Here is a 144,179-nt window from a genome sequence, read left to right as displayed (position 1 = left end):
TCCATTCAGACTCTATGAATACCATCCAATTGTCCATGTAATTTGATCTTTCATGCACATTGAGAATTGTTATCAATTCATTAGAGACATGATTGAGGACAAGCAAATAGAGCTTGTCAAGATCTCTACATATGAGAATCCTACTTATTTTCTCATTAAAAGTCTCCAAGTAGAATGTTATCAATTGGTCATGAAATCCGATCTTTCACTCACATTAAGGTCCATTTCATCAGAGAGGTGATTGAGGACAATAAAATGATGGAGATAGGATGAGATGACATATTTCCTCATCCAATTCTACTCATATATACATTTTGTATTTTCTTTCTCCTCACTCCTAGTACACTCACCTTTCAATGAAAGGTTGTTGGGGATTAAAAGCCACATGTGCCTAGCTGCCTATATTTATATTGTACTTAGTATCTGCCCACTTGTACACTATAGGCAGCGGCAACCCATTATTGTCATGTCTATTCTTTATTCTTTATTATGGAATAATAAAGGGAACGCATGTCAAACATTGTGAGTGTTGGGAGTTCCCACAAACTGATCTTGCTTTCTTGAGTTCAAAACCTCCATAGCCATAGCTTTCTTGCTTCCACTTGTACTTTTATCTTACTCTCATTCCTACTCGCCCTTTCACACTTACAAGGCATGCTTCACTATTTGTGAGCATGAGAAGATATGTGATAATTGCAATCGTAGAGGCGATGTTGCTTGTGAATGTTGTATGGTGGCTAGGAATTAGTCAAGGCTAAAGGGTTACATGAAAAGTAGTTCTACAAGAGACATCTATGAATAGGGCAATTTTACTCATTGCAACCATGGCTCGATTATAGCCATGCATATGCAAGTTGTTATCGTAATCATGGTCATCTTACTATCCAGCCACAATTTGACATAATGAAAAGCAAGATGGGAGACTTACTTGATAAGCCTAGTGCTAGGTGGAGATGTCAAATCTCTCTCTCTCTCTCTCTCTCTCTCTCTCTCTCTCTCTCTCTCTCTCTCTCTCTCTCTCTCTCTCTCTCTCTCTCTCTCTCTATGTGTGTGTGTGACTAGTGTCTATCCTAATGGTAAGCCACTTATTTTATTAACCTAATGGCTAGGGTTCGATTCATCCTTTCTCTATGCCTACTCAAAATGGCCATGCAAAATGTAGGAGTTGAACTAAATACCTTATCGTCACCATGCATTCAACTTAACCAACTAACTATATATGTTTCTTTGTGTGTGTGTGTGTGTGTGTGTGTGTGTGTGTGTGTGTGTGTGTGTGTGTGTGTGTGTGTGTGTGTGTGTGTGTGTGTGTGTGTGTGTGTGTGTGTGTGTGTGTGTGTGTGTGTGTGTGTGTGTGTGTGTGTGTGTGTGTGTGTGTGTGTGTGTGTGTGTGTGTGTGTGTGTGTGTGTGTGTGTGTGTGTGTGTGTGTGTGTGTGTGTGTGTGTGTGTGTGTGTGTGTGTGTGTGTGTGTGTGTGTGTGTGTGTGTGTGTGTGTGTGTGTGTGTGTGTGTGTGTGTGTGTGTGTGTGTGTGTGTGTGTGTGTGTGTGTGTGTGTGTGTGTGTGTGTGTGTGTGTGTAATTGAACCTCATCTAAGTGTCAAAGTGAATAGCAAGCCAGTCTCTTATAGAAGATTACAAAAATCATAATATTTATACATCTGTGATTAATTGATGGGGTAATTTGCAACCGCATATTATGGATGAATAGTGGCTAATATAATACATTGAATCTCAAAACATAATCCCTTCCAAAATTAAATCTAGCAATTTGACTTGCATGCTATTGGCTTGACTTTTGCATCCTAAAGGTGAACATTGTGATGCAAATGTAAAAATAACTTGCAAGGGTATGATCTCATCACAGTGCAAGTGAGGATCATGCAAATTGGCAATAATCTATTTGCATTGTGAATCAAATTTTCATTGTATCACTACAATTAGAGCTCTATTTCAATCATCTAGCCACCAAAATTATGAATATAAGTGCATCTATATCGCAAATGTGACACACCCAACCTAGTCCACTATTTACTCACATGAATCATACCTATATGCGAGACTTCGCATCCAATCACATTATGATTGTGGATTTCAAGAAAGCAAGATTTGTCGATGCTCTAACCCTTCTATTTTTTATTTCTTTTGTTGCAACACTCTAACAAGTTTTCTTTGAAGTGAAATGGTGCTCCAATATGAGAATTTTGAGAAATAAATAAAGAAAAACATAAATTAGCTCTAATATGCTCTGGCATTTCTCTTCTTCTACTATTATAAAACCTATCTTATAATGGCTATGGGATTTTGCTGTGCATCATTTCACCACAACCACAACCTAATCCATTCTCCACCACTATCATAGATGCTTGGCTCATGTTCTTTTCACGATATCGTTATCCTAATAATGGAACCAAATTTAGTGTGGAATAGGGTTGCTCCCTCATACTTCACCACTAGCTATGATATTCATGGATAGCATGACTAGGGAATCAATTGATGGGAGTGAGAAAGAGGTGGGACCTATGCCTACCCTCTCACAATAAACACACCTTGATGTAATTTATGGAACAGAAGAAGCTTACCTTTATTGAATCCCCACAAAGCTGTTAAATCCCCACAAAGTAGGCTTGCCTCTTAGACCTCAATGCAATGCAAAGCTCTATACCCATACTACATTGCTCCTCTTTTGCATCATGTTGCTTTGTGCATTGGAGAATGAGAGGAGAAGAGAAGATATAAAGAAGATGGGCACACTGACTACCTCGCCTTCTCCCACCCACTCTCAATTTCTCTCACGCACCACACACAACATGAGATGTAGAGCACAAGATAGCATGAAGCTACTGGTCATATTAGCAAATGCCAAGGAAGAAATGTCCAAAGTAAGGTTAGTGTAACTAGTGACTACTCACCACTGTAAGGATGGTTTCCACTCGACTATTATGCAATGAGTGTTAGCTAGTATACTTTGATGTTGCATGGTCATGCCATTGGTTAGTATGCAAGATCCACTTTATATTGGCTTGTTCTTTTAGTGTTGGATCCTTCCAATGCATCCCTTGATGGAGCCTACAGCACAAGTCATCCCTAGTGATTGACCTATTGGTTAGTAGGAAATATATGTATTGCTATTGGCTTTCTCTTCCTTGATTAGATCCTCCCATAATGTCCCTTGATGGAACCTCTACATTATCCCTTGACATTCACTCATGCCTATCACTCTCACCTAGACCACTCAATGTCTCTTCACTACCTCTTATCCTACTTCACTTCTATCCCAAGAATGAAAGTTTGTGCTACATGGAAGATATTAAGCAATGTGAGTCCTCATCAAAGCTTCAACTCCTACTATTGTATCTAGATGGTTGTGGAAGGATGCTTTGATAGCTCATCCTCCATGGCAAACACTTTAGGGCTTCTCTTAATCCTTTTTTTTTGCACTCTTAAACAAGAAAGAGAAGAGAACATTCACATACAAGAGGAGAAATAACTCAATCCTCAAGCTCAAGAATCCTCGCAAGCTTATTCCCTTACCCTCACTTGAGCTCAAGCAATGGTGCAAGTAAAAGAGAGAAATAGATATAGAGATTAATAGTCACATAATAGAGCTTCATAATCTCTTTTAGAACCTTATAAACAAGAGTGATTACAATTTTAACCTACTCACTTTGGTCAAAAGACCCATTTCATTTGAATATAATGCTCAACTCTTGGTTTAAGTTTTCATAGCATTTTATCACAAAACTTTATGGGAGGGAACTCATTACTTATATCTACAATGTGTCTCCACCATAATCTTCAAAATTTTGAAAATGTTACCAAAATGAATGAGGAAAATTTGAGCTTCTTGTTCCATGGTTGACAATTGCACTCAATTTCAATTTTATCTCCAAGTTCTTCTCTTCTTTGACTCTTTTTGGACACATCAACTTCACTCTATTGCCTTTGACTTTCTTTAACCCATGTTATAGATAGGTGACAATGGCATTCTTTGGCTAACTATGTTGGAGGAGGAGGATACAAATGACTATGGTCAACTTCAACATTGGTTCATATAGGATGAGCATCTTCCTCTTCCTATGGTCAACAACACATACATGCTTGAATTTGGTACCTAGCTTGGTCAAAGCATACTAGCTCTTGAAAAATGCCTTATGAAAGCATCTCTTATCGATAATCTAGCTAAGTAATTGCTAGAGCATAGTAGTAGAATGCCAACATAGCTAATGTAGACAAACCCCATTTTTCAATTATAAGCCATTAAGAATATCGTTAATAAGTAATGAGGCTTCAGTGTTTAAGTTATTGGTTTGTAACTTTTCTCTATATGGATGATTTGTTAAATAATGGTAGCATTTGAATGTACTTTAGACTCATATAAATACGAGTAACAAAAGAATCTAAATGTTATGAAAATATCTACAATATACTTTTTATTTTGGAAGTTTTTCACCATATTTACAAATAATTGTGGATGTTTGCACAATGCATAGAGTTTATATGTCTTGGAATTTTGCTTGAGATTACACATGGTTCTTGCCTACAAGAAGTTTTCCATTAAGAAAAGAAGCTTCAACTTGTTTCCTTTAACAAAATCATGACACTTATAGATATTTGGTTTGTTAATGTTGGTTAAGCAACATAGGAGGGTTATGCCCACTTCAAATTTGTCTTCTATTGATACCCTGAGGTGGCATAAAATTGGCCCTTGGAAATTTTACACTCGAGTACACCTTACAATTAGAGCCGATTCAAAAGAGTACAATCATGCATAAGTTGATAAACTTGCACATGTATTATGTCAACTCAAACCTTAAGAATCCACACACAAGTAGTGAAATGCACTCAAAACAGCCATTTTCATTGGCATAGAGAGAGATATCAAACCTTTGAGTAGAGAGTGTGAGCCTTCACCAATCATCACTTGGCACCTCCTTTGAACTTCAAGAAGTCCACAGAACGTCCTATTTTTTTAAGATATGATTTTTCTAAAGTCTCAACATAGGGGTTTACGTGGTCAAGTATGCTGGTCATGTAGGCTTGATCTATCCGACTTGCATAAGTAGAATTTACTTTCATGTGTCCTTACTCTAAATACATCAAATGAGAGCTTTGAACTATGAGTCTTATGCACAGGTGGTGAGCATAAATCAGAGTCCAACACATGAGGAGTGGTGCATCCAAAATGGTAGGTAGACAATTAATACTTGAATTGAAGAACTACTTATAGGTTTGCACTGTATTATTGCATAAATTGAGCTATAAAGGTGACAAAATCCCCAATGCAATGGTGATAGAGTCATCTTTGGGTTGTTTCCTAGTGAAATGTAAAGTCACAAAGTTGATGGTGCAACTCCTAGATATAGTTTTGATTTATTGTATTGGTGATACCTAGTACTTGATACGTCTAAAGTAACAACATCTAAAAGCTTTATATAGTTCACTCAATGTGTAACTTGCTTTGATTTACATCAATTTAAATCAATATGTGACATTGAATTTTAGCTACAAGAATGCTACATGCAAAATCCCACAATGTGATTATGGGGCAACATGTAGCTCTGAAATTTTGTGTTGGCCATAGCACTTCCTATAGAGTACTCATATTCTTACATACTTGCTCTCTTGATTTTAGATGAATATGAATACTTCTACATGTATACATAATCCACGTAATTGAAGTGATTAGGAACCTTCACCTTAGCATACCTTACCCTAAACTCTTACATCTACAACATTGACAATACACACATGTACACACTCGCATGCACGCATGCATCACACTCACATATGCATACACACATGCATCGCCATGCTTTTGATACTCCATGTGCATAGAAAACACTTGTAATGTTCAAATGATGTAGTAATAGATTGTATTATGAGTGTGCATGGTGTTAAGAGTTGTTAGACTATGGTTAGCATTCCAAAAGCTTTTAAAAAATATAACGCTATTGTGCAAGCGGTGATCGAGAGCAAGCCTTAATCACAACCTGTTAACAAGATGCTAAGGGGTGCCAATTAGGATAATTGACTTAGTTGATGAACAACACAAACACAAAAAAAATAAAATTTTGCAAACACCACACAAGCCACAGGCTCAACCAAACAACCAACAATGCCTCCTGTAGCCTCAAACGAGTCTAAAATTAAGCTCAAAGTAGAGCATCAGCAAGTTTCAAACATGAAAATATTGAGTTTGAAACAAGGAATTTCTTCATACCTCTTTAATATTTGATACATCAAGCGTCAACTCAACAACATCCAAAAACTTATTCAAGATTTGACAAACTTCTTCACAAGAAACCATACTCGTGTATGGAATCCTCCTCTCACTTCTCCACGATTTGCAAATAAGGGGGAAGGCCCTTAACTCTTCTCTTCCATAGCCTTATATAGTTTTTTCTCACTATAACACATGTTATGTGCTTTTTGAAAAGCTTGTGCTTTTCCATCGTTCTTGCTTTCATCTTAAAGTTTCTAATGTTTTTGGGGAAAAATAAAAGCCTTAAGAGCTTTAAATCAATTAAATAGCCTTAAAGACTATTAGCTATTAGATTTTTTAAAACTCCTCGTCGCCTACGATAATAAAATATCGCCATCAGTGCAGTGTTTCAAAAAATTGCCACCCTGTGTTTGGTTTTTTAAAGCATTGTCAATCGTTTTCTCCTAAAGCATCATGTACACGATTGAGGTGGATTTCAAACTTTGGTTCTAATCGGACTGTTTATTTTTTGCTAGATCCATAGCATCTTTAGTTCATCCGATTTCATTTAAACAAAATTGCATCATCAATTTTTTATCATTTGTTGTGAGAGTTATGTTATTATGCAAAGGTGCTCATTAAATTAAGCCAATTGTAAGAGCTTTTGCAAAGCAATTCATTGTCACTATTGTTTCTCTACCACCTTCATATTGATCCAACATGTAGAGAAGAGACCCAGCAAATTAGTTGGATAGGCCCATAGGACGTGACAACTATCTTTGAGTTGTAATCATGGATGGCTCTTCTATATCGTACATTGTTTGTATTCATGAATAACACTCCTAAAACACGCAAGCAGCCCCTTGACAAGCACCAACACTGCAGTTCCAGCAAACACATAGACCAGCCTCCTATTATTTTGAAAAAAGTCCGCCTCCAAGGCAAACTCATATACCAGATTGAGCTATTGTGATGTTCTCCACGTCTATCACAAGCTTTTCAACTACTATGCATGGGATCCATCCTTGGCACGAATCCTTCAAAGGCATCAGTTGTGGCAATAATTGTAAATCCACTTTCTCATGCTACATTGGATCCTCATAAGCCATACTATGCAAAAGGGAAAGGGCTCTCTGATTAGTCTATAGGCATTCTTGACTAGATTCTCTCCACCTCTGAGACTTGAGAGCCTTATAGACTAAACAAAAAAAACCACCCTCTTTCATTGTTGTTCAGCTTTCTCAAAGAACACGCTTCAGGTTTGCACAAGGTGTTGTTTCAAATCTGCCCTCTTCATCATTAGTCTCCCCCAGAATCATGGCTTCAAGATCCTTAAACTCGATCGATTGTTGCTCTTCATATAAAAATTCTTCCACATTGAACATCAATCATACTGCCACAATTGCCACTAGCGAAGGATGCTGCAACCTTCTCAATTTCCCAAAACAACATTTATTGAAAGATCACCATGGCAACATATCAAGTAGCACTCCATTAGACTCGTATATTGCCGTCAAATGTTTTATTCAGCCAAGTCCACCTTTGCACTAACTCTAAAGAAGCAATGATTCAATCTCAATCAAATTGCTCAAAGTCCTCCCACAAGGAAAATACCATGGTATAATTCATCACTCCATAACATGTAATTCTCCACATGTTGTATCTCCCATTATGATCATACCAAACCCCCCCTTGCATTATCATCATGTTCTTCTTCCTTTTCTCTTGCATTATAATCACCATTCACCTCTAAAGAGCTTTCCATAAATCTCACAAAGTCAACTTCAAATATGGTAATAGAAGTCACTAACACCAACCTTAATCAAGTAAACTCCTCCAAGGTCAATAACACTGGCTCATGTTAACTTCCCGTTTTAGGTCTTCAAAAACTAAGATTTTCCACATGTACATGTTTATGCAATGTGTCCTAGAGAACATGCTTTGAAATTATACATCGTGCTCAATCATTGATGATTTGAGAAAAGATGAAATTTTGGATCCATGTGATGCTAACAAACAAGCAACGCTCCACACAAAAATTATGAATGCACTGAAACAATTGTGCATAGCCTATCTACATGTGCTCATACATCATGCAAAATGCAAACACAATTCCTTAATTAGAATTAATCATTAACCTCCCCTCGCAACACTCAACAAGAAGAACTGTCGTACTCCACTCCTCCCACCCAAATCTCACAGTTGCTAAAAAAAATGATGGTCCTCAAGATGTTGACCAGATAAAAACCACCCATCTCACAAACTAACGGTGTCCTTCATGACCCTCAAATCACCCAGCCACCTTTCCCTCTCAACTAGAGGTTCTTAACTCAGTAATGAATAATTCAAACTCTTGTGCATGTAAGAAACAGTGCATGCTCATTGAAGGGTGCTTTCTCAAGTGTACGTGCATCTAAAATTTATTGCATATAGTTGTAGCAGGCCTCGTGGCCATGCGAGTGCTCAACAATGGTGCATATCGTGCTTCAACCTAACCCATGGCATGGAAGTATTTGAGAAATCAAGAGACGGCCTCCAAGTGTAGTGTATCAGACAAGTGCAATGTAAAGTGCTCGTGAATTTATAATCCTTGTGATGTGCAAGAGTCTCGACAAGAAAACTTATCTATTCCACGATATTCAATGACTATTGGCAAACTCCAACTCTAACCTGTCTAAAAAATGCCAAACTTGACCAAGGCTATCAAGTTTCCACACTCAAAAATCCAAACAAAATGACAATAACCAATCCTAAGTGAAACAAACACAAAAAAATCCAACTGCGAAACGACAAAGCAAACATTCAAGCTCACAAAAATCCAACCTACCTACAGTTTTTAAGGGGTTTTTAGTTTTTGAAAAAACACTTGACAACATAATAATGAAAAAATCCAAACCAAGCATTAAACACCAATAAACTATAAATTTTAATACTAGCTATCAACAAGTACCTCGCACTAAATGTTATAAATTGCAAATTTCGATAAGTTATTTATGTAACCATCTTGCCAATGGAGCCACAGCACAACTGATTTGAGTATGGGTCCAATGGCATGTGAGTTCAAACCCTAGGTTGCATTTCTCCAATGGCATAACATTACAAGGATATAGTGGCATAGAGACGAGCAGTTGTGACACATATTAGTGGCGTCCATATTTGCATCGCAAATGTGACTCAAATAGAGATGGTACTTAAAGAAAAAAAAAACAGGTGAAACCCAAGCGCGGCATTTTGCTGCAAAGAGTGAAAGAGTGAGCGAAAAAGATCATGCCTTTGGGAGGGAGAGGGAGATGAAGAGAGAAAGAAAGAAAAGGAGAGCTTCTTGCCACCGCCGCCGCCATTGTTCGTGAAGAAGAGGAGGAAGTGCATGAAGGAAGAAGAGGGGCCATCGTGAAGAGGAGACAAAGAATCCATCCTCAAGCCTTTGCAATGAGTACATTGCCCCCTCTTGGGTTGTTCTTATTCTTTCTTCTTTTCTTTTGTTTGTTTTTGTTGAGAATGAGGGGCATTGAGGATGAAAGAGAGGAAATGAGAGAGGGAGAAGAAGAAAGGAAAAGGAGGAGAGTACGAGAGAGAGAGAGAGAGAGAGAGAGAGAGAGAGAGAGAGAGAGAATAAATAGGAAAGATAACAAAGAATGCAAGAAAGAGAGAGAGGGAGGGAGGGAAAGAGGTGAATGAGTGAGAAAACACGAGAGGTGGAGAGAAACAAAAAGAGGGTTTGTCACGAAGAGAAGATGAACAATCCATCCTCCTATTGGTTTGTTCTTGTTCTTCCTTTTCTTTTTCTTTTTTTTAAATAATGAGATGCATTGATGGAGAAAGAGAGTAAATGAGAGAGGGAGAAGAAGAAAGGAAAGGAAAAAGAGAACAAGAGAAAGAGAGGTTTGTATAGTGTAGGGATATAGATATATAGATTTATCTATTAGCTAGTTACTTTAGTTAGATACTTTACTTTAAATTGTTTAGATTACTAATCAATGATAGAGAGAGAGAGAGAGAGAGAGAGAGAGAGAGAGGTCGTGATGTTCTAGCCATGATTTAACGAGGGGGTGGAGAGAAACAAAGAGAAGGGCAACAAAGAGAGAGAGAGAGAGAGAGAGAGAGACAGAGAGACAGAGAGACAGAGAGAGAGAAAGAAAGAGAAGGGGGAGAGAACATAAAATGAAGAGTGCAAAAAAAAGTGCAAAGAAAAGGGGAGAAAACCAAGACGAGTTGTCGTTAATTTTGTTGAGTTACAAGAGAAGAAATCCCTTCTCAAACAAATTAAGAAAGAAAAAGAGAATGAGAACAAAAACCAATTGTTTGTCGTAACATAGACAAAATGGAAAACAATTATTGTCGTGATGTTCAAGATCATGAGGCGTATCTTAATCAATGTGTCCTGTATCCTTGCTCTCAATGCAAGCTAGCAATCAGACAAAAGCATTACTTGTCTATAAAACACGCACGATGCTTCGGCGAGTTTCAATTGGAGATAATTGATCAGGCCTTATATTATTTTCACAAAATAATTAAGTATCATATACAAAAATATTAGACATGGTCGTAATATTTATATAGGGAGGTGACGTCTCATCCCAAGGAGGAATGCACCTATTGCGGCTAGTTAGAAGAGTTCATGGGTGTGCGATGGATGGAGTGCATGAGTTAATCTACCACTTGGAAGGCATGACCTTATCTATACCGTAAATACCAGAGGACATAGGTATCCTTTCTGACTTTTCTATAACCTTGGAGCCTGAGATGGAGGCAATGATCGATGCATTGATACCCATGGATGCTGAGACATTTGATCCGCTAAGAAAGGAAGCATCCATACCATTATATGATGGGTGCCAAGTATCTCGCTTGAAGACGCTTCTTGCACTTCTAAGTGTGCAAGCAAAATACAGGTCGAGCAATACGAGTGTGACCGAGTTGTTTAGGTACCTTCTACGTGTGCTTCATTGATTTCTTTTCATAACCATTATAAAAAACAATTGTGCTTTTTCAAGGTGTTTTATGATTTCTTTTCAAATTGCTAAAGTATCATATATTGCCAATTGGAAATACGATGCCTGAGTCTCGCAATGATGCGCGACATGTTTTACGAAAGCTTAGCATGGACTACAATAGCATACATGCATGTATCAATGATTGCGCGATGTTTCGAGGAGAGTACGAGACTATGGAGGCATGTCCAAAGTGTGGTGCTCACAGATATCGACAAGATTTGCAAGGGTAAACCATCCCTCATAAAGTTCTTAGACACTTTTCACTTATCCCCTATGTACGTCACATGTTTTGTATGTGGGACATGGCGACCTTGACAACGTGGCATGTGCAAAATAGATCCATTGATAGAATCCAACAAATATCAGCGGATTCACATGCATGGAGCCACATTAACTCTGCCTTTCGCAGCTTTGCACGAGAGCCAAGGAATCTTCAGCTCGGTCTTGCTATGGGTCTTTGCTCAACTTCTTACAATGTGTGGCATGTAGTCCTTGTTAACTACAACATCCTGCCATGGCTTTCTACGAAGAAAGGACACCTGATTCATTCTTGGACGTTACAAAAGTCAAGAATATGGGCATCTATCACTGTCCATTAGTCGATGAGCTTAAGATTTTGTGGAAGGAGGGGGTCGTCGTGGAAGATATGAGCAAGTGCAATGGTTGACGATCCGCTAATATACGAGCCATTCTCATGTGGACCATGCATGACTTTCTGGGATTCGAGGAGAGCTCAAGTAAGTAGGCTTCTGTTGTCGTTGGTTGTATCTATTATAGCTCGTTCAAGTTTGTGTTCAGAGATATGGAGGACCAGGATCTGTCTCGAACACCATCAGCCTATTCTGTTAGGTCTACATCAGCACGCTCTGATGCTTCTTTTTCCTGTAGACGAGGTCGACGCTCTAGACTTGGGCCGAATGGAGGGAGTGGTTTTGGGGGATGATGTGGAGAAGTGGATGTAGTGAGCTCACGGTTGGCTCAAGATACATGTGCTACTCCTCCTCGCTCTCGTGTAGGTTCGAGAGAGGGTGGCAAATGTGGTTGTTGTGGAGGCACCGATGCAATGTCTTCGTCTCGTTATTCTAGTGGAGTTGTGTCACCTGTAGGATTTGTCACACCTGTGGGGACGTCTACTCCAATGACTCCAGCTTTTGCTCAGTCATCCCGCAAGTTGTACCCCTATGGGTGCTACTCCAAGAGATACCACCCCCATGGGTACACTAAATATATCGAGGTCTCCTGGTTAGGCCCAAGAGCACGGTCGTAGATGGGAGAGGACACATCTTAAACATATCCCAAAGGGGTATGGATACCTTGTAGATGGCAGGATATGAGCCATGATCATAAACGATGAGGGGAGAAGGGTGATGGCTTGTATGAGAGAGTTATGCCAATAAGTTTTTCGGCACAACATCTTGGAGCATTGGAAGAACATATCCGAGGGGAGTACGGACTACATAGTAAAATCATTGCATGAGGAATTTTCGGAACCCACCGTGACATATAAGTTTTCCACAGGCTAGATGATAGAGTGCATAGGTGCGTATATGTCACACAAATGATCGGACGCACGCAAGGCACTTAAGAGTGGCGTCTCAAAGCTCAAATAGCTAGACGTAGATGACTGGCGCATACTTAGGGAGGAGGCTACAAATTCACTAGGATGTTGAAGACAACAACGCGAGGCAACGAGGGCACAACTGTAGAGAGGGGTGGTCCATTATCTTGGGAGTGGCGGCCACGGAACTTATCTAGAGGACTTTGTAAGTTTTTATTTTGTTCTTCTCACTTATTTTTTTGCAATATCGCTTATATTGACAATCGTATTTCTAATTGTTGTATTTTGTTTTCTTTGCAGCACTCCATTACAAACCGCAATCCCACCGACCTAGAGCTCGATATGCAAAGAGACACGATCTCACTGCATTGATCGATAGATTGTACGCACGCGGCGGCCCAATAAGTCACTCATTTGTCTTGTCTGTAGTTACTATTTTTATTAAAATGCATTATGTATGGCGGATTGATGTGTAGTGTTTTTTTTTTTGCAGAGTCCGGTCGATGCTCCTTTGCGTTGGAACGAGCTTTTGGATGGCAAGGATCTATAGCTCGTGCTTGGATTTGTGGAGTGCACATCCTCTTCCTTTTTGGTCCTGTGATTTATGTAAACATTTTCTATGCACTATGTTATGATCATCCTTTGTATCTTGCCATGATTCCATGAGCTTTCATTCAACGATCTTGTATTTATTTTATGTATCAGTCTTGTGGGTTAAAGTATATTTTGCATTCATTTTGACGACCGTTGTACACTTTACATGTAATCCATTTGTAGAATATAACCACAAAATTCTTTTTTTCTTTATAATTGTTGCTATTAGTGTTGCAAATTTACTGCACGCGTCGCTATTGTCGTCACAATGTGCATCGCAAACTATTGCTATATAACGACGTAAATAACGATGCCAATAGCGATGGTTCTATGGAGACGCTAATACCAACATGTTTAGCGACGATGGGGATGATTTTTTTTGTGAACATTTTCATCGCTTTGAATGTCATTATGAGGCATGTATCTTGTAGTGTAAAAAGTGTATTTGCATCTAAGCGTAACTGTCTTGATTATTTTGATTGGACTTTCCATTTACCCAAGACATGACACCTTGAAAGATAGATTTTAAACCCATAAGACTTTCTAACTCATAGATCCATCGCATTGATTGAGGAGGCCCTCATAATCTTGGCAAGTTCATGCTAGCGTTTTACTATTAAGGGGACAAATGTAGTAGCGAGACTACACATTGAGACGACTAATGCTGCACATTAGACCCTCACAAGTGTAGGTATTATCGTGGATGTCGCTAGCCTCTATGTATGTGTGTGTGTGCGTGCACACAATTTGTGAAGCAAAGAAATGCAATGAATAAAATAGAAAAACACAATCGTGAATAATAAAAATCACAACTAAAGTGTCATGTAGGCTAGAAAGATGTCATTAATGATGTTACTAAGCACTTCACACCTAGCTTCAATACAATTGTGCAAGTTGATGCGCATGGGTGGGTGGGTAGGCGGATGAGGGGGTGCAACTCGCAAGCACATAACGTGTTTTAAATGGGGCTACATGCGTGACATGTGGCAGCTTTGCCCAAAAGCTTCATGTAATAAGAGTAGTAGATGTATCCTAAAGTAAAAGCCAAATGATTAGTAACACCTTAACATCTCATAAATTTAATATTCTAGACAAATGTAGAACACTCCTATCTATAAAATATATCAAAGTTGAATCCTCAAAACCATTGTATAGTTGCTTTTTCATTACTAAGAATACCTAATAGTTGTTTATTAGGCGTACTTGTAGATAAAAATTAAAAATGGTATCATTGTCTAGCATACATATTAAAATTAGAGTGTTATGCTAGATATATAAATTAGCAACTTTTGATTGCACTACTTAGTTATTGTCTAATTGAGCAATTTCTTTAACCTGATATAACATTAGGTTATTGTTTAACCTTATCGACCCCTTATCCCTTGTGTGTGTATGCACATGCACATGCATGTGTGTGAGAGAGATTGATGCTACACTGAAGGGATTCATTCCTCTTTTTTGTCTTTTGAGGGGTTAAGATCGTACATGTATTAAATGTAGATAATCAGAATTTCACATGATATCAAATATTTGAAAGCCTTCTCATTTTAACTATTTAGTTGATACAAAAATTGACATGATCTAAATCTTTTCTATTAGCATGGGGTTGTTGCCTATAAAAGAGGCATATGCAAAAAACTGAGAAAAAACCCCTTAGATTTCAGTAATTGACCCTTTTACCTACATATGCATGTGCATTTCGGTTGAGGCTCTCTTTATTCGTGTCTCGAATTAATGTCCCCCTCATATGCACTCCCACCCACTCATCTCTCTCAAGTGTGCAAACTGTTGAGCCTGTTAAAGGAGATTTTGTATACTATGAACAAATTAAAATAGTAAGAGTCTTCTCTACATAGAAATGTCTCTTGCACCTCAAACTCACCATACTTCTCATACACATGGAGACACGTGTATGTGCCTATCCAATTTGTACTATAAAAATATGTGGTTCCTTGATACATGGTGATGATGTTTGCATTTCATCTATGTATATTCACTTATGCACGTTGTGTATTTTGATAATAGGAATGTGAACGTTCAAGTTATTGTGAGTGGTATGGGTGTTTCATCTCTCTCTTCCCTATACACGTATACTTGTGCCTCAATCTTCCTCTATACATTCCACTCCATATGATAATTCCCCTCTAAATTTAAGATTGGAGTTTACGAATATATAGCCTAAAATGTTTAGTCAACACAAAAGAAGGATGAGAAAGCAAGCACATATACCCTTGTCAAAATTCCAAGAGCTTCATCATTTATAAGTATATGTGTGTGAAGTGCAAAAATTACAAGAAATCAAACTAGCATTTGAAATCTCCCACATATGAGTGACCATCTATGCTACTTATGTATAATGTTACATTATTAGAGATGATTATAAACATAATTTGCATGTCAAATTTTTTGGTATATCACCATGGATGTGAACATAATATGTGCAAGCGAGCAAGCAAGCATGAGTTCGAGGATGTGTGCATGCACACATAGATGTGTCTTAACATAGCAAGGCTTAAAAGCAATTACTAAAACTAACTTCTTATTGTTGTAGAAAACAAACGTTTATAACTACATCATTGGTTATCAGAACGAGATTTTGAACAAGGCAAGAACGCACATAACAAGGGAAATACATTCATGCATGAGGGATACTACCTATTACTTGCAAAATCAAGTAAGTTAATTGTTAGTAAGAACTAAATAAACCAACTTATGATGTAGGCATCTATAACAATATCCAGTTTCTCTCCATGTCACCTACATGAAACAAGTTTACCTTGTTCATGTCCATAAGGCTATTGAAGGGTAGCATCTCCAAAACTTGAGATATGCAGAGCAACAACAATAAGATAGCTACCTTTGAGCACATGGTTTTAGATCATCAAGCAAGTCCATAAGCCTATTGTCGACTAAGATATGCAAAGCCACATCAATAAGGTAGCAACAAGGTTGAGCTTGTGGGCATAGAAGAGTATGAGAATTTATAAGCCCATTGCCAAGGAAGGTGTTCAACAACATTTGAGTTTATGGGTGAACAAGTATGAGAATTTAACAGCCCAATACTAAGAATGGCACTCCATTAGAAGGGATTCTCCTTTTTGGTTTATCCTTGAGGGTTTATCCTTAAGTAAATGAATATCAAGGGTTTAGTTATAAAACCATATGAAGAGGGCCTTACAAAACATTTTAACCAGAAGTGGGTATGCTTTAACTAGCATAACTAATAGCCTTCTCAATCAAGTTTCTGGAATGAATTATGGGCTTCTAATGGAGGGCTATATATCCATGAGTTAGGACTAGGACAACCCTTAACCATTATTGTTGAAAGCTAAAAATCGACATACTTCCATTAAGGGATAGGAACAGAGTATGCATTCTAGTAATTAATTTAACACATAGTCCATATAGCAATAACAAAATTTGCCATTATAGGCCAAGAATAACACCTTAAAATGTGCATGTTCATAATCTTTTTTAATAAATAATGGGTTATTATAAAAAATCATCCTTTAAATAAATAATAAATGTAGAATGTTATTTCAAGCTTTTACACACTAATGTGGATATGGTTCTAAAGTAACAAAATTATTAAATATATCACTCATAGTGCCCATTGTGATCAAGTTATTTCTCCATGATTTCGATCTATTACATGCTACAATCAAAATATCACAAGATCAAAAGGGAGAGGGGGCCAAACAATATTATGAAGCAAACTAATATTTATGTTATAGAGACAATTAATTTCAATGTTAGGTGCAAAAAAATTTTCAAAGTAAAGCACAAAAATCATTAGATCTATTAACTAACTAGACAACCCAATCAGGCTAATATGCCTAACCAAGCCTTGAACTAGAACGCTACAAAAGGAGGGGTTCAATTTAGTAGACTAAGGAATGTGAAGGTTGTCATGATTACTAATATATCTAGTATTCCTAACATAGGAGAAGTGACAAACTTCATACCTAAAACAAGCTACATCAATATGTGGCATGAATACACCAAAGCTCTACATGCACGCCCCAATGTGTTTAGGGAGTAATCAATAGGCGAGTGTCACATTTCATCTACACTCGCGCAGTGGTTGAATCAGTCTATTTGTTGCCACGTGGAGTGTACATGTGTGTAGGTAGCAAGTATAAGATAAATGTAGGTGTCTAGGCATATGGGGCCTTTAAACCCCAACACAAAGAGGGAAAGAGAAAGGGGGATATTCCTTCATAGTTTTTGAGCTACAAAAGAATAAAGTTCCTTAGTTTAATAAATTATTAAACTCACAGTGACCCTTTTTTTGGGTCGAGGATCATGGATTGAGTGCCATGGAAGATAAGTGACATCCTTTCCTAACTTAATAAATTAACTAGGCACAAGCTGTGCAGAGTGTGGCACGAAGCTGATTGCTTTGCATTAAGGTTAGGTGTGCTAGTACATAGGCAAGCAAACATGATTTGTGTGGCTAGGTGTGGGTAAGTTGTGAGGGGTGTCCTAGGCCCCTTTCCCTTCAACAATTATAAGTTTGCATTACTTGGCAATAAGTTATGAGCTATGGAGACAAGATAAGAAAATCCAAAAAACATTATTCAACTCGCCATATAATTGGAAGATTAAGCACGTGGCAAAGCATTTGTACCAACCAATTACAATCTACGCATAAGGTAGCACTTCTCCCTCATCACATCATACCAAATTTTGTTACATCATCTTTATCTTTTTCTTCTCCTTCTAGATTGCCCTTTCTTCCAAAGCAAAGGGATCGAGCTTCAAAACCATTGCTAATGAATACTATCATATTTCACCTCGAAAGGTGGGTTTCAAAGATGGGAGAATTAACACGACTGATCTACTACCACCATCACTATAGCCCCAAACCAGTTTTGCCAAGAATCTCTATCTCTATCTTAGCAGAAGGCCGACATCCATCCTTGCTTTGCTTACAGTCGGCACGCTCATTTAATTCGACTCGAAGCACCTTATTTTTTTTTTAATTTTTAAAGCCTCTTATTAAAGCTTATAGTATCATATTATCGTGTCTCTTGAGCTTCTAGTTGTGTAATATCATGCTTTGGGTTATCCACCTAGGCATGTGCAAGCAATGATGGCTTAATTTGCTAGAGGTAAGGACATTAGACACAATGATGGGGTGATGGGGGCCTACTTTATGGAGTGTGGTTACTTGGATGGTGTGATGGCATTGCTGTAGTGGTAGAATTTGTAATAGTAGCATGTAGTGAGCTAGCTTTGGAGCTAGTATTGAAAAACTAAGTAAAAACCCGCTGGCTCACTAAGTATGCCTTTGTTTTTGTCTTGATCCTTATAAGCTTTGTTGGGGGTAAAGGCGCCTCCGCCTAGCCGCCCGTGTATTACTACACTGATAGTCACCGCCATTGCACATTGTAGGTGGCGAGCGCCCGTCACCGTCACTTTATTCTTTATTCTTTTAGTGACAGTTTGAATAAAGGAGGGCCTGGTCACACATTGTGACTGTTGGAGTTCCCATTTCTTGTCTCTCTCTTTCTTGTTCTTGCTCTCCCGCCATAGCTCTTGCGTGCAAGCTTCGATCCTTCTCACCTTTCAAGTGGTATCAGAGCTCGGCTTCCCGACTCTTGAGCTTGGCTTGTGGCATTCTCAGCTTCCTATTGACTCCCCACTCGCATTGGGTCTCCTTCCCGGCAGCCATAGCTCATTCTCTTGAGCTCCCATCACTCCCCAGCTTCCCGAGCTTCGTCCCAGCCTATTGAGGCAGCATCCGGGCATTGACATTGAGGTATTGCTTTATTATTTCAGAGTTTTATTTCAGTCCATAGGTCTAGGTAAACAGGGCAACCACCATTGAAGCTTCCAGTCTTCATATCTCCTTGCCATTGGTTGTGGGCTGCTAGAGGCTTGTTCCCAGGCCTCTTTGGCTCATGTTTGAGCCCTCCAACCTCTCCATACCTGCCATGTGGAGCAGTAGCAACATCACGCAAATCTACGCCTAATTCTGGACAGCCACTATTCATCCACTTCAGCTCCAGCTCTAGCTTGGTATTAAGCACTTGTTCGGGCTCCATTTCGGGCTTCTTGCACATGTATTGATACTTGATCCTTTGAGATTAGGCATCGGTTGATGCTAATGCTACATTCACAGTTTCTGCCTATGCTTGTTTGGGTATGACTACATAACTGGTTTGATGCCTATTGCATCTCGATTGATCGGGGGATTGAAGCTACATGTCATGCTATGATTTTGCCTAATTGTGGGGCTGTAAATACACCATTTATAACATAAATGCATGTTGAATACTCTTGGACTGAAGCTATCTTTCATGTTTTGACATATGCTTATTGGTTCCGGGTATATGTCTTGGGTTATGCTATGATGTATTGATCATCGAGGGACGAGTTCGAGCTTGCCATTGGATCCGGATGCTTTTGGAAGCTTGAGCTTATTTCAGCCCACCCTTATTGACATCGGTCTATGCTTGACAGTGATCAGTGCTTTGACAGTTATATGCTCTTTGGGTACATGCTTACCCGACGCCTACGGCTTGATGCATTTGTCCTGGCACAGTGTACCATGTACTTGTTGAGATTTAGTGCTCTCTGAAGACTTGGCTTGGATTCTCATTTGCTATTCCAAAACTTTATATTGGATGTCAAACATCTTTATTGGGATGTATGTCTTGCTCATGGATGCTACCTACAGTTGCTTTCTAGTCGTCATGCTCATGGGATGCTATTGAAGCATTGTCTTGGTTACCTTTCTTTGGTACTTTGACTTGGTTTGACTGAGCTGTTGAGCTCGTTTATCCAACTTTTGTGCAAGTGGGAGCATCTTGTATGCTTGATCGACATTGAGCAGGAGGTTTATGCTATTTGAGCATTTTGCAGATACTTGAGACTTTGGGATCTCTTACACTTACATGTTGCATGGTTCATGCACTGATATCTTGGAGTTGCTTTTGACCTGAGCTTGGGCTTTACACTCTTGTGAGCATACACCTCTACTGGTGTCAGATCTTGCCATTGTTATGTATACTTTGCCCTACTATCCAGGGGGTATGCCTACTCACTGATGGATGCTTTGGTGACATGTTTGGATGTTTGCTCAGGGTCTTGATGACTGTTTGGTGGTGCTGATTTATGCCCGTTTATGGCTGGTCATGTCTTGGTTGTCATTTATTGACTTAGTGTAGTGATTTGATCAGCAATTGGCTCTCACAGTACCGTGCTGTCATTTATTATAACAAGCATATAACTCTCGACTGACATGGATTTTCATGTTGAAATATTGTGAAATGATGTACTTTCACTAGTGCTTGGTGGGCAGCAGCTTTAGTTACACTTTTCTCGCTATTTTTTCTCGATTTTGGTGATTTTCTATAGTAAACAACAAGCAGTTTTGAATTGTCTACAGTCTTCCAACCTGCATTATGGCAAGTTCGTCCACTAATCATGCTATTTTCAACATCACTAAGCTTGATGATTCGAATTACTCTTATTGCAGATCAAACCTTTGAGGTTGAGCGGGCATCCGACTGCAACTATGCCAGATGAGGAATGGCTTGAGCTCGATGAATTATGCAAGTCCACTATTGTATTATCTCTCACAAAATAGGTTCATTACAATGTATTTGAGGAAGAACAGAGTACATGGTAGTTGTGGGATAAATTCAAGAATCTCTGTGACAAGAAAAGTCCAGCGAGTCAGATGTATTGGCTAAAGCAGCTTATGGATTTGCGCATGAAGGAGAATGTGACTATGTCTGCTCACTTGAGCCAGTTTCATGCTATACTCAAGAACTTGACTTCGTAGGACATCACTTTTGCAGAGGATGTCAATCCTCTTTTCTTGCTTGGTACTCATGGGATGTATTCCGCACTCCATTATGTGCTTCTACTGCTACCTTGAAATTATCTGATGAAGAGAGTGCTCTTTTACAGAAAGAGGTTAACCTTAAGAATTTGGATGTCTCTCATGTGTCGCATGCTATGACACTTGGAGGTAGAAATGATGGATATGGAAAGCATGGCAGTGGCAGCGGCCGTGGACAGGATTCTCAGAAATCTCGATCCAAGTCTCGTGGGAAGTCACGTAGCAAATCCCGTGGCAGGAATGCAGATGCTACTTGTCACCACAGTGGGAAAAAGGACCATATTAGGCCACAATGCCATGAACTGCGCAATGAAAGGCGTAAAGATAAGGGGAAAGACAAAGTGCATGATAAGTTTTCTGATCGCAACATAGTGCCTGCAAAGTCCAGTGTTAAAATTGAAGAGATCAATGTTATGCAGCCTGAGGATGTTGATGATGATTATATCCTTGTAGCTTTTTCTAGTGCTTCGCAGATGACAAAGATATACTCTATGTATGCACAGCGTTGGCTCTTGAACTCAGGTGCGTCCTTTCATGTGACACCTTGTCGAGAGTGGTTTCATTCATATCGGGGTTCTGTGCACTTGGGTGATGAAAGCTCTCTTGATATTGTGGGCATTGGTGATGTTAGGCTGCAGTTTCCTTCTGGCAGCAGTTTTGTTATGCAGGATGTACGTCATGTACCTGCTTTGATACGCAATCTCATGTCAGTTGGACAGCTTGATGACGCAGGTTATCATGTATCTTTTGGAGACTCTGCATGGAAGATCACCCGTGGCAGACTTGTGATTGCGAGAGGTGCCAAGGCTGGCAGCCTCTATCCCTTGATTGTATCCTCTTCTTCCCTTGATCATGTTTTGTCTGTGGGTTCTATCCCACATGTATCTCTTTGGCATGCCCGTTTGGGCCATATATCTTTGAAGGGAATGAAAATGCTTTCTGGTTTGCAGTAATTACCGCCCCTTGATTATACATGTTTTGATTCATGTGAGAATTGTCTTTATGGCTGGCAGACTAGGTCTACGCATAAGAAGTATGGTAGGCCATGCATGAGTGAGCCCTTAGCATTGGTACATTCGGATGTCTGTGGGCCCATGCCTTGTCAGTCTATGGGTGGTACAAAGTATTTTGTTACTTTCATAGATGATTTTTCACGGAAAGTTTGGGCTTATCCCATTAAGCTGAAATCCGATGTCTTGGCTGTGTTTCAAAGGTGGCTTGCATTGGTTGAGAACTAGTCTGGGTATAGGCTAAAATGCCAAAGGACAGATAATGGGGGTGATTATGTCTCACGTGCTTTTGAGCAGTTATGTGATGAGCGGGGTATTAAGCAGCAGTTGACCGCCCCCTACACCCCCCCAGAATGGTTTGGCTGAGCGGATGAATAGAACCATCCAGGAGCGTGTACACAATATGCTTAGCCATACATGCCTACCATAGAGCTTTTGGGCTGAGGCAGTTAGTAGAGCTATGCATATCATAAGCAAATCACCTTCTAGTGGTTTGGATTTCCAGGTTGCAGAGGAGGTATGGACTGAAAACATCATTCTTATGCGCATCTCTGTGTCATTGGATGTGAGGCATTTTGCCATGTACCTAGAGACAAGAGAAGTAAGCTGGATCCTAAGAGTGTTAAATGCATTTTCCTTAGTTATGGGGATGTAGGTGAGATGTAGGAAAGTCATCCTCAGTCATGTGTAGTCTTCCATGAAGACAAGATGCATAGGCAGCTTGAGAGAGTTGTTGAGATCCGTCGGGTCATCTTTCGGGAGGAGCTAAGAGCTCCCGCACAACTAGTTGGACAGCCTACAGTTGCAGCAGATGCTCATGGTTAGGGTGTTGGACAGGCAGCTAGGCACGCAGCAGAGCCTGCCATGAGATGATCTACTAGAGACAGACGTCCACCTGATAGATTTTAGCCCTTGATGCATTATGTCTTGGTTACAGATGCAGGAGAGCCTTTCACTTATAATGAAGCTATGCGCAGGGGTGACAATCACTCCTGGGAGAGGGCTATGCAGTCTGAGATAGACTCCTTGCATAAGAATGAGACTTGGGATTTGGTTTCCTTGCCTAAGGGCAAGAAGGCTCTGCCATGCAAGTGGGTGTACAAGTTGAAAAGTACCCCTGGACACCCCAAGCCGGCATACAATGCTAGATTGGTAGCAAATGGTTTTAAGCAGGAGCATGGTGTAGACTTTGATGAGACCTTTTCTCTTGTGGTTAAGATGACCACCCTGCGCTTAGTCTTGGCCTTGGTTGCTCAGCTTGACTTGGATTTATACCAGATGGATGTCAAGACGGCTTTCTTACATGGGACTTGCATGATGAGATTTATATGGAGCAGCCTAAGGGCTTTGCAGAACTTGGCAGGAAGCACCTAGTGTGCCAAATTGAAGAAAAGTCTTTATGGCTTGAAACAGGCACCTAGGGAGTGGTATCATAAGTTTGATGCCTTTATGCAGTCACAGGGCTACAACAGGAGTGCTATGGATCCATGTCTTTACACGAAGAAAGCCCGTGATGGTTCTTTACTGATTTTGGTACTCTATGTGGATGATACGCTGATAGCAGGAAAAGCTCATGATGAGCTAGATGCTCTTAAGGCTTAGCTCAAGAAGAGCTTTGAGATAAAAGATCAGGGACATGCCTCTCACATACTTGGTATGCGCATTAGACGCGACAGGCATCAGGGACTTCTCTACTTGTCATAGAGGGAGTACATTCATAAAGTCCTTGAGCGCTTCCGCATGCAGGATGTAAAGCCTATTGGCTGTCCATTGCCTTCTTATGTGAAGGTATCACAGGCTGATTGCCCACAGACAGATGAGCACAGGGCCAAGATGGCCAAGATTCCCTATGCATCTGCAGTGGGCAGTTTTATATATGCCATGATAGCCACTCGTCCAGATATTGCCTTTGCAGTTGGTGTTGTGGCACGCTATATGGCTATACCTGGCAAGAAGCATTGGGATGTCGTGAAGGGTATCATGAGGTACCTGAAGGGCACTACAGATATGTGCATATGCTATGGCAGCCAGGATACAGGAGTTGTGGGATACACTGACTCTGATTATGCAGGACATGCAGATAGTAGGAAGTCCACTTCTGGCTATGTATTCACCTATGCTGGAGGTGCTGTTTCTTGGATGTCCAGGGTGCAGAAATGCACGGCCCTTTCTACTACAGAGACTGAGTATGTTGCAGCCAATGAGGTTTGCAAGGAGGCCATTTGGTTGGGTCATTTGGTTGCTGACCTTGGTATTTGTGCTATCCCTACACTGCATTCGGATTCTATGAGTGCTATTCAATTAGCCAAGAATCCGATCTTCCATGCGAAGACAAAACACATTGAGGTGAGGTATCACTTCATATGTGGGGTCGTTGAGGACAAGTTTGTTGATCTTGTCAAGATCTCGACTGACTAGAATCCTGCAGATCTGCACACGAAAAGCCTCTCTACAAAGCGGTTTGCCTTCCTCAGGAGGTTGATGGGCGTGGGATGAGATGACTTCTTTCCTCATCTTGTTGTACATGTGTACATGTTGTACTATCTTTTTTTCTTTTTATTTTCACTCCTCACTAGGGCAGATTCGCCTTTAAGTGGGAGGTTGTTGGGGGTAAAGGCGCCTCCGCCTAGCCGCCTGTGTATTACTACACTGACAGTCACCGCCATTGCACACTGCAGGTGGCGGGCGCCCGTCATCGTTACTTTATTCTTTATTTTTTTAGTGACAGTTTGAATAAAGGAAGGCCCGGTCACACATTGTGACTGTTGGAGTTTCCATTTCTTGTCTTTCTCTTTCTTGCTCTTGCTCTCCGGCCATAGCTCTTGTGTGCAAGCTTCGATCCTTCTCACCTTTCAAGCTTCTCTCGGTATATCCAAAACTCCAATAAGATTAGTCCTAGGCATCTCTAGTCCTCATAGTCTATGACTCTATTGTGAAGAGGCCCAAAGCCCTTGTAAAAGGGAAAATGGAATCTCCCTTATATCTCATAATATATAGTACATCTACAAGTACAATGCTCCTCAAACTCAACCTCATGGTGGCATAAACGTGTGCATCCTTAGATGTGTGTAATATCATGTCTCGATGTCGAGTTGGTGTGATGATGTCCATATCTATCCAATAGCATTGTGCATCCCATGGGAGAGTTAGACATCCATGTGCACAAGCGTAACAATGAATCCCTCTATTGATACACATAGGACATGACACTGACATTATGTTGTCTTCATACCGAGGGGCTATAGGGGTTGCAATTGTGCATGATTTGTATCAATCTTCACAATATCTACCCTGATAACTTGATTCCACTATGTATGCATGAGATCTAACTATAGGCAATCCAAACTGTGTCAAATTGGTGGGAGTGTATCCATCTCTAATCCATGTGTCATGAGCCATGATTGACTACATCTTTGCATACCAACAATGTGTGCTATTGCAATCTCTGCTTTAGTAATGTCATGAGGCACTGACGGTTTGCTTTATATCATGTGAGCAATCATCTTCATTGGTGGCCTCTCAATAATCTTCCATGTCTTTTTGCAAAGAACTAATCCCCATGTTGGGGATCCTATAGCAAGACTAGTGTAACCAATGTGTCCAAATAGTCTTAATTTAGTATGAGGTTCCTAGAATTGAGCATATGTACCTTTTCCCTCAAGTGCTCCAAGTGTTGTGTAACCTCTATCTGACCTAGCAATAGCTGCATCTCACAATGAAAATGCAAGTTCTATAAATGTGCCTCCAAGATATACATAAGATCTAGCATAATCAACCATATCCCCATCAAGAGTAAAATGATGTCTCATTCAGGTCATCCAAGCTTGTGTAGTATTAAACACCATCACCTTGGTCTTCTAAAGGTTCACTATCAATCCTCTATCCATGCAAAACGCTTGCAATATATCTATGTGTCTTTGCAAGTCCTTGAGGGATTTTGTGATCAATACCACATCATATGTATACGACAAGATGGTATCAATGTGCCAAGCAAGCTCGCAACTAGTCCTTTTAATCTATCCACGTAATATGAGAGCTCATCAACATAAACATCAAAGATAGTAGGTGAAAGTGGGCATCCTTGCTTCACCCCAATTGCAGTATCCATCATATCAGAAAGCCCTCTTGCAACATGCACCCTCCCTATCACTATCTCATACAAGGCATAAATCCCCGGACTCTATATATTCTAGAGTGCCAATATCATGTAGTTGTTGCATGAGCCTAGCTTGAGGCACATTATCGAATGCTTTGCGAAAATTCATACAACAACAATAAATCCTCTTCGCATGTGCCCTACCCTCTACAATAGTTTTGAGGTTCAATGTATAATCGATCAAGGTGAACCCTCTCCTAAAGCATGTGTGCCCTCGTGCTCTATACCCATGTCTATTTTCCCACACGCTAAGTTGATGCTCTAAAATGTAGCCGTAATCTTGGGAAAGTAGTCACCAATCATGATCATCTTGTAATTCTCTAGGACAATAAGGTCCCCACTCTTAAAGAGTAGTATAATGGTATGATCTGTCCAACTTGCCGAAAAGCCCTCGCACATGGCTCAATTGAAAATGTGCATTAACAAGGGAACGAAACTTCACATGCATGTATAAAATGTTTCCCAACAAGGTCATTATGATATTATGTATTTGCATATTGCAATCTACGAATCACATCTATCACCATTCCTATAGTAAAGTATGAATCGCAACATGGACCTTGTGGGGAGGACATAGGGGGACTAGTCTTCTACATCATAAAAGTTATTTGCGTACATGTACCATGCCTTTGGTGCTTGATTATCTCTCTTGAAACATCTCCCATGTTGCAATCTTTCCCCAAAAACAAGTGGTATATCTTTGCCACCAATTTAGCCAAATATGCTTGTTTTTTTCTTCGCACTAGGCATCAATAGATTAACCAAGCCTATATATAATATATTCAGTAGCTATCTCACTTTTTTTCTTTATTTGTGTCTCATGACACTCATCATCAAACCAATAGTTTTGTGGAGTAGTACTTTGTGGTAGGCTGGAGGAAGCCACAATATGAGGAACGACATGTGCCGCTAATGCATGCATAACTTCTCCCAATGTTCTTATGATTTCATCCAAATCACAATATGGGTCTGTAGAAAACAATCCATCATATATTGTAGTTCTATACACATGAGCCATCTGTTATATAGAAACTAGTATCTAGGATATCTAAAAAATGGAATGACAAGTGAGCTCTTAGTGCAACCTCCTATCATTGTAAAACTCAAACATGCATGTTCTACCACTAAACCAATAGGTTTGCTTGGAAGGGTAAAGTCAATGATATCTAGCTGTAAAGCGGGTGACTCCATCAAATAGTCTAATGTACTCAATCGTCCCTTGGGGTTCCGACATGTGAGAAAAGACCTTTGTGAGCACTACTTTTTACTCTTTCATCCCAAATAGCTTGTAAGTAAAAATGCACATGCTTGTCTCGAGACTTCTTTGTCTGCGCCCTCAGACTTCTTCTCTACATGTAGTCTTCTCCTCTTTCCTAGACTTCTCTATCCTAACTAAAAACTAACGTTAAAAAAAAACTAATAACTAACTAATGTTCAAAATTAATGTTTAGAAAAGAAAAAAAAGGGGGGCAATCAAACTGATGGTCATTGAAAAGAAGCCCGCCCCCTAATCATCGTTGTCATCCTCATCCTCATCCTCATCGTCATCATCATCATCATCATCATCATGACTATATATAACTCTCAAGTCCACCTTTACATACTCGAATACGTAGGTATTGTGCCTCAATATCTTTATGTACAACATGTACTTGATCACGGAGCTTCTCTCGAAATAGCATAACTACTCCTCTAGATCCTTGCCTCCCCCTATGGGGATGCGCATGATTGGGGACCAAAAACAAATTCCCAAAGATAACCTTGTACCTCTGGTGATGCCTACCACTACATTGGTGCATCTTAGTATACATGGCAATATCTACATTTTTGAAAGTGTCTCAAAATAACTAGCATTCAGGTTGTGAAGCTCTCTCACTTGTGCATGAGAGAGAGAGAGAGAGAGAGAGTGTGTGTGTGTGTGCGCATTTTAATGAAAAAGAAAGAGTTTTCTTTGTCTGAAAGGTCTCTTCTTTTCGAAGAGTGCACTCTCTTTATTTTTTAAGAGATGAAAAAACATTGGTATAAGTGCATAAAAAATTGTAAGCATTCGGGCTTAAAAAACGAAGTTGGATCGGTAGGATAGGTTATCTCCTTCTTTAGTTTTAGTAGGTTATACATGAGAATGTATGTACATGTACATATGTGTATGCGTGTATATGCAGATGTGCGTACTGATACAGGGAACGATTCCTCCCAATTGCTGCCGATGTCCCAATATTGAATAGAAAGTCACATGGCAAGAGTTCCTGATATAGGTAGGGAGCGGACATTTACGGAAAGGCCTTGAAAGTTGAGATTAGGAGGAGCTAGTGGCATGTCACCTGCAGGTGGCACAGGCGGGTCCAGTCGTCCGAGTCACGCGAGCATGCTTCCCCGAGCAAGGGAACAGGGGCGTTTCCCGCGTCCGTGAGATAGACAGAGAGGGAAGGGCTGCCATTTCTGCTCTTCTTCTTCTTCTTCTTCTTCTACTTCTGGCTTTCCCGGTATGGACGACGACTGGAGCTTCAGCGTGGAGGAGCTCGAGTCCTTAGAGGCCGACGCCAAGAGAAGCCTCGCAGAGAGAAGGGGCTCGTCCTCCCTGGCTTCCTCTGCTTCTTCCCCAGCCAAAGGGCGCACTCTTCCCGCCAGCATCTATTCGTCTCCCTCCAAAATCTCCTCCTCACCCTCCAAAAATTTTCGCAGGACGCTGCCCATCAGGCTCTTCAAAGACAAACCAGGTCGCATCGGCGTGGAGACCCAATACAATCCCGTGAGAAATATTCATCCGACAGAATATTGGCTTTCTTCTTCGTTCCGATTGAATGTGTTTTGAATGACGTATCTGATTATGCATGCATTAATTTTGTTATTCGGTTCTTTCTGCAGATGCTTGTCACTGCATTCAAAACTGTAGCAGGTCACGAATGGGATCAAACAAGAAGGTAAGGAGAATCCAACTTAATTTGATGAAGTGTACGATATCCGACTAAGTAGAATTTAATGAAGTGCATGATATTCAACTAAGTAGAGCTGTTCGAGTGAGAGATGTGCTTTTGTCCGATTGAACAGAGCAGTGAAAAACCTTAGGTTTCATAAATCTTAAAGCTTGTGGTTAAAGCTTTGGATAGTTGGGGATGTAGTACTTTCAAGGCATGTGACCAGCCACTTTTCTACCATAATCGATACCATGTCACCAACAAGAGAACAAAGTTGTCTCCTCTCAAATTGGAAGGGAAAGGCCCTATCCCCGTTAATTTGAAGAAGTAGAGGAGGGTGTACCCTAGCCGATCCTGGGTAGTAAGTATTAGGTATTAAAGCACCGGCCGATTAATCGCCTTGGTCAATATGTCTTCAAATTTATTTAAGGAAGCCACAAACTCTATGCATATGGTACCTAGCTCAACCTGCTCTTTGGTGAAATGAAAATATACTCCATGTTGCATTCAAGGTGTGATAATGGGCTTACTAGCTAGTGCAATCGCACTCTGGTTATCGTAGTAGAGAACAATTGGTGCAGTACATGGGAATTGTGGTGCCATTAGGAAGCTCCTTAAATAGATGGCCTTGTTGGTACCATCAAAGAGAGCCTATACTCAACTTCGGCCATGGAAACCGCCACTATCTCCTACTTATAGTTGGCCCAAGAGATCTGAGCCGTGCTCAAGATAAACATGTAGTTGCTATGGGAACATTGGGTGTTAGGATCTCCTGCGCCCAATCAGAATTAGTATACCTTGGAATCATAAACTAGAACCATAAGTCAGTCCATAAGAATAGATACACCTCAAATATCTCAAAACACGAAGACATCCAATCCAATGTGACATTCTAGGTGCTGTAAAATACTAATTAAGCAAACTAACTGAGTACGCTAAATTTGGTGAAATCAGTCTTCCTTCTCATATAGAATGGTAAAACTTGATTAAGCACTTAATTATAGCAATTAATTAAAGAGCATAAACTAAAATTTATACCTTGCCTTAACAATCTTGGATATCGGACATATTGTTGGCGACAAAATTGGCACCCCTTGTGGTATTTCTTTAACTTGAATTGCTATTGGACCGAGTACAATTTGAGATTCCATATGTTGATCCAAAAGCCCCTTGCTGTACAAACAATCAGAAAGCAAATTGGGCCAATCATCCCTTGCTTTTCACCTAGGACTTGCACAAATGGAACTCCAAAACTCTTAGAAATATCTATTGCATGCTTTGATAAACTAAAATGGCTATCACCTATATCGCTAAGGAGCACAACCATAATTGTCGCTTGTTGTGTTGATTGGTCTCCTCCTGCTTTTGATTGCCCTAGAAGATCCACCAATGGCTGAAAATTAGACTAGCAATTGCTCCTCTCTATCCCATAGGTTGAATACATTGAATGGCTCTCCACCAGTCCCAAAAGCATTTTCTCACTTGCATGGGTATTTTTGTCAAGTGGTAGCTTTCTAATTCCATTTTCCAATAATTTTCAGCCATTAAATTAATTTCTAAAATTAACTAATTCTGAAAATTAATTTAAGCTCTTTTGAGTGTGCCCAAAATTAAATGCGTCCATCCAAAATTGGCTAGGCCATTTGCAACTTGGTGTGGTCCCCAACCTAAATTGTCCCTTAGATTGGTATTAATTAATTAATTAATGTAAAGTTCCTATTGTCACCATTGTCACTTAATGGCTAATTAATTGACCTAGGGTTAAAAGTGACATCAATATTAATGGCTAGTTGGCATAACTTGTCACAACTTTTGCCTTTGACGTCCATTGACTCCTCGGAGTTCTTGGCGATCAATCATGAAATAATTGCCATGTGCATCATATATGCCTTACAACCTTGCACGTTTGATTATTAAATGAATCAAATGTTACTAGCAAGATTAAAACATTTTGCAAATTTTGTCTTTGTGACAGACCTCCCCCTTGAAATCCCTGCACCTCAATTGCACTACATTGTGCCAAAGCAAAAGTGTACTACATTGGAATTTTCATAAGATATTACAATCACAATATTGGCCATTATTGTCTAGCCATGCTATATGCCCCAAAAGCTTATTGAAAATTTCTAGCCAGCATAAATACCAAGTAAAATTAAAAAAAGCGTAAATCTGTCACTAGAAACCATTAGGCGCATCCATAACTCATGTTACTCAACTGTTCTGACTTCATAGTCATAGTAAAGCATGAACTTAGCATAAACCATTTCTGAAATTGTCAATGGTATTTACTAATATGCTATTGTCCATGGAACCAAATGTAAACCATTGAAAACTAAGCATAATCTGATCATAAACTGATATGAAAACTAGTCACAAATTGCTTCAAATGTGAATCTAAGTTGATTATAAAGTGAGTGTAAAAATTGATTAGAAATTGATGCAAAATTGATCCAATAGTGATCATAATCTAATCTCTAATTGATCAAAGTTGAGTTGAAACTACTTAGAAATTGATTCCAATCCGATCACAAATTGATGCAAAACTCATGTCAAATTGATTGTGAATTGATCATAAACTGATGCAAATGTATAGTTTCAATGCTCGGGTGAAACTCATACTCATTTGCATACATCTCACAGTGACTAGTACATACAGTAGTGACCTCATGGCAGACATATTGTTAGCAGAGTACCTTGGATGCATGATGAATATATTCGAGATTTGCTATATACTAGAGCTGTTCATAATTGGAGTGGAAGTGCTACCTCCCTCTTGAGCCTCAAGCACTGCTATGAACCTTGGCTCTACTGAACCTAATTGAGTTTGAACTGAAGTTAGCTCTAATTGAAAGGCATCTAGGTAAAGCTGTAACAATTGAGGATGGTCTTGTGAGAGTGTGCAACGGAAGAAGGAAACTTGAATATAGAGGAAGAGAGAGAGAGACAATATGCAAGAGAAGAAGAAAAGAAACCTGCATTGAACAAGGAACAAAATTTGAATATAGGAGGAGGACTAATCAGTCCCTGCACACAGCCCAGAGCATCATGGAGGGCTTCAGATCAGGCTGATGATGACGGCAGGATCGAAGATGGAGGAAGATGATGGAGTTGAAGTGTGCACTTGTTGGAGGAGGAAAGGTGGTAATATATATGACTGCTAAGTGGGAAATGATTATAAATAGCCAAATATCCCACAAAATGGCCAACTTGAAATCTAGGGCTAAAAATATGGCCCGCTAGCATTTAATGCGGGTAAAAATGCCAGAAATTCTTAGAAAAATCCCGAAAAGGGTGGATAATGTTTGGCAGGTGAGGTAGGTTGAAGAATGCAGAAATTGCTCGGGAAATGTACATAAAATCTCGATTGGAGGAGAAAATGCAATGAAATGCAATAAATTGAGTGCTCTCTAGAATGAGCTACCTTCTCCCTTAAAACAAGTGATAGACAGGTCGGAGCTCCTAAAGTCCTCATTTGACTCAGATTGAGGCTCACAGGCAAGAGATGACAAGGCAAGATAAACATGACTGCGAGCACCCCCCTCTTAGATCGTGGATTTGGCGGAAGGCTAAGGAAGAAACGAATCCTAGGGTGGCAAGAGGAATGCCAATGTTGATGAAGTCCGATGATGAAGACTTCCAATGAAGAAGCTCCTCATGATCTTGGAAGCCCCCTTTGAAACACTAGGGGCCAGAAAATCCACAGCCGCATCATCGAGATTGTCCCCTTGAAAGGGATGGGGGGGTATGAGAGAACCATCGGAGGAGAGGGTGGGGGTGTAAATTAAAATACCCTAACATAGAAACATAAACAGAAACCGTATGACAAAGCATAGACTGATAAAAAGAACACAGTTAGGGTTAGGGTTAGAGTAACTCAGAGACAATGAACACAATGAATAAATGAAATGATATGACTACTAATAATACGATGCTCATGCAGCAAACACACTATGCAGTGAATGAATATTGAACCTCGAACTCTTGTATCTCTAGGATCAAGGCAGGGGTAATGAGCTCGAGAGTGTGTCGACCGAACGGATCCCGAATTGTAGCAAGGCAGCCTTCGGATGTCGAATACCAATAAAGGCAGGAGTGAGAAGCTGGATCTGATGCAGACAGCAGTGAGGAGAGAGAAAGACTAAAAACGGAGCCTCTAGGAGAGAGAGAGACTAAAAACGCAGGCAAGACAGCCTGCAGGAGAGAGAGACCTAAAATAGAGCATGTAGGAGAGACTGAAAATGCAGGCAGGACAGCGTGTAGGAGAGAGAAACAGAGCCTGCAGGGGAGAGAAAGACAGAAAACGCAGGCAGGACAGCCTGCAGGAGAAAGACTAAAAACGGAGCTTGTAGGAGAGAGAAAGACTGAAAATGCAAGCAAGACAGCCTGCAGGAGAGAGAAAGACTGCAGAGACTGCAGACAAGAGAGAGAAAACTGTCAGGGCGGCAGCTAGAGCTTGCAAACGCAACAGTTTGTTGGTGTGGCAGGCTATACGATAGCAGTGCAGATGAACAATAGTCAGTCGCCAGGCAGAAACAACTGCAATCAGCGTGTGGAGGGCTGGAAACAGGTGCCAGACTGTAGGGAACAGTGACGGACAGCAAGGGCTGAGACGTCCTCTGTGACCGGGGTGTGGGCAGCAAGCTGGTAACACCTGAAACCTGCAAAAACGAGATTGTGAAAGAGTGGAGGGCTGGCTGTCAATTTATGGAAAATTAGGGTTCTAGATCCTCTCTGTTAGCGAGATCAGGTCCTGGTCGGGGCAGCCAATCGGGCAGCTAGTCGGACTGCCCAGTCGGACTGCCATGTGGCAGTCCAACCTGATTCAGGACAGTCGGCTGCATTTAATGCAGCCGACCTGCATGTATTGGGCGCCTGTTTTTTGGCTATTTATAGCCAATTTTTCCAGCAGTCTACTCCACTTCTGTACGTAGGTTCCAGGTTGGAGATACGTGCAGATTCCGTCTCTGTTCGCAGATTTCAGACAGGAGATCGTGCAGACTGCAGCGGACTTCGAGGTGAACAGCAGGTTGCATTGTCGAGGTAGAGACACACAGTCCAGCGCACTACGCCCGTGTATATATCTGCATATCTTTGTATACATCACACTTTATACAGCAGATCTTCATCTTCCACTGTCTCTCTCTATCCTCTCTCTGTGTTCTCTCTCTTTCAGTCTTGCGCTTCCGCACCGCTGCACTCTGACATGGTATCAAAGCAGTGTAGAAGGGCTGACTGAGTGAAGAACCAACCTGAAGAGGAGTTTCCATCGCGACACAAGTCTACGTTTCCAGCGTTTCAGGGCGAGCGGAAGGGCTGCGCCTTGGAACAAGGCTGAAGCGAGCGTGGGCGCGCGGGAAAGGAGTCCAGTTGGTGGATTTGCTGCTGTTGCTGTTGTTTGAAGAGGAGGAAGGCTGAGTTTTCAGTCTTCAAGTGCAGGTTTTGCTTTTTCATCGCCTTCGGCGGGTGAAGAAGGTTCGGGACGCGGGAGAAAGAGCCCTAGCAGGCTGCGTTTTCACAGTCAGAGGGGGTTGCTTTTGCGTTTGTAAAGACATTACAGGTGAAGATGTCTACAGAGATTGACTTGGAGTTCCAGACGATTATGGACCGGAAGGTGCCTGTCTTACCGGCTCTTCCCGCAGATCAAAAACTCGATGGTGACAATTACCGCATCTGGCGCGTGATGATGTTGGTCATCCTTGAGTCCTACGATTTGGCGGAGCTTGTACAGGAGATCGACCGGCCCTCGGTGAGAGATGAGTCCAAACTCTCTTCCGATGCTCGTGCGGAGTTGGCTAAGGCACAGTCTCACTGGGACAAACTGAATGCCAGGATTCGTTCCTTTCTTTTTCTGTCTTGTACTATAGTCGTGATAGCTTACATCGAGCACTTGACGGTGGCTCGGGAGATATGGCTGGAGCTTGATCAGATGTATAACCGGATGACCCTTATGAAGCGGGTTTCTTTGGAGATGCAGATGCGGACCTTGTCCGTAAACAAGTCTTCTTCGTTGCGGGAGTACATCAACAAGCTTAGACAACTTCAGATGCAGGTTCAGAATGCAGGGAAGCCGATTTCCTCCTAAGACATGGCGATCACACTTTTGTCCCAGTTGCCACCATGATTCGGTGCTTTCTACTGTGCCCTTATTGCTTCAGGGCGTGAGTTCACTCTTTGGTGGGAAGAGCTGGTTTCTATGGTCGTGGACCAAGAGGAACAATTGAAGGGACCGCATGCTTCCAAGTCGGAAGCCTTGACAGGTCAGGCCTCTCAGAAGAAGGGGAAGGACCAAAAGAAGAAGAAGGAGGACAACAAGTCAAAGAAGGATAAGGACAAAGAATCCACATGCCATATTTGTGGAAAGACTGGCCATTAGAAGAAGGATTGCCCTGACAAAGACAAGAAGGACACCAACAAGAAGGACACGAAGGATTCTGGAGCGGTGGCTGCACCCTCATCAGCTGTGTTTCTTCATCTAGCTGTCATTGAGGACTCTACACCGGATGCTTCTGATGTTGCGATGACAGCTCCCTAGGCTCGAGAGTGGATCGTTGACAGTGGTGCCTCCCGACACATGACTCCTTCATCAGTTGGTGTTGCCCAGTTGCGACCTTCGCGTGGGCAGATTCTCATTGGAGATAGCTCTTCGGTGTCTATTGCAGGACGGGGTGAGATGCAGCTTATTCCAGATGGACGTGGTGGTACCCATACCTCAGAGGTCTTGCATGTGCCAGATTTAGGGTATCATCTACTTTCGGTTCATAAGATTTGTTCCCTTGGACTTTTGGTGGAGTTTGACAGTGATTCGGTGCGAGTCCTTGATCGTGGGTCGACGAAGGTTCTCTCATCAGGATATGAGGAGAACGGCATCTACAAATTGACGTCTTCTACCGCCCTCCCTACTCTTCTTCTTACCTCTCAGACACAGTCAGAGCTATGGCATGCTCGGTTTGGTCACCTCAACTATGATTATCTTCGGAGGGTGTCACATGGACAGCTTGTTCGAGGGTTGCCGGACATAGTGGTGAGCCAGCAGCCATGCGTCTCCTGCATTCGTGGGAAACAACATAGGGATGCGATTCCCAACAAAGCTTCGCGGCGGTCTACTTTACCGATGGAGCTTGTATCTACGGATCTTTGTGGCGCTATGCGGAACGAGTCCTTGAGAGGAAGCTTGTACTTCATGTTGATCGTAGATGACTATATCAGGATGACATGGGCCTATTTCTTGGCGTTGAAGTCAGAGGCCTTCTCCCACTTCAAGGATTGGCTTCTCTTTGAGGAGAACCGATCGGGCCGGAGATTGAAGACCTTGCGATCCGACAAGGGTGGTGAATTTGTTTCTAATGTGTTTGCTCGTTTTTGTGCAGATAAAGGTATTCACCAGGAGTTTGCTAATACCAACACTCCTCAAGAAAATGGCATTCTTGAACGGAAGAACCGAAGTGTGATCGAGATGGCATGCACCATGATGGAGCACCGACAGACACCTCAGTTGCTGTGGGCCGAGGCTGTGGCTACTGCAGTTCACATCCTTAACCGATCCCCCACTTCGGCCGTTGATGGGATGACACCTTTTGAGGCTTACTTTGGGACTAAGCCCGATGTTTCTTATTTCAGGGTTTTTGGGTGTGATGCCTATGTTTACATTCCCAAGGCTCATCGTGATAAATTTGAAGCAGCTTCCCGAAGACAGGTGTTTGTTGGCTACAGCTCTCAGTCCCAAGGCTATCGTTTGTATAATCCCGTCAAGCGGGATGTGTACACCAGTTGAGATGTGCGGTTTGTGGAGGTTCCGGCCATAGCAGCGGGTGAGGAGCATCCCGTTCTTGGAGATCCAGGGGAGAGTTGGGCTCCCGAGACAGTTCCTTTGGAGCCCACGCCTTTTGATTCCGATTCTGTTTTTGATACAGAGTCTACGGCCTCCTCCTCATTGGGCCCGTGACACTCCGTGATTCAGGGATCGAGGGGGTCCCTGAGGAGTGGGGACCGTAGGATGGTCCGCAGCGGTCACGGAGGCACCAGGCACATTCTACGGAGCTTGTTTGCTCTAACTATTGTTTGATGACCCGTGTTATGTAGGATCGAGAGCCCACCTCCGTGAAGGAGGCTTTACAGTCCGCACCATGGAAGAAAGCTATGGAAGTCGAGTTGGAGGCTATTGAGAGGAATGGCACTTGGTCACTCGTGCCTCAGCCCCCGAATAAGAAGGTGATTGGCGTCAAATGGGTCTTCAAGACCAAGTACCTTAGTGATGGTTCTTTGGACAAGCACAAGGCTCGCCTTGTTGCTAAAGGTTTTGCACAACGCCCAGGGATTGATTGTCATGACACTTTTGCCCCCACTGCTCGTATGGCGACTATTCGAGCTGTTCTTGCCTTGGCTGGTCATAGGAGATGGCTTGTCTATTAGTTGGATGTGAAGTTGGCCTTCCTCAATGGTGATTTGAAGGAGGAGATCTATGTAGAGCAGCCTCCTGGCTTTGGATCTTCAGATGGGAAAGTCTACAGGTTGAAGAAGGCCTTGTATGGCCTCAAGCAGGCTCCGCGTACATGGAACGAGAAGATTGATTTGTTTCTACAGTCACAGTTGGGATATCGGCGTTCCAAGGCCGATCCGCAGCTTTATGTACACACTTCCGAGGCTGGTTGTGTGCTTTTTGTGTTGTATGTTGATGATTTGATTGTCACAGGTGATCATGCACAGAAGATCAAAGAGACGAAGGCAGCTTTACATCAGACGTTCGAGATGACGGACTTGGGTCTACTCCATTTCTTTTTGGGCCATGAGATTTATCAGTCTCAGAGGGGGATTTTCATCTCTCAACAGAGATATGTACAGGAGCTCTTGGTTTCTTTTGCGATGGAGGATTGTCAGACCATTTCTACTCCTATGGATCCGAACTGGAAGGCCACTTCCCATTCAGCTTCTCCCATGGCGGATGCTTCCCGCTATCGTTAGTTGATTGGATCATTGATTTGGCTCCTCAACACTCGTGTTGATCTTTGTTTTGCTGTTGGGCTCTTGGCGGGGTTCATGAGTGAACCTCAGACGGTGCATTGGCAGGCTGCCCAGCGGATACTTCGGTATTTGAGGGGGACATCTGATTTAGGGATTCATTATCCAGCAGGCACAGGTGGTACAGATCTTGTACTTGCAGGTTGGAGCGACTTGGATTGGGCTGGTGATGTGGACCACAGGCGGTCTACAACAGGTTATTGTTTTACCTTGGGTGTAGGTGTTATCTCATGGAGTAGCAAGAAGCAGCCCACGGTAGCCCTTTCGTCTACTGAGGCGGAGTATCGGGCCGCGTCTTCCACCACATGTGAGGCTGTGTGGCTTTGGAGATTGTTGGAGGAGCTTGGCTGCCCCTAGACTCGTCCTACTTTGCTGCAATGCGACAATGAGAGTTGCATTGCCTTGGCACGGAATCTTGTTTTCCATGCGCGGACGAAGCACATAGAAATCCAGTACCACTTCATCCGAGAGAAGCTTCTGGATGAGACCATCACTGTGGAGTACTGCAAGACGGAGGACAATCTTGCAGATTTGTTTACAAAGGCTCTTCCCCAGGCTCTACTTCGGAGACATGCCAGATCCCTCAGGCTTCTGCCCCGCCCAGGCTCTGAGAGGGGGTGTTAGCGAGATCAGGTCTTGGTTGGGCAGCATGTCAGGCAGCCAGTCGGACTGCCCAGTCGGACTGCCATGTGGCCGACCTGATTCAGGACAGTCGGCTGCTACGTGGCCGACTTGCATGTATTGGGCGCCTGTTTTTTGGGTATTTATAGCCGATTTTTCCAGCAGTCTACTCCACTTCTGTATGCAGGTTCCAGGTTGGAGATACGTGCAGATTCCGTCTCTGTTCGCAGATTTCAGACAAGACATCGTGCAGACTGTAGCGGACTTCGAGATGAACAGCAGGTTGCATCGTCGAGGTGGAGACACGCAGTCCAGCACACTGCGCCCGTGTATATATCTGCATATCTTTGTATATAGCACACTTTATATAGCAGATCTTCATCTTCCATTGTCTCTTTCTCTCTCCTCTCTCTACGTTCTCTCTCTTTCAGTCTTACGCTTCCGCACCGTTGCACTCTGACACTCTCCCACTTTACTTTCTCGATCCGCTCCCCGTTTTAGGGTTTTGGCTAAAATATGCCTAAAATAAGCATGTTTTGGGGTTGTTTAAGTGGCAAAGTGCATTTCTTAGCACAACATCCCCTCTAAGGCTCAAAATAGGGTGAGAAAAGTAGGCCAGGCTAAATTTTGATTTACCCCAAGGCGTCCCACCCCAAAGCAGCCAGAGCATCAGACAAAAGGTGCACGTCAGTTGCCCAGTGGCTTACCAAGACTATAGAGGCGATGTATATCTTACCAAGGGAGCCCAAGTGATCACCCCAGAGAGCTTAGGGCATCGGACCAAGGGTGCTCGTCGGCTGCCCAAGGGCCTACCAAGGCCTTCAAAGGCGGATGGAATCAACAATGGACTTGTTTGTTTTGTTTTGTTTTTGTTTTTTTTTTTTGAAAAGTATTTTGAAAATACATAAGTAGTATAGGGGCAGTGGCCGATTAAGTGACAGATAGGAAAAGATAAATAGAGTTTTAAACCCAAGTTATTCACAAAAGCCAATCCCTCGCAGTAACGAGGATAAGTGCCTAAGGATGATAAAAGTGAGTGTATGTGCCAATCATGTGTTGAATATGTGAGAGGCGAAAAAAAAGGTGGGCTTAGCAAGACAAGCAAAGCAAGCAAGCAAGCAAGGTTAGGGAAACTACCTTTAGGAGAATTGCCATGTGTTATGCTACGAATATGGTGGATCCTAGAGTCGACCACTCCAAAAGACGGAAAAGGGATAAATGTGCACAGATGCATGTTGACATGAACAGAATGCCAATGCATAGGGTAATGCAAAGGGAGATGCAAGATGTCATGCTCATGCAATATGCGATGCAACATGCGATGCAACAGTGCCACTGGGACAGTGCCCTTGCAGGGGAAGTGCTCACTTGTCCAAGTGCCCTTTTACAATCAGGTCATCCTGATAGTGCGGACGAAGTTACCAATGCCCATAATACAATACAAAAGAATAAGTGAATGTAATGTCTAAAAAACTGTAAGCATCATCACTATCACGATCAAGAGTAGGAGCCGCCCCCTCTCAAACTGGAAGGGAAATCAAGAGGGAAGCACCCTCTCCCCGTCAAGTTGAAGTAGGGGAGGGTGTACCCAAGCCGATCCTGGGTAGCAGGTATTGAACCGGCCGGTTGATCGCTTTGGTCAAGATATCTGCAAAATTATCTGATGAAGGCATAAACTCTAGGCGAATAGTGCCTAGCTCAACTTGCTCTCTGGAAAAGTGGAAGTGGACTCCCACATGCCATGTCCGTGGTGTGATGATCAGATTGCCCGCAAGGGCAATGGCACTCTGGTTGTCCAGTAGACAACTGTGGGAGAGTCACATGGAAAATGAAGCGCCGCTAGTAAACTCCTCAGATAGATGGCCTCGTTGGTGCCATCGAAAAGAGCCCGGTACTCGGCCTCGGCCATGGAAGCCGCCACCGTCTCTTGCTTAGGGCTGGACGAAGAAATGGGAGCGGTGCCCAAGGTAAAGAGGTAGCTGCCATGGGAACGCCGGGTGTCAGAATCTCCTGCCCTATCGGAATTAGTGTACCCCTGCAAACATAAACCAAAACCATATGTCAAGCCATAAGAAAAAGTACACCGCAAATAACGCAACACGAAGACATGCAATCCAATGTGACATCCTAGATGCCGTGAAATACTGACTGAGTATGCTAACTGAGTAAGCTAAATTTGGCCTAGTGTGAATTAACCAAAGAAGTTTTCCTACAACAGAACGATAGGTGTGTGCATCGAAGGGCTGTCCTAGGGTATCCCTCTCGTCAAAAACAACATCTTGCCTAACGATCACCTTGTTTGTCTGAGGATCGAACAAACGATAGGCTTTCGCTTTAGAGGAATATCCCACAAAAATAAGGAGATCAGCTTGGGGAGTACGCTTACCTATCTTGTCATCAGGTGTGTGTGTGTACGCACGACACCTGAAGACTCTGAAATGGAAAATAACAGGCCGAGAGCCAAAAAATGCCTCATACGGGGTCTTCTGAGAAAGAGCCGCAGTCGGGCACCGGTTGAGGATGTATACTGAAGTGTTAACATCCTCGACCCAAAGGCGCTCAGGAAGCTTTGTTGCGAACAGTATAGAGCGTGCCATTTCCATGACTGTGCGGTTCCTACACTCTATGACTCCATTTTGAGAGGGGGAGTTGGTAGAGGTGAGCTGGCGAGAAATGCCATGCTTCTGTGGAAACTCGGAAAACTCGTGGGAGATAATCTCACCACCGCTATCACTCCTCATGTACCCAACATGACGACCAGTCTGGTTATGAACCAGCAGCACCCAAGCAGAAAAATATGTGAAAGCATTTGACTTATACTTGAGGAAGTACACCCACATGTATCGAGAATGATCATCCACTATTAAAAAGAAGTACAGTGCGCTGTTCAAAGGAGTTGTGGATTTTGGTCCACAAAGATTAACGTGAATCAATCTAAGAGGCTTCTCGGCTCTATGTGTACACTGCTGAAAAAATGGGGTGCGGTGTTGCTTCCCGAGCTGACAGGCTTTACAGACATCTCGAGCTAGCTTCAAGCGTGGAAGGCCCTCAACCAGCTCACGGCGTGACAACTCATAAAGTGAGTCATAACCAAGATGCCCTAAGCGAAAATGCCAAAGACGCTCATTGTGCGTAGGCTCCCGAGATATGGCTAAGGCTTGGAAGCTATGGAATACGGAGCCTTCGGCAGTCGGCTCGGTCAGAAAGTGTGTCATGTGGTATAGGTCATCAGACAGTGCCTCACTGCGAGCAATCACTAAACCAGTCAGAGAGTCAAGGACCTCGACTGTGGTCGCTGTAAAGAAAACTGCTCGCCCCAACCGGCAAAGCTGCTGAATAGATAACAAGTTCACCCCAAGCTGAGGGACATGATATACATTGTCCAGCGAAGCCAGATCCGGACCCTTGTCAGTGGCAAAAACTGATGCAACCTTGAGCCTGAATCTTGATCGAGGAGTTGTTTCCTACACGGACCCACCCAGCTGCAAGGGCTCGGGTACGGAAAATGTCCTCTATAGGAGTCATGTGATGTGTAGCTCCACTGTCCACAATCCAAATTGGAGTTGAAGTGCTCGGCTATGACGAGTGGGCCTCTGCAGTAACCTCGTCGGGAGGCAACTCACAGATGTGGACGAGACTCGCATCTGATGTCTCCATGGAGACGATATGGGCCTCTGCAGACCAGTCAGACAAGCCCTCTGGAGTTGAAAACGTTGTCGACTGAGATGACTGTTCGGTGGCAGTGTGAGTCTGACCTTTAAACTGCCCCTTGCCATCACCCTGCCTCCGCTGCTGGGGGTTGCTCGACTGAGGGGCGAGGGTCTGAGACTTAGGTTTTGGTGCTGCGCCTCGTGCCTTTGACCGACATTCGTCGTCAAAATGGCCAGCCTTTTGACAATGTTGACAATACCTATTCTTTTTAGGTACATTCTGCTACCGAGGTTTGAGTTGTGACTGGGAGTTTCCTTGAGAATCCCCATATTGATTTAGCTTTTGAGTTTGATTTTGATTTTGATTTTGAGTGGAGGTTTGGTTTGGTTTGCCCTTCCCTTGTTGCCATTTTTGAGAATGAGTAAGAAGAGCCCCCTCTGAAGAGAAATTCATATGAAACTGATCGAATAACCGTACGTAACGCAACAACTGATACTCAAATTCATAGAATGTAGACATGGTAGGCTTTGAAACTATTCATTCTACAAAATTGAAGTATTTCTTGGGGAGTTTATTTAGGAACAATGTGACCTGATCGTCAGAGGACTTGGGAGTCCCCGTAGTGGAGAATTCAGCGAGGAGACGCTGATACTCAGTCAACTTGACTTTCAAGTCATCCCGGTCAGTGATTTTGAAAAGGTGAAGCTCGTGATAAAGATTAATACAACAGGTCCTATCTTGAGCCGCATAGCGGTTAGTCAAGTGTGCCCATCGCTTTGACTCTAAGTCAAAATGCTGAAGCTGAGAATGAAACTCTGGCGATAAGCCCTGCATCAGCTCGACAATAGCGGAGGCATTCCTAGCCTTCCATGAGCGGACGACCTCATATGGAACAAATGCAGGGTCGGGTTGGGGTTCCAACCCCTGTACTAGATCCCATAGGTTCTGTGAATCAAGGACATGTCTCATAAAATTCGACCAAGTAGTAAAATTTGACCCGTTAAAACGAGTCTTGTCGTTAAATGCATTCTTGGCAGAAGATGAGCTAGAACCATGAGGTGTCGGGCGGGTGGAGTAAGATGATGGTGGGAAAGATGGTGGAGGTGAGTGTGTCTAATAATAGTAAGAAGGAGGGGAAAGAGGTGGGTAGGCAGAAGTAGGGTGTGAGTGTCCAATGAGTGCCAATTGATGCGGAGGCATTGGAACATGAATGTTTCCATAAGGTGCCGGTGTAGGTGGAGGCACTGGGACACAATAGCCTTGTCCAAAGTAAGGCTAGGACACAACATTATGACCAGAAGGTCCACTAGGCAATGCCATGGAGGCAAACTGTGGAGGCAACTGATCCACACTCGGGAGAGACTGTGGGATACCCAGGCTGCAATGATTCCAAAAGTGTGTACGAGGTAGGTGGAACACCACCCGGTTGAGGGAAGGATGAGGTCCTAAAGGATGTGCCTATGTTTCCATAACCCCGTGGTGTGATGTGCGGTGCGATATGAGGTGTCTAAAATGAAAATGTAAATGGCGTAAATGGAAGTGGTGAAGCAGCGGAAGAATGTGATGGGTTTTGAAAGTGAGGTGTATGAGGTGCAGGTTTTAAAAAAAATAAATCATTTAAAGACTGAAAATAAAACTGTGAAGATGATGATACACAATGTAATGAAGTGAAAGGAATATCAAATTCATTTTGATTATGTGAAGTAGATGGAAAAGAAGGAAGGACAGAAGAAGAGTTACCTGGCTTTTTCTTATAATCCCCGCGACGTGTGTTAACATACAAGAATTGGTCCTCTAGAGGACCTTTTCTGTAGTCAACAGACTGAACTTTTTCTTCCACATGATCTCTACCAGTATATTGCAAAATAGAAGAGGTAAAAGAAGAAGGCACAAAAGACGAATCAAAAGTACCTTGCACTGGAGAGGACAGAAGAGTCTGAAAAAATGGAACATACTTTGGATCTTGCTCTCCAAGAGGGGGGCCCATCCCTGATGGAGGTCTCGACGGCCCTGCAACATCATGAGACTTACGTGCAACATCTGAAGAGTGAAATCCATGCATACCTTCATTTAGAAGCTTTTCTTGAAGGGTGATTCTTCGGTCGAGCTCCTTGATCTTCTTTTGTCGATAGGCTATGATCAGTTTATATTCGTCAGAGGTAAGCTTGCCTATCTTTTCTTCCATGTACTCGGATGTTTCTCCCACCATGTCAAAACTTTGTGGAGCAAGTTGATTGGCCCACTCTTGCTCGGTTCTCGGCATAGGCTGATCTGGAGACTGAATCGGTGTTGATGTGTTCGAAGTCACTTGAACCTACTATTGTTCTTGCTTCTTGCGAAGAGCTTTCAGATTAAAGGTCTAGGTTTCTTAGAGAGTACCAGGCTGTGATACCATGTAAAGAAAAATACCCTAACACAGAAACATAAACAGAAATCGTATGATAAAGCACAGACTGATAAAAAGAACATAGTTAGGGTTAGGGTTAGAGTAACTCAAAGACAATGAACACAGTGAATAAATGAAATGATATGACTACTAATAATACGATGCTCATGCAGCAAACACACTATGCAGTGAATGAATACCGAACCTCGAACTCTTGTATCTCTAGGATCAGGGCAGGGATAATGAGCTAGAGAGTGTGTCGTACTCCGAACGGATCCCGAATCGCAGCAAGGCAGCCTCCGGATGTCGAACACCAGCAAACGCAGCAGTGAAAAGCTGGATCTGATGCGGACAACAGCGAGGAGAGAGAAAGACTAAAAACGGAGTTTGTAAGAGAGAGAAAGACTAAAAACGCAGGCAAGACATTTTGCAGGAGAGAGAAAGACTAAAAACGGAGCCTGTAAGAGAGAAAGACTGAAAACGCAGGCAGGACAGCCTGCACGAGATAGAAACGGAGCTTGCAGGAGAGAGAAATATTGAAAACGCAGGCAGGACAGCTTGTAGGAGAGAGAAAGATTGCAACGACTGCAGACAGGAGAGAGAAAACTATTAGGGTGGCAGTTGGAACCTGTAAACGCAATAGTTTGTTGGCGTGGCAGGCTGTACGACAGCAGTGCAGGTGAAAAGCAGTCAGTCGCTAGGCAGAAACAGCAGCAATCAGCGTGTAGAGGGCCGGAATCAGGCCCAGACTGTAGGGAACAGTGATGGACAACAAGGGCTGAGATGTCCTCCGTGACTGGGGTGTGGGCAGCAAGCTGGTAACACTTGAAACTTGCAAAAACGAGATTGTGAAAGAGTGGAGGGCTGGCTTCCAATTTATAGAAAATTAGGGTTCTAGATCCTCTCCCACTTAACTTTCTTAATCTGCTCCCCGTTTTAGGGTTTTGGCTAAAATAAGCCTAAAATAAGCATGTTTTGGGGTTGTTTAAGTGGCTAAGTGCATTTCTTAGCACAACAGGGGGATTGGAAGAAACGTGTGGAAAAGATGGTGAGTGGGAACGAGTGTATCAATTGACAACTACCTCGGAGGACCTTGCATAAGAGAAGGGGAATGGAGCCTGTAAAGCCCACTCTCTGTTAGCTTGTTGCAATAATAGTACTTGTAGAATTTTGGAAAAATTCAATAAATTTTGGTAAGAATCGGCATCAAGTTGCTATAATTTGTATTGTTAAGGATACGCATTACGAGGCAAGTGTGGCATAGCAATACATTACCGTTATTTTTTGGTTGAGTGCTAATTTGGGTCAAATTGGGAACACTGTGGCATTTATGTGATAGTTTGGTATTTGTTGCATAATCCTAACGGGATTTTTGGTACTCTGAAGTACAATCTATACTTTAGCAAAGAAGTATTTGGTGATTTTTATTCATTACTGATAGCATGGCACATCTGGGGACTATTGATCAGAGCAATATCCTTGGTGTTCTTACTCAGGAAAACAAACTTGATGGATTAAACTACCTGTTGTGGAGTTTTATCTTTTGCAACGTTCTTGTAACGAAGGACTTGTGGGACTATGCTATAGGTGATTTGTAGTGACTAGGAGGTCTTGCACCTCAAACACCTCAGTGTAATGCTAGACGATAGGTTGTTGGTGCTGCTATCCCTCCTCCCCCTCCTACCGAGGATCGGAGGAGATGGGACTCAAAAGATGCAGTGATACTTTCTTTGATTGCCTTGTCAGTGAAAAGGTTCGTTCATTTCACACATACGGTCTTGTATGACCTCAAAATCAGCATGAGATGTACTTGAGCGTATGTTTGTAGTATGTGATGAGGCCAAAATATCTTATCTCCGTAGAGAGTTAGCCAATGTGAACATGGATGAGGGTGATAGCATGACAAATCACCTTACTCACATATAGGATTTGCGTGAGCAATTGCTCAATGTGGATGAAATCATTCAGGACGTTGAATTGGTAAACATCGCAGTGAACCCTCTTCTAGAGTTGTATTTTGGTTTCCACATCTCTTTGATGTTGTCTTTGAGGGGGGTTAGCAGCCCCTTACATTTGTGGAGTTGAAAGGCCTCTTGTTGCAAGAGAAATAGACTCAGAAGAATGTTACATTGCATTTAGGAGATGTGGCTATGTTTTCCAAGTTCAAAGGCAAAGGAAGAGTCCAGCAAAATGCAAAAAATCAGCAAAAGGGTGATGCTGAACAGCCATCAAATAAGGTTGTCTAAGACATAGAAAAGTCTAAAAAGAAGGGGAAATGTCATTATTGCAAGAAGCTCACTATATTGATGAATGTTGTAAGAGACTAGCCAAAGAGAAGAAAAAGAACTCCGGTTTGGCTATCCAAGAGACATCAGCCAGCAAATCTATTGATGGTGATACTTCAGGCAACTTTGTGGAGAAGGACTATACATTTTTGACTTGCAATTATGATTCTTCCAATGGTTGATTCAGTATTTAATGCTGCTGAAATGTAGCAAACATGGTATTTTGACAGTGCAGCTTCAAAGCACATCACTTCTAGGAAGTGTTTGTTTTCCTCTTTGCATTTAGCCCCTGTTGGGAAGTGTGTTACACGTGTGAACAGCAGCAGTTATGATGTTTGTGGCATTGCGACAATCACTATTACTGTTGTAGATGGTTCTGACTTCATGCTTTTAGATGTCTTGTTTGTGCTTGGCATTACAAAGAACTTGTGGTCTATCTTTGCTTTTAACAAGCATGGCTTTTAGGTCATCTTTGAGGATGACAAATGCATTGTCATAGACAGGGAGATGGATTATGCACTTAAGCTGTTTGGAACTGTGTATAAGGGTTTGTTTTTGTTGGATACATATGATGCACAGTCTCATGATGCTCTGGCAGTCACTACTCTACACCCGCTATGCAGAATGCGGAGCTATGGCATGTTCGTTATGGATATATAGGTTTTGGGAGTTTGATGATCCTTCAGAGGTGTCATATGGTAGATGCATTGCCTCCAATGGAGACTCCTCCTCATGCATACGAGGGATGTATTTTGGGCGAGATGCATAGAAGTGCCTTAAAAAAGGATGGTGCAATGCGTGTTGTCCGGAAATTGCAGCTTATTCACTTTGATGTTTGTGGTCCCATGAGGACACGTGCACTTGGAGGTCATCTTTACTTTGTTATATTTATTGATGATTACTCTCGATATACATGGATGTATGGACTAAAAGCAAAATCTGATGTGTTTATGCATTTTAAACATCTTGTTGCAAAGCTTGAGGCTGAAATTGGCTTGAAAGTGTAGACACTTGGCACGGATAGAGGGGGGGAGTACATGTCTCATGCTTTTGAAACATATTTGCTTGATCATGGTATTTTGTATCAAGCCGTTGTTAGAATGACTCCTCAGCAGAATGGTGTTGCTGAAAGGAAGAATGGCACACTTATGGAGATCACTTGTTGTATGTTAAAAAGCAAGAGGCTGCCTCATAAATTTTGGTTAGAAGGCCTTCAATGTGCAAATCATGTGTTGAATCGTGCATCCACTAAGAGACTAAAGACAATCACCCCGTTTGAAGCTTGGCATGGCAAGAAACCCAAGGCTGACTACTTTTGGGTGTTTGGTTGCATAGCCTATGCACATGTTCTGAAAGAGCTTCGTGGGAAGCTCGAAGACAAGGCTGTAAAATGCATATTTATTGGCTACAGTTCAAAAAGCAAGGGCTATCGCTTGTATGACCCATGCACAAATAAAGTTTTTGTCGGTAGGGATGTTATATTTGCTAAAAATGTTGCATTTTCACATGATCAATTTCAGATGCCAGCCACCCATGACATGGGTGATTTCTTTGAGGGTCTCTTGCCACTTTCTTTGGAGTCCGTGCTTGCTGTAAATGGCTGGACAGACATAATACAGCAAGCTGTTGCTGCACCATTGGCGCCTGTACAGCAAGGTATTGATGATGGTTTGCCACATGTAGTGGAAGATGCAGTACAACATGAAAGGGCTGTTGTAAATGTAGCAAAAACAGTCATGAGATGGCTGTTACAAACTCTCTAGGAGAGTAAAATGGATGCTCCTTTAGCTTAACGCACTAGAAGGGCTGCTAGACATGTAGCACATGATGCGGGGGAGCGCATTTGGCTGATTTTATAGAAGTAGATGACTGTGATGAGCATGTATTTATTGCATATCGGTCTCTAGCCCAGTGGGATCACGGTTTGTATTGGAGTGCTGCAAAGAATTTTTCGGTACAATGACGAGTGTACCACTTTAGGTTTTTAGATAGATATATGTATGAAAGTACAATGTGCTAAGGGTGTGTTCACACCCGTGCACATATAAAAGGCACGATGGCCCTTTATTTCCAACAACCTCCCACCTAAAGGCAATGTGCTTTAAGAGGGGAAAAGAATCAGCTAAGACTAAGTATGTACAAAGCTGAAATAAATATATCTATCCAACTCCCATCATCTGTCGGTAATGAGCAAACCGCTCTACTGGAAGACCTTCATGAGAAGGTTTGCAGGATTATCATTTGTGTGCACTTTGACAAGCTCAATGCTCTTGCTGTCAAGTACATCTCTAATGAAGTGATACTTCATCTGTATGTGCTTTGTCTTTGCATGAAAGACAGGATTCCGTGCTAGCATGATAGCACTCTGACTATCACAATGGAGAATAGGTAACTCTGTGATGCCAAGTTCTCCCACCAGACGTGAAAGCCATAAAGCCTCCTTGCATGCCTCAGTGGCAGCTATATACTCTGCCTCTGTAGTAGACAATGCAACACACTTTTGTAGCTTGGAGATCCAAGAGACTGCTCCTCCTATGAAAGTAAATACATACCCAGAAGTGGACTTCCCGTAGTCCGCATGACCAGCATAGTTTGCATTTGTAAAGCCAACAACAGATGCCTTCTGCTTTCCAAAGCAGATGCACAACTCCTTTGTGCCTTTGAGGTATCTCATAATACCTTTCACTGCATCCCAATGCTTCTTGCCAGGGGTTGCCATGTATCTGCTAACCACTCCCACTGCAAAGGCAATGTCAGGACGTGTAGCAACCATAGCATACATCAAACTTCCAACAGTTGGAGCATATGGTATCTTGGCCATTTCAGCCTTATCATCATCAGATGTAGGGCTGTCCTCTGCACTGAGTTTCACATATGGAGGCAATGGAACCCCAATTGTTTCCCCCCCTCCATATTGAAACACTGTAAAACTTTGGAGATATACTCCTGCTGAGATAGATAGAGTAAGCCTTTAGATCTATCTCTAAGTATCCGCATGCCAAGAATGTGATTTTCATCACCAAGATCCTTCATGTCAAAGCTGCCATGAAGACTTTGCTTCAATGAATCCAATGCATGAGTATCCCTGCGAGCAATCAGCATGTCATCAACATACAAAACCAAGATAATCAGGTTGCCATCTGTTGCCTTCTTGGTGTACAAGCAATGATCCACTTGACTTCTATGAAAGCCTTGGGATTGCATGAATGTATCAAACTTATAATACCATTCTCTTGGTGCTTGTTTCAGCCCATACAAACTCCTTTTGAGTTTACATACCATTTTTTCCTTCCCTTGTTTGCTGCATATATATGTCTTCATGCAGATCACCATGTAAAAACACAGTCTTTACATCCATCTGTATGAGCTCCATATTCTCAACTATAACTAAGCCCAAAATTGTTCTCAATGTAGTCATCTTGACTACAGCAGAGAATATCTCATCAAAGTCAATTCCATGCTCCTGTTTGTACCCCTTTGCAACCAATCTTGCTTTGTACTTTGGTGAGGATCCAGAAGTGACCTTCATTTTGTAAACCCATTTGCATGGAAGGGTTTTCTGCCCTTTAGGCAATTGCAGCAAGTCCCAAGTGCCATTTTTTTCAAGAAATTCCATCTCTGACAGCATGGCTTTATACCATTTCTTGCTGTCCTGTCTGTCCATTGGTTCCCTGAAGCAAGATGGTTCACCACAGTCCGTCAACATGACATACTCAGTCACATTAATTGCACCAGGAACAAATCTGTCAGGTTGTATAGTAGCCCTAGATGATCTCCTAACCCAATGGTCATTGTTTGCTGGCTGTTCCCGCAAATTTTCATTTTCAGCATGCTGTCTTGGCATTTCAGCCTGCAAATCAGCATTAACAGCTTGCTGTCCTGGTTGTTCCTGCACATGTAATGGCTCATTTTCATGGGCAATAGCTGGCTGATCATTTCCAGCATCATTTCTTGCATTTACAGGTTCATTTACAGCAAGTATTTGCTGCTGTTCAACAGCCACATTTTGCTATCCAAAAGGTATTTCTTCCCAGAATACAACCCTACGAACCTCCTTAGTCTTTTTGGGCTGTTTGTGCATGCGATCTTCCTGGAAGATAACATCATTGCTACGTACTATTTTCCTTTTCTCGGGATCACACAATTTATACCCCATTTCACCCTCGTCACCATATCCTAGGAAAATGCATTTACAGGACTTTGGCTCAAGTTTGCTGCGTTTTTCTTTACGAATGTGCACAAAAGCCTCGTAGCCAAACACTTTCAGACGAGCATATGAAGGTGGCTTGCTCGACCATGCTTCTTGGGGAACTCCCCTCCCCCCCACCCCCCCCAAAGACCTGTTTGGTGACCGATTAATCAAGTGAACGGCTGTCATAACAGCCTCTGTCCAAAAACCATGGGGTAATACAGCATGAGACAGCATCGTACGGACCTTATCCTGTATGGTCCGATTCATACACTCTGCAACTCCATTTTGGGGTGGATTATGAGGGGCAATGAGCTCCCTCTTTATCCCTTTGCTGTCACAAAATGCTTGAAAGGCTTTGGACACATATTCCCTACCATTGTCAGAGCGAAGACACTTAAGTGTCTTATCTGTCTGATTTTCAGCCAATGCCAAGAATTTTTTAAACTTGTCAAGCACTTCATCCTTGCTACGAATAGGGTAAACCCATACTTTCCGTGTAGCATCATTGACAAAGGTGACAAAATATTTCTTTTCTCCTAAAGATAATCGTGGCATTTGACATACATCCAAATGTACTAACTCTAGAGGAGAAGATTTTAAAGAAAGAGACTTTTTGTGAGAAGTCGGTGCATGTTTGCCATAAATACAATGATCACAGCGCTCAAAATCAGCATAATGAGGACAAGGCAAGTTAGCCAAACAAGAAAGCACTCTCATTCCTTTTTGATTCATGTGTCCCAACCGGCCATGCCACAAAGAAACACTTGGCTGCTCGGTCACGACAACAATATGGTCACGCACACTAGATACATGAAGTGGATACAACGTATCACTCTTGCAACCTCTGGCAATAACCCTGGATCCCTTACAGATCTTCCATTTTCCATCACCAAAGGTGGTATGAAAACCATCATCATCTAGCCGTCCTGTGCTGATCAAGCTCTTTTTGAGCTGAGGTACATGCCGTACATGCTGAAGTGTAAAGACGGAGCCATGCTGAAACTGTAACTGCACACTGTCAATACCTGCAATCTCACATGCATAGTTGTTCCCAAGATGGACAACACCATGTCGACCCCTTGTATAGGCGGAAAACCACTCACGATGAGGGGTGACATGAAAGGAAGCACCTGAATCAAGAATCCAGGTATGCATGTCATCATCTGTATCTGCAAGTAGAGCATGTGTATCAAAATGTGAAGAGACAAAGAGTATATCACTCCCGTTGTCACTGTCATAAGTGACTACATTCACCTCTTCAATTTTTACACTACTCTTCTTAGATTGACTGTCCTTATTCTCTTCCTTGCAATCATCTGTCTTCTTGCCTTTTCCTTTCTCTTTCTTCCATTTGTAGCAGTCACGTTTAAAGTGACCCTTCTTGCCACAATGATGGCATTCGACATCTTTTCCACGTGATTTATTGCGTCCCTTGCCATCATATTTGCCTTTTTGCTATGATCTGCCCCTAGTATGCAAAGCACTGTAAGACTTACTGGATGCATTGTTCTGCCGATTCATCTCTTCCATAAGTAGAGCACTCTCTACATTAGCATACAAAAGGATCACATTAAAATGACCAAATGTTGCACAAATTTTGCCCAAATCGCAAAAGCCCCAAATTGCACGGCGTCCAATGTGCCTCAATGTCAAGAAATTCGGTAAATTTCAGCCCAATTTTTGCATGTACATGAAAAGCCCCAAATGTCGGGAACAAATTGTCACAAATTCCTGCAATTTCTGAGACAAATATCACTGTTGCATCTTGCGCGCATGAAATCTGGACAAATCCCCAAATTTTCCATGTTCTGCATGCACTAATTTCAGTGAAATTGAAAGAATTTCACTAAAAATGTGAAAAGCCCCAAAATTCCCGGGCAAATGTGCACCGACTTTGCAATTTCTGAGTCAAATTGTCCAATTCTGTGTTGAGATCCCTAGATTTGAGAAAAGGCCCGAATTTTTGAGCCGATTTTGCACAGATCTGGAAACTGTGCTTCCACGCGTGAATGCGGTCAAAGGAAAAGGGGGTAAAATAAAAGATTTGGGGAAAGATTTTTATTTAAAAAAAAAGATGCGTGACGTGAGGTTCGTTGACCCATCGGCCTGTCGCATGGCCTGTCTACCGACGACCTGGCCACCACCGTCCGACACTGCATCAACTGCTGCCTGGTTCCTCCCACGTGTGCTTGTTGGGCCCGTCGCGAACAGCGCCGATCATCAGCCTGTACGCAACCACTGTACCTGCCCGCCTAGCAGTGCGTCAGCTGCCTAACCCGTCTGTCAACCTATCCCACGCCGTGCGACACCTGCAACTCTTGCAACTCCTCTTGTCGAGCCTGCCTGCGACACTTCTTGCTCGCCTGCAATACCTGCAACTTTCTCCTTGCCTAGCTCACGCTTGACGTCTCGAGAAGTGTGCAAAACTTGATGGCTCTGATACCAGTTTGAAGGAATCGATTAGGCATGGAGATCGAGGCAGTCAGTCATTACGCGTAGTGAGAGAGACAAAGAGAGTGCGAGTGAGGAGAGTAGAGAGTGAACATGTTTTTCGGTACAATGATGAGTGTACCACTTTAGGTTTTTAGATAGATATATGTATGAAAGTACAATGTGCTAAGGGTGTGTTCACACTCATGCACATATAAAAGGCACGATGGCCCTTTATTCCCAACATTTATGAGCTCACTGTTGGATGATGATAAGTTTACTTTCTCAGACAAAGCTCAGCAAGATGTACATTGGATGCATGCCATGCAGGATGAGTTAAACTCTATTGCCACTAACTCTACATGGGATCTTGTGGATTTACCACTTGGCAAGAAGGCCATTGGCACAAAATGGGTTTTTTAAACTCAAACTCAAGGCTGATGGTACAATTGACAGGTACGAAGCACGGTTGGTAGCAAAAGTCTATGTATAGAAGAAGGGCATAGATTGGGAAGAGACTTTTGCTCCTACATCCCGTATGAGTATGGTGAGATGTGTAATTGCTATGGCTGCAAATTATGGTTTGAAGGTATATCGGTTGGACATCAAGACAACATTCTTGAATGGGGAGTTGCATGAGGATGTTTGTGTGTCACAATCTCTAGGGTTTATTGTGAAGGGGAAAGAGCACATGGTATGCAAGCTAAACAAAGCTCTTTATGGTCTCAAACATGCTCCTCGTGCATGGTACTCTAAAGTTGATGCATATTTGACTAACAAAGGGTTCAAAAACAGTCAAATTGCTCCCACTCTATACATTAAGTATGGAGGAGGGGACTTGTTGATTATCATTCTTTTTGTAGATGACAGGCTACTCATTGGACCTTCAGAAGCAAAAATTTTGGATTTCAAGGCTGAATTAAAACATGCATTTGCTATGTTAGATATGGGCTGTCTACACTATTATTTGGGGATTTAGTTCACCCAAAACAGCATGGTATCATGATGTCACAGTCACAGTATGTGGATAAGTTGTTACATAGGTTTAATATGTAAGATTGCAAACCTATGTGTACTCCTATGGAGCCAAGCTTAAAGCTCTTTGTGCATGATGATGAAGAGATGTCTGATGTTGCAATTTATAGCCAGGGTGTTGGTTGTCTTATTTATCTTTGCAACACACACCTTGACATTCAATATGCATTATCTTAGATGAGCAGGCATATGCATAGCCCATGGACTATACATTGACAAGTTGTTAAGCGGATCTTTAGATACTTGTAAGGTACTCAGTCACATGCATTATTATTTTCCACCGGGGAGACTTTCAATTACAGGCTTACAGTGATTCAGATTGGGCTGGTGATGCAAACACTAAGCAGTCTACTAGTGGACACTGTTTCTTTCTAGGCTGTTTATGCATTTCATTGCTAAGCAAGAAACAACCTGCAATGGCTACCTTGTCTTGTGAGACTGAGTACAGGGCAGCCTTCATGGCAACAGTGGAATGTGTATGGTTGCGTAGATTGTTGGCTGATCTACGTTTACCATTGAAGGGTCTTACACCCATTCTTTTTGATAGTCAAAGTGCTATTGCAATGGCATGAAATCTTGTGTTTCATGCTCGCACGAAACATATTGAGGTGCATTACCATTACGTTAGAGAGAGATGCCATGCAAGAGAGATTAGCTTGATGTATGTTCCTACATAGGAAAATGTTGCAGTCATTTTTTCCAAGGCACCACCTTGTGAGAAGTTTGAGGCTTTTTGCAAGTCCTTAAAATTGCTACCCTTTGGTGATTGATCATTCCTTTACTTTACCACATTGGCATTGCCGGGGGGGTGCTGGAAATTGCCAATTCTACGGGCAATGCCCAATGTTTCAGTCTTTAGTTCCTTTTCAGTTCTTAGTGTGAACATAACTAAAGTTATAAGTTATGCCACCAGTCTTAGAGTTAGAGTTAGAGTCAGTTAACTCTAGTTGAGTTAGAGCTAGGTCTATCTTGTACCTTTCCTTCTCATTCCTTCAGTTCAGAAAGTATACTCTACTCTTTTGCTTTTGTGCTTTCTCATTGTCTCTCTTTTCCCTCCTCCATAGTTGGCTGTCATTTCTCGACACTTTGGTTACTTGATTGTAACAACCAACAAAGATGTGCTTCTTCGACTTTGTGTCGAGTTAATCATGTTGCTTGTCCACATGGATACAAGCATCGCACCCAAAGATGTGAAAATGGAAGATAGAAGACTTCTTGCTAAAGACATATGGAGCCATGTTCTTCAAAGTTGCCATCAAAGACCTATCGCGAGTATGAACCATTGTAGAGATTGCCTCCCCCCAAAGGGTGTTAGTTAGGAAGTCCTTGATGCTTTGATATTGAACAAGCCATCTCCAATATGGTTTGATTTGCTTGCTCCATGACACGTGTCTTGGATGGTGTGTCTGGATGGGAATACTCCTTGATCTGTGCTCCTTGCAAATCTTGCCAAACACTCTAGAGCAAAACTCTCCTCTATGGTTGGCTCGGACTCCTTGAACCTTGAAAGAAGTTTGCTTTTTAGCAGGCTTTAGATGAGGATACTTTTGGCCACACTTTTCTTTAGGGTTTGCACCTTTCCTATAGTGTGGCCACTTAGGCTTCCCCTCAAGACTTGTCATCCTTGTCCTCTTGCTCCTTTTTCTTGTTCTTCGCCTTCTTGTCCTTCTTGTTGCCCCCTCTCAAACCTGGACTTGCATTAAAAGCTTTGGTGGATTTGGCTCTGCCAGGTCCCATCTCCTTGTGTCAAGCATATTCTTCCAAAATTAGTAGAATAAGCTTCTCCCAAAGTATAGTATCCCAAACTTTGGAGGTAAGTAAGTTGGTATAGAAAACATTATACTTCAAAGATGGGAGATGAGTCAAGAGAGTCATTGCCATATCTTTGGATGATATCTTCTTGCAAAGGGATGCAAGCTCACCCCATAGTTCCTCCATTTTGTTGATATGATCCTTCATGGAAGGAGATTCATCAATAGAGAACCTTTGGAGCTCCTCCTCAAGGGTGATGTAGTTTGCAAAGGTCTTGTTTGATACAAAGAAGATAACTATGTCTAGATCTCCTTTGTGGATCAAATTCTTTGAACATGTGCAAGGACTAAATCTTGTTAGCTCATAAAGAGAGAGGAACGGTCTCGAGAGTTGAGTCGATCCCAAAGAGCTGCTTTATTCACAGTCGATCCAATATGATGATCCTCCACTACATGGGGAATAGGAATAGTAACAAAATCCCATAAATCAAAGGTATCAAGAATGCTCTCCACTTTGCAAGACCAAAGGGAGTGATTTTTACCATCCGAGTGATCCTTCTTGGCCAATTTGGGGAGAACAAGCACCTACATAGAGGGTGTTGTGAAGGCAAGGTCCTTTTGTAAGAGGCCATGTAGAAACAAAGAGAGAAGGTGGGGTTAAACGCGACTGCTCTGGTTTTTTGGACTTGTTAGAGTGCTGATCTTTGTTGGATTGGACTCTAATATTTGGTCTTCTTTTTGCAAATCCTCGTGATCTTGACGATCTTGACGGTCTTCACGATGAGAATGTTGGTCTTGAGAGTGTTGGTCCTCATTAGTGTCATCAAATGTATCGAACAAATAGAACAAGAAATCAATTTAGCCTTTGAAGTATTTGCACAAAACACACAAGGAATCTGCTGTGTATTGGTGTTGGGCAGCTTGAACAGAGGAGTGGTCAGCCAAATTGCTGCAAGATGGGATGTAGATGCTCGAGACATATTGGAGATAGTTGAACTATGTAAGAAATGTTGCATTTGATGAAGCTGGGGCCGAAACATGCTATTGCCAACAACAAACAACAGTTGTCCACACTTAGATATCTGATAGACACAAACTGCACAAAGCAACAAAAGTATGTGTGGTCTCCTCTTTGTAGAACCTTTGGATCCTCTTTTTTGGCGATGATACTATGTGAGTGTGTGCGTCGGAAGAAGAACGCAAACTTTGTGAGAGAAGGGAAGAGAGACTGAAATTAGTGCAGAGAATGGAAGGAAACATCTGTGCGGATCTAAGCATGGAATGTTGGATACAATCTTAACTGATCAATCCTTGCATGCAGCCCAAAGTGTCAGTGAGGGTGTGTGAAGAAATGCTCTAAACACATAAAACACAAAACCAATTGTATAACAAAGCACAAACTGGTAACACAAAACACAGATAGGGTTAGGGTAACTCAGAGACAATGAACATAGAATATTGAAGTGAATATCTACTGAAAATACAATGCTCATACAATAAACACTCTATGTAGTGAATGAATACTGAACGTCGAACTCGTCTCAAGGACCAAGGCAGAGATAAAGAGTTGAAGAGTGTGCCGTACCTCGAACAGATCTTGAAATGCAGCAAGGCAGCCTTCAAGAGTTGAACACCACTAAACGCAGCTATGGAAGTTGGATTTGATGTAGACGGGCAGCGAGGAGATAGAAAGACTAAAAACGCAAGTACTTGAGGAGAGAGAAAAATTGCAGCAAGTTGATGATGATGTGGTAGGCTAACGACAGCAAAAACGCAAGTATGATGACATGGTAGGTTGATGGCAGCAAAAATGCAGGTATGATGGTGTGGTAGTCTCTGTACAGCAGCCGTAGATCACAAATGCAGTAGTTGAGTAGTTCGCTAGCTGTAGGCGATGTGGCTGATCAGCAAACGTAGTAGAAATTGATGTAGACTGCATGATGGAGGTTGGAAACAGGTGCCAGACTGATGTAGACCGCAATCAGTAGTTTCGGATGAGACATCCTCCATGAACAGGGTGTAGGCAACGAAGCTAGAGGGCTTGAAACTTGCAAAAACGAGATTGGACTGAATGGAGGGCAACATGCCTATTTATAGAAAGTTTTGGGAGCTCGTACCATGCACTGTTTAAAAACTCTCTTAAACTGCGTAACATTTTAGGGTTTTGATTAATTAAGCATTTTTGGGGCTGTTTAAGTGGCTAATTCAGCATGTAATGTTTATGCTAGCTCAACTGGTTGTCTGATTTGGGCTGATGATGATTGAATGCATAGGTTGACGGAGAGAATATTGAACTTGCACAACCGAATGTGTTGCCTTTTTTCTTTTTGTTTTTTTGGAGTGGGTTGGGTTGCTATAAATAGAGGAAGTAGCCCCAAATTGGCAAATTGTAGATAAGCTGCTAGCTAGTGTGGACACACTCAAAAATTGACGAGAACTGAAATGTGCACTTATATCATATATGCAAGGGCTGGAAATAGTTGGAGCTCCTTTGTCTCCGCCAAACTCTGATGGAGCTCATAACTAGTAGATGACTATTAGCAGATGTGTGTCTTGTACTGTCATCTCTTGCCTATGAGCCTTAGTCCGAGTTAGACATTGGACGAGGACATTAGGAGCTCTGACATTGCCTTTGTTTGTCATTTTATGTGCTTTAGGACTTTAGATGGAGTGTACATTAGTGCATTTCTTTTTGGGCATTGTAGACTATCTTGGGTGCCCACTTTGTGGGCGTGGCCACTTGATTACTAGTTGTGGCCCTAGTTTGCCTATTTATAGGCAGTTTGCTCTCTCATTTATTCATCAAGATATAGTTGTTCCCCTTTGAAGTGGTTTTGACACATAGGTTCAAGTCATAAGTGTAGAATGGGAGCCATGAGATTGAAAAAACTCATCCATTCTATGAAACTAGAAATGTGGTGCTTGCTTCAATTTGTAAAGAGCTTTTCACAAGTGAAAGACCTATCATTATGGTCTGAAAGAGAACTCAGGAGGTTGCTCCACATAGATTCCCTCCTCCAAAGGCACTTTTGATATCCATTTAATAGATCAGCTAGTTGTGATGAGTGGCTAGTGCAATTGACAAATGGAACGATGTCAACTGTGCGTGTTAGAATTGGTCAATTATGGGCAATGCCCAATGTTTTAGTGTGGTGTGTGGAACTAAGTTCATAAGTTGTGTCACTACTTCTAGAGTTAGTTTGACTCTAGTCGAGTTGGGATAGGTCTAACTTACTTTAGACCTTTTGTGCTTTCATTCTATCATTCTAGTATTTGTATCTTTTGATTGTGGGAATGCTGCTCACTCTTGTTCATTGTCTTGTGTTCACTCACACTCCCTCTCTTCCTCAATTTCCAAGTGTTGGTATCAGAGCTAGTATGTAGGTTCCATCTCACCACCGCTCAGCCAATGCTCACTGCTCGGTGTCCACTTAACCAAGGAAGGAATAGGAGCTGTTGCTTTGGAGGGAGGAGCTGTTGTTTTGGAGGAGGATCTGCCGCTGTTTTTGTAAGAGAAGAATCTACTACTGTTTTAGCTTGTGTACAACCTTGTATGTAGTTGCGTATGGAGTCTCGCATGCAATGTTGCACACACAGCCTCTCTCAGCCCTGCCTGCCATTTTCTCAGCTCTGTTTGCTATTTTTTGCAGATCTGGAAAAAATACAAAAACCCTAAATTTTGAATTTGGGGGTTTTCAAAAAATTGTGCAATTTTCAGGCCATCTTGCTTGTTTCTACCATTTTCAGTGATATAGAAATACTTAGAAATCCTAAAAGTGCATAATCCCTGATTTTAGAATCTGGGATTTTAAAGAAATTTCTGCAATTTCTTGATCTCACTCATCTCATCCTGAATTTCAATGAAATTTTCAATTTCTCACACCCGGTGCCAAGAAATTTGGAGTTTTTGTTTGACCTGCCTAATTTTTGAAATTCTCTTGAAATCCATCAGTAAAATTGGGGTTTTGTTGAAATTGACTCCAACTGGTGGTGAAATCTTGGGTTTCATAATTGACATTGATCATTGTGACTGTAAGTAATTCTGAACTTTTGCAGTTTCTCAAAATTTATATAGAAAAATTTGGGGCATTTCGCTTTTGTGCCTTTACAGATATATTGCGGGTGGTGGTACAACATTAAATTGCTGTTTTGATCAGTTTGTGCACAGAAATCGAGGTTTTGACAGCCATTGTTTGCCCACACAGCAGTGATTCAGCACTCGATAGTTTTGGTACAACAAGGACTCTTGTTTGCATTTGGAACATGAAGCGGATTTTGCTCTCTATGTCTCTTTTGTGTTGGAAGTCTCATTTATAGCTTCCATTCAGTCTTGATTCAGCAATGGCAGGCAATAACACTAATGTTCCTAGCATACTCACTAGTGAGGACAAATTGGATGGTACAAATTACTCCCTTTGGAGTTTCATGATTCGGAATCTCTTTGTGGCCAAGAAGTCATGAAGTTTGGCTTGTAATGAGTGCTTCTAGCACACCTCCTCCCATGCAAGGGAGAGGTGGATGACAGCCTATTGTTGATCTCGTTGTTGTTACAACTAACTAAAAGAGATGGGATTCTAGAGATGCACAAGCTTTGTCTTTGATAGCTCTATCTGTGAAAAGAGCCATCATACTCACATTTGGTCTTGCAAAACCTCACATGTAGCTTGGGTTGTTTTGGAGTAGATGCTGTAGCCAGGAATGAGGCCCGCATTTCTTTCTTGAATAGAGAGTTCACCAATGCTCACACGATGAGGTGATTAAAGATGGGGAGATGGTGAACATCACTCGAACTCTCTTCTAGAGTCTTACCTTGGTTTTCACACTTTAGTGAATTTGTCACTGAGAGGGGGGCAGCTAAGCCCCTCACATTGGTGGGGTTGACCAGCCTCTTGCTTGAAGAGGAGCAGACTCAAGAGTCAAAAGAATATGGCCCTATGTTCAAGTGATTTACAGCCTCTTGCTTGAAGAGGAGCAGACTCAAAAGAATATGGCCCTATGTTCAAGTGATTTAGCCATGCTTTCTAGGTACAAAGGCAAAGGAAAAGGGAAACAAAATGCAAGTCAGCCCAAGGCTGATGTTGGGCAGTCTTCAAATCAGGGCACAACAATGATGTTGGTAAGTCTAAGAATAAGGGAAAAAGTAGAAATATGAGAGGGATGGAGTGGCTGCCATGGGGGGCTGTTAGGTTTGGATGTAGGAAAGACTACAATTGGAGACATGGGATGAGAGCAGACAAGGGAAGCTACACAAGGGGTTGGGGGCAGGGGTGGGAGTAGATGGTGGGCAAAAGATAGCTAGAGGGAGGTAGTATAGAGAGCTACAACACATAATGCTAGAGGTGCATGTGTGCAAGGAGGGGTGGTGGATTTAGGCTGGGCTAGCATGCAAGGTGCACAGGGAGTGCCATTCGAGGCACCATAGTCACATGGAATGACCATTTTTGGGTCCCATATCCCCATTCCCCTTTCCTAGTTCTGGTTTCATGCCTATTGGATGCGACTATATAGTTAGATGGAATGGCAATTGATGACCCTTTTCGTTCCCGTTTCCAATTCCCATTTCCCATTCTGTTTGACTATGCTAGGCACATTGGTTGGGGAGGCACATGGTCTGAGGAGGCATAGTTAGAGCTGTTTGACCATAGCTACGGGTCTATGTTTCATGCTTGGATGATGTGGTGGTTGTGCTTCTTTGGAGTTCAGAGACACCATTATGTTTGAGAGTGGATCTTGGATGGGGGGCTAGAGTCAGAGTACAGTCTCATGATGGATGATGTGGGAGTTTAGACAGACCTAGAATCCAACAGGGGATGCTTGCAGTCAATTCTGACTAGTGTTCTTATTTTTGGGCCCATCCATGTCTTAAGGCCTTGGACATATTTGGGTTTCAAATTACCGTTCAAGAAGGCCGACTTCACATCCAACTGAAAGACAAGCCATCTCCTATGACCACCCAAGGCAAGAACAACACAAATAGTTGCCATTCAAGCAGTAGGGGCAAAAGTATCATGGAAATCAACACCTAGGTATTGTGCAAAACCTTTAGCAATAAGGCGAGCCTTGTGCTTGTCCAAAGAGCCATCACTATGGTACTTGGTCTTGAAGACCCATTTGACACCAATCATCTTCTTATAAGAGGGGCGAGGCACAAGGTACCAAGTGCTGTTCCGCTCAATAGCCTCCAACTTGGCTTCCATCGCTTTCCGCTAATGATCAGACTGTAAAGCCTCCTTCATTGATGTAGGCTCTCTATCGTGCATAACACGGGACATCAAACAATAGTTAGAGCAAACAAGATCCATAGTATATGTGCATGGTGTCGTCGTGATCTCAGCAGTCCATCCTGTGGTTGCGACTCCTCAAGGACCCCTTCAATCCTTGAATCTCGGAGCGTGTCACGAGTCCAACGAGGAGGAGGCCGGATCTCGCCTCGGCGCTCTCCATCTGCTGATATTGTTGGAAGGTCCACCGTCAACGAAGGACCAATCGGTGAATTTGGTTGCTGGGTAGGAGGCTTCTCATCTGAAGAAGAGTCCTTAAGAGATAGGTAGTCCTTGGGGCCCAGTTATGTGCTTTACAGTGTTGAGCTTCGTGGCGCGAGGATCGAGACATGTAGTGATTGTCAACAGCAGAAAGACAGAGAGTGAGAGAGAGCAGAGTAGTGGGAAAGAGAGAGTGAGCACGACTTGTGGGTACAATCATCTCTTTAGGTTTTTAGATAGATATATATATGAAAGTGCAATTGCTAAGGGTGTGTTCACACTCGAGCATATTTAAAAGGCACGAGGGTCTTTATTCCCAACAACCTCCCACCTAAAAGCAATGTGCCTTAAGAGGAGAAAATAATCAGCTAAGTCTAGGTATGTACAAAGCTGAAATACATATATCTATCCAACTTCCATCATTTGTCGACAATGAGCAAACCGCTCTACTGGAAGACCCTTCGTGAGAAGGTCTGTAGGATTATCATCTGTATGCACTTTGACAAGCTCAATGCTCTTGCTGTCAAGTACATCTCTAATGAAGTGGTACTTCACCTGTATGTGCTTCGTCTTTGCATGAAAGACTGGATTCTATGCTAACATGATAGCACTTTGACTATTGCAATGGAGAACAGATAACTCTGTAATGCCAAGTCCTCCCACCAGACGTGAAAGCCATAAAGCCTCCTTGCATGCCTCAATGGCAACCACATACTGTACCTTTGCAGTAGTCAATGCAACACACTTTTGTAGCCTGGAGATCCAAGAGACTGCTCCTCCTGTGAAGGTAAACACATACCCAGAAGTGGGCTTTCCATGACCAGCATAGTCTGCATCCGTAAAGCCAACGACAGATGCCTTTTGCTTTTCAAAGCAGATGCACAACTCCTTTGTGCCTTTGAGATATCTCATAATACCTTTCATTGCTTCCCAATGCTTTCTACGAGGGTTTGCCATGTATCTGCTAAAACCACTCCCACTGCAAAGGCAATGTTAGGACGTGTAGCAACCATAGCATACATCAAACTGCCAACAGCTGAAGCATATGGTATCTTGGCAATTTCAGCCTTCTCATCATCAGATGTAGGGACCGACTTTCACATATGGAGGCAATGGAACCCCGATTATTTTCCTCCCCTCCATATTGAAACACTGCAAAACCTTGGAGATATACTTCTGTTGAGATAGATAGAGTAATCCTTTTGACCTATCTCTGAGTATTCGCATGCCAAGAATGTGATTTGCATCACCAAGTTCCTTCATGTCAAAGCTGCCATAAAGACTTTGCTTTAGTGAGTCCAAGGCATGAGTATCCCTGCCAACAATCAACATGCCATCAACATACATAACCAAGATAATCAGGCTGCCATCTGCTGCCTTCTTGGTATACAAGCAGTGTTCCACTTGACTTCTATGGAAACCTTGAGATTGCATAAATGTATCAAACTTATGATACCATTCTCTTGGTGCTTGCTTCAGTCCATACAAACTCCTTTTGAGTTTACATACCATCTAATCTTTTCCTTTTTCCACAAACCCTTCAGGCTGCTGCATATATATATCTTCATGAAGATCACTATGTAAGAATGCAGTCTTTTCATCCATCTGTATGAGCTCCATATCTTTAGCTGCAACCAAGTCCAAAATGGTTCTCAATGTAGTCATCTTGACTACGGGAGAGAAGATCTCATCAAAGTCAATTCCATGTTTCTGCTTGTACCCCTTCGCAACCAATCTTGCTTTGTACTTTGGTGAGGAACCAAAAGCGACCTTCATCTTGTAAACCCATTTGCTTGGAAGGGTTTTCTGCCCTTTGGGCAACTGCACCAAGTCCCAAATTTCATTTTTCTCAAGAGATTCCATTTTTGACAACAAGATGATTCACCGCAATCTGTCAACATGACATAATTAGCCATATTGTTTGCACCAGGAATGAATCTATCAGGTTTTCTAATAGCCGTAGACGATCTTCTAACCCAATGATCATTGTTTGCTGGCTGTTGAGTATTTTCAGCTTGCTGTCCTGGCATTTCAGCCTACAAATCAGCATTAACAGCTTGCTGTCTTGGTCGTTCCTGCACATGTAGTGACTCATTATTATGGGCAATAGCTGGCTGATCATTTCCAGTATTATTTTCTGCATTTACAGGTTCATTTACAGCAGGTATTTGCTACTATACAACGGGCACATTTTCTAGTCTAAAAGGTATTTCTTCTCGGAATACAACCCTACGGACCTTCTCAGTCTTTTCGGGCTGTTTATGCATGTGATCTTCCCGGAAGATAACATCATCGCTGTGTATTACTTTCCTTTTCTCGGGATCCCATAATCTATATCCCATTTCACCCTCGTCACCATATCCTAGGAAAATGCATTTACAGGACTTTGGCTCAAGTTTGCTGCATTATTATTTACGAATGTGCTCAAAAGTCTCGTAGCCAAACGCTTTCAGGTGAGCATACGAAGGTGGCTTGCCCGACCATGCTTCTTGGGAAAATCCCTTCCTCCCCCCCCCCCCCCCCCCCCCCCCCCAACCCAAGGACCTATTTGATGATTGATTAATCAAGTGTATGGTTGCTATATTAGCCTCTCCCCAAAAACCATGGGGTAATGCAACATGAGACAGCATTGTATAGAACTTATCCTGTATGGTTCGATTCATACGCTCTGCAAGTCCTTTTTGGGGTGGATTATGAGGGGCAGTGAGCTCCCTCTTGATCCCTTTGCTGTCACAAAATGCCTGAAAGGCCTTGGACACATGTTCCCCACCATTGTTAGAGCGAAGATACTTAAGTGTCTTATTAGTTTGATTTTCAACCAATGCTTAGAAATTTTTAAACTTGTCAAGTACTTCCTCCTTGCTACGAATAGGATAAACCCATACCTTTCATGTAGCATCATCGACAAAGGTGACAAAATATTTCTTTTCCCCTAAAGATAATCTTGGCATCTGACATGCATCGGAATGTACTAACTCTAGAGGAGAAGATTTTATCAGTATAACGAAGACTAGGCAAGTAATCCAAACGAGAGAGCACTTTTATTCTAGTTTGACTGATGTGTCCCAACCGGCCATGCCACAAAGAAACACTTGGCTGCGTGGTCACGACAGAACATGATCACTCACACTAGATACATGGAGAGGATACAAGGTATCACTTTTACAACCTTTGGCAATGACTCTAGATCCCTTACAGATCTTCCATTTCCCATTACCAAAGGTGGTATGAAATCCATCGTCATCTAGCTGCCCTATGCTAATCAAGCTATTCTTGAGCTAAGGTACATGTCGTATATGTTGAAGTGTGAGGATAGAACCATGTTGAAACTGCAACTGCACATTGCCAATACCTGCAATGTCACATGCATAGTCGTCCCCAAGATTGACAACACCATGTCGACCCCTTGTATAGGTGGAGAACCACTCACGATGAGGGGTCACATGAAAGGAAGCACCTGAATCGAGAATCCAAGTATGCATGTCATCATCTATATCTGCAAGTAAAACATGTGCACCAAAGTGTGAAGAGACAAAGAGTACGTCATTCCCACTGTCATTGTCATGAGTGATTATAGTCACCTCTTCAATTTTGACACTGTTCTTCTTAGGCAGACTCTCTTTCTTCTCTTCCTTGCTATTATCTGTCTTCTTGCCCTTTCCTTTCTCTTTCTTCCATTTGTAGGAGTCATGTTTAAACTGACCCTTCTTGCCACAATGATGGCATTCAACATCTTTGCCACGTGATTTACTGCGTCCCTTGCTACCAAATTTGCCTTTCTGCTTTGATTTGCCTCTAGTATGCAAAGCACTATTAGACTTACTGGATGCATTGTTTTGCCGATTCATTTCTTCCATGAGTAGAGCACTCTCTACATCAGCATACAAAAGAATCGCATTAGAATTGCTCATAGCAGTCCTGAATGTATCCCAACTCTTTGGCAGAGTGCAAAGCAAGAATGTAGCCTTAAATTCTTCATCAATCAAGAACTTCAAGGCAACAAGCTGGCTGAAAATGGAGTTAAACTCACTTAAGTGAGTAGACATTGCTGTACCCTCTTTTATATGCAAATCCACAAGCTTTTTCAGCCAGTAAACTTTGCTTGTGGCACTCTTCTGGGCATACAGTTCTTCTAGTCGAGTCCAGATAGCATGGGCAGAATCCAAACCTTTATTGTTAAACAACAAGGGATCAGAAATCGATAGCTCGATGGTTGAGCGTGCAAGCTCATTTAACTCATCCTAGTCTTCCTATTCCATATCTGCGGGCTTTGCCCCTTTGGTCGTATTTGTCCTTGCCTGCTTCTTCTGCAATTGGATATTATAACATTGTTTTTGCCAGACTACAAAGTTATGTGCTCCTTCAAGCTTCTTAATGTGCATGAGATGATTGTTGTCACTGCTGCCAGCCATGATTTTCAGCCTAAATGTGACAAAAAAAATTTCAACGAATGCAGGCCCAAACTGTCTCACACAAGTGACTAAGGTACAAACAAGTACCACGAGCAATAAATGACCACGTAGAAGCAGAAATTTCAGATTTGTACGTAAATTTTCAGAAGCACCAAACCATGTGCTACAACATTGCACAACTGATTACAGCTGTTCCAAGGGGAAATACATCACATTACATGAGAAATCCCAAATTTTGGCTGCAATTTTTGTTGTACATGCCTCCACGGGCACAAAATTTGACATGCACGGTCAAAAAAACCCAAAAATTTTTGTGCTCAAAGCATCAACCATACATTTGCACAGTCTCTGTCATGGAAAACCCCCAAATTTCAATTACCGATCTGTCCCAATTGCATTAATACATCTTCCCGAAAGCATAAAACGGGCAAAATTAGCAAAATTTCACAAAATTTTACAAAAGCTCCAAATTTCTTGATTCCTATTGTGCACCAATGTTAGCCAATTTGACTCAGCTGAACAAAATTTCACCAATACAGTAAAAGCCCCAAGTTTTATGGGTCCAATGTTGAGAAATTTCACTTAAGTGTGCAAAATTTCAATAAATTTGGCAAAATCCCCGATTCAAACGTGCACAATGTCTACAATTTCTGACGTAGATGCCTCAATTTTGCATGAATAGCACTCAATCTGCAAAAGCCCCAAGTTTTTGGGCCTTAATCTGCACAAATCTGCGCGTTGTGCTTGTGCGCGCGAACCCCCGTGAGGAAAGAGGGATTTAAAAAAAAAACTGATTTTCCCTTTTTGTTTTTTAAAAAAAGAAATATGACAGGTGGCAGAGGAGTCCGTTGACCTGCCATGCAGGTCACCGCTTGGTCGCCTGTGAAGTCGCCCGTTGGTCCTGCCGTCTTGTCAGTTGCAGCCTCGTTCGGTCGACTGTCCACGCCTGCGCTTGGTCGCTGTCCGCCAACTGGTCATCACGCAGTCCTGTCGCGTGCTGTTGCACACTTGCTCCCCCGCTCGACTAGTCGTCTGTCCACGCCTCCAATCAAGTCTGCATCACGTTGGTCGTCGCCAGCTTGTCTGACTTACCTGCTGTGCAGTCTGAACCAGTCGACTGCCTCTTCTGCGCTTGTCGATTGCCTCTCTTGCACACGAGCTTGCCTGCGACTCTCCTGCACCTGTCTACTACTTTGTCTCGAGAAGCATGCATTCCTTGTCGCTCTGATACCAGTTTGTTGAGCTTCGGGGTGCTAGGATCGAGACACGCAATGATTGTTAGCAACAGAAAGATAGTGTGTGAGAGAGAGCAGAGTAGTGGGAAAGAGAGAGTGAGCACGACTTGTGGGTACAATCGAGTGTGTACCTCTTTAGGTTTTTAGATAGATATATATATGAAAGTATAAGTGCTAAGGGTGTGTTCACACCCGAGCACATTTAAAAGGCACAAGGGCCTTTATTCCCAACATATAGGATCATACAATCGGTAGCCTTGAGATTGTGAGCTATAGTCCACAAACACTTGTCTTTTGGAAGCCGCTTCAAATTTGTCACGCTGCGTCTTCAGGATGTGAACATAAGCATCACACCCAAAAACCTTGAAATAAGAAACATCGGGCTTTGTCCCAAAGTATGTCTTATAAGGGGTCATACCAACAACAACGGAAGTAGAGGAACGATTAAGGATGTGAACTGCAGTAGCCATAGCCTCAGCCCATAGACACTGAGGTGTTTGACGATGTTCCATCATGGTACAGGCCATCTCGATTACATTGCAATTCTTCCACTCCAAGATGCCATTCTCCTGAGGGGTGTTTGTATTCGCAAACTCTTGGTGAATACTAGGATCTGCACAAAACCGAGCAAACTCATTAGAAACAAATTCTTTGCCCTTATCCGATCGTAAGATCTTTAGCTTCTGCCCCAATCGGTTCTCCTCAAAGAGCAACCAATCCTTGAAGTTGAAGAAAGCCTCTGACTTCAGCTTTAAGAAATAGGCCCATGTCATCCTGCTATTATCATCTACAATGGGGATGAAATACAAGCTCCCTCCAAGGGATTTCGTGCTCATTGGTCCACAAAGATCGGTACAAACAAGCTCCAAGGGTTCTGAAAACCGCCTCGAACCCTTGTTGGGAACAACATCACGAGTTTGCTTCCCATGGATGTAGGATACACAAGGCTGTTGATTCGCCACAATATTCGGCAAACCTCGAACAAAGTGATCCTTAGACACCTTCTGAAGGTAATCATAATATAATTGAGGTGGCCAAACCGAGCATGCCAAAGCTCGGACTGAGCTTGAGAGGTAAGAAGAAGAGAAGTCAAGGCATAAGAAGACCGCAACTTGTAGACTCCATTCTCCTCATAACCTGAAGAAAGAACTTGTCTCGATCCTCGATCAAGAATCTGAAAATAATCCACATCAAATTCGACCAAAAGGTTGAGGACACAAATCTTGTACATCGAGAGAAGATGATATCCCAAAGCCGGCACGTAAAGTACCTCAGATGCATGGGCACCACCATGCCCATCTGGAATAAGATGCATGTTGCCCCATCCTTGAATAGGAATAGACGAACTATCTCCAATGAGAACCTGACCATGAGAAGGCCGCAAATGAGTAACACCTGTGGAAGGAGTCATGTGCCTAGAGGCGCCACTGTTAACAATCCACTCCTGAGTAAATGGGGCCGTCAATGCAGCATTAGAAGCTAGCAGGGTCGAATCCTCAACCACCTCTAAATGGAGGAAAGCAATTGATGAGGGAGCAACCACCGCTCCGGAATCCTTTGAAGATTTCTCCTTCTTCTCCTTGTTGGGGCAATCCTTCTTCCAGTGACTTGTTTTGCTACAAATGTGACAAGTAGACTCCTTGTCTTTGTCCTTCTTAGATTTGTCCTCCTTCTTTTGGTCCTTCTCCTTCTTTTGAGAGGATTGACCAACCCAGCCACCGTCAAATGCTCTACATGAGAGATAACAGCTGTAGTACATGAGAGAGAGAAAAACGAGCGATTGCGAGCATTGAGTTTATCCCAATGTGCCTGCGCCTTTGCCAAATCCGCCTTCTCACTGGAAGAGAGTCTGGACGCGTCTCGTGAAGAAGGACGATTGATAGCCTCCGTAACAAGCTCTGCCAAATCATAGGACTCCAATATGACAAGCATCATGACCCGCCAGATGCGGTAATTCTCACTCCCGAGCTTTTGATTTGAAGGAAGAGCTGGTAGGACGGATAGCTTCTGGTCCATGATCACCTGAAACTTTGTCTCAGCCTTAGAAGACATCTTCACCTACAATGCCTGCACAAACACACAGAGCAGCCCCCTCTGATTGTGAAAATACAGCATGCTAGGGCTATGGTTCGCTCGTCCCACTCCATCCGCCGGAGGCGATGAAGAGGTAAAATCTGCACTTGAAGGCCCAAAACGTAGCCTTCTTCCTTCTCTGACAGCAAAAAAAAAAAAACAACTTCAACAAATCTTCTCTTTTCTTGCACGCCCATGCTCGCCTTAGCCTTGTTCTGATGTGCAGCCCATCTGCTCGCACTTGAACGCTGAAAACGCAGCAATGTGTTGTGCTGAAAACTCCTCTTTAGGTGGGTCCACCCTAGGTGTCACGAGGACGTGAAAATTTGATGCTTTGCTTATGTTCAATTGACATTTGATTAAAGGATTAATCAAATGTGCAATTAAAAGATGCACATGTGTTGCGCATGTGAGGTGGAAGCTACTTTTTCATAGTTGAAGGTCGAAGGACCCTGTGAAAAAGATGGGCGTCAATGGCAAAAGTTTTAACAAGTTACACTTAGATTCTAGGTGAATTTTGGTGTCAGTTCTGCCCCTAGGACCATTAATTGGCCATTAAGTGTCAGTGGTGACACTAGGGACTAGGCATTAATTAATGGATTAATGCTTGTCCAAGGGTCAATCAATGTATGGGACCACTTTGGGTTGCAAATGGCCTAGCCAATTAATTTTTGGATGGGCAAGGTTAATTTTCTGGGCAAGGATTAAGGGCTGAATTAATTTTCAGAAATAATTAATTCTGAAAATTAATTAAATGGCTGAAAATTGCTGAAAATGGATTAAGAAAGCTGCCACTTGGCAAAACTTTCCCATGCAAGTGGGGGAAAGGCTAAATAGGGCTGAAGGGAGAGGGAAATCTCGTTTTTTCATTTTGGAGTTGTGGGAAAAAGGTGTTGGATTGTGGCTGTCAGCTTTTGGGGCCATTTCCCAGCCATTGGAGACCATTTTGGTGATGGAGATTGCATATTCTTGACCTTGGGAAGTTGGCAATTGCTGCTGATGCACTTTCTCTTGAAGATCACAGTCTCTGATGCTCCTATTGTTGTTGGTGCATCCGTTTGGGGCTGGTATAGCAGGGCACAGCTGATTTTTGATCAGTTCTTCGCGACAAATCTCAGAATTTTCTCTCTCTACAGCATTCTCTCATCTCCTTCAGCCTTTGCTCAGTCATTCTCAGCAATTCTCAGCCATTTAGAGGAGATTTCAGCTATTTTTGGCGGGCTGATCTGTAATTTCTGCAGTAAACCCTAATTTACATCAGAAATTAGGGTTTAGCAGCCACCTTGGGATTCGTGCCAGAGATTGAAGGCTCAAGGGACTGAAATCAGCAGCTGATAATTGAAGATTATCAAGGGATTTCAGGAGCCAACTCATCCCAAATTGATTTGGGGCAGCATTTGGCTAGCCAAGGGTCAAATTGGAGAAGTCCTGGGTGAATCAAGGGGCAAATGACCCAAAAGGCTTGCTGGTCATTTATGACAGCAAGAGCAATTGGTTAGCAAGAGGAGATTGAAGATCTCAAGTTGTACTCTTTCCAATTGAATGAAAGCTAAAGAAATACCGCAAGGGGCGCCAGTTTTGGGGCCAACAAGGAGTCTACTGTCCAAGAATGTTATGGTAAAGTGTGTATTTCATTTTATGTACATTTATTTATTGCTGTAATTAACTCTTAAATCAGGTTATCACCACCCATTCCAAGAAGCAAGGCTGGTTTCACTAGGTCAGAGTCCTTCAATGCTCTGATACCATGTCAGAGTGAAGCAATGCGGAAGCAAATGACCGAGACACAAAGTGAATAGAGAGAGAACAGAGAGAGAGAAAGAGACAGTAAAATGCAGAAAATGTACAGTGAAGAATGCTGTATAAGGATGTAGAGTTATACATGGGTGCAGAGAGGATATCTGCGTATGTCTCCACCTCAAAGATCTTGGTCTCCGTCAGCCCCGAGAGCAATCTCTGCAGTCTGCAGCCTAAAATCTGTGAGACACAATTGACCAAGGCTGCTAAATACACAGCCTATTTATAGGCTGAAAATAATGCTTGAAAATAATCAGGTCAGCTGCAATTAATGTAGTCGACTGCTGTAGTCCGACTGTTGCCATGTGGTAGCTGGCCGGCTGCCAACCACGTGGTGCTTGCCTGCGTGGCCCTGCCTGCCGGTCCAGGTGATGACTCTAACATTTCTTTGTGAGAAAACCCTAAATTTTACCTACTGTCTATTCTAGCCTGCATTTAATGCAGTCACCTATTGCCAGGCACTCCAAAATGCTGTCACTTGATCGCAATGCTGTTGTCAGCCGTTGGAAGGTGACTCTCTACTATCCTTTGCTTGTTGAGGCCCCTAGATGGCCGTCTTCTGCTCTCTCTCTTTTTCCTCCCCCCCCCCCCCCCCCCAAAAAAAAAGCTGTAAACTAATTGAATGGTTGAGACCCATAGCCCCCAAAAACGTTTTCTCTTTTTGCATGGGCATTTTTGCCAAGTGGCAGTCTTTTAAACCCATTATTCAACATTATCCAGTTATTTAATTAATTTTGAGAATTAAATAATTCAAAAAATAATTTCAGCCTTTTTAACCTTGCCCAAAATTAAATGTGCCTGTCCATAATTAAATTTGTTAGGCTATTTGCAATCAGGAGTGTATCCCAACCTGTGTTGATCCTTAGACTAGGATTAATTAATTAAATAATGCTAGTCCCTAGTGTCACCATAGACACTCATTGGCCAAATAACTGTGTCTTGTGGTTTGAAACATAGCACCTCAAAAGATCTAAAACTATGGAATTTGCTTTCTTAGACTGATCATTTGTATGTGGATGGAAAGAATGATAAGAATTTCAGCGTGGTACCCGTATTTTCAAACAATCCCTTTTAATATAAACTTGTCATCCAAGGGTCTCGATTACTAACAATCGATTTTGGCATACCATGATACTTAAAGATGTGCTGCAAAAACAGTTGTGCCATATGATTAGCCTTTATTTTATTTCTCACTAGAATGAAATGGAATTGTTTGCTAAACTTGCAAATGATAGTCCATATTCCATCATTCCCTCCAGGTGTCTTAGGAAGCTCAAAAATAAAATCCATTGCAATGCTTTGCTAAGGCGGCCTATCTAGAATAGGTAAGGGCTACAACAAACCCAATATCTTTTGCCTATCATGCTTTACCTTCTGATATATGACACATGTCCTGACAAACTATTCTACATCATGTCTCAAAGCTGGCCACTATAAGAAATGCTTCATTGCTTTGACCGTGATATCAATAGCTTATGTCGTGCATACGAAAAAGCATGACTTTCAGAGATAACTCTGGGTCTTAATTGCTTTGTGACACACAATCGTCCATGCATCATCAGAAATCCATCTCTTTGCACAAAGTGCTCATGCCTCTAGCCATTGCAAAGCTGATCCATCTCTTAGCACAAAGTGCTCATGCCTCTAGCCATTGCAAACCTGATCATAAACATTAGCAAAGTCTGAATCAACAAGGTATTGCTCTTTCATAGCATCCAACTCAGTGTGATAAACTATGATGACGGCTGAAATTTGTGGCTTACGTGACAGTGCATCAGCCACAACATTCTTTTTACCATCAATATATACAATCTGAAAATGAAACATAGAGAGAAAATTTGCCCATCTCATATGCTTGTTTAGTTGTACATGTGTGCCCTAAGTATAAATACATTTTATTGTTGGTACACCCAAAATCGTATCGTACTTTCACTCTCACTCACTTGCTCACTCCAGCTGTTGCTCATTTCTCAACAACTGGTATCAGAGCATATGGTATAAGATGATAAGTCGTACAGATGCTTGTGACTAGCTGCAAGCGATGGAGGAACCAACGCGACAGTCCATGAGTGACCTGGTGATAGACCAACAGGGAGTCGGGGCGACCACGCTGCTAACTAGCGACCAGCGGGGAGTTGGGGCGACCACGTTGCTCACGACAACCAGTGTGACGATTGACGAGGCGGGTAGCAGGCGCACGAGGCGTGACAGGCGTCAATCGCGTTAGTCATGCGACGCGGCAAGTCAACGGACCCCCCGGTAAGTTTTTTTATAAAGAAGAAATCATAAATTTCTTTAATTCCTCAATTATCCTCTTATCTTGATGGGGGTTCATGCGTGGAAGCACAGGTTCTAGATCTATGCAAATTTGGCTCGGAAATTCGAGGCTTTTCACAAATTTGATCCCGTTCGTGCTTGGCAGTGACATTCGTGTTAGAAATTGCAGACATTGTGGGTTTTGACCTCAATTAAATTGGGGATTTTGCCAAATTTGTTGGAATTTCACTCATTTGAGTAAAATTTCCTGACATTGGACTTGGAAAAATTGAGGCTTTTCATGTTTTGCTGAAGATTTGCTCAGCTGGGTCAAATTGGCTGACATTTATGCACTGTTGGACATGGAATTTTGGCATTTTGTGCAGAATTTGGTAAATTTCTACAGTATTTGCCCGTATGGTGGCTGATTTATGTAAAAAACAGCAAAGATTTATTACTGTCTGGGCAAGAATAGTAGTGTATTTTGCTGGTTCAGCTTATGCTCCTGCAATTCAGTGCATTTACTCTTTGTGTTCGTAATAAAAATGGTTGCAACTTCTTCCAGTTTTGACATTAAGAGTTTGATGGAAATCAAACAGGTTGATGGTCAGGGCTTTGACCTTTGGAAATACCATATGCAGGGCATATTGTTCTTAAAGGATTGTGAGGATGCTTTGCAGGAAGATAAACCTGCACAAATGTTTGATGTAGATTGGGCCAAAGTTAACAAAAAGGATATGGCTCATATAAAGATGGGTGTCATTGATGACATTTTGACAGACATTAAGGGTTTAGATACTGGTTATGCAATATGGGAGAAGTTAAAAACTACTAATGAGATCACCACACCTGTTAATCCGGTGCATTTAATGCGCAAGTTGGGGAATATGCGAGTGGATGAGTCTAAGCCTACAGCTTAGCACTTGGGTGCATTTATTGGCATTTTAAATTATTGATCATGACACAGCTTGATTCTTGGGAGATTTCGGTGGTTTCTTTCAATAATAACCCCAATCTCTCATATGATGGTGTGAGGGGTTCAATCTTGAATGAAGAAATTAGACGTAAGTCAGTGGAGAAGGTATCAACTCAGCTTATAATGTTAGGCAGGGCTGAAAAGAAAAATGCAAATGCTAGACAGAGAAGCAGAAGTAATAGCAAAGGAAAGGAAAAGAGTGATTACTTGCTATCAGTGTGGTCGGAAGGGCCACAAGAAGTCTGATTGCAGGTACTATAAGAAGAAACAAGAGAGAAAGAAGAGTGCAGGAGACAAAAAGAAGAAAGAGGATAAGAAAAATGTATCTTAGACAGCCAAAGGCAAGGAAAAGGCCAATGTGGCCTCTAGTGTAGTCATAGAGGAGCTCTCGGATTTATAGGCTGATGTATTATGTGTAGTTGATTTTGACGCCCTTGTATGCCACATGCAGGATATGCAAATTACCAAGGCTGATGTGATTGAAGCACTTTTGTCAGTTGATGATGGTGTCACTCAAACCTGGATTGTAGTAGACTCTCGTGCTTCTTTCCATGTAACTCCTTGCTTGAAGTGTTTTGCATGGAGTTACATGGAGTGTTTTGCTATGTTCAATGCAGGTAGTTATGGAAAAGTATATCTTGGAAATAACCATGCTTGTAGCATTGATGGGATAGACACTGTACACTTGTCTTGGGATAATGGGCAAGAGCTTGTGTTGAAAGATGTCAGATATGTGTGTGGCATCAAGAAGAGTTTACTATCTGTTGGTCAGCTTGACTTGCATGGTTACACTACATTGTTTGGTGGTGGTTTGTGGAAATTGAAAAAGGGGTCCATGCTGATTGCAAAAGGAACCAAGAAGGGCACTTTGTATTGCTTGCACTAAAAAGCTTTGAATGGCAAGTTTCTTGTAGTTGGTGAAATTGGCTGCCAATTGGAGTTGTGGCATAAGAGATTAGGCCATATGAGCTAGAAAGGACTTGATGTCCTTACCTCTTTAAAGAGGGTTGATGGAAAAGGCTCTAAACTTGTTTTTTGTAATGACTTTCAGTTTGGAAAGGAAATGAAAAATTCCTTTTACTCTAGTGTCTCTCGTAAGTCCAATGTCTTGGACTTAGTGCATTCTGATGTATGTAGTATGCCCATGAAATCGTTGGGTGGTGTTGCATATTTTGTCTCTTTTATTGATGATTGTTCTAGGAAGATTTGGGTTTATCTGTTGAAAAAGAAAAGTGAAGTGTTTGCTGTTTTTAAAACTTTTCACGTATTTGTGACCACTCAGACAAGTAGAAAGCTGAAATGCTTAAGAATTGATAATGGGGGTGAGTTTACATCTACTGAGTTTAAGTCTTTTTGTGACTTGCATGGAATTAAGAGGAAGCTTACAGCTCCTTACAACCCTTCTTCAAATGGGGTGGCTGAAAGATACAATAGGAGTTTATGCGGTGCATGCTGTCCACTGCTAATCTCCCTCATGAATTTTGGGGAGAGGCACTTAAAACGGTGGTTCACATTTGTAACTGCTCTCCAAACAGGTCCTTAAATAATGGCATCCCTGAGGAGGTTTGGTCTGACAAATTGGCCTCATATGACTATTTGTAGATTTTTGGTTGTGATGCTTTTGTGCATGTTAGAGATGAGTTGAGGAACAAACTTGACCCAAAATCCACGAAAGGCATTTTTATGGGCTATGGTAATGAGGGTGAATTTGGCTAAAGAGTGTGGTATCTCAGTCCAAGAAAATTATTTGCAGCCGTAATGTTGTGTTTAATGAGGCTAAATTGCTGAAAGGTACTTTAGTCTCCAATGAAGACATGAAAAATGTCAAATTTCAGAATTTGCAGCCACCTATCACTTCAAATGATGAGCCTCATGATGCTGTACCATAGGCTGAAACTGATGATCAATTGGTTATTTTTGAGCTAGATGATGATTGACAGCAAATAGAAGTACAAGGAGGTCATGGACAGCAAGATAGACTTGCTGATCATGAAAATGTAGGTGCTGGTAATGAAAATGAAGGTGCTGTACAGCATGGACAGCATGCTGAAAATGGTTTACAACAGCCAATAAATGCTGAAAATAACATACCTCCAGATGTAGACCCAATTCTTGAGAATGTAGATAATTGGGTACGCAGGTCTACTCGCTTAAGAAGGCAGCCACATAGATATGACCCCTCTTTGCATTATGTAATGCTTACAGATGAGGATGAGCCTCTTACATAAAAGAGACAGAGTCATGTAAATTCAGCAGTAAGTGGGAGCTAGCTATGCAGGAAGAGATTAAACCTCTGTATGCTAATGATACTTGGGATCTTGTGTTGTTTCCCAAAGGAAGGAAGCCTCTTCCAAACAAATGGGTTTACAAAGTAAAGAGAGTTGATGGGAAACCCAAGTACAAGGCAAGACTGGTTGCCAAAGGGTATGCACAAAAGAAAAGGATTGACTTCCAAGAGGTCTTCTCACTTGTTGTGAAGATGACCACTCTATGTGTGCTTTTTGCTCTCACTGTTGTATTGGACTTAGAGCTGTACCAAATGGATGTGAAAACAACTTTTCTGCATGGTGACATTGATGAGGAAATCTACATGAAACAACTCGAGGGCTTTGTAGTTCCTGGAAAAGAGGAGTTGGTGTGTAAACTAAAACGCAGCTTGTATGGGTTGAAGCAAGCACCACGGCATGGTACAAAAATTTTGACACTTTTATGCTCTCTCATGGGTTTACATGTAGCCATGCAGATCATTGTTTGTACATGAAAAAGGATACAGATGGCAGCCCCATCATACTTGTGTTGTATGTGGATGATATGTTGTTAGCTGGGAAAAGAAAGACTAGCTTGGATGCTCTCAAAGATCAGGTGTAATTAGCTTTCTCCATGAAAGATTTGGAGAATGTAGAGCATATATTGGGCATGAGGATTCGTAGGGATAGAACACAAAAATTGCTGTTCTTATCTCAAGAAAAGTACATTGAAAATGTACTAGACAAATTTAACATGGCTGAAGCTAAGCCTTTTGGGTGTCCTTACCTCCATACCTTAAGCTTAGTAAAGCCAACAGCCCAAAAGATGACATGGAAGTCAATGCTATGAAGGGAGTTTCTTATGCATCAGCTTGTGGCTCTCTTATGTATGCTATGGTTGTTACTCGTCCAGACATTGCTCATGCAGTGGGAGTTGTCAATAGGTTTATGTCAAATCTTGGCAAACCACATTGGGAAGCTATCAAGTGTATTTTTCGATACCTAAAGGGTATATAAAGAAAGTGTGTATTTGCTATGGGTAGGGTGCACTTAGTTTGCAGGGTTATTGTGATGCAGATATGGTAGGTGACTTGGATACTCGCAGGTCCACTAGCGGGAGCGGGTATGCCTTTACATTCCAGGTTGTAGAACATCGTAACATTGAGTACTATTGAAGCTGAATATATATCAGCTACTGAAGCTTCTAAGGAAGCTTTATGGTTGAGCAAACTTGTAGAGGATCTTGGCATGTCTATGAGTACTCCAGTGTTGGGATGTGATAGCCAGAGTGCTGTGTATTTGGCTAAGAATGCCATGTATCATTCACACACAAAGCATATAGATGTGCGATATCACTTTATTAGACAGATTCTGGAAGATGGTCTAATCCTCACATTGATCAAGATCAAAACATAGGACAACCCTGTAGATGCTTTCACTAAAAGTCTAAGCAAGGCTCAATATGAGCATTGCATATGACTAGTGGGATTTGGTTAGAGGTTCACATCGTACCTTTAAGTGGGAGATTGTTGGGGTGTAAATGCCATTTTATTCACCTCCGTTATGTATTATTTAGTTGTACATGTGAATGCACCCTTATGTGCCCTAAGTATAAATACCTTTTATTCTTTGTATACCAACACATTGTTGGTACACCCAAAATCGTATCGTACTCTCACTCACTCACTCTCTCTCTCTCACTTTCACTCACCTACTCACTCCTCCAACTGCTACTCATTTCTCAACATTTTGACCTTGTCCAAAATTACGTGTACCCATCCATAATTAAATTGGCTAAGCCATTTGCAACCCAGAGTGGTCCCCTACCTTTGTTGACCCTTAAATTGGCATTAATTAATTAATTAATGCTAGTCCCTAGTGTCACCACCGATACTTATTGGCCAAATAACTGTCCTGGGCTCAAAACTGACATTGATTGACCCCCAAAGCCCAACTGGCATAACTTATCACAACTTTTGCCTTTGATACCCACTATATCCTCTTGCACATTTGATTAATAACTTAATGAAATGTTATCAACAAGATTAAAGCATCTCAAAATTTCATGTCCTTGTGACAAGAAACACAAATAAAACTATACGACAAAGCATAAACTCAACACAAAACATAGTTAGGGTTAGGGTAACTTAGAGACAATGAATACATTGTGTGAAAAAGTGAATGAATACTAAATATATGATGCTCAAGTAGCAAACAAATTGTGCATGGAATGAATATTGAACCTTGAACTCTTGTGTCATGAGGACCAAGGCAGAGGTAATGAGCTGGAGAGTGTGTCGTACTCCTGACGGATTTGAATTGCAACAAGGCAACCTTCAAGATGTCACACATCAGCAAACGCAACAAAGGATGATGCCGGATCAATGTTGAATAGCCAATTGCAAATGATGTGGCTAACTAGCAAACACAACATAAATCGAAGTAGACTACGCAATGGAGATTGGAAACAAGTGCCGGATAGATGGAGACAATGTTGGGCAACCTTGGCTAAGATGTCCTCCGTGAATGGATGTGGACAACAAAGCTTTATCACCTAAAACATGCAAATTTGAGATTGCGGCTGAATGGAGGGAAGCACGCTTATTTATAGAAAGTTTTTGGATCCTCAATAGTCTAAAATTTCTCTGCATCTTAACTCTCTCGAAATGCTCCATGTTTTAGGGTTTTTACAATAAATAAGCATTTTTAGGGCTATTCAAGAGACTAATCAGCATGTAGTGTATATTTTAGCTCTATACCCTCTCTTAGACCCAAAAGCTTCGCTAGAAAGAAAGGCTAATCCAAATTTTGTTTGTTTTTTGTTTTTATCAAAAGGGGTTCTGCCCCAAAGTAGTGAGGGTATCGGACAAAGGGTGTCAGCCGGCTATCCAATGGCCTACCAAGGTTACAGAGGTGATGATTATGTTACCATGGGGTCCAAGTGGTCACCCCAAAGAGGCCATGGCATTGGACAAAGGATGCATGTCGGTTGCTCAATGGCCCACCAACTCTTGTAAAGGCAGATGGAATTACAATGAACTTTTTTTTTTGGGAGTGTCTATTGAGAAAATATGGATTGTAGTCAATTAACTAGCTAACTAATGGGAGACTAACAATGAAAAATAGTTGGATCCAAGACCTTTACAAAACAAGCAAACTATCCCTAGCATTACTGGGTGTTGATGGCAAAGGAATGGGCTAAGGGTGGGTGAGGTAAATATGTTGGGTATGTGGAGAGGCAAAAAAGATGTGTAGATAGTAAGCTAGATGAGCTAGGTAAGCAAGGGAGATTGCCATGTGCACTTCCACGAATATGGTGGATTCGAAGTTGATCACTCCAAAGAACAAAAAAGGGATAATTGCGCACAGATGCATGTTTACAAGAAGAGAATGCTAATGCACTTGAGTTATGCAAGAGGGTGCATACTCATGCAAAATGCTAAGCAATGGTTCCATTGGACAATGCCCTCATAGGGAAATTGTTCACTTGTCCAATGCTCTTTTTCAAGGTTGTCGCGTTCGATGGCATTCGATTAGTACAGTTCGATGCTAGTATGGTACCAATCGGACTAATAAATCTTGGACCTATGTCCGATGAAAGAAAAAATACATATAATTTTAAAGGGAGAACTTGAAAGGATGAATGAGATGGTGGGAGAGGGGAGATTTTTATAGAAAGGGAGAGTGAATTTGTTAGTTTGTGAGAGAGAAAAGATAGAGAGAATGAAAAGAAAGAATAGAGATAAAGAAAAGAATAATAGAGAAGATTCAAGAAAGAAAAGAAGAAAAGAAAGGTAAGAAAGAAAAGGAAGAAAATAAAAAAATAGGTTACGACGCCTGAAAATGGTAAAAAAAGTGACTGTTTGTTCGCCACAAGGCCCAGGTGTATGGGACCGGTTGCCCACGTGACAGTCGAGAGTCTGAGGTCGGTGGACAGAGCGCAATTAGGCGACTCCAACCGGACGGGTCTGAACAGGACCGGACGTGGCGGATGGGAGTGGACGGGTCGGACGAGTTGACCCATCCGTCGGACATGGACAACCGGGGCCCTTTTACAATCACATCATCTTGATACATAGATGTAATACAAGAATACAAAATATTAAATGTGGGAAGTAAAGACTATAAAACCATCCTATCACCACTAAGAGAAGAAAGCGTCCGCCCTCCCTTCTCCGCCCCCCCAAACTGAAAGGAAAAGTTGGAGGGTTGCAGTGTCTCTCTGTCAAGATTAAGAAGCAAAGGAGGGTATACCCATGTTGATCTTGGGTAGAATATATTGCAAGACGGACCGATTGACTACTTTGGTTAGTATGTCGGCATAGTTGTCGGATGATGCCATAAAATCTAGGCGTATATTGCCTATCTCAACTTGCTCTTTGGTGAAGTGGAAGTGGCCTCTCACATGCTACATCCATGATGTGATGATTGGATTGGCTGCAAGGGCAATGACACTCTGGTTGTCGCAGTAGACAACACTAGAATAGTTGTATGGGAAATAAAGTGCCACCAATAGACTCCTCAGGTAGATGGCCTCAGTGGCACCATCAAATGACGCCCGATACTAGCAGTGGAAGTCACCACTGTCTCTTGTTTATGGCTTGACCAAGAAATGGGAGCGGTATCGAAGGTAAATAGGTAGTCGTCGTGGGAACGTGGAGTGTCGGGATGTCTTGCCCAATGTGAATTAGTGTAATCTTGCAAACATAAATCAAAACCATAAGTTAGGCCATAAAGATAGATAGATTGAATATATCTCAAAATACTCAAACAAGCAATCCAATGTGACATGTGATGTATAGTGAAATATTGACCGAGCAAACTGACTGAGAAAGCTAAATTTGGCCTAGTATGAGTCAACCAAAGAAGTTTCCCTACTACAGATCTATAAGTGTGCTCATTAAAGGGCTGAGATAGGGTATCTTTAGACAAGTGGTGTGGCTACAGGCCGTGTTTGATTGGAGCAATATTTTTCCACTAGTTGAAGAGTGTACTTTTGCTCTAACACAGAAATACAACCCTCAGAACGAACTACCTCAATCTCCAAGAAATAAGACAACAAACCAAGATCCATCATCTCAAAGGTGGCACAAAGCTTGGCCTTAATTTTTGCTATAGGAGTAAAATTGGAGTCAGTAATCAACAAATATTGTATATAAAGTAGGATATAGCTGACCCCCATCTAAAGTAATGCATGTATATATAAGTTCGAGTCATAAGGGGTAGAATGGTATCCATGAGTTTGAAGGAACTTATCTATACTCTGGAACCAAAATTTGGTGCTTGCTTTAGTCCATAAAGAGCTTTCTACAAGCGAAAGACCTTATCTTTTCGGTCAGTAGAAGAAAACCCAGGTGGTTGCTCCACATAAACTTCCTTCTCCAAATAACACTTCAGAAAGACACTTGACTTCCATTTGATAGATCAACCAATCGTGGTGAGTGGTTAGTGCAACTAACAAACGGAATGATGTCAACTACATAGTAGGAATAAAGGTCTCTTCATAGTCAATGCCTTACTTCTATGAAAACCCTTGCACTACAAGGCTAGCCTTGTATTTGTCTAAAGTTCCATAAGCTTTTAGCTTTGTTCGAAAAACCCAAATCCTCCCAATGACTTTCTTGTCACTCTGATGGTCCACTAGCGTCCAAGTCTCATTTTAGTCAATACTCTCAAGCTCCTTTTCCATGGCTTCTCGCCATTAGGGATGCTAAAGGGCCTCTTGCCAACTATTCGACTTAGAATGTGCAATGTGATTAGCTGTAAACAACGACACAAATGAAGCTAGAGACGCAAGTTGGGGGCAAATCTTCTAGGGCTCTTTGGAGTGGAATCCGGTGGAAAGATCCCCCAATCCTGCATGGTTGGTTGGTACTAGCGAGGTAATGGATCTTGTGGAAGGAGCCTGGGAGTGGAAGAATCTGTGAGTAGGTCAGGGGTGGGAAGAAGGCTAGGCTTAGTAGGCACTATCTTTGATTGTATAGGATGAGGAATCAGTTGAGAGTCTAGTGCAGAATATTGCACTATATCCCTCTTGTTAAAAACTACATCTCTCCTAATGATCACCTTGTTCATCCGTGAATAGAACAAAGGGTAGGCTTTCGCTTTGGAGTAACCTACAAAGAGCAAGAGATTAGCTCAAGGAGTGCGATTTCCTTTGTGATCATCTGGAGTGTGTGTGTAGGCAGGACACTTTAAGACTCTAAAGTGGAATACTATAAGTTGATCACCAAAGAATGCATTGTAGGGAGCTTGCTAAGGGACGGCTGCATTTGGACATCGGATGAGAATGTACATTGAGGTATTAAGTTTTAACAGCCTTGATCCATAGACGATCAAGGAGCTTTGTTGCTAGTAGCATAGAGTAGGCTATGTTCACGATTGTCTAGTTACTACACTCTACTACTCCATTCTGTGAGGGGAGTTGGTAGAGATGAGCTGGCAAGAGATGCCATGTTCTTGGAGAAACTTGGAGAACTCGTGGGGAAGTATGCAAAAGCATTTGACTTATGCTTGGAGAAGTACACCTATATGTATCTGGAGAAATCATCCACAATCAAAAAGAAAAAAAGTGTGCCATTCAAGGCTGTAGTGGGCATCAGTCCACAAAGATCAATGTGAATCAATCTCAAAGGAGCCTCAGCCCTATGAGTGGATCGCTGTGAAAATGGGGTACAATGCTGTTTTCTGAGTTGACATGCTTCAGAGAGATATTGAGATAGCTTCAAGCGTTGCCTTGTGAAGAAATACCCTAACACAGAAACATAAATGAAAGCGTATGACAAAGCATAAACTCCATAGAACACAGTTAGGGTTAGGGTAACTTAGAGACAATGAACACAATGAAGATCTCAATGAATGAATGAATATTAAATATATATAATGCTCATGTAGCAAACAAACTGTGTAGGGAATGAAAACTATACCCCCAACTCTCGTGTCTCGAGAACAGAGGCAAAGATAATGAGCTGGATAGTGTGTCGTACTCTTGACGGATCCCGAATCGTAGCAAGGGAGCCTTCTAGATGTTTGATAGCAGCAAATGCAGCAAGAGTGATACCGAATTAGTGTTGGATAGGCAAAGGAGAGAGAAAACTGCAAACGCACTAGGCTGATGACGATGTGGTAGACTGAGGGTAGCAAAAACGCAGGTATGATGATGCGGTAGGCTGATAGTAGTAACAATGTAGGTATGATGATGTGGCAGTCTGTACCTCAGCCGTAGATCACAAATGCAGCAGCAGAACAGGTCGCCAGCTGTAGATGATGTAGCAAATGTAGTAAATGTAGCCAAAAAAGTGTAGACTATGTGATGGGGGCTGGAAATAAGTATGGGATGGATGTAGACAATGTCGGGCAGCCTCTGTTGAGATGTCTTGTGCGAACACGGTGTGGGCAACGAAGCTTGATCACCTCAAACTTGCAAAAACGAGATTGGATTGAATGGAGGGCAGCCTACTTATTTATAGAAAGTTTTGGGACCTTGTACCACGTACTATTTTAAACTCTCTTGAATTGCGCACCATTTACGGGTTTTCATTAATGAAGCATTTTTGGGGCTGTTTAAGAGGTTAATTCAGCATGCAGGGTTATCTCCGTACGTAGTACAGACTGATCCGCACGGTACGGTACGGTACGTATCTGTACGATTTAGTACGAAAAAATGGGCACTTTTTGGCCACTCTACTTTAAGTCTACAACTTTCTTTTTTTTCTTTCTTTTTTTTTTTCTTCTTTTTTTCTTATTTCTTTCCCAAGCCTCTCTCTCTCTCTCTCTCTCTCTCTCAAGCTTCTCACACCCTCTTTTTCTCAAGCCTCTCCTCTCTCTCTCTCTCAACCTTCTCTCTCTCTCTCTCTCTCTCTCTAGCCTCTTCCTCTCTCTAGTTGTACCAGTATCATGTACGAAAGGTTTGATACTATACCATACTTTAGGTACCGTACCTTACATATTAGTACCATAAGGTACCAACTTAATGGATGTATCTTTCCCATTCGAACTACACTTTGAGACGAGCTAAATGCTCCTTATATTAATATGATTATCCCATGAGATCAGGTTATTTGAGATTCTTACAATTTCTCTCAACCTTCTCTCTCTCAAGCCCACACTTCTCTTATTTGTATGACCATGCATGTATGATGTATCCACTCCCATCTATGTAGTTATAAGTTGTAGGTAGCAGTAGTGCGTGTTGCGCATTCCGCATTGGGTTTTGGCATGTTACCCTAAAGTACTCATCTTATATACTCTAATAGCATTGCTATTTAGACTTGAAATATCTATTCTATTATCTTTTGTCTAAAATAAACAAGTTATTTTTTTGTCGTACTAATATTGTACTGTACCTTATAAAATCTTAAGGTACCATTTAGTACCGTATTTTATCGTACCGTACCTTTCGTACCTGACAACTATGCCAGCATGTAATACTTATTTTAGCTTAACACCCCCTCTTAGATTCAAAAACTGAGCTAGAAAGGAAGACCAATCCAAAGTTTCGTGTGCTTTGGTCTTTTTTTTTGTTTTTGTTTTTATCCCAAGGTATTCCATCTCAAAGCAGCTAGGGCATCAAACAACAGGTGCACGATGGTTGCCTAGTGTCCTACTGAGACTACAAAGGCGATGATTATCTTACCAACGGAGTCCAAGTGGTCACCTCAAAGAGGCCAGGCATCGGACAAAGGATGCACGTCGGCTAGCCAGTGGTCTACCAAGTCTTGCAAAGGGAGATGGAACCACAATGATTTTATTTTTTTTTTGGGTTTTTTTGCAGCAATTGCTTTTTAATTTTGGTCTTAAGTGTTTGTTTGAAAAATTGAGAGTTGTGGTTGATTAGGTATCTAACGGAAGACTAAGGAGAAGACCCAAAGGCTTTCACAAAATAAGATATCCTTACCACTATTGAGTGTGGATGATGAAGGAATAGACAAAGGTTGTTTCAAGCAAATATGATGGGCAAAAAAGTATGTGGAAAGCAAGCTACCGAAGCTAAGCAAGCAAGGGAGATTGCCTTGGAGGTTGCCATGTGCAATGCCATGAATATGGTGGATCTATAGTCGACCACTCCAAAAGACCTAAAAGGGATAAATGCACACAGATGGATGTTTAGAAAATAAAATGCCAATGAACTGGAGCTATACAAGAGGTAATGTAGGTGTGATCATGCTCATGCAAAATGCTATGCAATAGTGTCACTTGGATAGTGTCCTCAAAGGGGAATCATTCACTTGTCCAAGCACCCTTTTACAATCATGTCATCTTGATGATGCGGATGAAGATACAAAAATACAATATACATAATGTTTGACAAGAAATTGTAAACATCCTGTCACCACTAAGAGAAGAAAGCTCCATCCCCTCTCAAATTGAAAGGGAAAGCTTGAGAAAATCATCCTTTTCCTATCAAGTTGAAAAAGTAGGGAAGGATGTATCCAAGACGATAATGGATAACAAATAATTGAAGCATCGGCTGATTGACCGCCTTGGTTAATATGTTTGCAAAATTGTTTGATGAAGGCACAAACTCTAGATGGGTGGTATCTAGCTCAACCTGCTCTCCGATGAAGTGCAAACGGACTCCCACATGTTGTATTTGTGGTGTAATGATTGGATTGTCTCCAAGGGCAATGACACTCTTGTTGTCACAATAGACAACGATAGAAGAGCTACATGGAAATGGAAGTACCGCCAGTAAGCTCCTCAAGTTAGATAGTCTCTATGATACCATTAAAAAAAGAGTGCCATACATAACCTTACCTGCGGAAGCTACCACCGTCTTATGCTTATAGTTGGTCCAAAAGATGGGTGATGTGTGTAAGGTAAAGAGGTAGCCGCCATGGAAACGCGGGGCGTTAGGATCTCTTGCCCAATTAGAGTTAGTGTACATTGCAAACATAAACCAAAACCACAAGTTAGGCCATAAGAATGGATACACAACAAATATCTCAAAACACGAAGAGATGCAATCCATTGTGATATTCTAGGTGCAATGAAATATTGACTAAGCAAACTAATTGAGTAAGCTAAATATAGCCTAGTGTGAATCAACCAAAGAAGTTTTCCTACCACAGACTAACGCCAATCTGATGGTCAAAGATGGTGTAGGGACACTCAGGAATGGAAGTTGCCTAGCCAATTTAATTATTGGCCTGTCAGATTATTTTTCAGGGCACCAAAATAATTATTAGATTAATTTTCTATATTTAAGGACTGAAATTTAATATTTAATTATAGATAATGTTGGAAAAACCATTTGGGAAGGCTGTCACTTGTCAAAAATGCCCATGTAAGACTGAAAAACGTCTTTAGAGATTGGAGAGAGACATTTTTAGTGTATTCAGCTTGCAAGAGAGAGGGAGGAGATGCTACTGGTTTGATTTGCAGCCATTGGAGGACCTTCTGACGCAGCTAGGGGCAGGAGAAGGCCAATCAACAGCAACGGCATCTACAGGCTGTTAAGATAGGCCAAAAAGAGTAAATGACAGATTTTCTCTAGTTCTTTGCCTCTACAAGCTGTTGAGACAGGGCAGCAGCAGTAAATGACAGATTTTCTTCAGTTCTTTATGAAGAAAGTCTGCATTTTCTCTCTTCTCAGCATTCTCTTTCATCTCCTAGCCTTTCTACAACCTTGCTCCGAAAATTACAGCATTGAGATTACTAAAGGTTGAGAAATTTCAGATTTCTGTGTTGTAAACCCTAATCTGTAGTAGAAATTAGGGTTCAGAAGCAGCCTCTGGAAGCGTTCCAGAAATTGGAAGCTCCAAGCCTTGGATTTGACAGGGCTGAAGTTTTTTTTAGTCTATTGAAGTGGAGGGACTAGCAAATCATTGAATTGGGGGCATTTTCCATCTCCATCAAAGTGGGTGAATGCCAATTGATTGCCTGAATCAAGGGGCAAATCAGATTGAAGACTTGTTGGCCATTTTGGACAGCAAGGGGAGTTGGAATACCGAAAGGGATTGGGAGAATCCCATTGTACATCAACTTCTTCTTCAATTAAGTTAAAAAAAATACCGAAAGGGACGCTAGTTTTGGGGCTGACAAGGTGTCCAATGTCTAAGATTATATGGTAAAGTATGCATTTCAATTTTGTGAATTTGTTAATTGTTGTAAATAGTGCTTAATTAGGTTATTTACCATCCTATCCGAGGAGGAAGGCTGGTTACAACATCCTATATGACAACTAGTCTGGTTATGCACCAGCAACACCCAAGTGGAAAAATATGTGAAGGTATCGGATCTATGCTTAAGAAAGTGCATCCACATGTGCATGGCATGATCATTCACAATAAAAAAAAATTACAATGTACTGTTCAAAGCGATGGTGGATGTCACCCTATAAAGATTAACAATCAATATAAGAGGTGTCTTAGCTCTATGTGAAGAGTGTTGAGGAAATGTGGTATGGTGTTGTTTTTGGAGTTGACAAGCTTTACAAATATCCCGCGATCGCTTTAGGCGTGGAAGACCATCAACCATCTGTCGATGTGACAATTCATAAACGTGGAAGACCATCAACCATCTGTCGATGTGACAATTCATAAAGAGAGTCGTATTTGAGATGTCCTAGGCGAAAATGCCAAAGATGCTCAGTGCTTGAAGGCTCTTGTGTAGTGGCTAAAGCCTAAAAGCGGTGGAACTTAGAGCCCTCGGCTGGCTTAGAAAGAAACTATCATGTGGTATAGGCCACTAGGCTGTGCCTCATTGCTAGCAATCACTAAACTAGTCTTAGAGTCCAGGACCTCAATTGTGAACATTGTGAAGAAGATTGCTCGACCCAACTGGCAAAGCTATTGAATGGATAAGGAGTTCACCCCACGTGGGGAACATAGTATACATCATCCAATGTAGCGGGATTCGGGCCTTGGTTAGTGTCAAATTTGACGCGACTGTGAGCCTAAATCTTGAGCGAGGAGTTGTTTCCAACTTGGACTCGCCTGGCTACAGGGGCTCGTGAAATGAAAATGTGCTTGATGGATTGTGGGTAGCTCCACTACCCACAATCCAACAAATGCAACAAAGGATGATGCTAGGGATTAGTGTTGGATAGGCAGAGGAGAGAGAAAACCAGCAAATACAGCTTCTGCTGATGATGTGGCAAGTTGATGACAGAAAAAAATGCAAGTATGATGACATGGCAGCCCGTACAGCGGCAGATTATAGACGTAGCAGTTTAGCTGGCTGCTAGGTGTAAACAATGTGGCTGATAAGTAAACGTAGTAGAAATTGTTGTAGACTGTGTGATGGCAGCTGGAAATAGGTGCCGGATGGATGGAGACAATGTCAGGCAGCCTCGGCTGAGATATGCTCCACGAACGGGGTGTGGGTAACGAAGCTAGATCACCTGAAACTTGCAAAAATGAGATTGGGGCTGAATGGAGAGCGGCATGCCTATTTATTGAAAGTTTCGGGTCCTCAATAGTCTAGAATCTCTCCCCTTTTTAACTCTCTTGAACTGCTACCCATTTTAGGGTTTTCACATTAAATAAGCGTTTTTGGGGCGATCATCATCTTCTCTTCTCCCTACTCATAGTTTGTTTCCCTCAATGATGTAGTTCAACCACATGTGCAGGGGCTGTCATTGTATGTAGCCTTCTCTTTCAGATCAGTATCGTTCCTTCGTCTTCGCTGGAATCATTCTCCTCTATCTGTTTCTCTCTCTCTCTCTCTCTCTCTCTCTCTCTCTGCATTGCCTTTTTCCACATTGCACACTCACAGTTTGAGACACATTGTTTCGTTGCTGATCTGATTTTTGGTGAACTGATCTCTGTTAAATCCTTTATTCTCTTTAAATTTAATAGATTGGCAAGGCTGGGCAGGCATTCCTAAGACCAGGCCCTTTGAGGGGTGTTGGGTATCAGCTTCCATTTGTGCATTCTTTTTTTTGTCAAGTTAATATATGACCTATATTAAACTCACAAATTTATCAAGAAATCTTCACTTTTTCTTACTGAAAACAGCACGATGTTTTAGGATGATATCAGCGTTAACATATATCTGGTGGACCGGTGATGCCTTTCTGTTTAAAAATTAAGTTGATTCTCTCAAAGCTGTTCAAAATTTGTAGAATCTGGACGTATCCTGAAGACAAGTTGGAGGATGTTTGGTCAGCTGTTTCATCTCTTCCCACTGTTGCAACAGTTGTGAGTATCTTCTTCTGTTTTGGTGTATCAGTGAGTGTTTCCAGGTTCTTTGTGCTGGGAGATCAATCTTGTTAGGGTCTTACTTTCTATACATGACAAGCATTTTGCTCTTATACTAGGTAGAAGCTGTTCCACCCCTTGTATTACCGAACATACTTCAAACAGGTTAGTGTATATTGTTGTAGTTTTGCTTTCTTAGAAACGTATCATGACAACATAGTACTAAGCTAGTGATTTGACAGGGTCTCAAAAAAGTTTTGAAGTTCAGCACACATCAGATTTTTCCGTACCTCATAGTTCTCCTAGACAAAGCTTCCTACACAACAAAAGCCCTAAAGGAAAACACCCTTTGGCAATAACAGTTCAATTGTATTTCATGAACTCAGATGTAATAGCTGCTCGGAATCCTTATCATGAGGTACTCCACATTATGTTTTGTTTGAGGGAAAGTTTCTATTACATTGAGAATGTTCTTTTAGAAAAAACATCACTGTGTTCGATGATTCTAACTACTTTATTTACTGTCATTGTAAATGATTACTACCGAATCTAAATGGGAATCAACAGGAGGTGTGGTATAGTTGTAAAGCTTCGAATGCTTGATAAGCATAAAAAATTCAATATTTAGTGCGCAATCGTGTTCATTATAGTGGAATAGTATTAGCATGATAATAAGTGCAAGTTATAGAGAGAGAAATCCTAAACAGTGATGGTAATGCTTGTTGTCTGCATTGCGTGATCCTGAAAGTGTAGAACACAATGGCAACACCCCTATGAAGGACTCATACAATGTCTCACTTGATGCTCTAAGCTCTCTTACGCTGTTTTGGGAACAAAGAGGATGCAAGGTGAAAGAAATACATATGCCACCTTGCAACATCATGGAGCCTTGAAAAAGGCACAAGGAACAATAATCTGCCACATGTGAAACACAGCCCTGAGAAGAAGCAAGGACTCCAAACATGGCAGCAACTATCACAAGAAGAGGAAGGGAGCTATCAGCTGAAAGAAAAACCACTTTGGCCTGCCTCAAAGTGGGAGATAGGTTGAGCAGCATGCATGACTAAAGAAACAGTAATCGACCACATGTGAAACACAGCCTTGAGAAGTAGCAAGGTCTCAGAATATGGCAGGAGCTACTGCAGGAAGAGCAAGGCAGCCACCAGCTGAAAGGAAAACAGCCTCTGAAAACGCAGAGTTGTAGATAGCTTGAGCGGCATGCATGGTGAGGAATGAAGCAGCTCCGGCCTTTGAAAACTCTTGACTGAAATTGCTGACAATCTACTTGTGACTTCAAACAGTACTAAAATGCAGCCTTGGAACAGCTGCAGGAAAGTGCAGATGTAACAGCTAACTGTTGGCAAACAGCATTATTAGGCCACAGAGCAAAATCACTTTGTGCCAGTCTGTGCAGCAGTAAAATGCACCAGTAAAACCAGCATATAGCAAGGGCACAAAGTCTTAGTGATAAGCTCAAAGAGGGCAGCCATCGATAAAAAATACAAGCTCTGATACCATGAAGTAAATATAGGAAGTAATGAACATGTAGGATTAGAAGAGGAAGTAGAGGCATAAGTGCTTGTTTGCCCAACAGGTGGTTGAGCTAATAATGCATTACAAACTGATTAGGTCTTTAAAACAGTCCTAAAACATATAAATTACCATAAGTTTCATTAAATGGTGCACGGACCTAGAGAGTTTCTATGTCCCATAAGCAAAATCCTAATTTGTGAGGATTCTTCTACATGTGTAAGTAGACAAGCTTTGCACCATTCAACCCATCCTTGTCTTGCAGGTTTTGGCCATTAGGTCTCTTCCACTAGCTATCCAGTCCCTAGCAACTGCTGCTATATGATCTAACACAGTTGCCCAGCCTCCCACTACTACCGATGATAAGCTGCCATCATCCAAGCAGTTACATTGGTGCGTTTACTAGTTCCAACCCTAGAGACTGCTGCGTTCTGGTTTCCAGCCTGTTGCCCTGGGACTACTTGCATGGGAGGTACTTATGATCTCCAGGTACATATTCTTGATAAGATGGAAATAGTCATTTTGGAGGGACCTTTTCTACAAGTTCTCGAAGAATGATAAATGTTGCGCTAGTTCTTGATGTGTTCCTCTGTTTGTAATGTGGATTTCTTTTTTCTTATTGTGCCCCTACTCTAAGGATATTAGCACTTATTCCCATTCTTAGGGCTTAGCAAACAATCCTTTGGTTTGAATGTTGGAGCTTCATAATAATTAATGTTGAGTTTATGTCACAGCTGTGAGAAAATAAGTAGGCTAATCAGTGCAAACTCCTCAATTAACAAAAGAGTGCTGAGATAGATGAAAAGCACAATGATTATAGGGATGAATGAATAAATGCAAAATGTATAAAGTGCAATGTAGCACAGTAGGGGCCAATTGAAAAAGGAGCTGATGAGAAGTGAAGGCTCAACATAGAAGTCAATCCAAGCATAGAGGTCTTAGGTACTCAGGTGCGGGTTGTGTGGTCTTGAAGGCAGAGTCAGATGATGCCACAAACAGCAAGGTGGAGTGTATCGTCCCTTCTAAGATACCGAAAGAGAGCACCAGTCAGCATTCAAAGGGAGGGATACCAAACTGCACAGATGGATAATGAAAAAATCTGGGTTTTGGTTGTAGCAGGCCATCCAGGGCAGAAAACTTTGCCATTGGTGGCATAGAGCCTATGTTTTACTGTAGGGTAAAAGCATGAATAGTCTAGAACAGTCCGGAAGCAGCATATTTGGCAGCACAACGGCTGTATGTAGACTGTAGATGGCTGTGTGGCAGGCTAGAGCAAACTTGGATGGACAGCCGATGCTACAGGTCGGAGGTCGAAGGGTTAACCAGAATAAGTATGTGTACGGGGAAGTGATTCGAAGAATCCCTGCCGACCGAATCAAGGTGTTGGGACGTCATGAGAAGAATGGATATCAAAGGAAAAGATACCCTAATCTTCCAATGAACTATCGATTCTTGAAAATCAATGACCCCAATCCATACTACTACTCAGTTCCTGTAGTTGAGTGCAACAACATCTTATTCTCCTCAAATTAGTGTATCAGCTTGTTCCATCACCACTGACAAGATGAAGAGAGCTGCAGCAGCTGTGCTCAGGCAGCAATATAGCAGCACCAGGGGAAGCGTGATGAAGGCAGGTGGTACTCAACACTGAACAGTAGAAGCCTGCATTTTAAGCAGCAAAGCAGTGTGATGAAGAGAGGCAATAGTTGTTCGGGCTGGAATAGGTAGGAGGGCTGCAAAAGCTTCATTTTGGGCAGCAGTAATAGTTTGGGGATGACATGGCAACAGCAGGTGGCATCACTGAAGTTGCAGCCTTTGTGGCTGAGGAGATCCATGCATATAGTAGAGTGCAGATGATGTGGGGGACTGGAGAAGAAGAGATGCAACACTCAAGAGAAATAATAGGGATTTATATAAGATTAGAAGTGACAGTACCCTGAGCTCTTTCATATAGAGTTGGGTGGGTGTATGACTGCTTGATGATGACTTTTTAAATTTAATTTAATTTGGCCTTTTGGGGCTTGTAAACCCATTTTTCAACACTATCCAGCCATTTAATTAAATTTTAAAAATAAATAATCGTGAAAATTATTTTCAGCCTTTTTGACCTTGCCCAAAATTAAATGTGCCCATTCATGATTAAATTGGCTAGGCCATTTGCAATCAGAAGTGGTTCCCAATCTTTGTTGACTCTTAGTCTAGCATTAATTAATTATTTAATGCCAATCCTTAGTGTCACCATAGACACTCATTGGCTAAATAATTGTTCGAGGGTCAAAATCACCAATTGACCCCCAAAGCCTAGCTAGCATAACTTATCACAACTTTTGCCTTTGACACCCATTGCATCCTCGGGGTCCTTCACTTATTACCATGAAATAATTGCTATGTGCATCACGTGATTAAACAACCTTGCAGATTTGATTAATAACTTGATCAAATGTTATTAGCAAGATTAAAGCATCTCAAAATTTCACCTCCTCATGACAATACAGACGATAGACTGCTGGATATGTGTGTTCACTATGCAACTCATTGGTTATTATCCTAGATCTTGTGAACTGTAAATGAGCATAGCATTCAGCATGCATGTAGTGGTCAGAATTGGAGAGATTCATCACATTTACTAGAGTAGAAAGGCCTAGGAGCAGAAAGTCCTATGTCCTTATGTTGGGCTCTTTTCAAGGCAGCTGTATTTGGGCTGTTGTTGTTCAAACGGGGGTTATTCTGATTGATAGCTCTCTTTTGGTACTGAGAGACTTTGGTAGGGCGAATTTATTTTGTTTCGACTTTATCTTTGTAGCCACTTTTGAAACATGCATAATGTTAATGCAGAATATAAAAGAGGCATGTCAAGCGGTGTCTGGAAGAATTTGGAACACAGAGGAAAGGTTAGGTCCAATATTTTCCATTATAATATGCATTTATATTGAAAGCTCTATTAGATGGCAATCTGAGGATTTAATGTATGTATAGGTTTGAAAAAGATGATTACTGAAAGTAGACATGTTTTTTGGCAGAGTATGGACTTTTCCCAAGACGAGCCTTGAAGAGCTAGTTCAAGCACTCAGAAGAATTCGGAACCCCCCTATTGTGGTGAGCTTTTAATGTTAAAGTTTTACATACAGAATGATCAGAGAGTTTCCTGCTTGGCTTATAGTTTGAAATAGGAAGTTAAGACAATAAACATTAAAAAACATTAGTTGATATCTAGCCAGTCTTTGCGAAGTGCAGTGTTTGTGGACATCATATACTTTCTGTAGCTTTCATAATATATGCATATACACGACTCTAACATTTTCCTTTATTGGGTTGATGATGGTTGGTGAGCAAAATTTGTTTTTGATCTTATCAGTGATGAGTGATGAGTTGATTGATCCACTGAATTTGCACAGATTGAGAGCATTCCGCCATTGGCCGTCCCTGAATGTGGGAACCTCATGGAAAATGGTAAACCTTATGTAGTCTTTGTGATGTTGGTAACTGGTTACTTTTTTGTGCATCTTTGATTTAACTCTTAATCAGCAATGGGCTAAAATGAGCTCTTTATCCAATATCAATGATATCTACTATAAGTTTTGTGTTATGTTACTTGGTGTTTAGACAGTCTTGGATGCTCACTACCAGAGAGAGGATCTTCCCATGCTCCTCGGGTAGCTCTATGGCCATCATCTGGAAAGCAAACAGACAATCAAGATGCCAAAATGGCTCATCAAGGTCCCCAGAAATCAGCCATGACCTTTTCAGTCAAATTGATTTTTCATGGTAGTGGTAACGTTGCTGCAAAATGTGATTATGAAACTGTGAGTGCCCATTTATTATTCTCAGGTTTTGTTAGTATCAGAATTCAGTACGTTTTACACAGGTTGTTGGTATCAAAATTCAGATAAGTCTTGGGTAATGTTGTACTTGTTTTATGCATGCAGCGACTTGTTCCTGTCCTGAAATCAATACCCAAAGCTGAATGGCGTGCCCGAGAAAGGTCAGTCTTAACATCCTGAAATATCCTTTTCATGATGAAGCAAGTGCATTACATAGTTTCTTTGCTAATAGAAGTCTCAGTTTCAAGGGGAAAACAAGCAATTGCAAGACGCTTAATGTGATCAGCTGCTTTTTCCATTTACATTGAAGCTTTGGCAGATTATGGGTTTTCCCATTCTCCTCTTTACAAGAAGCAGAGAGGAAACTCTCAAATATTGAGGACCTCACCGTCAATGTAAGTTTTTATACTTTTTGGCTTAGCTGTTGCAGATTTTCAAAGAGAACAGTTAGAATGCCAAATTTGGCAATTCATGAATATAGGTGGTGCTGCTGACATATTAGTAACTGATGTAATTTGGACTGCATTAGGAATCATAGCATTGCACAACTTAATCTAGGACAGCAGTGCGTTAATTAACTGCCAATGTTGGAAGCTTATTAAAGCCTGTGGAATCACAAGAGTCTTATGCTATTTGGTTATACTGAACACAGGTGGAACACTTGGAGCCACTTGTGCAGCGAGCTTTGGAAGCAGCTGCAACTTTGCCTGATCTTCGAGGTTGAGTAGTGCATTTGAATAATTACATCAATGCATGTTTCATTGAATAAAAAACTTGATACTATCTATTGTGGTATAACCAGACAAGTATGATTCTATGCCACTCGAGCTGGAAAGAAGGTTGTTGCCATTCCAACGAGATGGAGTAAGGTGCTTGATTCCAGGATTTTGTGTGTTCACTATTGGTTGGTTGACGAAACATAGATTCTTGCTTGCTTCTTTGCTTGTGTTCAAAACTGTTTGCATAGCACTCTCAAATGATTCTACAAGACTCGAACTCATGATGGAAGTGGACTTTAATGCAGGCAGTGTGTGGGAAGTGTTTAGAGTTAGTTTCAAGGGCCTACAGTATAATAAGCATCAATTGGGAGATGTGGATGCTGAAGCTCCAGATGTGGATTCAATGGCCTTGAGTTGGTGTAAGGACGAGCAGGTGGTTTTGTAGAAGCTGGCTCTCAGTACTTAGATACAAACTGAGTTTCGAGCAGGTTGTATTTCAATGGCTTATCGCTCGGTCAGTATGCTTTGCAGGAAGTTAGTCAACAGATCTCAATTAGGACACCCGGTTGAGCAGAACTTAGCTGTAGAAGAGTCTCAAGTATCTTCAGGGGACACCTGGTTTTTACAAGGACAGATTCTCAGTTTTCAATGACCTAGACCTCGAGGAGGTCTCTTGCATGTTTGGGTCTGAACTTCAGTTCAACAAGAGGTCTGGGATCCTAGCCTTAACCAGTAGTGGCTGATTCCACGTCAGGCTTCATGCCAGAGTGCTCAACTCAGCTGTAGCAGATCAGCAATGGAGAGTAGAGGTACCCCTCTTTTCCAGCTCCACTGGAGCTTCTAACTTCTCAACTGGTGCTTGTCACTAGCTACCCTCCAGACCCAAGTGGAACATTAAGAATGTTATGTCTTCTTTAGGAAGATGATGGACATAGGATGAGACAACGTCTATCCCTCATCCTATTGTAGTTATATGTACACGTTGTATTTTGTCACTTTTTTCTTCACGCAAGCATATTTACATTTTAAGTGGGAGGTTTTTGGGACTTAAATCCACCTATGCTTTGCCAACTTACTGTCTACACACCAGTACACTATAGGTGGTGGCCACCTGTCACTATCATTTTATTCTTTATTCTTTACATGACAATAGAGTAAGGGAAGGCAGGTATTGAGCATAATGTAGGAGACTGGTGTCATCCGTATTGCCTATGTATGTACAAGATTGCAGCAACCGATTGCAATAAATAATTACCTACTGGAAACAAGACTACTTAGTAGGATCACAGCTGCAATGAAAAAATTTCTTGGTGAAGAAAGATTGATGGTTGACATAGCTGGATGCACACTAAACTTGTCATGATCACTAAGAAGGTGATTTTGTGATGGAATAATTATAGGCACCACTGCCCGACAGTAGCACTTGCCCATGTGTTCCTAGCATGCCATGTGGCAAAACACCAATGTGCTCAGCCTGAACAGTGTGAGCATGGCATAAAGCTAGTGCTTGCATATGAAGTTTGTGTTACAGGCTGAGTTTCCAAATACACCATGTGAACAACTGCAAAAGAAATGAGAGGTGTTGCACTTGCCAGCTGTGCCTCTTTATGACCACTGGTGCTTGCATATGAAGTTTGTGTTACAGGCTGGGATCCATCATGTAAACAATTGCAAAAAAACGAAGATGCCTTTTTTTCCTTTAGAATTCTGTAGTGAAGACACTCTCTGATTTAGAAGGGAACCAAAAGATCCTACTGGAGTACATATATTTAAATGGCCACAAAAATCCCAAAAATCAGATCTATGTGATCAGAGTTGGATGCTTTGAACTTCAGTTCTCTAATCATGAGCAGGCATTACAGCTGACAGGTGGCCAACCCAGGCTTCTTGTTCAGAGAAAAGAAAGTTTTATTTTTAAAAGGCAAAGTATGAAAACAGGCCTGTAAGGGACTTCCAAAACAAAACGTATACAACAAAGCGGAAGTCCATTACAAGGCTTGAGTGAACAACCAGTCAGGTGGTCTATAGTGCCAAACCATGTGTGGCTGACAATGAAATGGACTGGACCAGATTTGTGGAAGCAAGGGCAGGTTTGGCTTGGGCATGCAGAAATCTAACATGATAGACTGAAATTTCCTGTTATAATTAGTGGACAGGGACAATATAAATAGGCCCAAAATTAAAGTGGGCAGCTGACAAGACCTTTAATGGACATACCCACAAACTAAAAGAAGCTAAGCCCTTCAAAAAAAGTTCCTTTGCTTGGAGTCAAAATCTATTCTGTTCTTGTCTCATATATATATATATATATATATATATATATATATATATATATAGAGAGAGAGAGAGAGAGAGAGAGAGAGAGAGAGAGAACCACCTGATGGCTTAGTGTCATCATGTATCTTGTAATCAAGTAATCTTGTATTTTTTCGTAATTAATACAATTACCTTTTACGAAAAAAAAGAGAGAGAGAGAGAGAGCGTGTTGGGCACATAGTGACTATTCTTTCGCCTTTTACTAAAGAGAGAGTGATGCACGGGGAGAGAGGGAGGGACGGTGATTGGCCATTGAGAGAAAGTTGTGTTAATGTCTATAAGAGGGCAAATGATAGCAGTCCCCTTTTATCTTAGCGGCAGCTTGTCCTCCTGAATAACCTCAATGATGGCTTGTCATATGTGCTGATACATAAATGAACCTATGGTTCTCCTTCCCCTTGTGCCAGCATCCCTCACTTGTAGGAAGTACATACCAAGTAGGCAAGAGATGAGGATGTTGATAATCCCTTTTTTTTAAAAATTACAGTCCCTCCATCCATTGAATAGGATAGAGCACCTGTATTTCACCCAACCGGCACACACGGGCTTAAGTGACTTATTAATCCTCTATCTCTTCTCATTAAGTTGTTTCTTTGTACACATGTTATGGTATATGACACTGTACCATCCCTTGCATGGATTGATGGTGGTAATGGCTTGTGGAAAGAGAGATTGTACTCAATTATGGTGCATGCAATCTCTATTTTGCCTTGCCTTTGTCTCTCTTTGAGAAAAGAGAGAGGACCTAATACTTGGCTTGTTGCTTAGGCAATGTGGCTTGCCTCTTCAGCATAGGTGTCCTAGTTAAATGGCTTTTCATTGACGGGTTAGAGGAGGCTCCTCCAATGGAGGAAATGGAGACGATTGGAGAGGGATCTTTCGCCGCATCTAACCCCTCATGATCAAGAGACCATCTCCTCGTGAAACTAGTCTTTCTCTTCGGATAGGGTGGTAAAACTTGATCAAGCACTTAATTACAGCAATTAATAACCGAGCATAAATTGAAATGCATAATTTACCTTAATAACCTTGGACATTGGATACCGTGTTGGTCCCAAAACTGGTGCCCCTTTTGGTATTTCTTTAACTTTGATTGCTAATGGAATGAGTAGAAGTAGAGATTCCACAATCTCCTTTGCTGTTCCAAAAGCCCCTTGCTGTAATAACAATCAGCAAGCAATTCGGGCTATTTGCCTCTTAACTTTTCACCCAAGACTTGCGCAATTGGAACCACAAATTGGCCAAATGTTGCTCCAATTTACAATGAATGGATTGGCATTTGAATTTCCTGACAATTACATAAATTTCAGGTTTTAAATTCGGTGTATAATGCCTTCTCCTATTGGCACATGTCTCAAGGTGGTTGACAAACCCTAATTTATGGAAAAATTTAGGGTTTATAGTAGAAAGCCTCCTACTATTCACCAAATATGGCTGAGATTTGCTCCAAATGACTGAGAAATTTTGGAAGTCTTTTGAGAAATTACTAGAAAAGGTGAGAGAAAGCCAAGATGAGAGAGAAACCTGATTTTTTTCACGAGAAAACCCTAAAATTTACTTACTACTTCCTTCAGCTTGCATTTAATGCAGTCAGCTACTACCAAGCACCTCCAAAATGTTGTCACTTGATTAACAATGCTGTTGCCAGCCCTGGAAAGTGTCTCCTGTTAAAATGCATGAATCTAGAGCATGGTAGCTATGGAGGTTGGAAGATGAAGACTAAGTTCATAGTGACATGGATAATGATTAGACCAAATGTAACACAAGTGAATTAGGTTCCAAGATAGCTTAGCCTGGACTCATAAACACAATCTTGTGTAAGAGACTGAAAATGACAATGAGACTAAGTGAAAGTACATAACATCATGATATTGCATTCATCATTGTGTGAAAGTGATAGTCAAGTACAATGCTTTATAGAAGTTGGATTGTTCCACTCTTATCACTGTGCATGTGGGATTCAGGACATCTCTTTTTGGAGCATACATCATTTGTCTATTTCTCAACACCCCTCCTCAAATGATGAGTTCCTACACTTGTTGGCTTTTGCCCCCCCTACATGGTGAGATGGCTTGGGGGACTAACTCATAGGCAGCTTAGTCAAATTAAATCTTGAAACTTTACATCTTTGGTAAGGGTTTTGTTTTACAAAGCAAATCCACTAAGGGAAAGATACAAACAATTCTTTAGAACAATCTGTTAGAGTTATTGATGGTAGTGGGAGCGAAATGGTTTTGGTGGTGATCATTTTGCATCTGATGTGCTCTTTTCTTGTGGAAACATTCACTGGCTGTATGGCCATTCTGGCCACAGTAATGACATATAATCCGATCCTTGTTGTTGTTCATGTTGAGTCCTCGACCACGACCTTTTGCTCCATAAGTGCCCTTGGTGTATAAGAGACTGTTGTTGGTGGTGTTTTCCTTTGCATCCTTGCTTTTAAGTTTGCTTTCTCCATCAAGTAGTGAGTGCTCAATATCTTTAAGTGAGAGACTTGGAACATTACTCAGGTTGGACACAAGATTCTCATATGGGTCCTTATTTACACTTGCAAGCAGTACGGCTATTGCTTCGTCTTCATCAATATTCTTCTTAAGAGTTGCAAGGTGGGTTTTTAGGTTCTTGAACTCGTTAATGTCTACGGTCTTTGAGCTGACCTGAGGTTAAAAGGAATTGAGAGAGTAAAGAAGTGAGTTATGCCATGCTCAGCTGAGCTTTGATACCATGTTAAAATGCAAGGATCTAGAGCATGGCAGCTATGGAGGTTTGAAGATGAAGTCTAAGTTCATAGTGACATGGATAATGACTAGACCAAATGTTATACAAGTGAATTAGGTTCCAAGATAGATTAGCTTGGACTCATAAACACAATCTTGTGTAAGAGATTGAAAATGACAATGAGACTAGGCGAAAGTACACATCATCATGATATTGCATTCATCATTGTGTGAAAGTGATAGTCAAGTACAATGCTTTACAGAAGTTGGGTTGTTCCACTCTCCTCACTGTGCATATGGGATTCGGGACATCTCTTCTTGGAGCATACATCATTTGTTTATTTCTCAACATCTCCCTGTCGTCCCCTCCTTGTTGAGATCTCCTGAACCGTCTTTTACAGCAAATTGCTGTTCTCTGATCAGAAAATGGACCAACAGCTTCCTCTCTCTCTCTCCCCCAAGTTGTAAATTAATTGAAAGACTGAGACCTAGCCCCCAAAAACGTTTTCTCAAATTGCATGGGCGTTTTGGCCAAGTGGCAGTCTTCTCAACCCAATTTTCAGTATTATCCAACCATTTAATTAATTTTCAGAATTAAATAATCTTAAAAATTAATTTCAACCCTTCTGACCCTATCCAAAATTAAATGTGCCCATCCATGATTAAATTGGCATGGCCATTTGCAACCTAGGGAGTTCCTAACCATTGTTGACCCTTAGATTGGCATTAATTAAATAATTAATGCTAGTCTCTAGTGTCACCACTGACATTTTACTCTCCACCAAATATGGTTGAGATCCGCTCCAAATGGCTGAGAAACTTTGAGATCTTTTGAGAAATTACTGGAGAAGGTGATAGAAAGTTAAGATGAGAGGGAAATTTGATTTTCTTCGCTAGAAAACCCTAAAATCTACATGCTGCTTGCTCTAGCTTGCACTTAATGCAGTCATCTACTGCCAGGCAACTCCAAAATGCTGTCACCTAATCAGCAATGCTATTGCCAGCCCTTGGAAAGTGTCTTCCTGCTGAGATATCCTAATGGTTGTATTCTATAGCAGCAAATTGTTGTTCTTTGATAAAAAAATGGACTAACAACTCTCTCTCTCTCCCCCAAGCTATAAATTAATTGAATGGTTGAGACCCAGCCTCTAAAAGTGGCAGCCTTCAACTGACATAACTTATCAATAATTTTTCCTTTGATACCCATTGCATCCTCGGGGTCATTGGCTTGTTACCATGCCATGTTCATCACGTGTGCTAAACAACCTTGCACATTTGATTAATAACTTAATCAAATGTATCAACAAGGTTAAAGCATCTTAAAATTTCATGTCTCCAAGACAGACCTCCCCCTTGAAATCCGCAGGATGGATCATGGGATAGGCTAGAAAATAGGTGAGGGTGGGGACCAAACAGAGATGAATACATAGGGTCACCACTACAGATGAATGATGAAAGTTTTAGTGTGCAGCTGGTTTAGAAACTCTGCATGATGAAAGCTCTGCAAGTGTCCTCTTAATAAGTTGGTGTTTTTTACATTTCTAATGGCTTCTAGTTTTACCTGCTGTTGGTATGGATAGGTTGTGACTAAGTGAATCTATGAAGTTCCTTGTCTTTATTCGCTAAAAATTTGGATTTTCCTTGGTGCTAGGTTATTTTAGTATGTGACAATACTCATTTTCATTCTGCGTTTTCAAATTTAAATACTATGTTCAGGTTTGCACTACAACATGGAGGAAGGTGTCTGATTGCAGATGAGATGGGTTTGGGAAAAACTTTGCAGGCAAATTTTCTTCTTCTACCTTAGATATGCCACTCATGACAATAAACTTAACAGTGCTATGTCTTAGGTGGTCATAAGAAACTCATTTTCATAAGTGTTTTGTTGTGGTAGACAAGTGATTATTGAAGGTTGTACTTTCTTCAGTTTCTGCTCCTGTTCCAGAGTTTCCTTATTCATATGATAATGTATCATTCAGAAGGATGTATGCTTCATTTTTCTTGAAGTTGGAAAGTCCAGCAGTCTATGAAACTTGGAAAAACCTCCTTCAACCTCAACTGCTACAGAGTCGGGGTTTCAGAAAACTTCAGAAAACTTCAGATGTTAACTTTATTCATTTTATAGAGCCTTGTAAGTATGTGTGATCATGTCAAATGGGCTGCCTGAGGTCTAAAGTCATGGTTTAGCTGTTGCTCACTACTGGATTCGGTTCTGTTGCTATCAGTCGTGTTTATGCATTCATGTCTTTTTGCTTGATCTCTATGCTCACCTTGTGTTCTTCTTCCAGATGTGTCATTCTGACATACCCCACCAAAATGGCTTTCCTAGTTTGCGCCTAGTGGTGTCGGCACAAAAGCATATGTCAAGCATCCAAAAACATTCCTCACAAGGGCGTTTGATCCTCAGAAGATGCGACCATTTCAAAGATGTAGTTGATTATCTGCCCAAGACGAAGATGTGTTGTACATATGACTGATTCCAACCTAAACTTTTGAGCTAATAACTTCCTTCACCATATGTTATGTCTCTATACAGGACCAACTTTTGCATTCAGCCATGTTATCTGACGTGTTCTTCTTCACAACTCTCTCTCTTGGAAGTCAATTTAAGTTTTTTGCATGTTTGATATAGTGCTTGGCAATGGCAAAAAATTTGAATGGTCATAATCTTTGGCCTTGGTACATGCATAAGGGGTAAAGTCATGTCAAATGGTTCAAGGAATTCATTCAATGCGCTGTTGATAACCTCAGATAGACACAATGTGCAGCTGCAATTTTTGACCAGCTTGCATTGATGCATCCTTGGGAAATGGTTGGAGCTGATGCTTATTTACACATATGGCAACTCCCCCCTTAGGTGCGTTCTGCAAAAGGACATACACCCCCTTGCATGAGGCACCATTTATATCACAAATGCCCAGTTTGATTGTGTAGACATGAGCTATATTTGCAGGCTCTTCCTTAGCACCGCATGGTGCTTTCAGCAATTGATATACCATATCTAATTGTTGCATGTTTCTATCAGTTTGTGTTGTGGCATCTGAATAACGTTACCAAGCTTCTTGTAATAGTCACATCTTTTACACGACTGACCTTTGCCCTCATGCTTGGGAGTTGGTGATGATCCAAACTTGTTTTGGCCCTTGTATGGGATACTTGATCACCTTAGCTCATCCCATTGCGGTCAAGTTGTATGTTGCATTTGACTTACAGAAAGAAAATAAGTTGGGACTACCTTTCATAACCAATGAATTGTAGTAGCAATGCTGTAAAATGAGTCTTGCAGTCCAATAGGCCCGGTAGATCCTTAAAGCCTTCCATATGAGTGATTTATGCATCCATTGATTCCCATTCATGTACACATCCACTGAATCCCATTCATGTGATCAGATTGCAACTGCTCATGCAAGTAGAGTACATCCATGTGTGTTCAGGTGTAGTATATGACTAGATGTGTGGTATGATGTGCCTCTTGCACAGCAAAGCAGTCTATGCATGCGCAAGACCATCTTGCCATCCCATCATGTTTTGCTTGTGCATAGGTGGAGCAGAGAGGGCTTGAATTCGCCAACTGTGAAACATGAACAAAAGATGTGCTGCTAGTACCATTCAACATGTCATCAGCAAACGGTACCCAAACAAGTTGTGTCTATTCTAATGCTTAGTTTTGTGCACACTGCATACAAAATACAGGCCCCAAAACTGCAGAAATGTGCCCAAATTTGGGCTGCTTTGCTGCTATTTAGAGAAGGACCTACACTCAAGTGCAAGTCAACACCCATGAGGCTATTCCAGTTTTATTGTCACGAGCTAGAGGTAGTGCTCATGCCTTCATGATCGAGTGTTTCTTGTTCAAACTGAGTCTCTGTTACTTCATACACACGTTTCTTTTCTGTTTTGAACCCACCATTTCTTGTGTATTAGGTGGGTGTTGAGGCTTTTGTTCACGTGACATATTTGCATTCTTGTTCTCACCAGTATTGAGATTATGCCTTTGATGTGGACGCGGCCCTCCCATATAGAGCCTAATGTAAGTTGTTGCATTGTAGAACTCTTTGAAAGATTAACTTTGGAGCTATTTGCTATCTTCATTCATATGTGTAGGTACTTGTCTTTTTGGTTGCTTAACTTGATTTTGTGCTCTTCTTGTACGACGTGTAGAACCTTATAGAGGTGGAGTGATAGATTACCCTAGAGGGAACTTGTGGGGACTTTATGAAGATGAAGTGCATTGCTCAGCAAATGTATTCTAGCTTGTGCTCCAATCTTGACTCTCCATCATAATTAGGACCTTGGTTGGGAGCCCTTCGTATCCCTTGGTATCCCTTGATATCTTAGGGACACTTTCATAGAGGATCCGTTGCCTTGTTTCTTAATATTTTGGACCTTGGTATAACACATTTGGACTTATTGCTTCTTTCTAGCAACTTCAGTAAGAATGCCTCATGCACTGCCTTTTGGGGTTGCTCATTGATCTTAATGCACCTTTACTGAGAATGCTTCATGCACTGCCTTTAGGGGTTGCTCATTTATCTCAATGCCTACTATCCATACAGTTATGCTCACTGCCTCATTTCATTCCACCTTTGTGCTCTCTCCTTCGTGCATGCTTCCACTGGCATTCTGAGAGGACTTTTCTCTCCTCAGCATATGAGTGTTTTCATGTGACAGTCATTATGTTGAACTCTTCATGTCAGAAGGTTGTAACGTTGCATATGGCCTCCCAAGTTCAACTTTGCTATGCAGAATTTTTCTGTCAACAGATAGTCATGGTTGCGTAAGCATCTCATGGTTTTTTGGACTTTATTTCTCATCAAAAGCTTTTGCAAGGGCTGCTTACATTGAGAAGTTTCGTGATGACTCTACAAGAGATATATTTGAAATTCTTAAACCTTTTCCAGGCTATTGCAATTGCAACATGCTTGAAGGAAGAGTGGCCTGTATTGATCATCACCCCTTCAGCACTACGACTGCATTGGGCTGCAGTAAGCTCTTCTTTTATTCTTTTGGGTTTCAAAAGTTACTTGGAAATTTGAACTATGAGGCTTAAGTATGTTCGCATGGAAAAAGTTCTGCCATGTTTGGGTGAAGAGATGTTCTAATGTTCAAGAGATGTTTTTAACAATATTTTGACATGCTTGAGACACCTTGGCTATTTTAAGTGTCATTCTTACTGGCGTAATGATATACCAGATGATCAGTCAATGGCTAGGTGTTCCAACCGATGAGATTGTGGTATGACTCTGCATTTTATCAAGCTGAAATTCCATCTTCCTACTTTAAAGCACTGTAAACACATGAGCTCAATAAGTTAAGAATTACATTCAAAAAGATGTGTAATGTGGATAGGGCAGTGCAGGTGGTAATGTCACAATGTTTTGGATCCAACAGAGAGGGATTTAGAATAGTCCAGTCTACCGGCAAGCGGCCCGTGAGACTTGATGGTCTTTTTAACATATTATCCTATGAGCTCGTTTCAAAGCTCCAAGATGAAATCATACAGAATGATTTTCAGGTAAAGTCATATATGCCTAATGGCTCTCTAAATTACTCACTTGGTCCTGCTTCTCACGTAAACCTGGTGTATAGATAATTATTGCAGATGAGGCTCACTATATGAAAAATGCACAAGCGAAGAGGACAGCAGCTTGTGTCCCATTGTTACAGGTGCTCAATAATTTCCTCCTAGCTTTTTTAAAGTCTAGGATTCTATTTTCCTGTAGACTTAGGTGGCATCTGGTTAACAGAGGTCGAAATATTCCATTCTTCTAACGGGCACCCCTGCTTTGTCAAGACCTATTGAGTTATTTAAACAGGTACTTTCTCCTTAGCCTTTTTAAAAGTGTCCACAGCATGAGGCTCAAAGTGTATGCTGAGTTATTTGGTTGCAGTTCAAGTTACTCTAAGGTCTGAAGGGACCAAATTTTGATCTCACAATTAAAAGACGCATACTGCAGCTAGAAGCCCTGCAACCTGGAGTATACAAAAACGTGCATGAGTATGGGAAGCGTTATTGTATGGGTGTATGACACTCTCCCTTTAATATTTGGCATCTGTCATGATACATGCTTCTATATGCAAGCCTTTCTGTTTAATTAAATCATGGAAACATTGCCAGGGTCATTTTGGTGTATATCAAGGAGCCAGTAACTGTGAAGAGCTGCATGCTTTAGTCAAATCCACAGTCATGATAAGGAGGTTAAAAAAGGAAGTGTTATCTGAACTTCCGCTGAAAAGGCGGCAACAGGTTAGTAGGATCTGCAAAACTTGACAGTTACTCTCTCTTTGATAACTGTGTTAGTGGCACAACTACGTATAGGAATATTCCTTCAAAATATCTGCATGTGCTTATCATGCAGATCTTGCATGTCCTTGTGTTGTACAGATATACCTCTCCTTGGATGAGAAAGGCATGAGACAAATGCGAGCCTTATTCCGTGAGGTAACAAAATTTTTAAGAAATGCTTGTAAAACTTACTTTCCTAGCATATGTCATTTGAACTTGAATGTGGGTGGTGGGCTAGAGTTCCAGCTCAAAGATTTGGGGAATTCTTCTGGGTATTTGAAGCATCTTCACAAAGGCTGTCCTAGGATTCCCTTTTCTTTAATTGGGTCAGATTTTGTGCTTTGTGGACCATTTGGGTGCATATCACACTTTTTCCAGAGATCATTTCAGACACATGCGTACTTCTGACTTTCAGTGCAGCAATCCTTATATGATAGTTGCTATGCTGTTTTTGATTTGTTTGAATAGGCTCTGTTATGAAGTCTATTTCTCCTTGTACACTTCGTTGTATTGATGATGTAATGAACAATAGTTTCACAAAAAAGTCTGTGCATGCGCGTGCGTGCGTGTATGTATGTGTAAAAATGTACTAGAAAATAAAGGTGTCCTTTCATTTGTCCAAACTTGAGTTGCCCAAGTGGTTAGGACATTTATGTTTCCAATAAAAGTCAAGGGTTCAAACCCCATCGGGTGCTTGTTGGTACATATTGGGAAATGATGTTCCCATAAGATTCAAGAATAAACAGCATTGCTGTAGTGACTTCGGGCACCAACTACAGTGTGCAAATCAATGAAGCCCACCAAATGTTACACATTAAGCATGCTAGTAACTAGGGATCACAGCCCCTAGTTAGCAGTGAAAAATGTAAATGGCCACCCACTGGATGATCTAAAAGGCTAAATTAAAAAGTTTTCCATCGTGGGAGAACTGTGTACTATACATTTAGGTTGTGGAAGAGACGAGTGCAACCCATAGATGTTGACTTGATGACAATAGATAACCCTTGCGGCATGCAACCTAGCAACTAGACTCACACATGCATGCACACACATACACACTACAGAAAGATAAGAAAGAAATAAAAAAATATTAACATCTATAGAAGGCCAATGTGGCCTATGGGACAAAACAAAAATACATCCATGTTTGATGTCATCTCATCAGTCAAGGAAAAATGGTATCTTATTCCGAGACTGAGTATCTAAAGAGTTGCAAAAAAGAGCTTTAAATAATAATAAAACAGTGTGAAGTACATCAGAAACTGTATGCTTGAGGGTATCTAGAGACTACAGGTATTTCTCTCAATCTCAAGATCGGCACATGATGTTAGCTATGATGTGGTACATGGTTAATCTACTCATGTGCCCGGGGGCAAGTCTTGAAATGTCCCCCTAGGATCCAACCTACATATGAGACATGACACCCATGGCAAAGAACATAAAGGAAATGGACACAAAAACTTACCTTTCAATCATCGATCCAAACAAGTTCATCCCTTAGCTTGGGAGCTAGCAGCATCTTGGTTCATGGATCACATTGTAAGAGTTAGTGTCCCATACCACCAGCCCACACCATTTGAGTGTGTGGATGTATCAGCCTATTGGCCAAGGGTCAAGAGTGGTGATTACATAATGATGTGCACAATAGACGCTTGAGTTTTATAAATATCAATTGGCTTCCCTAATTGGATTTTTCAGGAGATGAGGACCAAAGACTTAGGGAGGAGCTTTGAGGTCAGTTTTGTAGTTACTATTATCAAAGCATGGAGATTTGTTTCATCTGGCCTTCATCCGCCACCACAAACTACAGCAGAAGAGAAGAGGACATAGTCACATGGAAGGGCCATTTTTGGGTCTCTTGTCCCCGTTCCTAGTTCCCGTTTTAAGTCTATTGCATGTGACTATATAGTCACATGGAATGGCAATTCATGGCCCTCTCTGTTCCCGTTCCCTGTTCCCATTTCTTGTTCCATGTGACTATGGAAGAGGAGGCAGCCCCTTCTCTTCAATCACCATTTGAGATTAGAGTCAAGCCACACTCTTGGAGAAAGGGCTTGCATATCTGGGGGGAGCTTCTTACCTGACAGAGTTCATAGGAGGAGGATGCTTGTGAGAGAGGATTAGAGTAGTGGGCCATGGTAGAGTTTGAGAGCAAGTGGCACATTCACCTGGACCTAGCCACTTGTCTTGTGGATAGATGGAGATATTAGGCTTACCAGAAGAGGCCTCTATAGAAATTACAGTGCGATCAAGGAGAGTGGGTGTGGAGGGGTCTGTTTCTTGATTGACCATGTGACATGCCCTTCTTTGGCTACGTTACTAGGCTGGGAAGGAGGGTACAAATGAGTGGGATTAGAGCATATCTAGCAGCCACCTCCAATTGATGCAGATAAGGCATTTCAGCCCATTTCTTCTTAGAAATTTGGAGGAGGCTAGATGAGAGCTTGAGGCCTAGGAAGGTATTCCACTTCTTATGGCTATTAGCTCATAGGAGCTTATAGTTGGTACTTGGCTTGGATATGACAAGGACTCCGTGGCATGCATAAGATGTGGTGAGCTAGAGGAGACACAAAGACATTGTCTATGAGATTGTCCCAGAGCTTAGGAGATATGGAGGAGAGTCCTCATGGTGACATTCCATAGCTTCAAAATAGGTCATTACAACACAATGGGTTGATATATTCTCTTCTCCTCTAACATCTTAGGCCTTGTCTAGTTTCTCGATAACTTTTTCACAAAGAAAGTGATGTTTTTATAGTTCTATCAATTGCAATCTCTTTGTTTGTGAGAGCAACAATGTGGGATTGCATGGAAACTATGCGTGATAGTTGTCAAGGCAAATGCTTTGCAAAATTGGGTTCAAATGTTGTCTATCTTTTTTAGGGTCTAGTAGGCTAGAGGTGTTCATATGCACTTTTAAATACTCTATAGTTGGTTAGAGGTCAGCATTGCAGGTAACAATATTATTGTGCACCCCTAGATGAGTTCTAATGTGAGAGATTGCTGAAACACAACCATTTGTAACTAGTTTGAGCATACATTAATAATCTAACGAAATACCAAAACAGGAACCAAGAATTGGGGCCAACAAGTGTCACATGTGGTGTAGGAGACCTCTACCCCTAGTTGTGTGTGAATTTTTCTTGCTGAATTTATTGTTATGTTGAATTAAGTGCAGGGTTGTCATATCTGATGGTGTCCGATTAGTACGGCCTAATAATAGTACGGTACTAATTGGATACCTACGTTCGATGAATTTTGAAAAAAACATATAATTTAAAGTCTACTTAATGTTTGGACTTAAAACATAGATTGAGAGACTTTACTTAAAAGTAAGTCAAAAGAGAGTTGAAATAAGAGTATAGAATGAAACCACCAACTTTATTATGAGCCAAGTTGACAATCTCGTACAAAAAGGCTTACAAAAATGGATCATGTAACAAAGATGATCAATCTCATGGGCTCTAAGTACTCATATCACTCTCGGCATCGGAGATAGAGGCGTTCTTGCCGCCACTCTTTTTGCAGTGTAGCTTGAGAGATCGACTTGGAGGTGTTAGTGGATGTTAGTTCATGTGTGAGTTTAAGTATGTGTCAGTAGGCTGGGCATTTATCTTTTCTATTGATGTGGCCACCAGATTACTTGGTATTGATTTTATGGCCAGTGGGCATTTTTTGTGTGGCTAACTTTATTTTATTAGCCTTTATTTGTTGGTGGACCTGTTTATATTGGGGGCCCTATTTATAGGCCAAACACTATCTGTTGTTGTATTCTTTTTACTACACTGTGGTTAGTGTTGATCCTTTCTCTGTATGCTTTTCTTACTGCTTGAAATCTTGACACTATTGTGAGTCTGTATTCTTAGCACAAATCTATCCCTCCAAATCCCTCACCTTTGTTAATCTGCATTGTTCTACCATATCATGGTTTCTTTGGACTCTTCTATTGATGCTCAATTTTCTGCCATTTTTTACTCATCTACTAGTGTTCTATTGGAGACTTGTTGTGTTCAGATTCAATTTTTAGTGAGGATGCTCTCTCTTGGTGCTTCAGATGTTCCAACTTCAAAGAGGAGTGATATATAGAAGAGGTATTTTTAGTGCTATTTTGTGGCAAGAAGGGACATCTTTGGAAGGATTGCAGGACATTAGCAACTTTGCAGAGGGGAATGAGTGGACATTGACGAAGGGTGATGATTCTATTGAGGAGTCTTCAGCATCTACAGGTTGAGCTTTAGGCTTTAGCCATGTGGCCCTGGCACTGGTTGCAAGGGCTTCCCTTCCAGCTTGCTAGTACAATTGATACATGTCATCCTTCACAACTCTTCGGCGCTAGAGAGGGAGTGTGAGACGGTAGTGAGGTGGGGCAGTCAAGGCTCATCTATACTTTTATATAGGTGCACAAGATCTAGAGAGGGGTTTCCTTCACGCATTGGCAGGTAGAAATTCTAGCTGGGATTGATATCTAGGTTCATGATAAGTTGTTTGACAGAGAGTAGGATTGGTATAACGAGGGCATAAATTTTTGATGCTTTGCTTAGCATTTGATTAAGTGTTAATCAAATGTGCAAGTGTGAGGTGCACATGTGATGTGTAAGTTATTTATTTTACAATGATGGACCAACGGCCTTGAGTTGTTAGTGGATGTCAAAGGCAAAAGTTGTATTAGTGAGGTACTAGGTGGTGCGTGGTGACAGATTTTGGCCTAGAATATTTTGTTAGCCATTAATGTTAGTGGTGACATAAGAAACTAGGCATTAATTAATTAATTGATGCCAATTTAGGGGTTATTAAATGCTCGGGAATACTTGGATGACAAATTGGCCTCGCCAATTTAATTGTTGACTAGTAAAATAAATTTTTTGAGTAAGAGTTAATTATTAATTTGATTTTCAAAATTAATATTCTGAAAATTAATTTAATTAGACAGAAAAATACTGGAAAATACATTTACAAGGCTGCCACTTGGCAAAACTTGCCCAAATATAAGCGGAAGGCTATTAGAGGCTGTTGGAGCCTCATTCGAGCACTATGGACGTTGGGAGAGGAAGAGAGAGAGCTACTATTGCAAGTTTTTGAAGTGAGCGATGCGCAGTGGCGATGCAATGTCGTGCAATGAAAATGTCAAGTAGAGAGCAAAACGTGAGCAAGAGTAGAGAGTGAGAGTCAGAGAGAGAGATGCATGATGTTCTTGGCTACAATCTTTTTGTGTGTACCACTTTAGGTTTTAGATAGATGTATATGAAAGTACAAATGTGCTAAGAATGTGTTCACACCCGTGCACATATAAAAGGCATGATGGCCATAGTAACAGGGAACGGCCGTCCCGAGGCCCTGGGAACGCGGGAACACTGTCCCAAACGGATGGGCTGTATGGGGACGCCAAAATGGGACGGGGACGTCCCTTATCCCGTCCCCAATAGCCGTCCCCCCGTCCCGGCCGTCCCCTTGTCACGTCCCTTGTTAGGGGACATTTTTTTTTTTAGTTTTTTAGTTTTTTGGTTTTTTTTTTTCTGGGAGTGGGTGTCTTTTAGAGGGTGGTTTTTTTGTATGTTCTTTGATAGTATACATTCACCCACATACACAGTAATATGGGACCGGTTTTGAGGGTAGGGATGGGAATAGGGAAGGGCCCACAGGGACAAGAATAATAAATTGCAATTTGCCATGCCCTGTTACCATGAGAGGGGGCTCTAACATGGGGATGGGTCTGGGATGGGAAGCTACAAAATGGGCATCCCCTATTACTATGCCCACATATCCATCCACCACATCACATGCATACATTTTCAAATGCTATTTATGTATGCCGTTTCCTTCCGCGTCCCACCCTCCGTTCCTGTTCCTTGCTTTTAGCCATCCCCCGTCCCCGACCCCGTCTCCGTTCCCGTTCCCCGTTCCATGTTACTATGATGATAGCCCTTTATTGCCAACAACCTCCCACCTAATGGCAATGTGCCTTAAGAGAAGAAAAGAATCAACTAAGTCTAGGCATGTACAAAGCTGAAATACATATACCTATCCAACTTCCATCATCTGTCGGCAATGAGCAAACTCCTCTGTTGAAAGACCTTTCGTGAGATTTGCAGGATTATCATTTGTATGCACTTTGACAAGCTCAATGCTCTTGCTGTAAAGTATATCTCTAATGAACTGATACTTCACCTGGATGTGCTTCGTCTTTGCATGAAAGACCGGATTCCGTGCTAGCATGATAGCACTCTGACTATCACAATGGAGAACATGTAACTCTGTAATGCCAAGCTCTCCCACCAGATGTGAAAGCCATAAAGCTTCCTTGCATGCCTCAGTGGCAGCCACATGCTTTGCCTTTGTAGTAGAAAATGCAACATACTTTTGTAGCGTGGAAATCCAAGAGGCTGCTCCTGTGAACATAAACACATAACCAGAAGTGGACTTTCTGCAGTCCACATGACTAGCATAGTCTGTATCCGTAAAGCCAATGACAGATGCCTTTTGCTTTCCAAAGCAGATGCACAACTCCTTTGTGCCTTTGAGGTATCTCATAATACCTTTCACTGCTTCCCAATGCTTTTTACCAAGGTTTGCCATGTATTGCCATGTATCTGCTAACCACTCCCACTGCAAAGGCAATGTCAGGATGCAACCATAGCATACATCAAACTGCCAATAGTTAAAGTATATGGTATCGTGGCCATTTCAGCCTTCTCATCATCAGATATAGGGATGTCCTCTACACCGAGTTTCACATATGGAGGTTGTTGGACTAGAAGGATACAACTGAGAGAGTTTGAGATCTTGCAGGAGCGTTTGAGTGTGACGGCTGGAGAGAGTGTGAGTAGAGTGAAAGTCTGAGACGATAAGAGTGTACCAACAAAATGTGTTGGTACACAAAGAATAAAATGTATTTATACTCAGGGCACGTACAGTGTGCGCTCACATGTACAGTGTGCGTGCACTATATACACGGAGGTCACCGGGCCTTTATATCCCAACAACCTCCCATTTAAAGGTTCGATATGAACCTCTAGCTAACCAACTCCCACTAGTCGAATGCAATGCTTGTGCTGAGCTCTGCTTAGACTTTTAGTGAAAACATTTGCAAGGTTATCTTGTGTTTTAATCTTGGTCAATGTGATTTGACCATCTTCTAGAATCTGTCTGATGAAGTGATATTGCACATCAATATGCTTTGTGCGTGAATGATACATGGCATTCTTAGCCAAATACACATCACTCTGGCTATCACATCCCAAAACTGTAGTACCCATAGACATGCCGAGATCATCTGCAACTCTGCTCAGCCATATATCTTCCTTAGAAGCTTCAGTAGTTGATATGTATTCAGCTTCAGTGGTACTCAGTGCAACAATGTTTTGCAACCTGGAACACCAAGAAACAGCCCCACCAGCAACTGTAAAGACATACCCGCTGGTGGACCTACGAGTGTCGAAGTCACCTACCATGTCTGCATCACAATAACCCTGCAAACTAAGTGCACCCTGCCCATAGCAAATACTTTTTCTTTGTGTACCCTTAAGGTATCGAAGAATACACTTGAGAGCCTCCCAATGTGCTTTACCAGGCTTTGACATAAACTTGCTAACAACTCCCACTGCATGAGCAATGTCTGGACGAGTAGCAACCATAGCATACATAAGAAAGCAACAAGCTGATGCATAAGGAACTCCCTTCATAGCATTTGCTTCCACGTCATCTTTCGGGCTGTTGGCTTTGCTAAATTTGAGATAAGGAGGTAAGGGTACCCCAAAAGGCTTAGCTTTAGCCATGTTAAATCTATCCAGTACCTTTCCAATGTACTTTTCTTGAGATAAAAACATCAATTTCTGCATTCTATCTCTACGAATCCTCATGCCCAAAATATGCTCTGCATTCCCCATATCTTTCATGGAGAAAGATGATTTCAGCTGATTTTTGAGAGCATCCAAGCTAGTCTTTCTTTTCCCAGCTAGTAACATATCATCCACATACAAAACAAGTATTATGGGGCTGCCATCTGTATCCTTTTTCATGTACAAGCAATGATCTGCATGGCTGCGTGTAAACTCATGAGATAGCATAAAAGTATCAAACTTTTTGTACCACTGCCGTGGTGCTTGCTTCAGCCCATATAGGCTGCGTTTTAGCTTACACACCATCTGCTCTTTTCCAGGAACTACAAAGCCCTCCGGCTGTTTCATGTAGATTTCCTCATTAATGTCACCATGCAAGAAAGCTGTTTTTACATCCATTTGATATAGCTCTAAATCAAAAATAGTAGTAAGAGAAAAAAGCACACGTAAAGTGGTCATCTTCACAACAGGTGAGAAGACCTCTGGGAAGTCAATCCCTTCCTTTTGTGCATAACCTTTGGCAACTAGCCTTGCCTTGTACTTGGGTTTCCCATCAACTGTCTTGACTTTGTACACCCATTTGTTTGGAAGTGGCTTCCTTCCCTTTGGTAATGACACAAGATTCCAAGTATCATTTGCATATAGAGATTTAATCTCTTCCTGCATAGCTAGCTCCCACTTACTGCTTAACTCACATGACTTGGCCTCTTTGTATGTAAGAGGCTCACCCTCATCTGTAAGCATCACATAATGCAAGGAGGGGTCAAACCTATGTGGTTGCCTTCTTACGCGTGTAGACTTGCGTACCCAATGATCAACATTTTCAGGAATTGGGTCTATATCAGGAGGATATTATTTTCAGCAGTCATTTGTTGCTGTAAACCATTTTCAGCATGCTGTTCATGCTGTACAGCACCTTCATTTTCAATTCCAGCACCTGCATTTTCATAATCAGCAAGCCTATCTTGTGTCCATGACCTCCTTGTGCTTCTATTTGCTGTCCATCATCATCTGGCTCAAAAGTAACCAGCTGATCATCAGTTTCAGCCTGTGGTAGAGCACCTTGAGGCTCATTTTCTGAAGTTATGGGTGGCTGCAAACTCTGAAATTTCACCTTTTTCAGATCTTCATTAGAGGCTAAAGAGCCTTTCAGCAATTTTGCCTCATTAAACACAACATTACGGCTGCGAATAATTTTCTTGGACTGAGGTAACCACACTCTGTAGCCAAATTCACCCTCATCACTCTAGCCCATGAAAATGCCTTTGGTGGATTTTGGGTCAAGTTTGTTCCTCAGCTCATCCCTAACATGTACAAAAGCATCGCAGCCAAATATACGTAAATGGTCATATGAGGCTGATTTGCCTGACCAAACCTCCTCAGGGATGCCATTATTTAAGGACTTATTTGGAGAGCGGTTGCAAATGTGAACCGCGGTTTTGAGTGCCTCTCCCCAAAATGCATGAGGGAGATTGGCAGTGGATAGCATGCACCGCACTCTTTCACATAAAGTCTTGTTATGTCTTTCAGCCACCCCATTTGAAGAAGGACTGTAAGGGGCTGTAAGCTCCCTCTTAATACCATGTAAGTCACAAAATGACTTGAATTCAGTCGATATGAACTCACCCCTATTATCAGTTCTCAAGCATTTCAGCTTTCTATCTATTTGACTGGTCACAAATGCATGAAAAGTTTTAAAAATAGCAAACACTTCACTTTTCTTTTTCAGCAAGTACACCCAAATCTTCTTGGAACAATCATCAATAAAGGAGACAAAATATGCAGCACCACCCAATGATTTCACGGGCATACTACATACATTAGAATGCACTAAGTCCAAGACATTGGACTTACGAGAGACACCAGAGTAAAAGGAAATTTTTATTTGCTTTCCAAACTGACACTCATTACAAAAATCAAGTTTAGAGCCTTTTCCATCAACCCTCTTCAGAGAGGTAAGAACATCAAGTCCTTTTTGGCTCATATGGCCTAATCTCTTATGCCATAACTCCAAGTGGCTGCAAATTTCAGCAACTGCAAGAAACTTGCCATTCAAGGCTTTACAATGCAAACAATACAATATGTCCTTCTTGGTTCATTTGCAATCAGCACGGAACTCTTTTTTACTTTCCACAAACCACCACCAAACAGTGTGGTGTAGCCATGCAAGTCAAGCTGACCAGCAGATAGTAAACTGTTTTTAATGCCAGACACATATCTGACATCTTTCAACACAAGCTCTTGACCATTGTCTAAAGACAAGTGTACGGTGCCAATCCCATCAATGCTGCAAGCATGGTTATTTCCAAGGTACACCTTTCCATAACTGCCTACATTAAACATAGCAAAACACTCCAAGCAAGGAGTTACATGGAAAGAGGCACCAGAGTCTACAATCCAAGTCTGAGTGACACCATCATCAACTGACAAGAGTTCATCAATCACATCAGCCTTGGTAATTTGCATATCCTGCATGTGATATACAAGGGCATCATAATCAACTGCACATAATACATCAGCGTCTGTATCTGAAAGCTCCTCTATGAGCACACTAGAGGCCACATTGGCCTTTTCTTTGCCTTTGGATGTCTCCAATGCATCTGTCTTTTCTTCCTTCTTCTTTTTATCTCCTGCATTCTTCTTTCTCTCTTGTTCCTTCTTGTAGTACCTGCAATCAGGTTTCTTGTGGCCCTTCCGACCACAATGATAGCAAGTAATGTCACTCTTATCCTTTCCTTTGCTCTTGCTCTTGTTTCTCTGCCCTGCATATGCATTTTTCTTTTCAGCCCTGCCCCTTACATTATAAGCTGAGTTTTTGCCTTCTCTACTAGACATACGTCTAATTTTTTCATTCAAGATAGAACCCCTCACCCCATCATATGAGAGATTGGGGTTATTGCTGAGTGAAACCACCAAGGTTTCCCACGAGTCCGGCAGTGTCATGATCAAAAAGATCGCCCTCAACTTATCATCAAAGTCCAAGTTTGCATCTTTGAGCTGATTTAGAATCTCTATAAATGCACTCAAGTGCTCAGCTGCAGGCTTTGACTCATCCAGTCGCATATTCATCAACTTGCGCATTAAATGCACATGATTAACAGGTGTGGTGATCTCATAAGTAGTCTTTAGCATCTCCCATATTGCATAACGTGTGTCTAAACCCTTAATGTCTGTTAGAATGTCATCAGTGACACCCATCTTTATGTAAGCCATAGCCTTTTTATTCACTCTGGCCCAATCTGCATCAGACATTAGTGCGGGTTTATCTTCCTGCAAAGCATCCTCACAATCCTTCAGGAACAAAATGCCTTGCATACGGTCTTTCCAAAGGTCAAAGCCATGACCATCAAACTGTTTGATCTCCATCAAACTCTTGATGTCTGAATTTGAAGAAGTTGTAGTTATTTTATCACGAACACAAGAGTAAATGCACTAATCTTCAGAAGCACAAGCTGAACCAAGAAAATACCCTACTGTTTTTCCTCAAGCAGAAATAAATCTCTGTTGTTTATACATTAACCAGCCACTGCATGGGCAAAAGATGCAGAACTTTACCAAAATTCTGCGTAAATCCCCAAAATTTCAAGTCCAAAATTGCATGGATGTCAGTCAATCTGACCCAGCTAAGTAAAGCTTTGCCAATATATGAAAAGCCCCAAATTTCTGGGATCCAATGTTAGGAAATTTTACCCAAAAAAGCAAAATTTCGACAAAATTGGCAAAATTCCCAATTTAATTGAGATCACCGCTCGCGATGTCTGCAATTTCTGACTCAAAAGTCAGTCACAGGCATGAATGATGCCAAATCTGGGAAAAGCCCCAAATTCTATGGTCAGATTTGCACAGATTTTGAAATTATGTCTCTAGTGTGTGAACTCCCGCCAAGGAGGAGGGATTCAAGAAAAGGATTTTTTAAAAAAAAGTTTGGGATTTACGAAATGATAGGGGGGGGTGCGTTGACCCTGCCCTGTTACGTTTGACGCTTGCTCGCTGGCGCCGCCTGCCTATCGCCTGTTACGTGACCTCTGCACCCACCTCTCCGCCCCGTCACGTCTGACGTCGCACTGCACAGCGTCGTCCGCCAAGGCTGGTTCCGTCCGCCAGTCAGTCGTTGCACTGCACAGCTGTCGCCTGCACTTTGTCACGCTGGTCTGCTGGTTCCCTGCTACAGTCACCTGCTGACTGCTGCCACAAGCCCAGTATAGCCATCGCCTCAATCTTGGAAGCGTGCAGAGTCTTGGCTTTGATACCAGTTGGACTGGAAGGACACAGCTGAGGGAGTTTGAGATCGAGCAGGAGTGTATGAGTGTGACGGCTAAAGAGAGTGTGAGCAGAGTGAAAGTCCGAGACGATAAGAGTGTACCAACAAAATGTGTTGGTACTCAAAGAATAAAATGTATTTATACTTGGGGCACGTACAGGGTGCGTTCACATGTACAATGTGCGTGTACTATATACATGGAGGTCATCGGGCCCTTATATTCCAACAGAGGCAATGGAACCCCAATTGTTTTTCTCCCCTCCATATTGAAACGTTGCAAAACCTTGGAGATATGCTCCTATTGAGATAGATAGAGTAATCCTTTTGACCTATCTTTGAGTATTCGTATGCCAAGAATGTGATTTGCATCACCAAGATCTTTCATGTCAAAGCTGCCATGAAGATTTTGTTTCACCAAGTGGTGATATTTTTTGGAGTTGCTTTCCTTATTTACTTATATAAATATTTCATTTTTCTTTTCTTTAGTTGTTGTTGCTTTTTACCCCCAAAGTTCTCTTGGATTAAGCCAAGATCTTTGCATGGCTAGAAGAGGCAGCCATTGGGACAAATTGGACTAATGGTTTGTCTGAGCCTTAGGATCGGTTCCATATTGAATGGCCACTAAAGAATAGAATGCCAGTGGTTTGGGATTGTGTGCTTAGCCACTGGAGATGGTACAGGATAATGAGCCTAGCCAAGACAGAAGATGCACATGTGAGAATGCTCAGGGAATAAAAGTTACCGTAATTGAGCCACATCTCACTTTTTGATGTGGTTGCAATGATAAAAGTTGCTCAGAACAGCTTGAGAAATGTAGGGGTAACCATCCCTAAAATTTAGGGAGTTTCTATTTCTGGATCCCGGAATCTGTTCCCGTCATTATCGTCGTTTTTGCATGAGGATTAATTCTCCAGTCTGTGCTAAGGTCAAATTTTGCACCGATCATGGAGAATTTTAGACCGGAAGGTTTAAAGGGGAAAATTGTTACATGTATGCCATGCGGCACAAATTTAGAAAAGAGAGAGAGAGAGCATTAAAAAAAAACGTAATAGGCATGAGGGGCGAATCTGAGAATGAGGTTTTGAGGAGCTGAGGGCAGATTGCTCATGTACGGAGGTAGAGCTTGCTCCCTCTGGTCAACTCTCTCTCTATTCTCAAAGGAAGTGCTTTGCATGACGATGGGTTGATTCCATTGAAGGTATAGTTTTGTGTTTTCTTTGCACTTCTGCTGAGGCAAGAGCCTCATTGTTTAGGTTTTAGGAGTAGCTATTGGCTTCTCCAATGCAAGAACTAAAGAAAGTGATGACCATGCCACATAGGAGCAAGGTTTTTTAGCTCTAATTTAGTGCTATTTGTGGGACTGTTTTATTGCTGGAATGTTGCTAGGCTATAAGGGATGTTGTTTTGGATATGCTGGACAGTAAAAAAATAGTAAATATAGAGTTCTGCAGACTGCAATTCTGCACATGAATCATTGAGTTATGGTTAGAGAAAATGCTTTCCTAAAAGGGATGTTGTTCTGGATATGCTAGACAATAAAAAATACTAAATACAGAGTTTTGCAGACTGCAATTCTGCACATGAATTATTGAGTTATGGTCATAGAAAATGCTTTCCTAAAAGGGATATTGTTCTGGTCATGCTGTACTGTCCTTATGCAGCTGGGATTTACTAAGAAAAGATGAAAACCAACTATTCACAGGTTATGTATTTTGGAACATTTCATTTTTGTAACTTTTCATCTTTTAATTGATAAAGAAATACTGAGAGGGGCATCGGTCATCGGGGCCAATTTGGTGTTGAGCGAGGGAGTGAGGTCTTTGTTTGTGTGTGTGTGAAAAGACCAAGTATTAATTGAAGGAACTACCGCTTTATGTGAGTCATAGACCGGTTTCACTTTACTTCAGTGAGTCCAAGGCATGAGTATCCCTGCCAGCAATCAACATGTTATCAACATACAGAACCAAGATAATCAGGCTGCCATCTGCTGCTTTCTTGGTGTACAACCAGTGATCAACTTGACTTCTGGCTGCATAAATGCATCAAACTTATGATACCATTCTCTTGGTGCTTGTTTCAGCCCATACAAACTCCTTTTGAGTTTACATACTATCTTCTCTTTACCTTTTGCCACAAACCCTTCAGGCTGCTGCATATATATGTCTTCATGCAGATCACCATGTAAGAATGCAGTCTTTACATTCATTTGTATGAGCTCCATATCTTCAGCTGCAACCAAGCCCAAAATGGTTCTGAATGTAGTCATCTTGATTACAGGAGAGAATATCTTATCAAAGTCAACTCGATGTTCTTGCTTGTACCCCTTCGCAACCAATCTTGCTTTGTACTTTGGCTAGGAACCAGAAGTGACCTTCATCTTGTAAACCCATTTGCATGGAAGGGTTTTCTGTCCTTTAAGCAACTTCACCAAGTCCCAAGTGCTATTTTTCTTAAGAGATTTCATTTCTGAAAACATGGCTTTATACCATTTCTTGCTGTCCTGTCTGTCCATTGCTTCCTTGAAGCAAGACGGTTCACCACAATCTGTCAACATGACATAATCAGCCACATTGTTTGCACCAAGAATGAATCTATTAGGTTGTCTAGTAGCCCTAGACGATCTCCTAACCCAATGATCATTGTTTGCTGGCAGTTGAGCATTTTCAGCTTGCTGTCTTGGCATTTCAGCTCGCAAATCAGCATTAACAACTTGCTGTCTTGGCTGTTCTTGCACCTGCAGTGGCTCATTATCATGGGCAACAGCTAGCTGATCATTTCCAGCACTATTTTATGCATTTACAGGTTCATTTACAGCAGGTATTTGCTGCTGTACATCGGGCACATTTCGCTGTCCAAAATATATTTTTTCTTGGAATACAACTCTACGGACCTCCTCAGTCTTTTTGGGCTATTTATGCATGCGATCTTTCCGGAAGATAACATCATTGCTACGTACTATTTTCCTTTTCTCAGGATCCTATAATCTATACCCCATTTCACCCTCGTCACCATATCCTAGGAAAATGCATTTACAGGACTTTGGCTCAAGTTTGTTGCGTTCTTCTTTATGAATGTGCATAAAAGCCTCACAGCCAAACACTTTCAGGTGAGTATATGAAGGTGGCTTGCCCTACCACGCTTCCTGAGGGATTCCCCTCCCCCCAAAGACCTGTTCGGTGACCAATTAATCAAGTGAATAGCTGTCATAACAGCCTCTGTCCAGAAGCCATGGGGTAATGTAGCATGAGACAGCATAGTACGGATTTTATCCTGTATGGTCCGATTTTTATGCTCTGCAACTCCATTTTGAGGTGGATTATGAGGGGCAGTGAGCTCCCTCTTTATCCCTTTGCTATCACAAAATGCGTGAAAGGCCTTGGACACTTATTTCCCACAATTGTCAAAGCAAAGATACTTAAGAGTCTTATCAGTCTGATTTTCAACCAATGCCAATAATTTTTGAAACTTGTCAAGCACTTCGTCCTTGCTACGAATAGGGTAAACCCATACCTTTCGTATACAATTATCGACAAAGGTGACAAAGTATTTCTTTTCCCCTAAAGATAACCCTGGCGTCTGACATACATCGGCATGTACTAACTCTAAAGGAGAAGATTTCAATGAAAGAGACTTCTTATGAGACGTCTGTGCATGTTTACCATAAACACAATGATCACAATGCTCAAAATCAGCATAACGAAGACAAGGCAAGTAATCCAAATGAGAAAGCACTTTCATTCTAGTTTGACTCATGTGTCCCAACCGGCCATGCCATAAAGAAACACTTGGCTGCTCGGTCACGACAACAACATAGTGACGCACACTAGATACATGGAGAGGATACAAGGTATCACTTTTACAATCTTTGGCAATCACTCTAGATCGCTTACAAATCTTCCATTTCCCATCACCAAAGGTGATATGAAATCCATCGTCATCTAGCTGCCTTGTGCTAATCAAGCTCTTCTTGATCTGAGGTACATGCCATACATGCTGAAGTGTGAAGACAAAACCATGCTGAAACTGCAATTGCACACTACCAATACCTGCAATGTCACATGTATAGTTGTTCTCCCCAAGATGGACAAGACTATGTCAACCCTCTGTATAGCCAGAAAATCACTCACAATGAGGGGTAACATGAAAGGAAGCACTTGAATCTAGAATCCAAGGTGCATGTCATCATCCATATCGGCAAGTAAATCATGTGTACTAAAGTGTGAAGAGACAAAGAGTACGTCATTCCCACTGTCACTGTCATGAGTGACTACATTCACCTCTTCAATTTTGACACTGCTCTTCTTAGGTAGACTCTCTTTCTTCTCTTCCTTGCTATCATCCATCTTCTTGCCCTTTCCTTTCTCTTTCTTCCATTTGTAGCAGCCACGTTTAAAGTGACCCTTCTTGCCACAATGATGGCATTCAACATCCTTACCACGTGATTTACTTCGTCCCTTGCTATCAGATTTGCCTTTCTGTTGTGATTTGCCTCTAGTATGCAAAGCACTGGAAGACTTATTGGATGCATTGTTCTGCCGATTCATGTCTTCCATGAGTAGAGCACTCTCTACATCAGCATACAAAAGCATCGCATTAGAATTGCTCATAGCAGTCCTGAATGTATCCCAACTCTCTGGCGGCAGAGTGCAAAGCAAGAACGTAGCGTTAAATTCTTCATCAATCATGAACTTCAAGGCAACAAGCTGGCTGAAAATGGAGTTAAACTCACTCAAGTGAGTAGACATTGTTGTACCCTCTTTCATACGCAAATCCATAAGCTTTTTCAGTCAGTAAACTTTGCTTGTGGTACTCTTCTGGGCATACAGTTCTTCTAGTCGAGTCTAGATAGCATAGGCAGAATCCAAACCTTCATTGTTAAACAACAAGGGATAAAAAATTGATAGCTCGATGGTTGAGCGTGAAGCTCATTTAACTCATCTTTGTCTTCCAGTTCTATATCTGCGGGCTTTGCCCTTTTGGTCTTAATCGGCCTTGCTTGCTTCTTTTGCAACAGGATATTATAGCACTGTTTTTGCCAGACTGCAAAGGTATGTGCTCCTTCAAGCTTCTTAATGTGCATGAGATGACTGCTGTGATTGCTGCCAGTCATGATTTTCAGCCCAAATGTGACCAAAAAATTCACCAAATGCAGGCCCAAACTGCCACGCAAGTGACTAAGGTACAAACAAGTATCATCCAGCAATAAATAACCTCGTAAAAGCAGAAATTTCAGATCTGCAGATAAATTTTCAAAAGCACTAGACCTTGTGCTACAGCACTCCACAACTGATTACTGCTGTTCCAAGGACAAATACATCACATTACATGAGAAGTCCCAAATTTTAGCTGCAATTTCTGTTGTACATGCACCCACGGGCACAAAATTTGACACGCACAATCAAAAGCCCCAAAATTTTTCGCGCTCAAAGCATCAACCATACATTTGCACTATCTCTGAGATGGGTAGAATATGGCAATTTTGCCAAAATAGAGCAATTTCAGCAAAACTAAAAACCCCAAATGTTGGAGGCAAAATGCCACAAATTTCTGCAATTTCTAAGACAAATATCACTGCTGTGTCTTGCTCGCATCAAATCTAGACAAATCCCCAAATTTTTGTCACAAATCTGCCCAAAATTTTGAACTGTGCTTACATGCTCAAATTCCCGTCAATGAGCAAAGGGCTTGCTTGCAGGGAACCTTTGAAAAAATTAACTATTTTGCAAAAGAAAAGTGACGAAATTGCCGCGTTTATAGCCGGCTGCCCGTCACCCGCTCGCGTGACGTGCTCGTGACTTGAAAAACGACGTTTTGAACTGCGTCTGAAGTGCGTGACCTGCGCGTGATTGCGTCTAACCAGGAAATGACAATTTTGACGTGCATGCAAGTTGGAACTGTCACTTCATTGAAAATATGGCCTGTTGACTTGCGCCTGACTGCTTGAGCTGTCGCCTATTTGTCCAGTGAAAGAACAATAACGAGCTGACCTGCACGAACTTCAAGAAGTGCGAACACCTTAGCCACAGCTCTGGTACCTGTTTGAAGTGAGCGATGCAATGTCCCGCGATGAAAATGTTAGGTAGAGAGCAAAACGTGAGTAAGAGTAGAAAGTGAGAGTCAAAGAGAGAGATGCATGATGTTCTTGGATACAATCTTTTTGTGTGTACCTCTTTAGGTTTTAGATAGATATATATAAAAGTACAAATGTGCTAAGAGTGTGTTCACACCCGTGCACATATAAAAGGCACGATGGGCCTTTATTCCCAAGAGTTTCCATCCATTGGTGAACAGCCCAGCCATTGGAGGTTGTCAAAGAGCTGCCCCAAGCTGATCAGGAGGCCATTGAAGGTAGGTGACAGCCCTTGTGGGCTGTCTATAGGCATGTGACAGAAATTTTGGGGTCCACAAGGGAGGCAGCTGCATGTGGGGCTCCTGTTGAAGGGGCGCTGCAGTCAATCAGCCATTCACAGCAACTCTGAAATTTGTCTCTCCAGCTTCATCTCTATTCTCTCATGCAATTCATAGCTCCCCTCAAGAGATCTCATCCGAATTTAGTCCCAAGAGGGTGCAATTGAAGAATTTTTGCTGCTAAATCCTAATTTACAGCAAAAATTAGGATTTACTAGCCATTGGGAAGAGTGCTCAGAATTCAGGGCCGAGTACTTGAAGTTCAGCAGCTGAAATTTGGGGATTTGAGAGAATTTCAGGAGGCTAACCAGTTAACATTAAGTTTGGGGCAGAATTTGTTTTTCAAGGTGCAAATTAAAGACCAATCCCCAAGCAAACCAAGGGGTAAGTTGGTTTGAAAACTTATTGATTGTTATGGACAGCAAGATGTATTGAAGGTTGAAGGAGATTGGGCTAGATCTCAGTGTACTTTAACCTTTAGCAATAGAAGTTAAAGAAATACCTCAAAGGCGGATCTATGTGGTCAAGAAAGAGAAAGACCTAGTACCTAGTGCAGGTTTTGAGGCAAGTGAAGTTAGAGGTAAAGTTTCCATATGCTTCTTGGTGAAGCTTCAATGTTGTTTCATGTATGGATAGATGCAAATGGATGGAGGAGTGTGACTTGGTAGATCATCCTCAATATTGCACTTTACCTTGATGTGTTTTAGTTAGAGCGGGCTCTTTTGGGCTTAGTGCAACATAGAAGGTCGAGAGTATTGCTTGATGCTCTAAGTGGGCATGTGGTCCAGCAGGCCAAATTAGACATGCCCTTTGGAGTTCAGAATGAAATTGGTTGTGATGGTTGGCTGCTGGCAATGTAGGTTAGAGTCCTCCACTATCCTTGATTTTGGTCTCCACTACCTTACTTGCCTTGTTGGGGTTTACCTGATTGAGGAGTGAGGGTCTGATTGTTGGGTTTGGGTTGTGTGCCTCTAGCCTTTGAGTGACACTCGTTGGTCAAAATGGTGAGGCTTTTGACAATATTGATAGTACCTATTTTTCTTAGGCACATTCTACCACCCGGGTTTCAGGAGTAGTTGGTGTTTCCTTGGAATTCACTTGATTTTTTTGAGGTTGGTTTTGATTTGATTTTGATTTTGATTTTGTTGTTTCTTGTCTTTCCCTTGCTACTCTTTTTGAGAAGTGATAATAAGAGTCCTCTCTAAAGAGTGAGTGGAGGTGGTGGGTAACTGGTCGAATAGCTAAGCGTAACACAATAGCTGACACTCCAATTCATAGAGTGTATGCATGGTGGGTTGTGAAATCACTTGTTGAATAAAGTGAAAATATTTATTTGGGAGCTTATTTAGAACCAATGTGACCTGGTCGTCATAGTATTTGGGAGCCCCCATTGTGGACAACTGGACAAGCGATCACCGATATTCAAGCAACTTGACCTTAAGGTCATCCCAATCCATGATCATAATTTCATGTTCAAGATTGATACAATGGTTCTTGTCCCAAGCCCCATAGCAGTCAATCACACATTCCCACCACTTAGATGCAAGATCAAAATGTTAAAGTTGTGAATGGAATTCTATAAGCAGTCATTGCATTAACTCAACAATAATTGAGACATTACGTGCCTTCCAAGAAGGAACAACCTCAAAGGGATCAAGGCAAGGGTTTGGTTGGGATTCCAATCCTTATACAAGGTCCCACGAGATCCATGAGTCCAACGAAACGAGTCTTGTCAGTGAATGCATGCGTGACTGGTGAGAAGAATGGTGTCGGGTAAGAGGAGTAAGGAGGATAGAAGGGAAGGTAGGATGGGTAGGCAAAATTGGAATGAGGATTTCCATAAGGTGCTAATGGAGGAGGCACTAGAAGCCAATAACCTTGACCAACTATTAGCTAGGGCATTGGAACATAACTGAAAGGTCTACTAGGTATAGATAAACTATGATACCAATTGATCCACACTCGGGAATGCATGGGAAGATATCCCATGCAATGAAAATCTTGAAAATGTGTGAGATGGAGGTTGAGCCCCCCATGGGTGCATTTGCATCACTTGGATGTGTGAGCATAGAGGTCCTAAAGGTTGTGCCTATGTTTGAAGACCTCTAAAGGCTGTGCCTATGTTTGAAGACCCCTCGGTGTGATGTGAGATATCGCATGTGGTGTGTGAATGGTGATGCAGGAGGAGTGAGGGGAAAGGGTGGGTTTTGAAATTGAGGTGATGATGAAGCAAATGTGAATACATAAATTGATTTTCTGAGTTTAACAGTAGAAATTGAAATGTGGAAGATGATGCAGATGCAGAAAAAGATAATGTAGCAACTTCAGAATGACCTTGAGAAATGAAACTTGAAGGAAAATATGAAGAAGAAAGACTTACAAAAGGGTTCAATGATTTTCTTCTTATATGCAGCTCTTCTTGTGTTTACATAGAGATAATAGTCCTCTTTAGGACTTGGAGCACTACGCATGGATTGAAAAATTTATTCCTCTTATTGATTATTACCAAAATCTTGCAAGTGTAAAGAAATACTCATCTACAGATAACAAGCACAATTGTACGACAAAGCACAAACTAATAAAAGAACGCAATTTGGCTAGGGTAACTTAGAGACAATGAATACTAAAGATAAATGAATGAATAATGAATAAATACAATGCTCAATGCAACAAACACACTATGCAAGGTGGGTATTGAACCTTGAACTCCGGTGTCTCTAGGATCGGGGCAGAGAGTATGAGCTGGAGAGTGTGTCATGCTTTGACGCACCCCAAAATGCAACAAACAACATTTGCATGTGTCTAGCAGTAGCAAACATAGATCACGGAAGACTAGATCAGTGCCCGACAAAGCTCGAAATAGTAGGCAACTGGCTGCAAAAGTGTTAGATGATGCAGATGAAAGCAGTTGGAGTGAAAACCCAGCCTGTAGTGATGACATCGCAGCTTGGACAGCAAATGCAGATCAGATGATGACATCAACTGTAAATGCTGGCAGATCTGCAGTAGGCGACAGGTGGAGAAAGTCAAACGCAGGAAAAACAGGGAGACCAGCAGCAAATGCAGCCAAATCTGGAGTGGAAACAGGCTAAACAGTAGTCGTCAGCTGCAGGGGAGTGTCTAGAAGTAGGCTCCAGGAGTAGACAGCAGCTTGAACTGAGATATCCTCCATTGATGGGGTGTGGACAGCAGTGACAGGCACCAGCAATCTGCAAAACAGGAGTAGGCTGAGTGGTGGGCAACTTGTCTATTTATAGAAGTATGGATCCTCCCAAATTAGGGTTTGGCTTATGGGACACAGACACTCTAGGAACACGTTTCTTTTTAATGGAAGTTTGGTAATAACTTGAGGCTGTAATAAAGAGCTTTATAATCCATGTTTAACTCAACACTGAAGGCTGGTTTCAGCGAACCCTCCAAAGCTGCCTTCATCAGATCCTAGCTTCAAGATTTATGGTTTGCTAGACTCGGGATCCATTACGAAGGATGACTCTTTCTGACACTCTCCCTTTGACCTCTTGCATAAGAGAATGGCTACTGGAATTGTGCTCTGAGCAGACAAATGTATCTCTATCTAACTCATGCATCAATCATCCATTTCTGCTTCATGTGCATTCTTGTCGGAGTTCCTTGTGTTTGTCGTGTTCATACACTGTGTTTTCTTTGCAAACTCTAGTGTATCTTCACATTGTAGTGAGCTGATACTCTTGTAAAGAGTTTTATAAGGTAACAAAGTGTTTGGTTTTATGACAGCTACAGAGTGTATTTGTATTTTGCATTTTTGCAAGAACTATATACCTTCACCTCTAGGTAGCTTGCTTTGACACTCGTGGATTCACGTGGAGGATAATGCTTCTTCCTCTTATTTCTCATTTTATTCATCATTCCTTGTGGTGGATGATGGGCGTACAGTTTTTGGAATACATCAACAAAATATATTGGTTCTCAGGCCCAACTCTCCTCCTCTCTATATTCCTCTTTGAGAAGGTGCATCTTAATCATTGCAATCAGCTGATAATGGCCACCTCTCACTTGGGGGTGAACAAACCATCTTGGCATGGCTTACATGCCGACGTCTTCATTTCAGCAAGGCTTGATGGCATCCTCCTCTCTCTATATTCCTCCTTTAGAAGGTGCATCTCAATCGTTGCAATAAGCTTTGGAGCCAGCTCTCAATCGGGGGAGAGAACAAACCATCTTGGGACAACTTACATGTCAACGTCAGCAAGGCTCAACGGCAGATTTGTGTAATCCTTTTGAATTATATGAACTAGATTCTGTCTATGTTTCTCCTTTGTTATGCAATAACTAGCCATGAGATACTGCAGAGACCTAGAACAGTACCAGTATGAGCATAGAGGAGACTCTAGAAGCAGAAGCAGTTCACTGAGTATATTTGATGCTCCTCAAAGTTTACCTTCTATTTTATATGAGCTTGAGTTTGCTGCCCTGCATTCTGAGTTCCTACGCATTCCTCCCCATCCTTGCACACATCTAGGTCTTCGCACTTACATTCAGACCCTCTCTTTCACCCTGCCATAGGCTACCCCATCGTATTCATATCTTAGATCCTCATAAAGGTCGTTATGGAGCAAGCAAAGCAAAAGTTTGCATATGATATTTAGCATTAGCAACTCTGAAATGTAAATCCCTGATATATGACTTACCATACTCATGAATCAAATGCTGCATACCACAAGAAAATCAAACCTGTGCCCAATTAGTATCAACCAAGGTTTGTAAAATCAATCTTTCAATGAGTGCCCTAACCATGGTGGAGAAACCCAGATGTGTTAACTATTGTGAATTAATAGTAATGTTTTAAATGGCAACTGAAGATTATTGATGGACAAACCAAATTGCAGAGTGTCATGACAATGGGATAATGAATTGAGAATTGTAATGAATAATCCAAATCCATCCGACAAGTGAAATCAACAAACTGAGCAGCAAATAACATCTAGCAACGATAAAGTCAAGCTGCATATTGAGTAAATGCATTACGATGAAAAGCATAACTAGGACAATCTGGCATAAGAAAACAGGTCACGAGCATGCTACTCAGCCATGCTTTAGGCCCATGCTTCCTTTTCAGAGCAAGGAAAGTGCATGCGCGTGCATGCATGCAGGCATGCACTCATATGTTCCTTCAAAATACCATTAGTTTCAGCTAGTCATGTTTAAATCTTCACACATCTCGGACCGCTAATTGATGTTCTTTACAGCACAGCTGGAAGCAGTTAAAAATGAAATCAAGTGCTCCAAGTCTCAGGAGGATGCCGAAAAATTAAAAAATGCAGAGAGGCAACTGATAAGTAAGGTATTTTTCTTGTTGTTTGGTTCTTTTGAATATGATACTAGAAACAATGTAGAGTGTCTATTTGTCAATGAGATATCTATCTAATTCTTCTCTGTTTGCATCATAACCTTTTGCTTGTGTTGTCTTTCAACAACTCTCAATGCAATATAGTGCTATAAATCACTGGTTCTTTCTCCGAATCACTTCTTCTATATTCAGCAGAAAATTCTGACTTTTAGTTTCCTTTTGTTAGATCTACACAGAGTCTGCAGAAGTTAAAATATCTGCTGTACAAGACTATCTATCAACAGTAATCGAGGTGGATAATTTTAACACTTAGCAGATAATCCTTTTTGTCAAAAGATAGCAGTGTCAGGGCTACATTCAATTGTTAAAAAATCTGTGTAGAATGACTGGTCCAATGTGACTTTTTGGCAGGCGGACTGCAAATTTCTAGTCTTTGCCCATCACAAAACAATGTTGGATGGCATTGAGCAGTTTTTCATGGTAACTATTGCTATGCATTAAGGCTCTTATCTTTGAGATTGCACTACAATGAGTTTTGATGTGACACTGATTATACAAAGTTCAGAAAAAAAAGGTTGGGTACATCAGAATAGATGGAAGCACTGAAGCGTCTTCCCGCCAAGCACTAGTTAAAAGATTTCAAGAGAATGAAAATGTGACAGCAGCATTGGTAATATTTTTGTTGAAATTCTGGCATCTTACAATGTCAATTTCACACTCTGTGATATTGCACCATAATTTCTGTCCCTGTGTTGTGCAATTAGTTGGGCATCCGAGCTGCTGGCATAGGCCTGAACCTGACTGCTGCAAGCACGGTGATCTTTGCTGAGATGTCTTGGACTCCCGGTGATCTTGTGCAGGCAGAAGATCGTGTGCACCGTATAGGTCAGGTAAGCATGCTCTAGTTTTTGTGTCGAACAGCTCTTGGTTGATGGTGGATTCTGTTTGCCTTGAGGTGATGGTTTACTTTAAATATTACTTTTGTGACAAGTAATTTGTTGTCATTCTGTTTGGATCAACAATACTTTCCCATCTAGCAGGTACTATATATTTCTACTAGGTTAATTTTGGTCTCTGCGGACCATTCTTGTATTTTGTAGGGTTAGCTTCACATCAAGATTTTTCTACTGCAGTGTCTTAACCGTTCTTGTTCTCTCATAAGATTGTTTTATGACTAATATCTGTTTTGTATTCTACTTCTTGCGTCTCTCTGCCACAGGTCTCTTCAGTAAATGTATATTATTTACATGCTCATGATACAGTGGATGATCTAATTTGGTAATGTCTTGAAAGCAATGCTTGCTTCAGAAAACCAGGAAGTCTATATTTATTGATCACTAATTCATGCTGTTTGATTGATTTGGTTACGTGCAGGGAGAGTGTACAACATAAGCTGGAGAATGTTGGCCAGGTACATTTTTTTCATCCATGCTTGTCAGATTTTCTACCAATGTCCAAACATTTGTATCAGTTTTTGGGATGAGGATTGATTGTTTGCTCTAAAATTTAGATATACCAAGTGCAGGTCAAGGACTGCACAGAAGAAACAAAGAGCAAAAAGTTGTTGCATGCTACCTAAATAACATTTCTAGCAATTTCACCTACCAGTAGGTTGGCACTCACAGTAGATGAATTTAACTTTTTACAGGTTTTGGATGGAAAGGAGGATACTTTGCATGTAGCTGCAACTGGACGTCATCAGAGTTTACACCCAGGACAATGTACATTGAAATCTTTCTTACGCCCTTGTACTAATCTCTCGGTTGTAAGCTCCATGGGGGATAATGCTGATAGAGTATCTGATATCAACAAAAAGAGGAAGTACAATGTGCTTTCTGAGGACATTGATGATGTCTGAGAGCTTTCCAATAACCTTAGCAATTGAGCATGTTTTGCTACTTATCTGCATGTTGTTTAAAATTACGATCGCAATATATAATGGCTAATGCACCATTAAATGGTGCATCAATATGTTTTGTGTTTCTTACTAAATAAAGCTCATATTTTGGGATGGGTGGCCAGCCTTGGTTTTGAACGCTGCAGATCCCTTCTCAAGGGATTTTATGCTTTAAAGAGTTAAAGCTTCTAGCCTTCCAAAAAGCAATGCCATTTCATAAAGTTTTGAGAGTACCCTTCTTAAGTCAGTTCAAGGAAAAATTTTGCTAGGTTTTCCTCTTCAAAGGAAATATAATGTGGGTTTAAAAATGAAGCATGGACAAGTCTACGTGCTAGGTTGTAAAGGAGGGTCACAACACATGAAAACAAAGGGGCACGCGATAAAGAGAGGTGGGGTGAATTAATCACAAGGGTCCACATACATGTAAGTGCCGCCGAAACGTGTAGTCATAGTAATGGGAAAGTAATGGAAAACAATTTTATCTATTGTAGTTTTTTGTGCATGTTTATTGATGTGCACATGGCCATTCCTAATAAGCAGATGTATTCATGTACTGAAGTTTTGTATGTAGATGCATGGCTGAATATATGTAGGTAGCATGTATTATTTGTACCTAAGTTGTACATGTAGATGCATGGCTGAATATATGGAGGTACTGATGTCCAGATGGCCATGTCTAATAAACAAATGTACTCGTGTACCTAAGTTGTGTATGTAGATGCATATATCGATGCATGGCTGAATACATGTAGGTAGCATGCATTATTATTATCTGCAATAACACATGCATGTGCGTATTTATTGATATAATAATCATTTAAACCCATCATGGATCCTTGCTTGTTTGAATTACATGTACTTTAATGTAGGGACTTGTTGGGTGCATTTAGCCACTCAAGCTAATAATTTTTTCGTCTCAACTATATTTGATCACATCTCAACTCGAGAGCTTATTGAACATCTTCCTAAGAGCTCCAAGCACCAATGCTTAGATGGATCAAGTGCACCAAAGCTTGTTGTGGATCGAACATCAATGGTCATTAAACTAATCTAGCAATGGACTTTCTTCAAATAGTGATAGGGAAATATTCCAACCTCTACGGGCCATGTTGATGAAGTTCCAATGCTTCACTTTTTGATTTGGAAAACTTAACATACGAGTACCATGCTTATTTTATGGTTCATAGCAATTACACGTGCTTTTTATAGATTCTATGGTTTGTAAATTTTAAAGATGTTTTAATGATATATTGCATAAATGACCTTGTTCTTTTGTTAAGGAGTATAATGGAAGATCTTCCTTTTGAACTCAATGAGCTGAAGAATTGATGTTTTGGATTTTTCCATTTAGAATATAGAATTAAGGATTTTATTACTAGTTTGATAATGTGAAATGTAAAATTGTTCTTGGACATTCTTGATCATTTGTACATACTATGTATGCATAAATGTGTGCGTATGTTGTATGTATGCATGACTAAATTACCCCATGGGTAATTCAATAAAAAACAACATTTTTGAACATGAATATTGAAATTTGTAAGGCATAAAAGAGAGTGTATTATTACATTTTAGAGAAGTGGTTTGGATCATAACAGCTATGGGAACATGAAACGAGAGTAGTTCATTTTTACACTGTGGTTTCTCTCGTAGCGAATTTGTTTGATGCATTGAGAGAGAGAGAGAGAGAGAGAGAGAGAGAGAGAGAGAGAGAGTGTGTGTGTGTGTGTGTGTGTGTGTGTGTGTGTGTGTCTCTCCCATATAGAATTAAAAAATGATAATCTAAGAGGGAACGTGTCGCTAAGAAACAACAAATAACTCAAAAAGGGCTAAAAGATTTTATTTAATATGGAATTGATGTCATTCTTTAGGGATAAAAGGAGGATCAAGCTCATCTCATAGTTTCGCATAGATCTTTCCAAAACAGATAAGCTGTGATGTGGAGGTATGGATGTTCAATGGTGTGACACTATTTTGTATTCTTTGGTAGTGCCTCAAGTGGGGATGTAGATGGTCTCCGGGTGGTATGTTTTGCATCTCTCAATGGCATTGTCCAAGGTGATTCCTTGTGGTTGAATCACATGTTTATTGGGAGTATGCTTTGGAGGGTTAGATGCAGTTGCAACCTTTGAAAGTCTTGTAGCTTAAAGATACCTACCTTGGAATTGTAGAATCTCTCTTTGTTCATGCAAGTCAAAGAGGAAGAGCCCAAGGAAGTGTTGATTTGGGAAAGCGCTTGATGCTAGATAGTGGTCCAACCTCTTAGAACAAGCATCCTCTAGTCTCATTGTAGATTGGGCATCTACATATGTAGTACTCTGTTTCTAGCTAAAGCTATCCAAATTTGGTTCTTTGAGGGGAGCAAATATGTTTCATAGTGGCGAGTATCTATTCGTAATCGTGGGAGGGGTGTCTAGACTTGACCAATGGTTTTGCCATACTCCATGTGCCAAGTGTATCTCCATGCATCTCTATGGAATCAAAACAATCACGAGATAGATGTAGAAGTTACTTTTGGTAGAAATCCATCTTCGTCCTTAAAACTTAGTAGGTGCCCTAGTTGTATGCGGCTAAATAATGTCCATTTTGATGATTGAGTTGAGCTCTAAGAAAGGAAGTTTAAGCTATATTGGTGATCGATACATAGCCCATGTACTTGAAAGGAAGTCTTAAGCTACATTGATGATCCAGTTGAGCTCTAAGAAAGCAAGTCTAAGTTGTATTGGCGATCCATACATAGCGGATGTAGTTGAAGTGATGTCACTTGAGTTTTCTTGCACTCAAGTGTTACCATGCAATGCCGGTTGTCTAGGTGACTCTAAAGCAAGTCTAGAGCATGTCTATCTTCGGAAATTTCAAAGCTTGTGAATAAAAATCAATCTAGAAAATGATCGTAACTATGATAGGTGGTGTTTTCGTCTTTGCCTTAACTATCTTGTAGCATTGAAGACATTCTTCTGATCGCATGAGATATGATCACTAGGGCCTCTCCATTTACTCCCATCTTTAAAAAACATCCACCTCTTATCTAGTGATTGTTAAATATGGATCTCTTGTTGTAGAGACAATCTCCAAATATGAGCTTTGTATAAGAGTACTATTGTAACCAATATGTTAAACAACTATAGCTTCATCTTGGGTTCTTAGAAGTGTGCGTGGAATGGTTCTCCATCTCTCCTAATGTTGCATAGCCTTAGCGTGATTATTGCTATCCTCACAGTGAATCTTGGCCATGTAGAAGTATCCCTAGGTGGAATATCTCTAGATGTGCTTCATTGTCTCCCAACCATAGGTAAACTCCAACATTGATCATTTGATCCACTAGGTGAGGTATTAAGCAGTAGAACCTTGGTCATTAACATGAGGTCTCCATTGTGGCAAAGTGCATATAATGCATCTAGGTGGCATTGCGACCCCTTTGGGGTGGTGAGTTAAGCATAATCAATCACAATACAATAGTAAGGGTATTAGTACTCTCCCAAAAGCCACACCCATTTCCTCCTAAATTGTCAATATAATTTGTTATCTTATCGATGTATTTCCTAAAGAGTTGATAAAAGTGGGATGCCTTATTTCACTCCAATAGTGTTGATGATCTCAATTGACATCCCTCGTCGAGCATGGATCTATCCAATACTTGACTTAGACAATATCAAAACACCCAAATGTATCTTAGTAGGGATCCCCACTCTTGTAACCTTTGCATGAGTGTGGCTTGTGGTGTTGTATCAAATGCTTAGCAAAAATCAAGAAAGAAATAATAGATTTGTATCCCATGTGTCTATCCCATTGTTGCTCATATGATTGTTTGGAATAGAGGATGTGGTCAAGAGTGTATTAATCTTTCTTGAACCTTACTTATCCAAGCCCGATGTTGGTGCATCTCTATGCATTTACTCTTCTTAGGCTATTATATTGATAATGCTTGGCTAGCATGTGATTGACCTTGATGGTTCCATAGTTGGTAGGAACAATATGATCTCTAGGTTTCATGATTGGTACTAAAGAATTAGTCAACCAATTGGAAAGGAAGCTTTCAGAAAGGGCTTTGTTGAATAGGTGAGGTAGGAGTGGCAAAAGTACATCTCTTGCATGTGAGAAGTGCTATGCTATCAGTCCATCATGGTCTTGTGCTAGACCATTTTAGAGTTTATTGATGGAATCTTAGACCATAGTTGTGTTGAAGAAGGTGAAGGCGGGTTTGCTTTTTCGTGGTTGAAGGAGATGCGGTTGTCCATGTACCTCTAGTAGAATGAGATAGTGTATGTGTGCTAGGTTGGTAATAGGGATATGGATTCTAGACTCTTGAAATGCCTTCTATGCCACCTTGCTATTTTTCCCCCAAGAAGAGATTGTAAAACTCATGCTCTAACTTGGCCAGGAGGCCCTCTTCTTTCTCTACACCAGGTGTGAAAGATTGTGCATACAAGCAATGTGTATAGTCCCCTTGTGCTTGTGCACACTTAGCCATGTGTATAGTCCTCTCATGCTTCCTCATGCTAGAGGCAAGCATGAGTATCCCAATTTTTATAATCATGCCTTGAAGTGGGGGGGTTGTTTTGGAGACAATAGGTGAGAGGAAAATACATGATAGTTGAGCTATGATGTGGGAAAGTGAGATGTTACCAAGGGTATGTATGGGTCCATGTGCTGCAAGTCTCAATACAAGTGATCAGAGTGAACTTTGCTTTTATGGTAAGGTATCGTTAAGAGTCTCTCTATGGTTGGATAGATTCGTATAGACAAATAATGCTAAAATGGAGCTAGGCATGATTTGTAACTATTGCAATGGGATGTATCTAGATGGTTACAAAATATGTATCTCATATGAGAGGTAAGGATCCTAATAGGTTATCTATCGTGCTTTCTCGTAGCCTTTGCACAGGTCTTGTAGAAGGGCCTCCACTTGGCCATGTAGATGCATGCTTGTATGGAAGTCATGCAAGAGCATTCAATCCTAGCCATCTTGCTAGGCCATTAAGAATGGATAGTCCATTGTGCACATCCCAAAGCCAAAATAAGATATCTATACTCTATGTACTCTGTAGTGTCCTGCGATGTCCTGTCGAGTCATGTCTCCTCCAATGCTAGTTCTCTATATGTGGGGTCTTCAATCTCAAAGAATGGTGCTCAACTCTGTGATGTTCTTGCATGAAAATCTCCAACTAATAGAACATTCCCTATGTTGGAGCAATGCACAATGTTCTCGTAAAGTGATAGGTAGGGTAACTTCTCCCCTTGGGTAGTATATGTGGATCATGTGGGGAAAAATTAATATTATAATGTATATGTCACATGGACGATCTATGTGTATGTGGATCCACATGAATTGATAATCCTCTCTCCTTGTGATTTGCACAACCCATTCTACCTCCTCCCTATACATAACCCAAGCCTTCTAGCCCTATGGTCCATCCTCATTATTGTGGCCTACTAGACTACACCAAAACTTATAGAGAATTGTATCTCATCCTAAAAGATAAAAAGATATGCCTATGAGACTAGATGTTAGGTGATATGCTCTGTAAGAATATATTTATGGTGTAGATGTAAGTGATACTACTAAGAAAGAAGAAAAATAAAGATAGAAATGTTTTTATCATTAGTGAGGTATCTTTATGAAGTTGAAATATATCTAGATCTTTACAGTTGAGGTGCCTTGACATCTGACTCTGTGACACTTGTTAAGAAATGTGCAATCACATCTACCATAGCCTCTTTGTATGGGACAAACAAGGCAAAGAAACATACAACAAATAAAGCCTTAGACTAGGTCATGTATGCACAGTTTATTAAACGACAGTTGTTGAATACCATGGTCCCTTTCCACCTATCTCAACCTACCAATACCACCTACTGTAAGCCTATAAAAGGCACTCATCCCCACACTCATTCCAATAGTCATTATCAGTCAGTTGTACTTGCATTATGCTTTGATAATATTAGTTATTTTTCTTTATCAATGCTTCTGCCTCATTATGATTGTCTATTTGCTCATAAGTGATCCTCCATAGCATGCATTCTCAGTATTTTAACATGGTATCAGAGCGGGTTTTAAGTCAATAAGTCATCAGGCCACTAATTGAGTCATTCCAGTTTGAATTCTTGGCTCCCTCCACTTTCCCATGAATCTCTCACCTATCTCCATAGATACCCACCTTCAGTGGAGGACTTGAATCTCCCTATCCAAGCTATTTCAGCTCGTGGTGTCTTCTAGGCAAATACTTCCTGACAGGGCGCTCTTGGCCATCACATCAAAGTCCAACATTGTTGACTATAGGCTCCAACATTGCACATTCACTCAGTCGCTTCCATTTTCTGCGCCCTTTGCCATTCGTACGTTCGATTCCGCTTGCACACATTGCGATGCTAAGGAGCATCATAGGGCTTAAAGTTTTGGAAATGATCAAGTATTCAGTTCATAGGAGGTGAAAATCTAGGCTGACCCCTGAAACCCTAATGCAGACTCCATAGCCATCAACCTCAAAGCTCAAAATTTTCTTCATTTTCCTACTTCCTTTGGCTTAGTAATGTCACTGACCGATTTACCCATAAGCATACTCATTGTATAGAGTAACCTTCTAGTACATCTTGTGGATGAAGTGGTGATTACACAATCGGTCCATATCCAGTGGATGTTGACTTTGAAACACTTCATGAAAACCCTCAAAGGCTTTGTATGAAAATGGGCTCATCCAGAGGGAACATTGGTGCATATTGCTAATTGTGAATAAATAATAGCATGGCTAAAGGTTTGCTAGCATAAGGACAAGCCATTGGATGGTGACCAACTATAGTAGTGTAAAATTGGATTCATGGATTACCCCTCTTTTGTTTGTCCTTGTGCCCCCCACACATACTTGCTCTGATTGATTATATCTAGCCTTGTGCCCCCCCTCTTTTGTTTGTCCTTGTGCCCCCCACACATACTTGCTCTGATTGATTATATCTAGCCTTCAATATACATATTTTTTCTTCATGGTATGTGGCTCGTATTGAGCAACTGTTATATACAATTTTCCTTATTGTTGTTTCGTTGATTAACACTAATCCTCCTGTGTCCTTTGACACACTCAAAATCAACACTTTTGTTGGACTATTATCAATTCTTTTTTGCAACTCCAACATCAAATCAAGGAGGGGAAGACTTGGATTTGCAAGATTTTGAAGATTCCAACTACAAGGGCATCATAGTCACTAAATCACTTAGTGCTTAACTAAAATTTGAATCTTTTGGAGCTGATTTGTTGCTGATCTTGCAATCTCAAAATGGCAAAAGACTCTCCAACATCCCAATTCAATGGTGTTGGATTCCATACATGGCAAACTAGGATCAAACGAATCCTAATGAAGAAAGGCTTGTGGTCAATCACAAGTGGTCAAGAGAAGAAAATAGTTGTCTCTCTTCGTAGCAGCGTTCACCTTCTTGTAATTGATGCACACTTGAATTTTTCCATTCTTCTTCATCACAATGACTATGGGTGATACCCAGTCTGTGTGCTCAATTTCGTAAATGAATCCAACTCTCATCAGCTTGTCAATTTCCTCCTTGACAGCATGAGCGTGCTTTGGATTCATGGGGTACGGTCGCTACTTGACCGGCGTTGCATCCGATATCATGGGTATGTTGTGAGTCACAACACTCGGATCTACCCCCCGTAGCTCTTCTAAGGACCAGGCAAATACGTCTATGTACTCCCGCAAGAGAGCGACAAGACTCAACTCTTCTTCACTAGTCAAGTCATCAGCAATGAACACTGGTCAGGGTGTCTCCCCATCCAGGGCTAGGTTTACCTCCTTGACCTGGGCTGGTCCTTCGATTGGTTCGCTCGTCTGCCCTTGACGCTTGGCACCTAATAGGACCACTACCCTATCCCCTTTTTTGAATTTAGTGAAGGGTTTAGGGAGGTCCTGCGGTTTCCGCTGTTCTTCTGATAGTGTATCCCTGGGGTGCTTTGCCTTATCTTGCCTTAACCGTTTGCGCCTCAGGTGGACGGGTAAGTCCCCCTTGGTGCGTCGGGTCATGGGCAGCCTAGGGATCTCTGGGTCACTATCCGAAGTAACTTCCGATTCAGAGTCAAACCCTCCATCTTCGCTAGAAGAGGTGGTCTCCCCTGGTGGCCGCAGTCCAGATGGCGATTCGGTTCTAAGTATTGATGTCGTTCCTGGTTGGGTTAGGCCTGCTTGCTCAAGGTCTATGGCTCCTATGCATTCCAGCCAAGCACGATCACATTTCATGTGCATGACTCCTTGCTCCATTTTAAGGGCCTACCTTTTCTGCGGCTTGGCGTCTGCTCGTATCTGCTCAATTTCTCGTCCTTCAGTGTCATATTCTATGGTATCCACTTCACCCTCGCTCTCATCATTGAAGGATTGGCAGTCTTCGTATTCATCGCATGAATCTTTGTCATTCGACTGCTCGTCGTCTCCTAGGGCTTGGCATGCCTCGTGTCGTTGGTCGGGAACCAGGGCCCAGTTATACATTAGGTTCAACTCGTGCACCCTGGTCTATTGCCACTTGGAATCCTCTAAGAGGTCCTGGAGTGGTTTGAAGTTGGCAGCTGGGTTGCCAGCTAGCTAGTCCGTTAGGTATTCCAGTACCCCCTGGAGTTCCCTTTTGTTGGATGGCACTTGGAAGGTAACAGGCTTAGGCTTTCCATGGAGGCTTGCTGTCATCATGTAGATTGGTGTAGAGAGTGCTTCGTTGGTCTTGCCAATCGTTTTGATGGCCTACTCATACGCCTCATGGTCTGAGAATGGCAGGTCAATTGTAGCAAGGATATGCATCCAATCCTGCTCATCCTCTGGACATGGGATATACTTGGTCAAGGACCCATAGGGCTTCTTGACCTGAGTGTTCCCTTTGAGCATAGCAAAGATAGTGTCTAGGTCGACTGGTGAGGTCTTCCAAGTGTCCATCTCTATTCTTACGGTGTCAGTTCTATTGCCAAGGAAGATCAAGCCGTTACCCCAATCTTCGATGACTCTAGCGTTGCGCATCCAGGGTCGGCCTAATAGGACATCGTAGTCCACTCCCTTCATGACTATAAAGTCGACAGAGAACTAGACACCTGCAATCTTCACTGGCCAATTCTTCAGTACCTTGAATGGCTTCACTCTCATACCGTTTGCTAGCGTGACGTTAAACCTAGCAGCTTCGACAGGCGGGTTTCCCCAAGTCTGAAGCACTGCGTAGCTAAGCACACTAACCCCGACTCCCATGTCTACGATTCCCTTTCTTGTTGTGTCACCCAGGGCTAGGACCGGCAGGACCAAGTGCATCTCAGAGCCTTCCCAACAGGCATTGATGTGCAAAGATTTAGGCATGGAGTGCAGTGTCAAACTTGGCAATTGTGTTTCTGCATCCTGGTCTCGAGGGTCTGCCGCGACCTGCTCTTGTGATCCTTCGACCCACTGCTTAAGGTCTTGCCATAGGGCAGGGTGCTGCTTAAGCAAATCTCCCAGGCTAGGTGTTACAGGGGTGGTCACTAGCATGGTTAGGAGATCGTTAGATACTCGTCCTTCCTTTAGCCTAGACTATCCGGTCCAATGGCCGCAGTTGATCTATGGCTCTGTTGCGTCTAGGCTTGGCCTCAGCGGCACTGCTTGTGGCACAGTTGCTTCAGCCGACTTAGGTTGAGGCGGTGACATTGGCATGCTTATGCTGGAGAGATCATCGATCTCGTCCTCTATGATGGGTTCAGCATCTTTGAGATGCTGTTGAGCCTTGCTCACCCATTCCTTCACCTTTTCTATGGCCTCTAATTGTCGTTTTGGATGCGGGTATTCCCCTATC

The 144,179-nt window shown here is 41.6% G+C and overlaps 1 protein-coding gene across 2 annotated transcripts; it reads left to right on the top strand.

Annotated features, from left to right (window-relative positions):
- Positions 1–28,578: 28,578 nt before the first annotated feature.
- Positions 28,579–134,514, top strand: CHR18 (chromatin remodeling factor18). 2 transcript variants are annotated; one of them, XM_087673468.1, is made up of 30 exons: positions 28,579–29,116; positions 29,233–29,288; positions 91,192–91,267; positions 91,387–91,432; positions 91,510–91,685; positions 95,633–95,688; positions 95,818–95,893; positions 96,193–96,247; positions 96,401–96,600; positions 96,724–96,779; positions 96,929–97,013; positions 97,271–97,337; positions 97,421–97,487; positions 104,087–104,153; positions 107,272–107,355; positions 107,564–107,605; positions 107,730–107,885; positions 107,960–108,037; positions 108,118–108,186; positions 108,328–108,393; positions 108,489–108,617; positions 108,756–108,812; positions 132,391–132,480; positions 132,713–132,778; positions 132,898–132,966; positions 133,052–133,156; positions 133,251–133,376; positions 133,706–133,764; positions 133,861–133,897; positions 134,135–134,514. In XM_087673468.1, exons 1-30 carry the CDS (start codon positions 28,853–28,855, stop codon positions 134,342–134,344), a joined length of 2,790 nt encoding a protein of 929 aa, XP_087529594.1. In that variant the 5' UTR covers positions 28,579–28,852; the 3' UTR covers positions 134,345–134,514. The 2 variants fall into 2 exon arrangements, with proteins under 2 accessions (XP_087529594.1, XP_087529595.1); XM_087673469.1 differs by having other exon boundaries at positions 28,580–29,116; positions 96,938–97,013.
- The last annotated feature ends 9,665 nt before the right edge of the window (positions 134,515–144,179 follow it).

Source organism: Lygodium microphyllum, chromosome 30 (assembly GCF_053477565.2).
Source record: "Lygodium microphyllum isolate KBCC chromosome 30, Lygodium_microphyllum_v1.1.10, whole genome shotgun sequence".
Taxonomy (NCBI): Eukaryota; Viridiplantae; Streptophyta; class Polypodiopsida; order Schizaeales; family Lygodiaceae; genus Lygodium; species Lygodium microphyllum.
This window is presented reverse-complemented; position numbering and strand designations above follow the sequence as displayed.

Bases quoted from the DNA above. Each gene is read 5' to 3' on its own strand.
- CHR18 (XM_087673468.1), top strand. From the start codon at position 28,853: ATGGACGACGACTGGAGCTTCAGCGTGGAGGAGCTCGAGTCCTTAGAG. The intron at 97,488-104,086 runs GTGCTTGATTCC...TACTATGTTCAG, and splicing joins TTCCAACGAGATGGAGTAAG to GTTTGCACTACAACATGGAG. The intron at 108,813-132,390 runs GTAACAAAATTT...TTTACAGCACAG, and splicing joins TGCGAGCCTTATTCCGTGAG to CTGGAAGCAGTTAAAAATGA.